The sequence below is a fragment of the Juglans microcarpa x Juglans regia genome, chromosome 3D, assembly GCF_004785595.1.
Source record: "Juglans microcarpa x Juglans regia isolate MS1-56 chromosome 3D, Jm3101_v1.0, whole genome shotgun sequence".
Taxonomy (NCBI): Eukaryota; Viridiplantae; Streptophyta; class Magnoliopsida; order Fagales; family Juglandaceae; genus Juglans; species Juglans microcarpa x Juglans regia.
Genome location: NC_054598.1, coordinates 8,837,304 through 8,979,029, shown reverse-complemented (window position 1 = coordinate 8,979,029; position 141,726 = coordinate 8,837,304). Strand labels below are relative to the sequence as shown.

The 141,726-nt window shown below is 34.6% G+C and overlaps 14 protein-coding genes, 1 long non-coding RNA gene and 3 other non-coding genes across 30 annotated transcripts; 11 read left to right on the top strand and 7 right to left on the bottom strand.

Moving 5' to 3' along the window:
- Positions 1-1,928: 1,928 nt before the first annotated feature.
- LOC121256816 lies at positions 1,929-2,036 on the bottom strand. The gene has a single exon (XR_005939106.1). It is a non-coding gene; the product is annotated as a small nucleolar RNA R71 (small nucleolar RNA).
- Positions 2,037-22,697: 20,661 nt separating this feature from the next.
- On the top strand, positions 22,698-25,957 carry LOC121256261 (probable arabinosyltransferase ARAD1). Of its 5 annotated transcripts, none has more exons than XM_041156991.1 (4): positions 22,698-23,333; positions 24,531-24,827; positions 24,908-25,020; positions 25,393-25,625. In XM_041156991.1, exons 1-4 carry the CDS (start codon positions 22,848-22,850, stop codon positions 25,478-25,480), a joined length of 984 nt encoding a protein of 327 aa, XP_041012925.1. In that variant the 5' UTR covers positions 22,698-22,847; the 3' UTR covers positions 25,481-25,625. The 5 variants fall into 5 exon arrangements, with proteins under 5 accessions (XP_041012925.1, XP_041012926.1, XP_041012924.1 ...); XM_041156992.1 differs by having other exon boundaries at positions 25,439-25,607; XM_041156990.1 differs by having other exon boundaries at positions 22,699-23,333; positions 24,531-24,641; positions 24,908-25,003; positions 25,393-25,957.
- A 3,679-nt stretch (positions 25,958-29,636) lies between these two features.
- Positions 29,637-33,364, top strand: LOC121256124 (flavonoid 3',5'-methyltransferase-like). Its single transcript, XM_041156775.1, has 5 exons — positions 29,637-29,790; positions 30,230-30,315; positions 30,409-30,553; positions 31,820-31,951; positions 32,836-33,364. The coding sequence occupies exons 1-5, from the start codon at positions 29,740-29,742 to the stop codon at positions 33,127-33,129; spliced, it is 708 nt and encodes a 235-aa protein (XP_041012709.1). The 5' UTR covers positions 29,637-29,739; the 3' UTR covers positions 33,130-33,364.
- Positions 33,365-48,571: 15,207 nt separating this feature from the next.
- LOC121256125 (flavonoid 3',5'-methyltransferase-like) lies at positions 48,572-51,719 on the top strand. Its single transcript, XM_041156777.1, has 5 exons — positions 48,572-48,628; positions 49,354-49,439; positions 50,006-50,150; positions 50,273-50,404; positions 51,423-51,719. The coding sequence occupies exons 1-5, from the start codon at positions 48,572-48,574 to the stop codon at positions 51,717-51,719; spliced, it is 717 nt and encodes a 238-aa protein (XP_041012711.1).
- A 663-nt stretch (positions 51,720-52,382) lies between these two features.
- Positions 52,383-54,280, top strand: LOC121256126 (flavonoid 3',5'-methyltransferase-like). The gene is made up of 5 exons (XM_041156778.1): positions 52,383-52,433; positions 52,778-52,863; positions 53,070-53,214; positions 53,356-53,487; positions 53,987-54,280. Exons 1-5 carry the CDS (start codon positions 52,383-52,385, stop codon positions 54,278-54,280), a joined length of 708 nt encoding a protein of 235 aa, XP_041012712.1.
- A 6,075-nt stretch (positions 54,281-60,355) lies between these two features.
- LOC121256123 (ELMO domain-containing protein A) lies at positions 60,356-73,739 on the top strand. Of its 2 annotated transcripts, XR_005938914.1 has the most exons (10): positions 60,356-60,612; positions 62,073-62,182; positions 62,793-62,861; positions 63,066-63,181; positions 63,286-63,340; positions 63,463-63,583; positions 63,811-63,858; positions 63,991-64,085; positions 64,356-64,554; positions 73,710-73,739. XR_005938914.1 is itself a non-coding variant. In XM_041156774.1 (9 exons), exons 1-9 carry the CDS (start codon positions 60,456-60,458, stop codon positions 64,452-64,454), a joined length of 870 nt encoding a protein of 289 aa, XP_041012708.1. In that variant the 5' UTR covers positions 60,356-60,455; the 3' UTR covers positions 64,455-64,746. The 2 variants fall into 2 exon arrangements, 1 of the variants encoding a protein (XP_041012708.1); XM_041156774.1 differs by lacking the exon at positions 73,710-73,739 and having other exon boundaries at positions 64,356-64,746.
- On the bottom strand, positions 64,812-67,037 carry LOC121256130. Its single transcript, XR_005938915.1, has 2 exons — positions 66,243-67,037; positions 64,812-65,894 (listed from the first exon to the last, which is right to left on the bottom strand). It is a non-coding gene; the product is annotated as an uncharacterized LOC121256130 (long non-coding RNA).
- Positions 67,514-67,616, bottom strand: LOC121256792. Its single transcript, XR_005939083.1, has one exon. It is a non-coding gene; the product is annotated as a U6 spliceosomal RNA (small nuclear RNA).
- On the bottom strand, positions 71,493-71,595 carry LOC121256791. The gene has a single exon (XR_005939082.1). It is a non-coding gene; the product is annotated as a U6 spliceosomal RNA (small nuclear RNA).
- Positions 73,740-74,288: 549 nt separating the features above from the next.
- Positions 74,289-80,772, bottom strand: LOC121256128 (DNA polymerase epsilon subunit 4). Its single transcript, XM_041156780.1, has 7 exons — positions 80,012-80,772; positions 77,775-79,187; positions 77,388-77,628; positions 75,344-75,503; positions 74,955-75,066; positions 74,540-74,875; positions 74,289-74,334 (listed from the first exon to the last, which is right to left on the bottom strand). Exon 1 carries the CDS (start codon positions 80,631-80,633, stop codon positions 80,205-80,207), a length of 429 nt encoding a protein of 142 aa, XP_041012714.1. The 5' UTR covers positions 80,634-80,772; the 3' UTR covers positions 74,289-74,334; positions 74,540-74,875; positions 74,955-75,066; positions 75,344-75,503; positions 77,388-77,628; positions 77,775-79,187; positions 80,012-80,204.
- LOC121256120 (65-kDa microtubule-associated protein 8-like) lies at positions 74,653-79,319 on the top strand. Of its 2 annotated transcripts, none has more exons than XM_041156772.1 (11): positions 74,653-74,779; positions 74,871-75,074; positions 75,374-75,631; positions 75,728-75,940; positions 76,303-76,458; positions 76,542-76,701; positions 76,797-76,948; positions 77,041-77,128; positions 77,489-77,562; positions 78,485-78,559; positions 78,831-79,319. In XM_041156772.1, the coding sequence occupies exons 1-11, from the start codon at positions 74,684-74,686 to the stop codon at positions 78,882-78,884; spliced, it is 1,530 nt and encodes a 509-aa protein (XP_041012706.1). In that variant the 5' UTR covers positions 74,653-74,683; the 3' UTR covers positions 78,885-79,319. The 2 variants fall into 2 exon arrangements, with proteins under 2 accessions (XP_041012706.1, XP_041012705.1); XM_041156771.1 differs by having other exon boundaries at positions 78,772-79,319.
- Positions 80,773-83,993: 3,221 nt separating the features above from the next.
- On the top strand, positions 83,994-86,024 carry LOC121256129 (transcription and mRNA export factor ENY2-like). Its single transcript, XM_041156781.1, has 5 exons — positions 83,994-84,174; positions 84,297-84,384; positions 84,729-84,823; positions 85,028-85,104; positions 85,777-86,024. Coding segments are annotated over exons 1-5 (336 nt in total). The 5' UTR covers positions 83,994-84,172; the 3' UTR covers positions 85,851-86,024.
- A 2,479-nt stretch (positions 86,025-88,503) lies between these two features.
- On the top strand, positions 88,504-92,785 carry LOC121256127 (mitochondrial import receptor subunit TOM20-like). The gene is made up of 6 exons (XM_041156779.1): positions 88,504-88,695; positions 89,024-89,102; positions 89,193-89,362; positions 89,455-89,502; positions 90,700-90,786; positions 92,200-92,785. The coding sequence occupies exons 1-6, from the start codon at positions 88,597-88,599 to the stop codon at positions 92,323-92,325; spliced, it is 609 nt and encodes a 202-aa protein (XP_041012713.1). The 5' UTR covers positions 88,504-88,596; the 3' UTR covers positions 92,326-92,785.
- A 4,134-nt stretch (positions 92,786-96,919) lies between these two features.
- LOC121256122 (cytochrome P450 78A4-like) lies at positions 96,920-100,018 on the top strand. Its single transcript, XM_041156773.1, has 2 exons — positions 96,920-97,978; positions 99,215-100,018. The coding sequence occupies exons 1-2, from the start codon at positions 97,016-97,018 to the stop codon at positions 99,824-99,826; spliced, it is 1,575 nt and encodes a 524-aa protein (XP_041012707.1). The 5' UTR covers positions 96,920-97,015; the 3' UTR covers positions 99,827-100,018.
- Positions 100,019-106,570: 6,552 nt separating this feature from the next.
- On the top strand, positions 106,571-124,856 carry LOC121255000. The gene is given in 31 exon segments (XM_041155297.1): positions 106,571-106,766; positions 108,457-108,513; positions 111,270-111,524; positions 112,951-113,087; positions 113,238-113,334; positions 113,456-113,995; positions 114,504-114,841; positions 115,060-115,272; positions 116,218-116,274; positions 116,937-117,033; positions 117,133-117,201; positions 117,308-117,400; positions 117,554-117,680; positions 117,781-117,850; positions 117,981-118,022; positions 118,118-118,195; positions 118,392-118,520; positions 118,607-118,720; positions 119,332-119,445; positions 119,609-119,621; positions 119,733-119,851; positions 119,901-120,002; positions 120,382-120,532; positions 120,627-120,703; positions 120,785-120,842; positions 120,949-121,118; positions 121,238-121,375; positions 121,492-121,536; positions 123,574-123,807; positions 124,162-124,471; positions 124,474-124,856. Coding segments are annotated over 28 exon segments (3,840 nt in total). The 5' UTR covers positions 106,571-106,766; positions 108,457-108,513; positions 111,270-111,524; positions 112,951-112,991; the 3' UTR covers positions 124,623-124,856.
- Positions 115,277-121,630, top strand: LOC121255973 (meiosis-specific protein ASY1). 2 transcript variants are annotated; one of them, XM_041156544.1, is made up of 22 exons: positions 115,277-116,103; positions 116,218-116,274; positions 116,937-117,033; positions 117,133-117,201; positions 117,308-117,400; positions 117,554-117,680; positions 117,781-117,850; positions 117,981-118,022; positions 118,392-118,520; positions 118,607-118,720; positions 118,859-118,901; positions 119,019-119,063; positions 119,321-119,445; positions 119,609-119,621; positions 119,733-119,809; positions 119,901-120,002; positions 120,382-120,532; positions 120,627-120,703; positions 120,785-120,842; positions 120,949-121,118; positions 121,238-121,375; positions 121,492-121,630. In XM_041156544.1, the coding sequence occupies exons 1-22, from the start codon at positions 116,101-116,103 to the stop codon at positions 121,543-121,545; spliced, it is 1,854 nt and encodes a 617-aa protein (XP_041012478.1). In that variant the 5' UTR covers positions 115,277-116,100; the 3' UTR covers positions 121,546-121,630. The 2 variants fall into 2 exon arrangements, with proteins under 2 accessions (XP_041012478.1, XP_041012477.1); XM_041156543.1 differs by having other exon boundaries at positions 121,238-121,596.
- Positions 124,857-125,455: 599 nt separating the features above from the next.
- On the bottom strand, positions 125,456-127,034 carry LOC121255976. Of its 6 annotated transcripts, none has more exons than XM_041156549.1 (3): positions 126,885-127,034; positions 126,085-126,391; positions 125,456-125,669 (listed from the first exon to the last, which is right to left on the bottom strand). In XM_041156549.1, the coding sequence occupies exon 2, from the start codon at positions 126,367-126,369 to the stop codon at positions 126,094-126,096; it is 276 nt and encodes a 91-aa protein (XP_041012483.1). In that variant the 5' UTR covers positions 126,370-126,391; positions 126,885-127,034; the 3' UTR covers positions 125,456-125,669; positions 126,085-126,093. The 6 variants fall into 6 exon arrangements, with proteins under 6 accessions (XP_041012483.1, XP_041012480.1, XP_041012481.1 ...); XM_041156546.1 differs by having other exon boundaries at positions 126,085-126,405; positions 126,885-127,010; XM_041156547.1 differs by having other exon boundaries at positions 126,090-126,405; positions 126,885-127,010.
- A 6,251-nt stretch (positions 127,035-133,285) lies between these two features.
- LOC121255975 (F-box protein At1g67340-like) lies at positions 133,286-135,750 on the bottom strand. Its single transcript, XM_041156545.1, has 4 exons — positions 135,577-135,750; positions 135,043-135,381; positions 134,637-134,799; positions 133,286-134,451 (listed from the first exon to the last, which is right to left on the bottom strand). Exons 2-4 carry the CDS (start codon positions 135,315-135,317, stop codon positions 133,678-133,680), a joined length of 1,212 nt encoding a protein of 403 aa, XP_041012479.1. The 5' UTR covers positions 135,318-135,381; positions 135,577-135,750; the 3' UTR covers positions 133,286-133,677.
- Between the last annotated feature and the right edge of the window lie 5,976 nt (positions 135,751-141,726).

The following is a 141,726-nucleotide window of genomic DNA, read 5'->3' as shown; positions in this document are numbered from 1 at the left end:
GATTTGGAATATGCTGGATTTTGTCAGCGGAGTCGGCTCGGAGAGAGAGAGATTATCAGACAATTTTTTTTTTTTTTTTTTTGCCCTATTTAAAATTATTTTTACGTGTTGTTGTGAAATTTTTATTTAAAAAATATTAAAGACTCCGCATTAATTTTCAAAACATTTTAATTATCTTCGTGAAAAGATTGTATTTTTATACTTCAAAATCGAATGCTTAAAATAAATGACAATTAAATGCTTAAATTATTAAAAAAAATTTACAAGTCAGACATGAATTATTTATCTATTGATTAAGTGGAAATAATATAAAATTTGAGCATGAAAATTAAGGATTTTGGTTTGAAAATGAATTAGATATGCTTAATTACACAATAAGTTTACAACAAAGGCACCACAAGGTCAAAATAGGAAATACATGTGAAATATTACTATATGTCACTTACCTCACACACTCACTCGACACTAGAGAAAAAAAGAAAGAAGAAATGGAATCCTCTCACAAGCCTGTAACCCCTTGTTGTTTTGCATCCTAGATTTTGCACCTTAGATATCTGTATGTAATTGGAGAGAGCAACTACCTGGAGAGAGAGATTAGCAGGAGCACTAGAAAGGATGAGGAAGGAGAGGCTAAAAGAGAGGAAGTGGTGTGCGAGAAATGGACGTTGGAATTTTTGGCAGGGTCCAAAAATCACTTCGAAAATTCTGCTTCCAATTTTAGGATTTTTGTTTTTCCTTTCTTTGGATTATGGACCAGTCCTTTTACCTAATTAACAATTCGTTGTCATACTTGATGAGAGAATAATTTTGTAACCTAGGTCAAGAGAAACTTTTGAGCAGTAGGGTTTCAATTGGGGGTTTTGATTTCTTTTCGGTTTTAATTTGTATTCTTCATAAGTTTCTGTCGTTCTTATAGACACCAAGATTTTTGTTTCCTTTTTGGTCCATCATTGATTGAAGGCACGGTGAATGCTTAAGGAATGTAGACCCTAATTCCGAGTTGCATGTTGATTGTCGATCTGATGTGAAATTTGTTGAGATGATTCAGAAAATGTTTTGTTAGTGCTTAAATCATATACATCATCCAAATACTTTAATCTTGACTGAAACTGCATTTGATAGTAATTGTGGAATGTAAAACTCCCCTGAAATCCCTCTATGCGAAGGAGACCCAAAGCCTAGGTGTTTGTCTAAAGCTTTTCAGAACTTCGATCTTAAGTATTGCATTTGTTCTTCTTTATCAACGCAGAGTTTAGTTTCTTTAGTTGTTTTATAAATTCTAGTGTGCATCCAAATCCATATTATTCTCATTTAGGATTTCCAGAAAAGAAATAAAAATTATTTTCAAACCCTTGAGTTTTCTAGTATGAACAATCTGGTTTACAAACTTGCCTAGTGACCATAAGAAATTTATCCAACTAATATTTCACTTCCGTAAGAGTCTCAAGTGCAGAAGGTGTCAGATCAGATTCTGTGACACTCTGATTGTGAGTCACTTTCATTTAAGTCATCTTCTGAGAGTCTTGTACCATGGTTGAAGAAGAACAAGATGGGAGGAGAGTGGGGAATCATAACAGGACTCTCAAAGATTATTTGCAACCTGCTAGGACTAGCTCACCCTCATGCATTATACAACCCCTTAATGCAAACAACTTCAATTTTAAACCTGACATGATCCTTCTTATACCTCATTTCCATGGGATGGAGTATGAGAACTCATATTTGCATGTTAAAGAATTTGAGGAGGTTTGCTCTACATTCATGGATAGAATCTATACAGAAGAGGTGATAAGACTTAAATTGTTCCCATTTTCCCTAAAAGAAAAGACTAAACCTGGTTGAATTTATTAAGACCGAGGTCAATAGGGACATGGCAGGAAATACAAACTGAGTTTCTAAAAAAAATTCTTCCCTATGCATAGAACTAATGCATTAAAAAGACAAATCATGAATTTTGTCCAAAAAGACACTGAGACTTTTTATCAATTTTGGGAGAGATTCAATGACTTGCTTAATACATGCCCTCATCATGGGTATGAAAACTAGAAAATAATCAGTCTTTTTATGAGGATTTGCAACCCAAGATGAGGCAGTTTGTGGAAACAATGTGTAAATGGGAGTTCTTTAATAAAGAACCCGAGGAGGCATTTGAGAACTTTGACTACTTATCTGAAAATGCTCAGTCATGGGACACTTCAGATATGTATGATAGGACTAAACCTATAAAAACTATCACTGGAGGAGGTAAATACAACTTAAAAGAGGTGGATAATTTGCATGCTAGGTTATCTTTGATTTCCAAAAAGTTAGAAACCATAGATGTTAATAAATCCAAAGAAGTTCAAGTTGTTCAGAAAATTTCAAAAAAATGCAATATATGTGAAGAAATATGGCATATCACTTGTGATTGCCCTACAATCCCAACTTTTAAGGAAGTTATTCTAGATCAATCTAATTTTGTTAACTTGATTTCAAAACCTTTTGCAGGTCCCTTCTCGAATGCATACAATTCCACTTGGAGGAGCCATCCTAATTTTAGCTGGAGGAATGAACAGACAACCCAGTCCTCATCTCATCCACCTGGGCCTAACCAATATGCAACAAACGTGTACCCAACTATACAAGGATCACTCAAATACCCAGCACCTTTAGTTGTGAACCAAAGGAGGAACCTGGATGAGATTGTTTAACAACTAGCATCCAATCTGCAGCAGTTCATGCAAGGGCAAGCAGTAATAAATAATCAAAATTCTGAAGCACTCAATGACCTTAAAGGATCCTTGTCAAGAATCACTTCAACTTTGAGTATTTAAGAGAAAGGAAAATTCCCTACACAACCATAACCCAATCCTCAAAACCAAATTCATCAAGTGTTAGAAATGGGAGAGGACTCCACCCTGAAGCAAGTAAAGGTTGCCACAGTCCTGAGAGGTGGAAAAATTTAGAAAATCCAACCCCTAAAGCAGACAACAGTGGTAAGGTCTCTAACCCAGTACTTGCACAAACTGAAGACACAACTTGTTCAGCACTTGCACACCTTTTCCCACTAGGTTAGCAGTTTCCCATAAAGATCAAAATCAGGCTGAGATTCTGGAGGTATTCAAACAAGTAAGGATTAATATACCCTTACTAGATGCTATCCAACAGATTCTCACATATGCTAACTTTTTAAAGGATCTGTGCACTATTAAAAGAAAGTTGAGTGTGAAAAAAAAAAAGATTTTCTCACTGAGCAAGTCAGTGCAATAATTCAACACAACACTCCTCCCAAATTTAAAGACCCTGGATCCCCTACTATTGCCTGCATCATTGGGAATTCCAAATTTGGTCATGCTCTACTTGACTTAGGGTCTAGTGTGAATCTGTTACCTTATATTGTATATGAGAAATTGGGGCTAGGAGAACTGAAATTGACCTCAATAACTTTGCAACTAGCTTATAGGTCAAAAAAAATACCAAGGGGGTGGTGGAGGATGTTCTAGTGCACATAGATAAGTACCAATAGTTCTACTATCCAGTAGATTCTGCTGTCCTTGATATGAAGCTATCGGTCAACTCTATTTTCCAAGCTCCTGTAATTTTAGGGAGACCATTTTTGGCTACTTCTAATGCTTTAATCAGCTGTGGAAGTGGAGTTTTAAAACTGAGTTTTGGTAACATGACTCTTGAACTGAACATATTCAATCTGTGCAGACAACCTCAGGAGGTAGAGGAACCTCAAGAAGTAAACCTTCTGGAGGGCATCATTGCAGAATCTTTCCCTCTAAGTATTGATTTCGAATAAAATTTTGAAATGCTAGATGCTACTGGCAAACCAGTGGCTATGTATTATGTAGGACAACTAGCAGAATGGACACTCAAAGTAGAGCAACTGAGCCCAACACAACCAGCAGAAAGGGAAGTGGAGAAGCAAATCCCAGCATTGGATCTCAAGCCCCTACCAGCAAAACTTAAGTATGCTTTTCTAGGACCTAACAATACCTTACCAGTGGTTATATCTTCTTGTTTAAATAATAGACAGGAGGAAGAACTATTGAAGGTCTTTACAAAATATAAAAATGCCATAGGTTGGACCTTGGCTGACATTAAGGGTATCAACTCTTTAATTTGCACTCATAAGATCTACCTGGAGGAGGATTCTAAGCCTTCTAGAGAAATACAAAGAAGGCTTAATCCTTTAATGAATGAGGTAGTGAGGAATGAAGTCCTTAGGTTGCTGGGTGTAGGTATAATTTATCCTATTTCTGATAGTAAGTGGGTTAGTCCCATCCATGTGGTTTTAAAGAAATCTGGATTGACTGTGGTAAAAAATGAAAAAAATAAATTAGTACCCACAAGACTAACCACAGGTGGAGAATGTACATTGATTATAGGAAGCTTAATGCTTCCACAAGAAAAGATCATTTCTCATTACCATTCCTTGACCAAGTCTTGGAAAAAGGTAACCGGTCATGCCTTTTACTGTTTTTTGGATGGCTTCTCAGACTATTATCAAATCGAAATAGCAACTAAAGACCAAGAAAAAACAACCTTCACCTGCCCATTTGGGACATTTGCATTCAAGAGAATGCCTTTTGGGCGTTGTAATGCTCCAACAACATTTTAGAGGTGCATGCTATGCATATTCAATGATTTAATTGAAAGCAGCCTAGATCTTCAATAATTGTCCTCGAATTAATTACCCACTGATATTCATGTGCCTCTACCTTATGTCTTAGATCTATTGCTTCTACATATGCATTGCCTATATAATAGGATTGATAAACATGCAATGTGTCATCGCGTAAATCAATATCTCTATCAAATATTACTGCCTGTAATCGATTTTCCTACAAGAAAATAAATGATGCAACAGTGTGAATAATGCAACTGTGTTGATCAATAAAATATTTCATAGTATATGGCTAACATTGATGGATTCAAACTATGGTCATAGTGCGTGCAACTGTGTTGATGGATTGAAGCCAAAATCTAGTTAGTTAGCTACAATAATATTAATATGTATAACTACAACCTAGAATATCTATATATATATATAATATATATATCTCTGTATGTGTGTGTGGTGGTGTATATATATATATATATATATTAATGAGCTAGCTGACTGGAGCATAAATTATTGAATTACACAAATACAATAGAATAAAATATTTATAGGACAAAATGTATAAAATATAATAAATACAAAATGATTAATACCTGAAGGTCTATCAGTGTGAAGTCTTAATATTTTGTCGGCAAGTTTTTTGCTACTCATTTTGGTGATTTCTCAGCAACGAGCATCTTTATTTTCCAGTTTTTTGTAACTTGAGTGATATCTTTGATTGATGTATAAATAGTCCGCATAATTGGTCTATTTAGAAATAAGAAGACAGAGAAGTATTATTATATGTATTATGAATTCTATAATATAACTAAAAAAAAACAATAGAACACTTAAATAATAGCAACATTTGAAGGTAAACAATTGGGTAGAATAAATAAAATATTAAATTAAACTACTTAAGTAACATCATAATGAGTTTGTTAATTTTAAAAAATCTTTATACACAATATTTTTTGTGTAATTTCTTTCATAATGATCAATTGTTGTTGGTCTTATAAGAATTTTTACTGAATTAGCAGTTTTGGCTCTTGATAATACCACATATAATAATTATCTATGAGAAAATAATGGTTTAGGTAAATATATTCCAACATAATTTAATGTTTGTCCTTGAGATTTAATTATTGTCATTGCGAAGCTCAATCTGATAGGAAATTGTGTTCGTTTAAAGGAAAACCACTATTTTCATTTGTATCTGGCAAGAATAGAATTTTAGGTATAAAACTTTTTTTCTTTTGTGATGACCAACTGATATTTCTGTATCAATAACATTACAATTAAAATTACAACAAATCAACCATGTACCATTGCTTAGACCTTCTGAAGGATCTATTTTCTAAGTAACAAAATGGGACAATTCTTTTTAAGCAATAATTCATGTGGTGGCAATCCATTCGGTGTTAAAGTATTTAAGAAATCTTTCGTAACTCCTTGTTCAAGTGCATCAACTGTTTCATCAAAGTTGTAATAGCACACCATGTTACCAGGGAATTTGTCAATGAGTGTGACATTTATTTCATCAACTGATTGATTTTTTTGTGTTAATATAGCTCGATTTGTAATTTCAATAGAATCGTTTGAATAATTCAAAATATCTCCAAAAATAGCCTCGAATAAAGAATTTAAAAATTCAATATCATTGTTGTAAGGAATAAGCATTTTATTTGAAATTTTGATTATTTCATCAATAGTAATTGGTGTAGTACCATTACAAACTTGAATCAAATAATGAGAAAAATCAGGATCTAATTTCGCTCTCATATTTTTTGTTAATTTAATTTTGTTTAAAGTAGACCATAAATAAGAACAGGCTAGACTTGCATCAATTTGTTCTTCTTTTATACTTTTACGAATTACAGGTAATACTTGACGAAAATCTCCTCGAAAAACAAAAATTTTTCCACTCAAAAGGAAGATCTGTATCATTTATGTCTCGCAAAATTTTATCTACTGCTTCTATAGATTGTTTTGTAGACATAGGTGCTTCGTCCCATATAATTAATTTTCCGAGACGTAATAATTTAGCAAGATTTCCTTGTTTGCTAACATTGCATGTACCATTTTTTTCTATGTTTAATGGAATTTTGGAGCGTGAATGTGTTGTTCGACCTCCAAGTAAAGTTGATGCAGCAACACTAGATGATGCAGTTGTAAGTGCAATTATATGTTTAAATCTAATTTCAGCAAGAAGTGCTTTATATATAAATGTTTTTCATGTGCCAACAGGACCATCAATGAAAAATGCAGTAGATTTATCGAGAAGCGAAGTTTGGAGAATCAAATTATATGCATGTTTTTGTTCAAAATTTAGATGGTTTGATGCAAGAATATCTTATTCTGAAATTGTCACAGTTAATTCATCATCAATTTCTTTGTTTGCAAATTCTTCATCATCATAAAATATATCAATGGGAGCGAATTTATACATATTTATGTTTTTTCCTATTGATTCGAGTGCAGAATAGATGTTTTGCAACACCATTTTTTTAATATTCCCTGTGGTTGTATTTGTTGAGTAAAAATCTGCAGACATTTCTTTTTCAAATCGATTTCAAAGTTGTTTTGGATTTGTAGGATTACAATAAACCAAAATTGTTGCAAAAATATGCCTTAAGTTGTTTGGTATTTGGTATAAACAAGTTTCTTCTAAACATTCTTCTAAGCTACTATCTTTGTTCAATAGACCATGTAAATTAGCTGTTTCGTGAAATGTTAGTACGTTAATGTCATTAATTGTTTTTAAATTTTCAAATAATACTGGTCCTCTAATGTGATTCAATAATATTCGCAAGTAATATCTTTCACCTTCAAATGAATTTGTAGTAACAATTCAGCCTATAACACTTCTTTTTTTGCTTGGAGTCCAAATTTTATGTTGTTGATTCCAAACGAAATTTTCAGAGAATTCTCTATATAATAATAAATTGCGTGCATTTTGATCAATTTGATTTGTTAAAAAAAATAGTAAACATCAATTTTGTTGAAAAATCTAAATTTAAAACACTGTTTAAGTTTTCATGTGCACAAAAAGCTACTGAATGTTGATTTTGAAGATGAAGATGTAAACTATAAATTGATGGGTACATTTCATTAAGTATGAAACTATATATTCTCCACATAAATTCAGGTGGAGTAATCCATCTACCTGATTGAAATTGTTCGATTTCATCAATTTGTTGATTATTTTCATCGTTAATTAAATTGAAAGTAATAGGATCGTGTCCTTTGTAAATGTATTTATACAAGTATTAAACAACTTTGATTGTAGAGCAAATTTCAACATTAATATGAGAATTATATTTTGAAAAAAGATATGGATTATATGGTATAACCCAACAATTATCTAAATTTTAACCTTTAATTTTCACAATTATTCAATCATTAGAACGTTTATATAATGGAAAACAATCGATCCCAATAGTTGTTTTAGATGCAAACTCTTTGGGATATCGATTTTTGCAAGTTCCAGTTTTCTTCATATATATATTAGTTGGATTTAATATTTTACTAAAACCATGCATCATATATTAACAACAATTTTGTATAAATGTAAGTTTTTCGTTTTATCAGATATTTCTGTTGAAACAATTTCATCGAAAGATTCAGGGCATAAATTCGCCAATCGTTTTGTAGTATTATTAAGAAATGAACATGTGGTAAGCCTTTTTTTTATGTTCAATTGTGTAAACATATGCTACAACTTTACCAAAAATTTCTCGGCTGAATAAGTCGTTTTTTAAATCTTCTAATTTTGCTCTAAAGATGCACGTGATTAGATCAAGACGATTTTGAACTTCTTCATGTGGGTTTAATTCATCTAAGATTTCTTTTCAACTTAGATTACATGTCATGGTTAAGAAAATATCAGGTTTACCGAAATGTTGAACTAATGTCATTGCTTCCATATATCTTTTACGCATATCTCTTAGGCCTCCAATAAAAGATTAAGATAAGATAATACGTTTTCCAATTTTAGAAGCATTAGTTTCTCCGATTGAAATACTATCGACAATACCTTGATATACATCCGATCTAATTTCTTGTTATTTTGAACAGGAAAAATTTAATTTTGATGTTTCAATTTTAATGTACATATCGATGACAAATTATTGTAACAAACAACCAAATAATAACATAATTGATTTGTTGTACTGTCTAATTTGTAATTTAAAATAATAATATTCACGACATGAAACTATTGGTTTTTTCTTCATCCTCTTCAAAACTACAAAAATTATGGGAATAAATTTATAAACATAAAGATATGAAAGTTTTAGATAAATAAGTTAGAAGAGTTAAAGTTATTATGACCTTCTTCTTTTTTAGTTCGGAGTAGATCCTTTGCAGTATTTAACTGTTGGAGATCAGTTAATATTGATGTTTGATTGTTTAATAATATTGTTAATTTTTCAATTTTTTTAATTTCTTCATGCCAACCCAAATCACCAAGAGGAAACAATAATGGATATTGAAGTGGATCATAACAGCCAAAATAATATTGGACAATACGATTTCCACCTGTATGACTGAAAACAATAATGTTTTTACCTATTTCTTTTGTATAATTGTCAGATTCAGTCCAAATAGCTGCAACCTGAGATACTGATGGGACATTGTAAACATGTTGATCTAAACTGATGTCTGATCTTATGTGAATTATATGATCTAAACTTCGGAAGAAATGACAATATGGATTAACCCTGAGTATAACCATTAGTTGACTAATAATAAAATGATCAAATCTTTATGCATCATTGACACGCTTTTTTAATTTGTGTTCAGTATCATAGAAGTATAACTGCAAATATGAAGGATGTTCATATTCGGGAATTAAATCATTAATGTAATGATAGATTTTTCCTTTAACTCTAAATGTGTAAATTATTTTGTTTCTTCTACATCAATTTTTATCAAATTTAACTCCAAATAAAAACGAATTTATTATTATATGTACGTACATATGTATAAAAATTTTCTGATTCGTTTGAATTACAAGTAAATAACTGATAAAGCTAGTCAGGAATTTGATTAGGAGCCAATGATATGGTTCCATTAGCACAACAAAGATCGTTTGATTTATGATAAAAAAAAAAAATTCACTCCACAATATTTATGTGACGATACTGATAGTAAAAAATCTAGCTAAAAAATTGTACTTTGTAATATTTGTTTAAAATGAGCATATTTATCTTGTTGTTTTCCTATAAAAAAAGAGAAATAATAAAATAATTGAAGATGTGGTATCAAGTAGATGCAGTGTAGAGGATCCCAGTAAATCAGTTACTGATTTACGGAATCCTCCTTAATTTTATCTCCTTGATTGTAGGAGATGTGGTTTCCCTCTTATAGTTATCTTTCTTATTTTATCTATTTGTATTCAAATTATACTTTATTTGTATACATCTATATAAATAGAAATACTCCACCCCAAAGAAGTGTGGTGGTTTTTATAAACATTGTTACGTAGGAATGAATGGAAGAAGTTAATAATTTGTAGTTACCCGAATGGAATTCTGACGTCTTTTCAGAACTGAATTCCTTCTCATTTAGATAATTAACTTATGGAAGAGATTTTTTTAGTATTTATATTGATATAAATGGGAAATAACATTAAGTGTTTTTTTAGTAAGAGATAGTTATGAATAAACTTGATCGCTCAATATAGAGGTAGATACAATTATGTTGTCAAAACATAAATTTCTTTGATGAAATGTTGAAATTTCGGCAATATTGTTGGACGTAGGAAGTGTTATCTTCGGTAAAGTGGAAGCATCATTGTGAACGTTAATTTGAGAATAATTAACATTCGAAGATGATCCAATTTCTCTTACACAAATGACTTTATTGTTGTTTGAACGAGAATGGAGAGTATAGATTGTGTTTGTGTTTGACTTTTAATATTTGGAGTTTTTTTTCAATTCAGTATATATCTCTCTCTTTTTTCGGCATATCTCTTCATTTTTATCCTCTAATTGAGAAGCATATCAATTTCTCCTTACTGGATATTATCCACGCTCTTCAAGGTTTATTTATAAAAATAGTTAGATAAAAATTAAAATAATTAGTGTTAATATGTTTAAATTTATTTCTACTTTTAATAATATTGTCTTACCAATGGGCATAAAGTTATGGAAGGTTATAAATTCTGCATCAATTTCAGTATGTAATCTAAAAAAGGTTTGAAAACATATCAAATATGTGAATAGATATGTATATATAAATAGATATGATATATAACAAATATTATTAGCATTTATAGCTAAAGCATAAAAATAAATCAATTAATTTCAAATAATAGTTTCATATAGATTATATTAAATGAACCAAGTGAGATAGCACACTTTAAAATATAACAAATCTATTAAGAGAAATTAATACGATGAGAGAAGGAAATATTCATACAACAAGCATATAATGTTAACAATTTATTTTAGCTACAAGTGCATTTATATAAGTATAAGAAGAACTGAATAACATTTTCTTGGATGATATAGAAGACAATGTACCAGAAAGTAGAGGACAAGTAAGAACAGTGAAAATAAAGGAAATTGACAATAACTAGCTTGAAGAAAAGTAAATGAAGAACGAAAGCAGCAAATCTGCAAAGAAAAAAAAATACAAAACATTAGATCTATATTACTAAGTGTTAAATAATTTAATCATATAATTATAATATAAATTTTCATGATTTATAACTACAAAAAACAATTTGAACAAATTGAAATACATTACAAATTTTAAAAGATCTCAAATGTTATTATTAATCTTGGATTTGTTATTAAAGTATGAATTAAAGGAAAAAAATGTAGAAAATATTTATCAAACTATAGGGTAATAGTTAGGTTGGAAATTATTTTTAACACTTAAGTATTTTTCACATCTAAAGTCCAAAAAAAAAAAAAAAAAGTTCACATTCTCACATCTAAAACTCAGCCCCCATACAACACCGTATGAAGCAAGAAAAAACCCTAAGTTTTTTTTTCCTCTATTTATTTCCTTCTCTACGCCGACACCCCATTCTTCTCTCAAAAGTCTCTCTCTCCTAACATCTATCTTCGACAGTTTGAGAGTTTTCCTCCCCGTCTTCTCTCTTTTTCGTTCTCTCCTCTCTGTGCCATAGCCTTTCTCAGTTGGATCAACACCAAGAAGACCTCATTGTTTTGCCTTTCCTCAATTCTTCATCTCTCTCCCTCTCTCTCGCTCTCTCTCTCTCTCTCTCTCTCTGTATGATAGAAGCTCTTTCATCCGTCTACAATTTTTTTTTCGTTGGTCTGTAGTTTTTTTAAATGGTTTTATTTCTATGGTTTTTCTGTTTTGTTTGTATTTTCTACATACAGATTGCAATCGATGTAAAATTTTTTTGAACTTGGTCTGTCTCTAAATTTTTTTCTCTATAGATCATGCTTAGATTTGAGTCGCGCCATTTTTTTATTTCCCTGTGATCTACAGATCTTCAAATCGGAGTCGATGTTCATTTTTTTCTCATATTTTTTCTCTTAAATTTTTTTCTTCCTACAAATCCGAGTCGTTTCTGATTTTTTTTTTTCTCTATAGATATGAACATATCTTCTTAGAGCACTCCTAATAAATTTTTCATCATATCCTTTAAAATACATCACCAAAACTTACATTTTCTATTTTACATACTAACTTTTATAATATATCATACATCAGCTTATTTATTTTTTCTTCATATCATTTAAATATTATACTTTTTAATCTTTTTTATTCATTTCAAATATTTTCTCTAACTACCAATGATATCTTCATATATTTTAATATTTACAATATCTTTTCATATACAATGTCATATAATTATATTTTATTTTAAATTAATCTAAATTTACAATGTCATGGTATATACCTACAACTACGCACACCACCAACATACATTTTGGTTTGCTATTGCACCCTAGAAAATAATCTCTTTTCTCAATACATATGATCCCAGTTCCCCGTACACACTCTGCACTACCATGTTCCGAAAGTCTACTTTCTAGTTTATGCAGTGAAAGAAAGGAACTTGAGGCTGAAACGGAAATAAAGTTTACTTTTTAGTTTCTACAGCGAAAGAAAAAAGTAGAAGGTAAGAGAGAGAAATGAATAAAAAATTTATACATTTGTGAACAATATCTACTAAATATAGCAGTGGTACTGTAGCAAACTATATTTTAAAGATGAAATCTATAATCCATTAGAGGGATATTTTAAGTTCTTTCCTTTAAATTTTACAAAAAGTTTGGTTTTACAAGAGCCATTGGGAGTGCTCTTATAGATTTGAGTGGTGTCATTTTTTTTACTTTTTCGTTGATCTCTAATATTTTTTATTGCTTTCGTTTTCTCTGTTCTCTCACTCTTTTTTAATTTTTTTTCCCTTCCATCGCGCATCTGTAGGTAAATGAACAGACGTTGTTCATTCCTATAGATCTAAGTTGATGTAGAAATTTAGGGAAAGAGTATGGTTCCTGTGTACAGAGCAAATAATTGAAATATTTTTATGTAGTGCTTAAATCTTTTTCTTCCTATACAGATATAACATCATGTACATTTTTTTTAAGTCGGTTTATTTCTGAATTTTTTTTCTTTATAGATTTGAACAAATCTCTATATATTTGAAGAGATTGTATTCAGATTTGAGTGGTGTTATTCTTTTTTACCTTTTCGTTGATCTATAAATTTTTTTCACACTCGTTTTCTATGTTCTTTCATTCTTTTGTCTTATTTTCTTCCATCGTCTATTTGTAAGTAAATTAACAAAGAAGTGGAATTTTTTTCTTATTGTGCGTAAATTTTTTTTTAACCTTTCACTCTGATCTTCTCTATTTTTTCTTTCTTTTGTTTGTTCTCTATTTTTCTATTGTTTTGTTTCTTATAAATCTCAACAAATCTATATGTTTGTAGATATCTTGTTCAGATTTGATTGTTATTTTTTTAGCCTCATGGTTGATCTTTATTTTTTGTTTCTCTTTGACCTTTGTTTTGTTTTTTTGTTTTTATTGTGAATCTGCAGATAAATGAATGGATATTGTTCATTTCTATTGTTTTTTTCCTATAGATCTCAACACATATTCACATATTTGAAGAGATCGTATGCATATATCAATTTTGTTATTTTCTTATATCATTTTTGTTGGCTGTGATATGAAATTTTGCAGAACCTGTGTGTTTGTAAAGTTGTGATTTTTTTTTTTTTATTTTGTAAATCTTTGGATCTGTTATTTATTTATTAGATTTTTTATTATTTTAAAGTCCGGTTTGTATTCACAACCTATCTCAATTCATCTTAACTCATCTTCGAATCCAAACGATACCTAAATCTAAGATGTTATTATATGAGATATTAATAAGTCGAAGTGTAAAATATTTGGCAACTCTGTATAGACACATTATTTTTAATTGCAATTTGTCACGTATATTGGGTCTGAAACTATCGACGTTCAAAATATTTAGCCACTGTGTTTAGATGCAATTTTTTTTTTTTTTTTTTGTGTGGCTATAATTTCAAGTTTTTATGTTATTATTTATAGTTGTATTTTTATTTGTAGATGCAAAATATTTGTAGGTTTAATTGTCTGACATGTTAATATTATTTGTAGTTTTTATGTTATTAAAATTTACGTTATAATTTTATAGGTTTTAAGTATTGGGTCTGAAATTATTCAAGCTAAAATTTTTTAACAAATCTGTTCAGGTCCATTTTTTTTTAGTTTGTAATTTAATTTTTTTTAACGTGTATGTGTATGTAGTAGTTGATGAAAGCATGAAAAAATTCATATTTAATTGAGCACAAAAGCATACGAAGTTAATTATATTTCACGAGAGCATAGAAAATCTCATATTTAATTGAGAAAACGAAAGCATACTGAGTTGATTCCAAATTCACAAATGAAAAAGCAGATCTCACAAATAATTTAGAACCCAGAAGCGAAGAAATAGACTTGAGTAAGTTAAACGAAAGAACTGAAGTTTATCAGATAGTAAACGGTAGGAAATAAAGAAGATGCCAATCACTTTTATACTAAGGTTAATTACATTTTGTCCCATCGAGTTTTTCCTCAGTTTACAATGTACTTTCGAAACTAATAATCGTATTAAAGTGGACTTTCGAACTTTCAAAACTTTCTAATTCTCCATTCCGTCTATCAGCAATATCAAATCTAACGAAAATTCTCTACAAAAATGTAATTTTTATCTAATTTATTATCATTGATTATATAAAATATAAAATAATATATGCTATCAATTAATAATAAATCATTAATCATTAATTATTACCATATGTAAAATTATTTTATACCTAAATTGCAAGCAAGTATGAATAATCTATGTACACAATAAAATTATTTGATATTGATTAACTATATATAAATTAATAAAAAAATTATTTAATGATTTATAATTTATTATTAATTGAAAACATATATTATTTTATATTTTATATAGTCAATGATAATAAATTAGATAAAAAATATATTTTCACAATGAATGCTATGTACATGAGCAGCACATGCAGTGAATTTTTGTTAGATTTAACATTACTAGTAGACGGAAATGGGGGATTGGAAAGTTTTGAAGTTCGAGGGTCTATTTTGATGCAATTATTAATTTTAAAAATATTATGAATTGAGTGAAAGTTCGAGAGCATAAAGTGTAATTAATCCTTTATATTAGGCCTCAAGTAGTGAAAGCCGTTTTAAAAAAATTAAAAATCAATAAGAAGCAGCAAAAAAAAATTGATTTTTGAGAATAACTTCAAACAAGTGTATCCGTTATTCTCCATACAACAGCAACCAACAGTAGCATGTCATGTAAGATTAAAGATATACATCTTTCCAATGAGGGGTGCATTGGAGTGAGAAAAAAAAAAAAAAAAAGATAATATTACTCGTATCATTCTACTTTACCACTCCATTTTACATTTTTTAATTTTTTTTTATCTAATGATTAAAAAAGTGTTTTTTAATAATATTATAATTTTTTTTTATATTTTTTAAAAAATATTTAAAAGTATTAAAAAATACGAATATAAACAAAAAAAAAAAAAATTTATAAAACTAACGGTAGCTGCCAGCGATAGGCTGTAGCTGAGAGCGGTCACTGTAGCTAAACAAAAAAAACCCCAAGGATCTGTCGAAACCGAAACTCACCAGTCACCCCCCCTCTCTCACCTTCCCTCTCCTTCCCACATTCACGAACCTAGCCCCACCCCCCCCCCCCCCCCCCTCTCTCTCTCTCCCTTCAATTTACAGTTCATCGAATCAGGATGATGAAGGCAAAGATTTCGAGTTTTATTTTGACTTTAAGCATTTAAAAGATGCAGCATCTGTGCTGGACCATGGTCAGTTTTGGTCATATTGGCATAAATGGTAGAAGAAAGATGGTTGGTCAGATTGGAGTAATCACCTACAAAAGAAAGATGGGTTGTTTACCTTGCCTTTGCCTAATCTGGGGGCGATTTTCCCTCCTCTTCTTACTTCTAAAAAAGAAAACAAAAATTTGTATTTGGACCCAGCTTCAGAAAATCATCTCAGATTTATTCATTGGACAACTTATTTATGGATTTGCGAGGACAGGACAGATACAAGAAAACAAAAATCTGTATTTGGACCCAGTACAAGACAGATACAAGATCAGTTCGTCTTTGGACAGATCAGATTGGAGTAATCGCCTACAAAAGATAACTTGTATAATCGCCAGCAAAAGAGTTGTATTTTTATACCATGTGATTTGCAGAAGTTGCAGGGTATGGTGCGATGGTCTGGTTTGCGTTGGAAAGGTTGCTCCTCCACCGACGTGCGGCGTGCGTTTGAAAACTCAAAGTTCATCCAAAGAATTTGACCTCGTTGCAGTTCACCTGTTTCTATGGTGCGGCCAAGTTCATCCTGAGACCATGTACTCAGCTGATGTGTCATTTTACTATTGGTCTCCAATAAGTGATATACCGGTCCAAAGAGGAATTGTTGATTTTATCACCTCTTGCACCTAGTTTTTTATACGAAGCGGCAAAAAAGAAATGATTTTATACTTAAAACCACCGCTTCTATTCGATTAGAGCTGCAAGAGAATGCTACACAACTTTTCCAAACTTTACACATTATATTTTTTAAAATTTTTAATTTTTTTTTGAGTTTATTTTTTTAAACTAATTTAATTTTTCTATTAATTATTTATATATTAAATATTTGATAATGGAAAAAAATAATAAAAATTAAAAAAAATGTAATGTGTGGAAATTGTATGAATAATAAGAAGTTGCGTAGATTTAAAAAAAAAAAAAAAGTGATTTTATACTTAAAACCACTCGGTGCCAGCAGTGATAAAAAGATAACTGGAAAAGAAATAGGCAGAATTGGAAACCAGAATGTAGGGGAAGTCAAGGACAGATCGGAAAAATGAATTGTTAATGAAGGGCAAAATTGAAAAGAAAAATATTTTACAACAGCTGCGTAGATCCATAAACCAGAACGTTGGAGAAGTAAAGACAAAGCAGGAAAAAGAATAGTTAATGGAGGGCAAAATCGAAAAAAAATGTTTGACAACATTCGCACTTATATACGTAGTAGATATACTAGTGCAGGAGCAACGTGCTAAGCACGTTTGCCTAGTTTAGTGAAATGATTATTTGTGAAAAAGCGGCTAACTGAAGATTCAAGATGAAAGAAAATACCTCCTTTCACGGGTAACATCCCAAATCAATTGAATTCTACATCTACTTGCTTGAATTTTTGTATGGTATATTTTGTGTTTTTAATTCAAATGCTCAAATTTGCCAATTCATTATTTATTTTGTTTTTATGGTGCAAATAGGTATGGAATCTGCACGAGAATGGCATGCATTTGGACTTGGTTGACAAAACCTTAGACCCAAACAATTATGCAGCAGCAGAAGTGAAAAAAATAATAGAGATCACTCTGATGTGTACTCAGTCATCAGCTATACAGACGCCCTCAATGTCTGAAATAGTTGTTTTACTGAAAAGCAGGGGGTCAACAGAGAACCCGCCACCAGCTAAGCCAGCCTACGTTGATTCTGATAAGAAAATCCAGGGAGACATCCATTTCAACCGCATCCTCCAAGTCTAATGCCACTACTTCTTTCTCTCAGTTCTCAGGTCGCTAATGTATATGGATGTCTGAAATTCTCAAGTGCGACTTCTATGTTTAAACTTTATTAGTATTCCTTGTTTACAGTGTGTGTGTGTGTGTGTATAAACTCTTGTGCGTTGGACATGGCCTTGTGAAAATAAAGGGGGTTTTTTTTTTATATATATATATGTAAAAAAAATTAAAGGGGTTACATAATCACATAGCAAACTAAACACAGTACCAAATCGTTCAAAACTGATGGAATTGTTACGTATATATACATATCTACAACCTAAGAAATCAAAAGGCTGAAATAAACCTTTGAATCTTTCCTTGTGCTTGCTCTCTCTTCTGGTCCATCTAAATCACCTATTGTCATGAAATTCCTGTGAGCCACAAAGGCATGCCGGCATCATAAGTCAGGAGTACCAAACACAATCAGGGGAAATGCACTTGGGTAGTAGATGGGTAGTAATAGGGTAGTAACCCTATCACTACCCTTTTACATATCATATAGCAACTATCATGGAAAGTATGGGAATTTGAATAAGACCTACAAAGACACTGTCAGAAATCTTAGGTTGAACTGACACAGTTGGAGTGAAAAGCAGCCTGAATGCATATACATACTTGAAGTATATCCTTGACGACCTTCCGAACAAGCTTTTGCTGCTTTAATAGTAAAATTCAATTCTGGCTCGCATTTGATGTGCCTGCACATACAGATATTAACTTAACAGATGGAACAAGACCCAAAAAAAAAAAAAAAAAAAAGAGGACAGGAATAGTATCTAAAACTTGGACTACTCAGAGCACCAAAGATGACCCAGGATTACGGCAATTAACTGCAGGATCATAGGTAAAGAGGTCTACAAAAATGCAAATGGAGAACTTGAAAGCAACAAGGCATGGGAAGTATATTTTCATGGGGATCACCTATAGTAGTTATTTCAATAAAAGTGCATGGCAACAAAACCTTTGTACACATAATATATACAAAAAAAAATAACCCCATCAATAATTAAAAGAACAAATTCCATAAATTTAGAAATATTAGAAAAATGAGAGAGATTATGCACCTTTAACATGTATAAAGTGACTTGACCAGCAAAGTGTTTAGCTTTATCCATATGATCTTCTACAATTCAAATTGCTTAGACATCTATTGAACTGCTCTATAGTAAGCTAAATTTTCTCCTTTTTTTTTTCTATTAAATTATCATGGTAAGTTACCTGAACCTAAATCCACCTCGCACCCTCTTCTTCCAGGTAACTATGATTAATGAGAATGTCTAACCAATAAACATCTCGTCGCCAATTAAGGGCTCAAAGGAACAACAGAATTAAAATGAGGATATACTAACCGCCAAACATGTGACAATCCCAAAAACACCAACTTCATTTTATGAAATGAAAGTTCCACACCCTCAACCATTCTGCTATTCCTTTCCTTCCAAAGTAAAAATAAATATCATTGGGTATCTATTTGCCATTCTACTCAATTGATAAAACAAATATTAGTAAACACCACTCTCAATCTACATTAAAACCAAAGTACTAATCTGAAACTAAAAAAGAAAAAAAAAGTTGAAAAACTCATGCTTTTACCCGTCAAAACTCACTACCCATCTGATAAAAAGAACAGAAAATAAAACATATATTTTTCCCAACTATTCAACATCCAGCTGAAAGGTCAAATCTTGTTCATAAACAAAATCCCAACTATTAAAAGAATCCAAACAATGGATCAAAGAATCCATTTAAAAACATAAAAAAAAAAATTAATTTTAATACAAGAAAATATAATTTCGAAACCACAAAAAGCCTAAAAAAATTAAAAAGAATGAGAAATACAGGACAGATTGAACCTTTTAGAAGCAATGTTTCGCGAACTGAAATCCATGACAGAGATAAAGTAGTGCCCAGAAGGAGAAAATAAGAGCAATACAGAGAAGAAAGCGCAGAAACTTTCGGAACAACCATTATTCCCACTAAAGTTACATGTTTCAATTCTATTAATCAACTCGGCTCTTGGTTCATTTAATTCCTGAGAACCAAGAAATAACTGTTATTAGCAAGCTATAGCTATTTGAAGACCCTATTTGGCTGCAGAGAATATCAGGAACACAGATAATAGAAACAACAAATAGAAATGCCCGAGAACCAAGGAAATTAGAAAAATGTAATTTCTGTAAATACAGAAACAAGAAAAATTACAAAAAAAAATAAAAATAAAAACTTTAGATCTGAAATAATCTTACATTCAAATTTGAAGAAGCAAAAAAAAAAAAAAAAACTCAGATCAGAAGAAGAAAAAAAAAAAGGAACTCCACCTTTCCCATGAAGAACAACCGTGTTCTTCGTTGGCTGACCTAGGCTGCATTTTTCTTCATTTTCTTTGAGACCAAACATGGAAAACGTATGTAGAGAGGAGATTTGAGAGACACAGTTGAAGAATCGTGAGAACAGAGAGAGAGAGGCCTCTGGTTTCGGACGAAAAATAGAATACAAAAGAGAGAGGTGTGAGAGAGTGAGTTTGAGGAGGGTTGAGAGAGAGAGAGAGAGAGCGAGAGATAGGCATTGTGGCTGGGTCTGATGGCTTCGATGGTTTGGGGGGTTAGGTCTGGCGACGCTGCTCCTGTGGGTGGCAATGTTGGTGGCTGGAGGAGACGCATGACGTTGCTAGCGGCTACTGAGAGTGAGAGAGAGTAGGTCTGAAGGGGGAGAATATACAGAGGATTGAGAGAGAGCGAGATAGTGGGAGGGGGAGAAGCTTCGAGAGAATGGGAGCAAGACTTCCGTTTGATAGCCGTTAAAACAAGAATCTCGTCCGTTAAAACAAGAATTTCCGTTCACTTGTCGTTTGATAGACACTTATATAATAGTAATAGATATATTTATCTGTACAATTAAAAATGATAAGTATTAAATTAAAAGTAACGTTAGCCCCGCGAATATTTACAACTTGTTTAAGATAATATTATTTTGACTTAGGATAATTTGTAATTCTCATTTCATCATTTTTTGATTATTCAATGTTGAGGTATTGTTTAAGAATAATGTCAGTATGCTCTCTCATTTGTCTCTTCATTCTGATCACTATTTATGAATTTAATTTTTTTAAGAAATTTTTTTGGTTACTAATTAAGGAAGTGACTATTAGTGTATTAGTATTTTTTTTATTTTTTAAAAATGTTTAAAATTATTTTAAAATATTCTTGAACTAAAAAGCAAAAAAGAAAAAGAAAAATGCAATTTGCACTAAAGTACACCAAGTAGGATTGTACAAGAAACCGGAGAATCGACCCAAACTTGCCGCCGGAGCTCGAAACTGGTGTAGAACCGGTCGCCGAGCGGTTGGATTTGCCAAAAATCGATGTCCAGCGGTTCAATCCCAATTTGATCCTAGGCCGGACCGTTGAACCGACCGAACTAATAAAATGTTTTTTTTTAAAAAAATTATACATATATAAAACGATGCCATTTCACTTAAGTAAGTGAAACAACGTCATTTTATGACTCAGTGTTTTAAAAAAAATATAAAGCAAACGGCGGGTGCCGTTTCCCTCTAGGGTTTTAAATCCTACAACCTCTCTTTCTTCTTCCTCGTTTCTCCTTCTTCTTTTTCACTTTTTAGTTCTCATGCCGCCCCCTCCTCTCTCTCTCTTCACAGTTCACGCACCTCGCGGTGTCTTCTCTCTCTCTGACACCAAGGCTTCGCAGTTCGCAGTGGCAGGGTCACCTTCATTGCACCCAAAGACGTCGACGAATCGACCGTAGTTAAGCCGAGACCGATATCGATGGTTTTCTCCTCCTTCACTGGTCAGTTTCGGTCGAGATTTTCATCATTTTAAGAGATTGGCGTGGTTTCAATTTTAGACCAAAACCGCACTAATACCTTCAGTTTTTACCCCTAACACTAAGTAGACAAATTGAAAAGATATAGTAGCATTACCCATTAATAAGTATTAAAAGATAACTTCAAATCAAATTCTTAATTTAATATTTCTCTCCGTGAATAAGTAATAAAAATCTTCAAAAGTTTCAATAGATATGGATACTTTTCAAAAAATGATAATAACGTGATTTCTATGAACCCTACGAATTCGGCCACTAAGGTGATCATGCTGAAGTTATGACACGAAAATGTGGGATGTTGGGATACCCAATATTTCAATAATGGCCGGCTGGTTTTGTTTTTTTTTTTAAATTGAGATGAATTGAGAATGAAGTTAAAAAAATTAAATAAAATATTATTAGAATATATTTTTTAATATTATTTTTATTTTAAAATTTTAAAAAATTAAATTATTTATTTTATTTTATATAAAAATTTAAAAAAATTATTACAATGAAATGATTGAATTTTAATTTTAGTCTGAAAACTAGTGAATGCATGCATCTAATGTGATAAGATATAAATTGCGACACGGTTTAATGAGATCCAAATTCCAAGTAAGATAACCCGATTGAAAAGCATATGTGACAACCAATAAATCAGATGGACGTGTCACGTATGCATGATGGAGCACAGCAATTGCAACCTATTCTTCATCGACACCGACAAACACAAACCTTGTATCATTTTTTAGTTGTGTTGGTTCTTATACCGAATTCAATTCATTTTAATTAATTTTAAATTAATTTTTGATGAGATTTTTTATTTTTTTATAAAAAAAAATTAAATTTATTTCAATCTAAAAATATTAAATTCATTTCAATAAAATATATAAAATATTACTATTATTCACATCTCAATTCATCCAAACATAACATTAATCATTTAAAATACAAGTACATATATATATTTACCAATTGAGTAATGATACTTACATAATATATTTTATAATACATATTTTAAAGTGGAAATATTTTTATAAAATTATGTTATTTTTATAAATTATTTTATTAAATTTATTTTTATTTTAAAATATAATTATATAACATATCGTGAAAAGTTTTGTCATTTTTCTTACGAATTTGGTACAACTCGAAGGCAGTGGTCGTGGAAGAGTGGGGAACATGTTCACAAATGACAAAAACGCTGCGTTCCTCCTCTTCGTCACTTTGTCTCTTTGACAGACCGAGATAACATGTACGATAACGATGGTTAGTGCAGATACACCAACGCCAAGTCGTAACATCTCCGATAATGTACGGAAAACCCACGCTTTCTCTCGTTTTCGTTCTCCTCATCGTCCTCCTCCTGATCTCGTACTCTATCTTAATGGGGACCGTCGATTTCAGATCCTACTTCTTTCCTATGCTGCAGCCACCCGCGACTGCGCACCCCCTATGTGCAACCAACCCGCCTCTCGGGGTCTACATGTACGATCTCCCGCGCCGGTTCAACGTGGGCATGCTAAACCTCCGGAACCTGGAACAGACCCCAGTGACGGACCGAAACTGGCCGCCGTGGCCCAAGAACTCGGGCCTGAAGAGGCAGCACAGCGTGGAGTACTGGATGATGGGCTCGCTTTTGTATGAAGGAGACGGTGCGGAGGAGAGAGACGCGGTTAGGGTTTCGGATCCAGAAATGGCTGACATATTCTTCGTGCCGTTTTTCTCTTCGTTGAGCTTCAATACCCACGGGCATGTAATGACGGATCCTGAGACCGAGATTGATCACCAGTTGCAGGTAGGTGATCGGTTTGACTGTGGTTGTTTTTTTTGTTTGGGTTAATTTTGTGTGTTATTTAGTTCTTTTTTGCTGTTTATGCACGCACATATTTTACTTTTGGAGAATTGGGAAAACGGGCATTGAATGTTGTCGTTAATGGCATTGAATTGGGTGCTTTTGCTTAGTTTTTGAGCGGGTCTTTAACAATATATTGTCCTTCTTATCATGTACCAAAATAAAGGGAAAAGGGAAAAAGAAACCTATTTAGTATAACCACAGTTGAATAATTTGGTTGAATATTTTCTTGTTCATATTTTCTTTTGGATGAATCAAGGTTGATTGTAAAACTCTTATACATCCTTTACTCAGTTTGCTTAAGAACTGATTGGGCCGTAGGCGAACAAGTAAATCTCTTGGACAAGGAGTAAAATTGCTAACTTTCAGAGCCATTTTACTTTCGGATGATAGAAGTAGCATCTGGACAATTGGATTTCTTCTTTCGAGTCATTTAATTGAACTGGCATACAAAGCAGTTGTGCGGGATTGGGAACGCTCGGGTTGTAGCCTATGGTAGATGGGATGGTGTGATGAGTGATGCATTTGATTCTGGACATGCAGAGGTTTTGCAATTGTGCTGTTGATTTGCCTTGTGTTTAGTTGGAAGTTTCATTGGTGGCCTTCTGTGATGATCATCACAAAGAGGGTGGAGATCGAATGATTTTAGTTCTTTCGGCAGTCACCTTTCAAAAGCTTACCGAGATTTTCTTTGACTATATACTAGAAAATTATGCTTGGTTCAGTTGATTGGCTTTTTCAGCAATTGTTTGATAGTTCATCAGTTATAGGTCTGTTATGACCAGTTGCTTAGCCCTTGTGTTAGTTTAATTATCGGGTTTTACCTATAATTATTTTATGTAATACTGCACATTTTAATTGAATATCTCGATTTGTCCGTTATCTTAAGTTCTTCCTGTGATACTCTCTTTTCCACATCAATGTTCCTAACAGCAGTGCATCTATCGATATCACCATTGCGGATTTTTGAAATCATAATAGCCTCTTTTGACTCAATTGGTAGAGGTTAAATTATTGAATCATTCAATACTCTTTAGTTTTAAGGGAAACGGAGATTAAAAAAAAAATCAATTGCTACACCTTTTTTGAACTTATATGTATTTTTGTTTACAGTTCAGTATGGGTTGCTTCTGATTTCAGATTGATTTACTGAAATTCTTGCGGCAATCCAAGTACTGGCAGCAATCTGGAGGCGGAGACCATGTAATTCCTATGACACATCCCAATGCATTCAGATTTCTACGAGAACAGGTAAATGCATCTATTCAGATTGTTGTAGATTTTGGACGCCACCCTAGAACCATGTCAAACATAAGCAAAGATGTGGTGGCCCCGTACGTGCACATTGTGGATTCGTTTACCGATGATGACTCTACAGATCCATTTGAATCCCGTACCACACTTCTTTTCTTCCATGGGAGGACATTCCGGAAAGATGTGCGTCCATTTGAATCTTGTTACATCCTTAAATTTTACGAATAAACCATTCAATTAGTGTGGGTCTTGTTATGCTGCAGGAAGGCATTGTTCGTGTTAAATTGGTAAAGATATTAGCTGCTTATGATGATGTTCACTACGAGCGGAGTGTTGCCACAGATGAAAATATAAAAGTGGTATGTAGTACTAGCCTGTGAGTTTTTTTTTTTTTTTTTTTTGTCATAGAATCTGGATATTGCATCCTATTTCTACCCGTAAGAGAGCACTAATTATAATTCTTCTTCTTCCTCGCCAGCCATTGCATCTTAATTATGGCATAGGGATGTAGTGATCTTGTCAAAAGAAAATTTTAAGTGCATCGTAATCATCAATATATTCATCTTCATGATACATGGCTTAGTTTGTTAGTTAGAAATGTGAATATATAGATACATGTTGCTACATGGAACACTCAACGTCGCACCATGGTTGTGGCGTATAGTCTCTTATCTTCACCATGGCTATTCCTCTTTGCATTTGTATACTTTCCCCTCTTTCTCATTTCTTTCTTCTTATGTTATACCAGTCTTCGCAAGGAATGCGTTTGTCAAAGTTCTGTCTGCATCCTGCAGGAGATACGCCTTCTTCCTGTCGCCTGTTTGATGCCATTGTGAGCCACTGTGTTCCTGTCATAGTGAGTGATCAGATTGAGCTCCCATTTGAGGATGAAATTGACTATGCCCAATTCTCAATATTCTTCTCTTTCGAGGAGGCATTAAAACCTGGTTACATGGTTAATGAGCTACGGAATTTTCCAAAAGAGAAATGGATTGAAATGTGGAAGCAGCTTAAGAAAATCTCTCATCATTATGAATTCCAGTATCCCCCAAGAAAAGAAGATGCTGTCAATATGCTATGGAGGCAGGTTAAACACAAGCTTCCTGGGGTCAAACTTGCTGTACATAGAAGCCGGAGGTTGAAAGTTCCGGACTGGTGGCGGAGGAGAAGATGATTTTTCAAGTTTTGTGATTTTGTATATTTATACTCACTTCATCATTCATAGGGACAACCCTTCATTAAAGGGAAATAATCAAAGCTAGTTACAAGCCACAATTGTCAGTTAAATCCAAAGGTTGCTGATATTGTTTTTTATCTTATCGTTTGGTTTTGGCTCTGTCTTCATTCTATATTGAATGACACCCTCCTCACTCTACAGTGACATATTTAGTTACATTCTTTGTTGCATTTTTTTTTTTTTTTAAATTTTGTGATGAAAAAAGAAATTGACGAACTTGGGTTGGCGCTAGTGTTTGACTTTCAATAGTGCAATGTGTGAGTTCTTAATAATGTAATTACAGAGATTGTTTATACACTTTCAGGCTCTGATGAGGTTGTTTCTTATTGGAACCGGAGAAGATCCTTTTGTCGTGGAGATAAATTATTGTCGACGTGATGGGATTGCGCGACTTGGATCAATGAATCAGAATTTGGGTCAACCCCCTGGCTCAACCCTTTTCCATTATGCTTGGGGAAAGATCCCAAAAAATAAGTTTCTTAGAGAATTAATAAGAAAAGCCTAAATACATGAAAGGCTTAAAGAAGAAGGAATGTCGCATTTAATGCAACCTAGGAATATTCAGGACAGTTCACACCGAGCATTAATGAAATAGTAGAAACTTAAGGAAGAACGCTCGTTGCATTCAAATGCAGAGGATAAAGTTTGGAGAGAAAGACACGCCACATTAATGAGAAATGAGGAACTCAGAGAAGAAAGTATGTATCATTAAATGCAGTATAGAGCTCAGACTACACACAGCGAACCCAAATGCTTTATAGCTCAACAAGTAGGCGGCATAAGCATATGTTCTCATACAAAGTAACACCCCACTACCCTGGAGACCAGGTCGACAAGTATAAATAGACACCACCTGCAACCAACAAAGAGGTCAACATCTATACTTATCTTCATTATTATTTTCTCTTCATCTCCTACATCAAAACTGACTTAAGCATCAGAGGTACAACGAACCCTGAGGTCTCCCTTCTCCACTATGCAAGTGATAGCCCGAGCACTGTCTGCGTAAAGTTGCCCAAACTCGCGAAACACGACATCAATACCAACCAAACGAAGCACTAGAAATTGAATTTAGGGAAAGCCTATCGAAGGGGGTAATCCCGTAATGTTGGTATGAGAATTACTGAGTATTAATGAAATGGAAGGGGGCCAAGGGACCATGAAATTCCCTCCGCCACGGGTAATCCCGTAATGTTGGTATGAGAATTACTGAGTATTAATGAAATGGAAGGGGGCCAAGGGACCATGAAATTCCTTCCGCCGCAGGTAATCCCGTAATGTTGGTGTGAGAATTACTGAGTATTAATGAACATCAACAGACATATCTTGCTTTTAAAAAACAGGAGAACAATTTCTACAAATGCTGTATGTACGCATTAATCTACTGCCAAACAAATTAAGGCTTCACAAGCTAAGTTTAGGTTTTAAATACTACTATTTTTTTTTTCCGCAGAGAGGTGGAATTTGAGGCTATAATTAGGGGATGGCGCGGGTAGGGGTGCCACAACCATGTGTATAAGATGATGGGTTCAACAATCCAGAACATGAATTCTTATGCGCTATATTTGTATAGGGTTAGGTTAAAAGGAAGCTGCTTTGATAACAAGTTAAAAGAGTTCTGATCTAATTTCCAAGTGATTTCTTTAAGGGAAATGATATTCCCACGAATAAAGTATATCGATTAAGTTTTATTTTTTTTAATAGTTAAAGGAAATATTTTTTTTAATGAGTTTATGATTCTTTTTAAATGTTCAAGGAATTTAAAAAATATCTTAAAAAATTACACTATCAATAAATTTTTTTGATTCCCACTCTTAAGTCCCGTTTGAATAGTAGAATAAAATGAGATAAAATAATTTTAGATAAAAATTAAAAATTGAATAAAATATTATTTTTTAATATTATTATTATTTTGAGATTTAAAAAAATTAAATTATTTATTATATTTTTTATATAAATTTAAAAATATTATAATAATAAGATAAGTTGAATTAATTTTTTTTGAGCAATAAAGTTGAATTAATCTTAATCGATGTACAGTACCCCTTCTTTAGCAACCAAGCAAGAGCTGCCTTTCTAGACTTTGGCCAGTCTAAAAGTACGCACACAGTGAATTGCTAATAATTGTGCTTTCTAATACTGAGAATAATTATAATTATCGAAAAATGTTAAAAGAAATGTTTTCTTTAAAAATAGATTTTCTCAATTTGTTAAGGAGATTAAAAAGAGCTCTATTACTCTTATTAGAAAAGCATGGGGGACTATTAATCTTATAATAAACCATGCGTTTTTTACTCAAGAAAACATTATAATTCAATTGATTAAGTTGAAGGAATTTCATCCAAATCAATTTTGGGGGAAAATATTATCTCAAGGAGGGTTCGGCTTACCTCCAGTGCATCACTAACAAAGACATCTCTGCCTATTGTAATAACTAAGCATTGACACATGTATTTTTCCCAACAAACTCGAGTTTTAAAACTCTATTTTTCAAGCATCTGCCATAAGGAATATATATGTGTGTATATATATATAATGTACTATTTTATGAGCATAATTATAAAATATTATAAATATATAGTATAATTTATTAGAGTTATATATATAAGAGCCAAATATATAGTCATCTAGTCTTGTCTTCGTTTAATTGTATTTTGTAAAAATTGCGACTGCAAGAATAAATCTGTATTTTAAGTTGAGTAAAATATTCTAATATGTTATTTTATTTTTTAAAATTTATTAAACTCATTTTTTTTTAAGTGATAAACGAGTCAAGTCCATCGCTCCGCTTAATTTTTAGTCAATCCCGAGTTGAGTTTGAACATAAAAATATCTTATTCAAGTTGTGCTCAATGGCTGTGTTTGGATGTCAGGTTCAATTCAATTGAATTGAATTTTTTTATGAATAATAATGAATTGAGTAATGGAGGTAGTTATGTGGGATCAATTTAAATTAAGTTTAAAGTGTATTTAAATGTTAAAATGAGTTTAATATTTTTTTATAAAAAATTAAAAAAGATTGTGAATCTTACGTATAAAGATGTTTTAATTTGAAAAAGAATGTGAGTCCTACGTATAAAAAGATTTTAAATTGAGATAAATTTAATAATTTGAAAATTAAATATTTAGATATAAATTCAACTTAAAATTAAATTAAATTCAACTGAATTTAATAACCAAACGACAGCAAGTTTGGCCAGCCGCCAGCCATTACTCAACTCGAATTCAAATCAATTACAATACCACGTCCTGCTATTTTATATATATAATATATATATTTATATGTATTCTTTATTTAGGGTATTCTTGCAGGTGGGGGTTTTTTGCGATTTAATTTGTAATCAGGCATAGATAATTTGTTCAAGTTGTTGGTATATAGAAAAGTTAGGGCAGATACTTGAAAAATAGAGTTTTATGGCTGCGTTTGGATGTTGAATTGAGTTGAATTGAATTGAATTGAGATGATAAAATATTGTTAGAATATTATTTTTTAATATTATTATTATTTTAAAATTTGAAAAAGTTAAATTATTTATTATATTTTGTATTGAGATTTAAAAAAATTGTAATGATGAATTGAGATGAGTTGAGAGGAGTTTAAATTCCATACGTACCCTAAACTCATGAATTTGAATCTGTTAAAAAAGAATACATAGCTGAGTTATTAGAACAAGAGATGTCATGTTAATGATGGGCATAAGGTAAGCCGAACCCCTCAAGGAGAATCCTTAATTGTAAAGTGTGAGCGGGATGGAAAGACTAGACAATGGCCCACCTCAAACAGTGGCTTCGAATCTCGAGTTGCTATAAATAGAACTGCGGGTACAGAAGGAGCAGACGTGAAAAACTTCTTTAGAAATGGCAGCCAGCAGAGCAAAGACAATTCTCCAGAGCCAAGCCCTTCTAAAGGTTAGTTTTCCCATTCCGTTTGTTCAATTATGATAAACTAAAGAGAAATGCTTAGCTGCAAAGAAATTTTGGTTTAATTTTATAAAACCAAATTCACAAACTGATATGATTGTGATATAACGTTAGATCATAAAATTAACGCATGATATCAAACCATATTAAGATTTCTTTTTGTGATATCTATACTAAAACAACCCAAAACAGAAGCCAGTTTTTAAACTTTTCGTCTTTGTTTTCTTGCTTTTCTATGTTGTCTTACTATATTCAGGCAGAAATCTTATAAATTCAGGTGTAAATGTTATATCCTATGGTGTACCGATCTCAGTAGCAAGATTTAGATCCTTATGGTGTAAATTATGTTATTCATCTTTGTTTTGTTCCATATACATGGCCGGAATGCAACCGAAAATTGATGATGCATTTGGTATTTATTATACAGTACATTCTCGAAACAAGTGCATACCCCAGAGAGCCCGAGCATTTGAAGGAACTCAGAGAGGCCACGACCAAGAGATACTCATCTATGTAGGTTATTTCAGGCGTTTTTATATATGCATTTTAGTTTTCTCTGCATCTATATGATAGTTTGTAGCTTTGAGTTGTGTTCATATGTGGCAGGAGTGTGATGAATGTGCCTGTTGATGAAGGTCTATTCCTCTCGATGCTTCTTAAGATAATGAACGCCAAGAAGACATTAGAGATCGGAGTCTTTACTGGTTATTCTCTTCTTAGTACTGCTCTAGCTCTACCTGCTGATGGCAAGGTAATAATTAGTGTCAATGTTTTTCTAGTCCTGTTGGGCTCTCTTCCTTTTTTCTACCAACTTTCAACCCAATGAACCTTGCCAGAAGACCATGGTACAAGCGAGGTTGGGTTGTTGGCTCCAAATATGAGGTTCCTTTTTGACCTTTTTTGAGCAACATGAATACAGCCCAAGGTTACAGTCTACAGAGAACTGAATCAGGGATTCAGGGGCTTGGTCTCTGTTCTCGATGTTGTTTGACTATGGTTTGCAGTGAGAGGCAAGCTCTACGAGATTTTTTAGATGTTAAACTGAGTTGAGTTGAGTTGAATTGAATTGAAATAAAAATTGAAAATTAAATAAAATATTTTTAGAATATTAATTTTTAATATTATTATTATTTTAAGATTTGAAAAAGTTGAATTGTTTATTATATTTTGTATTGAAATTTGAAAAAATTATAATGATTAGATAAAATGAATTGAGATAGGTTTGAAATCCAAGCTTACACTTAGTTGTAGGGGTGTAACCGGTCCGGTCCGGTTTTAGACAAAATTTAGGACCAAACCGGTATGTACCGATTTTACATTTTTCAAAACCGATTATGCCCCAGTTATCCTCCTAAACCGGTATCTCCGGTTTTACCAGTTTCCGGTCCGGTCCGGTTTTTTTAAAATGTAAAAATATATAATAAAGTGTTACCTCTTATGATAAAATGTTATTACTAATTTAATATATATTTTTTATGTTTAAAGCATATGATCAATTAAATTTTTATCTTTAAGATTAAACTTTTATTTTATAAATTATAATAACATTATCATATATATAATTATATTAATAACATATAATCAAACAAATTACAAATGTTCATATTAAGATTAACGTTTCATGTTATAATTTATAAATTATAATATGAAATTATTTCATATATGATATATAATTATATATATTATATATAAAAATTTAATATATAATTATATATTATATATAAAACTTATATATATAATATTTTGTATAATATATAAAATTAATTTTTATATATTTTTTTTCAACCGGTCCGGTCCGGTCCCAGAAACTACGGAACCGAAACCGGACCAATTCCGGCCAATTTTCAAAATATAGGAACCGGTTTCGGACCGGACCGGTTCAAAAATCGGACCAACCAGTCCGGTCCGATTTACCGGTTTAAATTTACACACCTACTTAGTTGAATTATTGCAGTTGCTTTGTGCTCTGGATGTGTCTCCTGATAACATAAAGTTGCATTTTTTTTTTTCCTTTCAGATAATAGCTATTGATCCAAACAGGGAAGCATATGAGGTTGGATTGCCATGTATTCAGAAGGCTAGAGTGGAGCACAAGATTAACTTCATCCAATCAGACGCCTCGTCAGTTCTAAATGATCTAATTACCACCGTAAGATTCTAGCATTATGCATGACAAGATGATAGTTCAAGCAGACTTCCATGTATACAATTTAAACTTCTAACATACTTGATAATTTAATGTAGTATAAGAATAATGGGCATGCTTGTAAAAAAAGAGAGTTTTCGCCCACACCTTATACTTTATAGGGAGAGATAGAATATAAATTATACCGAGTAATGTTATACGTACACCAAGGATCATTCAAACAATGTAAAATCTGATATTTTTATTACCCTCGAATCATCCTTTATTTTTTCTTAAAAAAAAAACTCTCCATAATACAATAAAAGTGAAACGAGAGTATGGTATGTAGAACTCTCCAATTAAACTAGCTTTAACTTTTACAACAATTATTTATTTTAAAAAATACGAATTAAGGAAAGTCCTTCCTATGATTAAATCTCAATTACCTAAATGATCTCACAACAATACTTTAAATTTTAATCCAAATGCCCATAGGGTTCGAGCCTAGGCATTAGATAGGGGCAATAAAAAATTTCATCCACAAACTATCATAAATTTCACACTGAACTCTAAACGACAAGAAAGTTTTAACTCACCACCGAAAACAACTTTGTTGTTAGAATGTGTGGCTCATATCCAACAACCATGAACAAATATCATTAATAGTTTGTCTGAGTTTCTAACATCACAACATCCTCTTAATTATTATTATTATTATTAATTTTTGTGCAAACATTAACTACATTGACTTCATATATCTACATGCACGAACTTCTCACATTTCTTCCCCATGCAGTTCCAAGATTCTTGTTCCCTTAGGTTAAGTCCTTGTGTTAACTTCATAGCAATCAAACTAAACGCGAGTGTGTTGGGTTCATGCACACATTCTGACCTTTGATTAAAAGCAGGGCAAACACGAAGGGAGCTTTGATTTTGCATTTGTGGATGCCAACAAGGACGGGTACCTCAAGTATCACGAGCCGCTTCTTAAACTGGTTAAGATCGGTGGAGTAATTGCTTACGATAATACCTTATGGTATGGGACAGTGATCCTGTCTGACGATGATGAGATGGAAGACTTTTTGAGGAAAGACAGAAAACATATTGTGGAGTTTAACAACTTTCTAGCAATTGATCCTCGTATCGAAGCATCACTCGTTTCGATCGGTGATGGCCTTACTCTCTGCAGGCGTCTTTATTAGAGAAATCATCATCAAATTCTAAGTTGTTGATACATTAGTTTGGAGCTATGAAATAAATGCGTAGAACAAAGTCATTTTGAATGATCCTAGGAATGGGCATGACAATGTGGTTGCTCAATACTCGGATTGTACCACGCAAGTATGGTTCAATTTTCAAGTATGAAGAGAATAATGCTGCTAATTTCGTCGAATTTTCTAAAACAGATGGTCAATTATATATGCAATTGGTTAAGCACGATAGTCTTATAGTTCTTGCATGCTCCTATTTATGGGTAAACATAGACCAAATTACTCATCTACTCTCATTTGAGACAAGATTTCATTCATAGTGTTAATGCGTAAATTTACACAATAGATTAGAAGAGAGGAAATGATTATCTCCGGCCCACGATAGTGATTAGGGTGTCGATATGATGGTCTTTGTGTTCATCTATAAAATAAATAAGCAAATAAGCAAATAAGAATAGATAAAGAGAGATACAAAGATTTACATAGTTTGACATAAAAGCTTACATCCATGGGTTGTTTGGGGGCGAAATACACTATAATGGATAATTTTACAATCTCTCATGGCTCACATATCTTACAATAAAATAGAGAAATTTAGAGAAGATAATTTGGAATCGCTATGTGTAGTGGAGTTTGGCGTAAGAAGCTTCTGTCGAGAGCCTGTCTAGAGAGCTTGTGGAGAGTTCATCAGATTTGTGGGGGATCTCCTCTTTATATAGAGATATATTTCCTTAGAGTGATTAAGTCCAACTTACTTTGTGAAGTATTTTCCTTTTAGAAGTCTGAGTCTCTTTCTTTTTATGAGTCTGTGTGTCTTTCCTCTTAGAAGTCTGAATCAACTTATCTTATCTCTTTTTGACTTTATCTCTTAGCTTGATTTTTGGTCTTATCTCTAAACTAAATTATAGGCTACTAATTTAATCTCTACACATAAAAATTAATATTTATTCTACAAAAAAATATGAAAAACATATTTTAACAACTAACGTGGCTCGATATAACATGCTAGATAGTAGTTTTTTAATTTACAGTAGATCAATGTTATTAGGTCAAATTAAACCTGCAAATGATGAAAAGGTCTTGAAATGCCAGGTTTATCCTGCTCAAACTTTGATATTTTATTTATTTTTTATATTTACTTAAATGCACTCAAAACTCTCAACAAAACACAAGTTGATTTGCAGTTTCTCTCCAATATTTTCTCTCTACTAAAAGACCCAACCATCACAGCCTCTCCGCCAAGTAGGGGGTGGAACTTCGGCTACTCCCTCCCTCCCTCTGTCTGGCCTACGCCGAAACTGTCCATAGGTTTTTTTTCCCCAATTTTCTTTCGTTTTCCATCCATGCCTACACATCGTGCATGAGTCTTATGGGCCATTGCGCCATGGGGAATCTGACGCTACCACGCGCGGCACCATCGGGACCAGTGGCTTCAGTCTCTCAAATCCAACCTCTACCTTCTTTCCAAGAGTGGTGCTTGTGCTTCATGCACCTCCACAGCCAGTGACGGTCGTTCGCCAGTGAATCGACCTATCTTTCGGTTGCTACTTTTCTATATTCCTGCTTTCTCTAACCAAGGATTAAGATGAAGTGGTCGTGAAAGTCTTCTTCAGCCAGTCCAAACCAGCAAAATGCAGCACACAACAATAATACACTGTGACTTGTAGTCATAGTGTTATATTCTGTTTATCCAGTGGTCGACCCACGTTGGACTTGAGAAGGGCCATGGCACCCCCAAAACTTTTTGAAAACACAATATACCCCCTAAATTTTATACATAATTTTATAAATATAGAAAATGGCCCCCTCAAAAAACCTATAATCTCCATATGCTCTCTAGAATTTTATAAAATTTCAATATACCTAAAAATGTCTCTCTCTAGTTTTTTTCTTATAGTCCCCAAATTCTGTTTAATTTCTATATATTATTTATTTTCAAGGATGTGGCCTCTTCAAAATTGAACTTAAAACTAAGTTTAGGAGAAATAATAAGCTTATTAATATGGATCCCAAAATGTTTTGTTATACAATATTGAGCTTCTTAATATGGAATCCAAAGTGAAAATAAAAGAAAAATTATTTAAGATCAATGATCTATATTAAAAATAGTTGCAAGATTTTATTCTCTAGACTTCATTGAGCAAGAAAAGAATTTATTTAAACTTTCAATTATAGCATTATATGTTTAATGTGATGCGAAAATATCTAGATTTTGCATGAAATCTGATAAAATAGCTTACATACTAGAATAAAATATGACATTCTAAAAGATATCTTGATAGTTTATATGAATAAAATAAATTATAAATATTTCATTACAAAAATAATAATGGATGAACATTATTCCATGAAACATTATCGTCAGAATCTGAAACATATATTAAGTTGTGTTTTTAGAATTGTATTTCTACATGTACGTAGCAAATTACCGAGATATGTTTTCATATGTAGTTATGTTTTTATGATTTCTCGATCTCTTTTTAATTTACATAAGAGAAATGATGTTGGCAGTTTTAAAATGTGTGTCCCACCCACGCACTTTGAAAAAAGTAGGTTAAATCTATGACTCACATGGAAAATTTATTTTTTTTAATAGTGAATCTCATTCTTTTTTCAAAGGGAGTGCGTAGTACTTGCACACCCTATGACTGTATCTATTATTATTCTTTACATAAATATGTTACACTGTAGAAAATTTGGCCCCCTTGAAACAATTGTTGGTTCTGCCACTGTGTTTATTAGACTATGCTAAAACCACTTCAAGCGACTTTCCCTTTGTGGGAAATAGGTGTGAGCTAAATTTTTGGCTCTAGATCTCTCTTTTTTATTTTTCTTGTGTTGCTTTTATTTGTTTTGGGATGACTGTCAGGGGCTCTCATCCTATTGAATTTGATATCTTATAACCACTTAGTTTATCTATGAAATGCTTGCGTAGAAGAGAAAGAGAGAGAGAAGAAGAAGAAGAAGAAGAAGTTGATTTCCAGTTTCAATTGCTATGTTCTCTTTTTGTAGCATAAAATAGAATGATGCATGGGGTACTGGTAGATTCAAAACTTACGGGAATGCCCTCCTTTTGTAGAAATAATAAAAAAGATGATGAGAAATTGTGGATGCAAGCATTCCGGGTTGCACATACATGCTGCAAAAAGATATAATGCTGGAAAATGTAAATGCATTTTGGAAACTAAAAATTAAAAATAAAAAAAGAATTTTTTTGCAAGCACCAAATATCAAAATAAAATAGAGAACCAAGAATCTTAATGGCCTTAATATTGTTAGCTAAGACTTATTCACATAGCCAATTATTAGTTGAACGGGTAGTGATAGATTTACAACTTATTTATAATTTATAGACAACTTTAAATATAATAATATCTTTTAAAAATTTAAACACATCAAATCAAAAGTAAAAATCAAAATAAAATTTAAAATAATATTATTTTATTACATAGTTATAATAAACAAGTATTATTTCATTTGGAAATTAGCCTTAACTAAAATGAAAGTTAAATTCCATTGGAACCAAACTAAACCGAAACATATTTGTTAGAAATACTAGATCAAAGTACACAGCAGAAGCGATATTATCTCGTTTGAAATATTTTGGATTTAGTGCGGTTGTCTCACGAATTCTCCGTCGTAGTTGTTAGTCCACAATCTTCACATCAATAGTGGAGTATGCTACGTGGTAATACCATAGCAACACTCACATATTCTACAGCCTAGATGTCAAGACTAGAGAGAACTCTTTGAGAGAGAGATTTCTTGATGCAAGTCTCATTCACAAGGGGGGAGGGGCTATGTAAATAGCCCCTCTAAGCGTAACCCCCGGCTGGCCCTTAATGGCCAGCTATCAAGCCTCATGAAGTGGTTCTTAAACCACTTCATAACCTCCAATAGAAGGTGAAGAGGTGCCCACTATGGGTACCCCTTTCTCACATCTCCCACTCACACATAGTGGGCAAGACCTCATATCTGCATCCCTCAATATGTTCTCAATCTTGTTCATACTGGCAAATAGGCCGCACGACCATCGAGCACAGCTGTAAAAAAACGAGAGCATAATACCAAATCTCTCCAAGAGAAGACCATCATAGCAACATCCCTAAAAGTGTCTCGTTATACCCCGACTCATTTGGTCACATCAGACTAAGCATCCCTAATCCCTCTCAAGTCTAAATGACTCAGAGCAATGTTCAATCTCCATAAAACATGATCTACTCACAGCTATATTGCAACTCCCAAGAAGCAACATAACTTGCTGGCAATGAGTACACATCATTATCAATGTGTTACCAAATAGTCTTCCATTTGCCCTCATGCTATTTAGTTTCAGTTCAGTCGTTTTTCTAATAATGTCCCTTTAGATCGTATCATTCATGGTCATAGATAACATGCCAAAGTAGTAGACACTAAAACATCAACCTCGTGACATAGTCAAAGGTCTCCTAAGTGCATAAATAAATTAAGGTCATCAATTATGACATACAGGACTCACACGGTGAGGAAGTAAGGAACCATTCACTCACCTCTACTGTTGGTCGCAAAAGTATATGTAGTATGAAATACATGCTACGGTAGAATTCTCTTTTCAAAGAAAGAGCGAATATCTAATCTCAATTTACCGTACAGATCTTAGTCTAGTCGTTATCTCAGTGCTTAAGAGTCCATTGATTTGCTCGCTATCCAAAGTGCCAAAGAGATTCTCGTATCTAGCTAAACTACATGCTACATGGATTGTGGGTAACCATGCACAGTCCTATTAAATATGATGGACCTCATCTTAGCTTACACTAAGACGACATATATTTTGTGCCTTACAACTTATCCCTCTCTAGACAAGTACTGAATAACACATTGTCTCAAATTTGCTCGCTACTCCTTTGTAGCGCCAAAGGCGATCGCTTGTATGAGTGAGCCGATCTAAACCTGTCGATATACCTTTTTCACCATAACTCCTAAAGTTATGGTGAATGTGTGTGTTTACCTAAAATGCTTCCAATCACACCATATGATCATAGAACATACTAATATCATGTGCACGACAAGCAATACCATGAGGTAGAGAAAAATCACATGGTCATTTATAAATTATTAAACCACAACTCTCAAGTGGTGTTTAATGATCATTTCTCTCTATGCGCATTTTAATGTATAGTTTCTTTTCAAAACATGGTCCTATCAAGAGACTCTGCATTTACATATAAAAGTCCTTTGCATAACCATGAAGTCAGCGACGACTCATCGTGAATCTCATTTAGGTCAAACTTACAATATAAACCTTAGATTCTAGTCAGCAAGTCCAACTATAATTTTTAAGAATCTACAAGATGACCACAAATATCATTCATCAAACTTAATTTGTGACTTCAAGGTTTCATATAAATCTCTTGTACTGAACAAAAGCATGTGAGATAATCATAATTTATTTTTCATTAAGGGTAAAGTGATTAGAGCCTTTACCCCTAAAGACAATCATAATAGTCTAGTCATTACTTTTAACGACAATTGTACCACAAACTCACTTAATCAAGTAAGCCATATTTACCCTCTAACAAAATCTTAACCTTTAACTCCCATGAACAAACCATAATAGAAACACCAAATAGTATAGGCAAAACTAGATTATTTGGTATATTATCTATCTCATTAATTGTCTATGAATTTTGAACATGATCTCCTAGAAACTGTTTTTCTTGTAAACAGTTTCACAAGACATGAGCCCTGAGTTACTTTTCACAAATCCATGTTCATCACCTTGTAGTATGGAACACCTCTTATTAGGCGATAATTAATTATCTAAGACAACTAATTCACAATATCTCTTAGGATGACACTTTTCTAAGACTGTCAATAGCATTAAAAAAACTTCATTTTATTCAATAGGTCATTTAATATAAAAAACGACTAGATACATTGGGTATTTTTGAATAGAATGTTTGTTTAAACCACATGTAAACAACACTAGCATATTCATTTGTTTTTTGTACCAAAATAGTACTAGCAACAATTATGTGCTCAAAGTATTTCATGTCTAAACATCATAAAAACTAACCATCTAATTCTCCTATGAGAATCAATTATTTAACTCTTTCAAGAAAAGTTCCAATAAATATGCGATCAATAGCTATCTAAATGCAACTCAATTAGTGCTAAGAGATGGATCTATACCTCTATTAACTCCGCTTTTCCTTTGTCAATTAGATCAACAACCCCAGATTGGATCATATAAGTGAAGCGAATCTAAGATTCTATGTTGAAATTCCTACTATGTGAATTCAATACCTTTAGTGGACCCATATTACAAATATTTTCTTCTAATCTCTAAACGACAAGAGAATACTAATATAAAGCTACCACGCTATTTCTGAGCATCCTTATATTCTATGAATTTTTGGAGTCACTATCACTCAAATGTATACTTACACTAGTTGTTGAATTACTCCCATTATTTTCAACGATCTTTTATAAAAATAAAAAATAAAAATAAAAAAAGATTGAAAATGTTAGTGAAATGAAACATAATGTGGAATGAAACTTAATGAAATTTTCTTTCCAAAAATAAGTGTTTACAAAAATCTACAATTCCCCACCCTCGCCTAAAATATGAGTGATTTTCTTGATTCAACCAAAAAATATCAAACTTAGATCCTCTATATTTTTAATAGAATTCACGTTTGCACAAAATAGTCACTTAGCCATTCTCAAAGACAAGTGAACTCAAAATAAGGACGACAAATCAAAATTAAGGTTGCAATCCCATATTACATCAACCCAAGTGTAATGTAACAGTTGTTTTGTGCCATAATTATTTTTATCATATAACTCATACGATTTCAATTTTGAAAAAAATATTTTAACTGAAAAAATATATTTTCTTTAAAAAAAGTGAGTGGGTGCCCACTATGGGTACATTTTTCTTACAATATTAAAATTAAAGGAACTGCTAAGGTCAAGTCACCGAGAGGTGGTCTCGAGAGATCCCACCGATAGTGTAAGATCATTTTTTTTTGATTTTGTGTTTTTTTAAAGCATTTTTTTAAAAAAATTCATAAAATCATTAAAAAATACTTTCTTAACTATTAAGTTTTAAAAAAAATGGGCATAAACTTTTGGAACAAATTTTCGGTGAATTAAGAGAAAAAATCAAACTGGATCGGTTTTCTTAATACACGTCAGTTTTGCTTAAAAAATATTGAATCGAACCAGTCGGATTTGTTGAGAATCGAACCGATTTCAACCTGGCCTATTAGTGAGCTTGCAATTGTCTATGTTTTTTCAATAAATTCTATTATATATAATCATTGTGCATTCTATTAGGTTAAAATAATTATTTTAAATTAAATAAAATGATGCAACTGATCACAATAATAAAATATATAAAAATATATATATATATATATAAATGATTGTAAATCAAATTTTTATTTTCAATTCTTTTAAGATATTTATAGTACGGGCAGAGACGTGACATATGGGCAGGACTGCACCTCTCATGGCGATAAATGTAAGGGTTTTGTTAAATACAAACGAGTTCATGCACCATATCGTGTATCGATAATTTTTTTTATTTAAAAAAAATAAAAAAAAATTTTTGATAGAAAAAAAAATCTCCTATATCATAAAAATTATTTTTATTTTTAATTCACATTATTTCATTTAATATATATATTATATATTAATATTGATTTACGAATTGATACACAAATTTACTTACAATAAGATTTTTCTTAAATGTAATGGGCAGAGACGTGGCATATGGGAAAGGATCACGATTCATGACGTGGGGCCATGGAACACTGATGGTCGTGTGCTGGTAGCCGGGTAGAAGATAAGAGTGAAGAGAGCACAAACCAAGAGGGGATAAAAAGAGAGTCGCGGTGGATAGGCGTGCGGGGGAAAGTAGTCACGTGCAAAAAGAAACAAAAATAAATAAAAGTTGGTCGAGTCTTCAAAATTTTCTAAAGTTTATAAAGAGTTAGGCCCGTTTATTCAATTATTATAATTTTTTTAAATTTTTATATAAAATATAATAAATAATTTAATTTTTTCAAATTCTAAAATAATAATAATCACTACAACAAATTAAGTTTTTTCCTACGAGCTATTTTGTCACAATTAGTCCATATTTGTGTCGAAAATAATTTTTTCCTCCACTTCGAGTTGTAGTTGACTTTTCAAAATTATGTCCTAAAATATAGTATTAATCTTGCGAGCAAAATGTTCCTTGAAAATAAGAGTATTTCCGACAATTCTTTTTCTCGCAAAAATACAAACTTTCATCGTAAAAAGTATGCCAATCATGATTAACTGGGGTTGGATTATCTGTCGCGGTGGAAATGCTAGGAAATATGCATTTGTAACAAAAAAAATATTTCCGGCGATTTAATCGCTGAAAATAATCTTTTATTAAATAAATAAAAATACTAATAAAATAGTATCAGATCCTTATACCTAAAATACAAAAAATGTGAATAATATATTATGCATTTAAGTAGAGCTAATAGCAAAAGAATCCCAAAGTAAAACTAGAAAAACTTACAACTGCAGAAAAGTAAAACTATAAAAGTTTACAACTACATTTGACCATATTGACTAAGTATATATACAAAGCACTTCAAACAAAAAACTGGGTACAAGTGGATGTGAAAATCGTCCATGGATATTAACAAATGAAGATCATATTCATATATGTCAGAAGATATATGCTGAACTACAAAGCAACCCATCCAAAAGGTATATGCTGAACTACAAAGCAATCGATCAAAAAAATGACTATGGGTAGAGCCCTTAGAGTATGAGCATCATCAGCATCAATATAGCACAAAACTTGTAACGTTCCGTTCTCCAAGATCCGAAAAGTTAGCTCTTGTAACTTAAAATCATCTCTCATGATATGTTTATATACTTCAAATTCTCCATCAAAATAGAAATCTATTTATTCAAACTAAATATATATGTTCCTCCACTAGAACATCAAATAAATACTTCAATGAAGTAATTTAAAAACTTCATAAAAATTCAGAAATATTCATGACTCCAAATACCAAATAACATAAAATCATAAACCTACTAAAAAAGGATTCTCCAATAAAAACTTGTACCCTCTGGCACCATATTCCTTTATGATCATCAAACCTTACCAACACTTCCTACTCTTGGCTTCTAGCTGAGGTATCAAAATTATTTGAAAAATATTATGAAGATAATGAGTGAGTTATCAACAACTCAGTAAGCAGAGAACATATACTAGTATGTAAATATGAGTATTTACAGAATTCAGAATGTAAAACAAAATATTTACTTTCAAAATGCATAATCAGAAATATTTACTTTCAGAATGCAAAACCAAAACATGTTATCAAAAATATCATAGCGAAACTTTCAGAAAACAATCTTATTCAAAAATCCTTTGGCATATCAAAATCTGAGACCTCATCTTTATTATATCGGAATCACATCGGGACATATACCATATTTAACCCTCGTGGTAGGGTTATAAATCACAATTATAACCCGTAAATGAACCATATCTACTATTATCACACATGGTTGTGCCGTATACCATATTTAACAATCGTGGTAGGGTTATAAACCACAATTATAACCCGTAGAAGGGTTGTATCCACTATTATAACCCGTGGTTAGGACGTATCCATTGATATCACCCGTGGTTGGGCTGTATCCACTATTATCATTCGTGGTTAGGCCATATGCCAATATTATTACCCGTGGCTGGGTTGTATCCACTATTATCACCCGTGGTTGGGTCGTGTACCATGTTTAGCCCCCATAGTAGGGTTATAAACCACAATTATAACCCGTGGAAGGGCTGTATCTACTATTATAACCCGTGGTTGGCCCTTATCAGAACAGAATAGAACCATCAAAATCAGACTTTAATTAGAATACAAAATCAAAATTTCATGCCAAGGTTTTAAATGCCACATCATATCAAAAACCAAATACTGAACAGTTTCAGATAATTTCAATGTTCGAAATAAATAGAATAAAAAACATCTTCATGTATTCACAGTAAAACTTTTAGATCTCATGCATAGGAACATCTTTATTTCATCAAAACAAAACTTTCAAAAAAAAGAAAGACTCATTTGCTCTTTTCCATATCAGAAATAGAATGCACAAAAACTAGCTCATGTCTACACCAATCATGACAAAAATACTCGTCTCTTTCTTACGGATCTCATGAGTAATGCAGAGCAAATAACTGAGGCTATTTTCAGATTTCTTTCCAAAACAAACATGCATATTTTCAAAGTCAACCTCGTTTCATTTTCTTTTTTTGCAAAATCTAGTATAGGAACCTTGCTTACTTGAACTTCTTAGCCTTTTGAAAATTTCCTCAACAATGCCGAACAAATATTAATCGTCACCTATAAAATAGTTACGTAATTCCCGTAAATTTTCAATCGAACTCGTATTTCAATAATTAAGCCTAAGATGCTAAAATAACCTATTTTAATTCCTCAAAACCTAAATTCTCAAACCCTAAAAATATCATCACTTCCAAAATTCCTCAACATCTAATTTAATTTCTAAGAAAAGTATTAAATTCTAACTCATTTACTATTGAGGTCTAACAATAAAATATAAAACTAAATAACATAATTATATCAAAATCATTATAAGTAAAAAATCATAATTTTGGTTAAATCAAAAATGTTCTTTTAATTAAAATAGACTGAATTAGAATTATTCTTTTAATTAAAATAGACTGAATTAGAATTAAAGTGTTCAAAATAAAATTATACAGTTACTGTTTCTTTCTGAAATTAAATTATAAAAAACTAAAAAAGTAATGCTTAACAACATAATTTAAACCCCTTAAATATTTGCTGTAAAATAAAGTTGATGGACTATTTTGAAATAAACTGAGTGAACTTAAAAATATAAAGTTAAACAAATTAAACAAAACAGCCCAAACTCAAACAAAACATAGAGTAAACCAGACTCCACTGAGCAAGAGGAGCCGTGCACGGATCCTTACCATGAGGTTACGTGTGGTGGCGGTCTGGGTGGATCTCGACGGCGGCGAGGCTGGGAGCGGCGGCAGCTCACTGTGGGGGTGATAGAGAAAGTGATGAGAGAGACGGGAGTGGGGAAAGCACGGCGTGAGGGAGAGAAGGAACTCACCGTGAGAGGCGTGCGATGGACTGGGGGTGCCAGAAAGTCTTTGGCGGCGGCTCCTGTGGGATCCTGAAGTGGTGAGGTCTCGGTGACGATGGCTTGCAGCGGTTCAAGGTGGAGAAGATTTGTACTCTGTTTTCGGGAGTGAGGAACAGAGGCTTCGCGTGGCGTTGCTGTGTGTAGGAGTGGGATGGCTCACAGTGGTGCTAACCGTGCTGGGTTCGCGGTGGCTGGCACGGGGGCTGGGAGGTTTCCATCGTGCATGAGAGACTCGGCAGCGTTGGGTCATGAGGGGTTTTGTCGTGCATGAGACTTTGGTCACTGTGGTTGGGGGTTGCGACGTAGAATCTTGGCAGTGGGGCTTCCCTGTGGTGGTGAGGCTTGGCAGCGGCATGAGGCTTCCCGTTTGGGGTTGTTTCTATGGTGGAAAGGAGTGTGAAGCAGGAGAGATATGCCGCGGCTTGCTAGGGAAAGAAATGTGTAAGCGGCAACCCTAGTTTATCAAACTGATGAGCTGCCGTGAATGTAGTGGGGATACGACGTTCATGCCGTGGAGAAACGAACGTGAAGAGCAACCCTAGTGGAGGGAGGTTCTACGTGTAGGTGGTTGAAACCCTAGAAAAAATTAGGCAGAAGCGTGCATGGCGTGATCTCATCAGCTTGGGCTTTAGGGCTCGATACCTAAAAAAATAAAACCCCACTTGTTCTATACAATATTAACTGAATTAAACCTAAATATCAAACCTAATAAAGTCTATATTCCATCAATATAAATATTGGGCCCGTAACCTATTTCCAAAACTACTTGCTAAAACTCTAATGAGCTTTTCCTTCATAAAAAATTTCGAACACGAGTTTCGTGTTGGACTCAGATGTTACAAAAATATTAACCCAAACTTATGGCATCTATTGTACAAGGAGCAAAAAGAAACAAGTCATACCTCCCGATAACAATTTCTAGATAAGCGTAGGAAGTAATTTACTAACAATGACTAAATAGGATCACAACAGTACCCTATTTAATAAACTTTTCCTTAATATTAATCAATCATATGGATAGATGGCTAACTGGGATGATAAACAAAGAAAAAATAGTAAAACCTACTTACTAGTATTATTTTAACTTTGGTCAACAACTCTATAACAATTACAAAGAAGAAGGGCCAGAGGAAAAATGAGAAATAAGAAAAAAAGAACAGTGAGCTTGTCCTGAAATCAGATTTCCCTTAATGCTCTAAAGAAATCCATCTCATGTTCCATACTAAACAACTGAGAACAAGGCATATATCTAAACTGGATATATACAAAGGTTATAACATCAAAAGCATAGCAAGAAACAAGTAGCAGCTAGTACAAACTAAATAAAGAATATATATATCAACATGGACCTTAAACTAAGGGAATACAATCGAGAGAAGGACATCACTTTCCATGTGGTTTAGTGCATGACCACATTTTACCACCTTTGCGATGCATGTGGATACACAATCTAGAGGATTTTCACAGGATATACACAATAATTTGTCATTGCTGAAATCAAAACATAACTATTTGCATAAAATACACTAAAAAAAGAAATAAATATCTAAAGCTCAATCAGATATCTGAAAAACAAAATGGTGAGAAAATAACATAACTAATGTCTTTTTATGTGCACACCATAAAAAGAGTTGATCTCCAAATATCAAAATGTTCATCCATGATCGCATCAACGTCTTCTAGATCATTCAAGTTCTCATATTCAATGTATTCCACTTCAGAACTTCTGGTTTCTACTGTAGTATTAAAAATTTCATTACCATTAGTTTGAGGTGAAACAAGGGAGGCATAATTTTTCTTTTGGCATTCTTCAACATTTTCAACAGCATTCCCAATGAACTGCTTGGTAAAACTCATTTTACTATAGCTTTCATTCTTCTTCTCGGATCCAGCAGGTAGTGTATTAAGATCTCAAAGAGCTTTCCTTGACATTACTTCAGCCTAGGATTTTGGAACAAAAAGTAATGGCTTTCATCAAAGCAATCCTAAAACGCAAAAATCTCTTAAAATTCAATAACCAACAACCATTGCACAAACTTTTAATCCAATTAATAAAACCGTCATAAATCTCAAGCAATTATAGCTATATATACATCCCCCCCAAATAAACATTGTATCAAATGCAAAGCAAAACAGATTTTCCATAACTAAACCTGACGTGGGGATCTGTTGGTTTCACGAGCGTGCCACATGGTCTAGTGATGAAAATCGCCTCCAACTATGGTATTCTAAAACCCAAAAAACTCCTCATGTGAAAGCAAAGAAATGAGGAAGAGAAATCTGTGTGTGTGCACATTTAAACAGAGGGGATGTGAGAGCCTCACAACGTGCATGAGTAAGACGGAGAGTGATTGAGAAAACTTACCATAGGCCGACACTTCCAGTGAGGAGAACCTAACGGTGACCACAAACTCAATACCCACACTGTCGTACATCAAAAAATACCCCAATCACACCAATTAGTTAGAGAGAGAGAGAGAGAGAGAGAGAAATTAGAGATCAAGTGTGTGCAAAAAGAGAAGAAGTGAGGGCTTGTGTGTGCGTGTGTGAGAGTGAAATCAGATCAGAGAGTGAGAGGGTTTGAGAGAAAAGCTTATTGGCATCGATGAGGGCCATTAACAACGACACTTGACAGTGGATACATACAACGGGGTGGCAGAGGGATGCCGCAGTTTAGCTCTCAAGGTGAGAAAGCCTCAACGGCGACCACAATCTCACAACCCACAAGCTTGGTGGAGATAGCCATCGGCGAGGAGATTCTGGGGACCCATAAAATCGTAACATTAACGGAGATGAAGGGAAAAATTTTATTGCTTGTGGAAGAGGGAGATTATGAGAGTGGCTCGATCTGTTGAGCGGGAAGTTTAAAGTGCGAAGAAATATACGCGGGTCATGTAAATTTTTTGTCACCAACCAATTCCATCATTAATGAATGCATATGTCACTGTAAAAAAAAATATCTGCAAATTTTTTTTTCTGATGATCTTCATTTTGTGGGAAAAAGTCTTTAATTTTCACAGATTGCAACTCGTGACAAATAAGATGGTCCAATATAATTATTTGCGGCGAGAATTTTCTGACCATGTGAATTTGGTAACAAAACGTAATTATTTCCTACCAAATAATATTCACAGGAACTGTAAATTTTTTGTCACCAACCAATTCCGTCACTAACGAATGCATAAATCACTGTAAAAAAAAATTATCTGCAAACTTTTTATGATGATCTTAATTTTGTAGGAAAAAGTCTTATTTTCACAAATTGTAACTCGTGACAAATAAAATAGTTCAATATAATTATTTGCGGCAAGAATTTTCTGACCACATGAATTTGGTGGTAAAACATAATTGTTTGCTACCAAATAGTATTTAAGGGAAAAATTTTATCCTAAAAACTACTATTTGTTGTAGTGAATATTAAAAAATAATATTCTAATATATAATATTTTATTCAACTTTTAACTTTTATCTCAAGTCATCCTATTTTAACTCACTATCCAAATGACACCTTAGATAGTTAATCTTAAGATATATGTATAGATATATATATATATATATATATATATATATATTTAAATATAATAAAGAATCGTATTATGGTATCAAGCGAGATATAAGAGAGTTTTAGCAATGGCCGTCCTCCGCTTATAGCTAGGTGTGGTTTGGATAGTGAGTTGAAATGAGGTGAAAGTTAAAAATTAAATAAAATATTATTATAATATTATTTTTTAATATTATTATTGTTTTAAGATTTAAAAAAGTTGAATTGTTTATTATATTTGGTGTGAGAATTTAAAAAAATTGTAATGATAATATGAGATAAGATGAAACACTTACATTATCCAATCAGAAACTAGACTGAGCTTACGTGCAGACCGATAGCCATATCTGGGTTGGTCTTGGTGTTCCACTACTGCACGATTGCTGACTTGTAGTTATGGTTAAATAATTATTAGGGTAGTTCCTATAAAAATAATAATAATAATTATTAGGGTAGTTGAGTGGAGAGCGGGGGTTGAAGCCTGAAGAGTTGAGAGGGAGGTGGAAACGAGAGGACTGTCAGGTTCGATGGAGGTTGGAGATCAGCGACTCGTGAGTCATCATTAGGGGACTCGGTAGTTGCTATATATATGTGTGTGTGTGTAATGAACTACATCCATACTTGTCAAGTCATATCCTTACGTACTTGTATGTGCTTATATAGAACGAAGCCTTGAAAAACTTTTCCAGATCATCATATATACACATGGCAACTGCAAGAGAGAATCAGAGAAGCATCCTCCAAAGTCAAGCTCTTTTGAAGGTAATTAGTTTCCTTGGTGTAATTTTCTTATATTATAATAAATTAAGAGTAACCTCAAAACAGAACAATTCCAAAACAGAACAATTCGATTTTTTTTTTCTCCTTATTGTCTTGTCATTCTACGTACATTGTCGAATATATAAAAATGCAGAACGCGCGCAGTCTACGAGTTAAGGTATGCACTTCCTGGGAAAAAAGCGTTCCGGCCGATCTCCGATAATTTAATGCCAGGGATAAAACAGTTCCGGAGTACTAGGGGTGAGAGATTCCTACAATTAATACCCTTTACAGCAAATATATATCTTGCATAAAAACATAATCTAAATATTTACAATGGTTCTGAAAATATTGTCCGGACTCATATTCCTTAACAAAATTGAGGAAAACATCTTAATTAATAAAAAAATATTTTTGGAGATAATTAAAGGCAATATTCCTTAACATCCCTATCTTCCAAGTTCCATATCTTCGAAAAAGAAAGTTATATGAACAAATGTCTTAGACCCAAAAAAGAGATAAGAGGGCATTAGTTTGTTTCCAGATAAAAAAGAGATAGATCAGGACATTCCTTAGAGGAGGATTGATCATGAATGTGTTGATCCTAATACATTAGATCGGTTCTTTAAAGAAGGATTCTTGATGATCTTCATTCGTGTGTATCTCAGAATGGCTAGAATTCAACAGAAAAATGATAATATATATATGCCTTTAATTATTTGTGACAGTACATTCTCGAATCAAGTGCCTACCCCAGGGAGTCCGAGCATTTGAAGCAACTCAGAGAGGCCACACTCGCGAAATATCCATATTGGTAGGTTAAAAAGTATGAATAATGATATATACAATTAGTTCCAAATGTATAAATTCTGAGTAAACTTTTTTGTAAAAAAAATGGATCTTATTATGAAAAATCTGTGTGAAATTTTTTTTTTTATCCACTTTTTTACAAAAGGCTTGCACAAGATTTGTGTATTTAGAATTTTTCCCTATTATTACTCAAAAGTATATATTATATTTCTCTCACACAGTGTAAATTAAGGTTATTTGAGACGCGGTTTAATTGATCATCTGCCTTTTATAAATTTGCTCTATCATATCTTCGTCTCTAATATATATAGTTTTTTTAAAGAATAGTGCTACAGTTACAAATTAGAGATCTTACACAAAAGTAATATCACAAATTGACGTGGCTTCATGTGATCCGTCAAATCTGCTTTATAATAAAAGTAACTTTACAATCTGACAAACCATAACAAATCAAATTATCAGTTTGTAAAATTACTTTTATATAATCATTTTGTGGCTAGAATATTTCTCTTTTTTAAATATACTTCATACTAGTACTCTTGAGTTGTGTTCATGATATACAACGTACAGGAGTGTGATGAGTGTGCCAGTCGATGAAGGTCTCCTCCTCTCAATGTTTCTGAAGACAATGAACGCGAAGAAGACAATAGAGATTGGAGTCTTTACTGGTTATTCTCTTCTTGGTACTGCTCTAGCTCTACCTGCTGATGGCAAGGTACTAATTAATTAGTGTCGATACTGTTTTTTTCTCTTTTTCCTTTTTTGTCTTCTTGAATTGTAACTTTATATGAAATGAGCATATTAAATAAAAGGTAGAGTTTTTGATCATGTTCGCAGATAATAGCTGTTGATCCAGACAAGGAAGCATATGAGGTTGGACTGCCATTTATTCAGAAGGCTGGAGTGGAGCACAAGATTAGCTTCATCCAATCAGATGCATTCTTAGTTCTAAATGATCTGATTGCCACCGTAATTTTCTAGTATAATACATCATGAAGCGATGAGGATCGAAGTCCTTATATATAAATTAATACTTATTGCTATATGAATTAAGCCATGTTTTAAATGATTGTCATGTATCTTTTCTACAGTAGAATTATGGATGATGGATGAGCACGGAATAGCTTCTCTTTTGCAAAGTTTTTTTCCTCTAGCAACAAAATCTTGTGTTATTTATTAATTTATATATATATATATATATATATATATATATATATATATATATATATATATATAGTCCGTATGGAGCTAGTAATATAGACAGAGCATGTGGACACTACTGCATATATGTTAGAGTCCACATTATTCCTAAGTAACATTTAATGCTGTGCATGGATCAGAATTCACGTCATATATCTATCTTCCTTTGAATTATAACAAGTACATAGGTAAAAGAATTGTAAAAAGTCTAAATCTATTTATTAAAAGAAATGATTGTTGCAGTCGTGAATACGCAAGTACCGTATAATTATTTTGAAAAAAGTAAATAAATATGGGATTTACATATATAAAAAAAATTTAATTTTTTTAATAGTAGATCCCACTCTTTCTTAAAATTAATTTTTTAATAGTAAACCTCACTCTTTTTTAATAGCGGACCCTACTCTTTTTTAATAATAAATCTCACTATTAAAATTAATTTTTTAATAATAGATCTCACTCTTTTAACCTCACACTTATTGATCACCCCAATAAGTGTTTCAGATTTGTTTCATGAGTAAAAAGTCATGAGTAACTTTTTACTCCGGCCGGCCACTTCAGCAAATTATCAGATGATCATTAATTCAAGAGTACTATTAACATGATATATATATATAGGCTGCATGCATGTATCTACATGGTTGAAATTTTCACGTCCCTTCCAAGATTGTTGTTAGTAGTAGTACTACTACTGCTTGTTGGCGATCTATATATACTCCGGCCTGGCCTTAATTAGCATATCATATATAGCAATTAAGTACGACCTTGCATGATAATTAAAATGCAGGGCAAAGAAGAAGGGACATTTGATTTTGCGTTTGTGGATGCTGACAAGGAAGACTACATCAAATATCACGAGCTGCTTTTGAAACTGGTTAAGATTGGTGGAATAATTGCGTACAACAATAGTACCTTATGGTTTGGGTCGGTGGCACTCTCTGAGAATGATGAGATGGAGGAATTTATGAGGAAAGGCAGAAAATATTTGATTGAGTTGAACAACTTTCTAGCAAATGACCCTCGTGTGGAATCATCTCTCGTTTCCATCGGTGACGGCCTTACCCTCTGCAGGCGTCTATTTTAATTAGACGTCAAACCCACCACCCAATTTGAAGTGATCCTTTCGTACTCGGAAATAACTACGTACGTAGTATAAACAGTCTTTCTTAAATAATATTCTTATGCTTGCATGCATCACATATCAGTATGCATGCATGCATGCATGTCATGTACTGCTCAATATTTAGACTGATCGTCATCGGACCGTACGTGTGGTATTTGTTGGCTTCATGTAATCAATTGATTCGATATTGGATTATATATTTTATATATATATATATATATATATATATATTTATAAACCAGAAACTTGTACGCGTACATACACTTTTTAAAATAAAAATACAACAAATGACATTCAAGTACGTACTTAATTCAACAGCGCTAGCAGATTTGACAAAACAACATATATATTATGTACGTACTAAAATAATAGCGAGTGATGCAAATAATGCAATCTTGTCGTAGAGTTCCACGTACACAGTACTTAGACTTGGTGGAATTTCAACATGGCAATCCGAGCGAACTGCTTCATGTATTGGTGATTTTAAGCCACAAACTCCACACGCAAGTCCGAGTCATTTGGCAATGGGATCGTATCTAGCTAGGATTAATAAACTATATAATGTACTACGTACGTACGTAGATCAATTTCGTAGCACATGTGAATATTTTTTCGGTTTCAGCTATGGGAATAACAAAAGAGAAGACCGTCCTCAAAAGCCAAGCCCTTCAAAAGGTTTGTCCTTAATTAATCTTGATCTTCATTGTCATGTATAATATCTGATCACTATGAGTACACTATGCCGGCTGGACTTCCATCGAAAATTATTTATTAGAGTAATGCTATATATATTATAGGTATTATATATATACGATGTGCTTCGAAGCATTAATTCACCCATCAAAAGTTAAAAAGGAAGTTAAATTAATATTGATTACATTATTGGTAACTCACAAATCATATATATTGAGTTTATAAGATTTTAATTTGTAGCAAAATTTAGTTGTAACAAGTAATATTTTAGCATTTTCGGATTGATAAATGATAATATTTCTGGTATATATATATATAACGTACAGTACATTTTCGAAACAAGTGCTTACCCTAGAGAGTCCGAGCATTTGAAGGAACTCAGAGAGGCCACAGTCAAGAAATATCAAGCTCGGTACGTAGGTTAATTAATTTTGCCAATTATATATTTCTCTGCACTCAGTATATACGTACTAATTAATATCTAAGGCTATTTAATTATTAGATCGACATGTTTAAGCATTTTAATTTGCTCTGCATCGTTATTAATTACTATAATAATTATTAGTATTTTGTATTTAATTACCTATTGATTGTGCACATATATGTATGGATAATTAGGAGTGTGATGAATGTGCCAGTGGATGAAGGTCTATTCCTCTCGATGCTTTTGAAGATAATGAACGCGAAGAAAACAATAGAGGTCGGAGTCTTCACCGGTTATTCTCTTCTTAGTACTGCTCTAGCACTGCCGGCTGATGGCAAGGTCGCAGGACGTTTAATTAATTAGTGTTATTTTTCTTGTTAATTTTGCTAGTTATTGATCTTGCTAATTGGCATCTAATTATTGTTTTATATCAATTGAGCATTTGAAATAACTTTGGATCATGTTCATTTTAATTTGCAGATACTAGCTGTTGATGTGAGCAGGGAAGCGTATGAGGTTGGATTGCCATTTATTCGGAAGGCTGGAGTGGAGCAAAAGATTAACTTCATTGAATCAAATGCCTCCTCACTTCTAAATGATCTAATCGCCAATGTAAGTTTCCAACATAATACTACATGAGGTATATATGCTAAGGGAATTAAGTCCTTGCAATTTAATTATTCATTTTTATCTTTTGAAAATTAAGTCATTAATTAATAACATGTCGGATACCACTTGGTCAATACAAACATCTATGCTGTTGGAATATTATGCTCTTCATTTTACTTGGAATTGATAGTATTCATTAAGTGGAAATTTTATAAAAGTAAACTAACAAACTGATGTGTATTCATGTAATTACAATCCGACGTACTACATCAAACTACGTCAGTTTGTTTTTGTTGAATTCATTTATGATTAAAGTATAATTTCTCTAGCGTAAAATATAAGATATTACATTTAAGATATCATGCCGATCGAGTCTAGTCGTTATTGCTCGACCATCATGCAATAAGCCACTCTCTCTTACATGAATCGGGACACAATATCCCATGTTTTACTCTTGTCATTATTTTATGTGTTGCATACATTTGACCTCCATAAAATGCAGGGCAAAGAAGAGGGGACCTTTGATTTTGCATTTGTGGATGCTGACAAGGAAGGCTACATCAAGTATCACGAGCTGCTTCTAAAACTGGTTAAGATTGGTGGAATAATTGCTTACGATAATACCTTATGGTTTGGGTCAGTAGTACTCTCTGAGGATGATGAGATGGAAGAATCTTTCAGGAAAGAAAGAAAATATATCATGGAGCTGAACAACTTTCTAGCAACAGACTCTCGTATCGAATCATCTCTTGTTTCAATTGGGGATGGCCTTACCCTTTGCAGGCGTCTCTATTAGAGAAATCGCCATGATTTTAAGTTCTTAACTCCTTATTACATTAGCAGCATACTTGGAAAAAAAAAAACTTTATGTTTCCAAAATGATTGCAGTACTTTCTTTTCTTCATTGCAACGACAAGTAGTTTTATAATTATGGATCCAATTTTTGCAAGTCCAAAGGAGAATGACTTGTTAGTCCAGCCCAAACTCAGATCTTCTTCTACATAGAAATCTCTTTGTAATGTGATCTTCAAACTTAGGCCCATTTAAATATAAAAATACTCTCAACCCATCTCATCTTATTATTATAACTTTTTCAGATTTTCATACAAAATTTAATAAACAATTCAATTTTTTCAAATCTCAAAACAATAATAATATTAAAAAATAATATTCTAACAATATTTTATTCAACTCATCTAAAACCATATAATCTCATCTCACTCTCCAAACTAACCCAGTTCAAGGCATAAGTTATATTTACATATTTAAGACTTCGTTTGGAACCTAAACTCATCTCAACTCATCATTACAACTTTTTCAAATCTCAACACAAAATATAATAAACAATTCAACTTTTTCAAATTTTAAAATAATAATAATAATAATAATAATAATACAAAATAATATTCTAACAATATTTTATCATTTCAACTCAACTCAACTCAGTTCAACATTCAAACGCAACCTTAATATCTGGACTTGAAGTATTAGATAATAATATTTTTGTAGTTTAAGTGCATTTTAGAGATCCTTTTGAACCTGATCTTAATTTGGAAAATTAGATGTGTTTGATTGTTGAAATCAACTCAATTCATTTTAAATTAATTATTAAAAAAATTAATTAATTATTATATTTTATATGAAAATTTGTAAAAATTATAATAATTAAAAAAAATAAAATAAATTGAGATGCGTGATACCTCCCCAAATTGCAGTTTTCCATTCATTAATGAAAGCTACTAAAAAGCAACCAAAACCTTGGAAAATTAGGAAAAAAAAAATCTCAAAACAATATTCGAGAGACAGAAAATTAAGCACTGTAATTAATGGACGACAACATTGTTGGGTAGGACTTTTCCCAACACCTCACGTGACGTTATTTGTTTTAGCATATTTGTCATTTGGATTTAAAGATAAATTGAAATGTATTATGAATAATAATAAGATAGATTATGAATAATAATAAAATTTATAAATTAAAATTAATAAATAATAATAAAATAAATTGAGATAAATTAAAATAAATTGTAAATACAAATCAGACCCTTTGACAAGACGGCAAATATTAACGCTGTTTTGACATTTTAACATCGTTCTAAAATAAGAGTTTCCCGGCAGTTGGAATATAATTATTAACTCTTGATTGTCTTTACGACCGAGCAAGTACCACCAAACAACCTTTTATATCGCAACAAACAACCTTTTATAACGCAACGTCAATAGTGATTTTGATTTAGAGACGAGTTAAATAGTTTGTGAATAATAAAATAAAAATTAAATTATTTATTATATTTTATATAAGAATTTAGAAAAGTTATTTTGAGATTTAAAAAAATTAAAATGTTTATTATATTTTATGTAAAAATTTAAAAAAATATATTAAATAAATGAGATGAATTGAAATTAGTTGAAATGAATTTTAAATTCAAACATCTCTCGTTCCTCTAATTATTAATTGTCCAATCTAATTAAAAAAAAAAATCTTATTGCAGCTCTTATAATAATGCTGGCCAAAATTACAATTTCACCGCTCATTTCCGAACTGATCTTTTGACAAACTACAATGATCTGATAAAGATACCAAATTATTTCCCCATCATGATCCAAATCACTTCTCCAGCAAGGGTGGCTAGCTGTCACACGTTTAATTAGCTTTCAAGTCCTACCCATAATTTTAAACAAAAATAAAGACATCCTTTAAAAAAAATAAAGATTATGGGTGTGTTTGGTAAGTGAGGTACTCTCATTACTATTCTTTATTTTATTATTAATTTTTACCTTTTTTTTACTATTTATTACTTTTCACCTATTTTTTAATATTTTATTATTACTTTTTCACTACTATTTATAAATATTCTCAACACTTCTCAAGTATTCTCACTATCCAAACTAAGCTTATGTATCTTCATGGACTAATGATCGATATTGAAAAGTGTTCCAGTCAATATTGATCGATACATTTTATCGATGTACTAAACATTTTCTAAAAAAAATACAAAAATACAATGAATCATCCTTATAAGTATTTGTTGATGTCGTGTTTCACAACCTGACCAGTACTATGACAGCCAAACTCTTAAGACTTGCAACTAAGAGGAAGAATGGGCTCTGGTGACGTTCGGGGTCACTCCAATGCCAAAGTTGGTGGAGAATACAATGCCAAAGTTGGGGAGAATATTTGAGTGATGAAGAAAGCAGTGAGTTGAGTAGTAGAATAGTTCAAATAGCCTTCCTTGGGAGGGATGATTGTATTTATACCTGGCTTGGACTCAACTGCCGAGGGAGATTGTGGGGTGTCAGGCCGTGCTCGAGTCAGACTTGCCACCACCCTCCTGTCATGGCAGTATGTCAGACCGTGGTTATGATGTCCCACAGCACCCTAGGCAGCACGTAGTTGCATGTTGGGCTCCCTGACACGCATTAAATGCGACATATCTCTGGCCTAGCTCACCTACGATCTAACATGTCCAGCCGCCTGTGCTCTATTGTAGTTGTCTGCTACGTATCCTATTGCAGGGCTTGGCAGCCCGCCGAGGTCCCAAGCAATAGTTGTTTTATGGTGGGCTCCTTGACCGAACCGAGTCTAGTGCCAAGGCCTGTTCGGATGGGTAGGCCAGTCGTGGGCTCGGCACACTGCTTCTTAGGCTCTTGGCCTACTTCGAGTTCCCGTCTAAAGGGCCTAAGGCCTCTGTGACTTGATCTCTTTGGATCTGGGCCACTCTTCAGGGGGCCCTCCCTCAAAGTGTTAAGATTATTTCAATGGAATGGTTGACCATCCTCTTTGTTTATGTTTTTTAAGAACTTTTTTTATTTTTTATAGTAATAATTATTTTTAAGGGGCAGATATAGAGTATTGACGAATTGATAAGATGGCTTGGGGGGTCAAGATTGAAGGTAATCGAGTTTAATAAGGGCAGGTTTGGGAGATGGGATGAGACACAAAATTCTCATCTCATCTCATCTCATCATTATACCTTTTTCAAATCCTCATACAAAATATAATAAACAATTCAACTTTTTCAAATCTTAATTCAAATTTTTTAAATCTCAATACAATAATAATATTAAAATATAATATTTTAAATTCTCAAACAAAATATAAAATTCTCATCTCTCCTTCCAAATCTACCCTAAAAAATCAGTAGTTTTCATACTCTCAACAACATATTAGGAAACCCACGAAAAAACAGCCATGTGGCTGCTGGTAAAAGCACAGCGTGGGTGACATTCATGATTCTTGCTGGCTTGCTTTTTCCGTTCGTTTTGTTCGAATCATTAGTGTTGGCTCCTTGCCGTCCTTTTAAGGCTCCAAGATCGATGAAAAACACAAAGATAATGGGATTAATTGGGTGACATTCAGATTTCTTTTCGCTTTTTTACCCTTTTTGTTTGTTTTCCCAGCAAGTAAAATATTCGTTGATAAAGTAGCGAATTACAGTATAAAAGTTTTAATGGAATGTGAGTTTTTTACAGTCTTTTCAAAATTAATAAATATATCACCAAAACATAAAAATTTAGAATCAAAAGTTTAGCTCCCACCTATTTCTTACCAGAAGAGACTGCTTGAAGTAATTTTAATATAGTCTGATAAACAGATTATAAAATTACAGCTAGAAGCCACAGTGAAGGGTTGTGTACTGCATTTTATTGGTCTAGACTGGTTGAAAGAGACTTTTATATCCACTTTCACTTGATCCTTAATTAGAGAAAGCGAGAACATAGAGTAACAACAAACACTATCGAATCGTCGACGAAGGGCCGTCATTGGTGATGGTGGCGTGTGCAGGACATGTACCACACTTGGAGCAGAATGGTAAGTTGGATCTGGAAGATCTGCTGCCTCTGATCCCGACGGTGCTGCGCATGGCGGCAAGAAGCTCTCCAAAGCGCGGCGGCGCATGCACGCAGCATAAGTCATGCGTGAGATGTACGCGTCGCCGCACTATTGGACGAATTTCTTTTATCTTCTGGTATATCGGCGTCTGGAGAGACTAATGGTGAGGCGATGGAAGAGCTTTTGGCTGGAGAGAGTTTTAGAGAGAGCCCTTTTTTTTACCATTTATGATGTCTAAACAAATTCAGATTTTACTTTAAAAACTTAAATGACATATAGAATTGATCAAAACTTTAAAAAAATTAGTAAGTTAATAGAGTGATACTATTCTATCAGAGAAATATTTTAATCATAAAAAAAAATTTATTAAATAAATTTATAAATTGATGTGATTTGATATGATATATTAAATTATAAATCTATTTTTATTATAAAGTAAATCTAATATATTATATAAAATCAGGTAAGCTTATATATTTATTTTTATATGACTTTATGATTGTATAACTTATCTTATGTTAATCTTAGGTCCTATTTGGATTAAAAAATATCTCAATTTATCTCAACTCAACTTATTTCATCTCATCTCATTTCATCTTATCATTATAATTTTTTTAAATTTTTTTTAAAAAATATAATAAATGATTTAATTTTTAAAATTTTAAAATAAAAATAATATTTTATTCAAATTTCGTATATAATATCATCTTTTTTAACTCCAATTCAAATCTTCCGACTCACATTCTTGTGATTCTGTTACCCTTTTACTTGACTTTTTACTTTATTTTGTTGTTATTGAATTCCCATTACCCCAAATAAAATAAAAAACACTCTCACAAAGCTTTTTGCACAAAAAGTGGCCCTTTGTATTAGTCAACGGTCGGGATGTTTAGTTTTAGGACAGTTTGCCACGTGGAACCTAAAGGCTGTGTTGGACTTTATGCCACCACGGAGAGATACGTGATCTCTACATTTGGCCAAAATTGCTCCTCATTTCTCCAAAATAACACTGGTGTCTTCCCCGTCTGACCAGCCTGACCTAACTTGACAAATTGCAGGCTGACCATGAAGGGGGCTGACACAAACTTCCAAATAGCGTCAGGCAATTTCTTTTTCTTAAAAAATTGATCAAAATAATAGCTTTTTAATCTGTTAAAGGCCTAAGGCTTTGACCAAACTTAACTACCCTGAGTCCGTTGCAAGTTTGGCCGAAACTCAATTGTTTTTTTCAAAGTTAGAAAAATCATTATATAAAAATAAATTAATATAATTTCATATAATTTATTAAATTTATCTTATAATAAAAATATTTGTATAATCTGATTATTATATTTTATAAATGTATTTTTATATAATACTTTCATAAATAAAGTATACTTGTGAGGGAGTCTTCTGAAGAGTGGCCAGACCAAAAATCATCAAGTTGTAGATACCCAAAGCACACCCGGAGTCCAAGCCAGAAAGCCATATACCGAGCCCACGACCCGACAACCCATCCGGAAAGGCCTTAGCCCCAAGCTCGACCTGGTCAAGAAGCCTACCATAAGGCAGTGATGGCCTGAGACCTCATAGGGCTGCTAAGCCCTGCAATAGGGTATGTAAGCGGACAACTGTTACAGGGCATAGGCAGTTGGGCATGTCCCAAGAGAAGGCTATCTGAACTCTTATTCTACACTTAACACACTTAATTTTCTTCATTATCGAATATCCCCTTCTACACTTTGGCATCGAAGTGACCTCAAATGTCATCGAAACTCATTCTTCTTCTTAGTTGCATGTCCTAAAAATTTTATTATCGTGGTATTGTTTGAACTATAAAACACGACATCGACACTACTCCTAATATAACTGTGGAAAGGTCGAATCCTTTTTTTTTTCCAACTGAGCCAAATACTTAATTCCTTATTTGGCCGAACTGACAGGTGAGAGGAGGGCAAAGGATGAGTCCAGTAATGTGTAAAATGGAATAAGGAGTGGGGCTTTTATGTAATTTCAGACTCTCATCTCATCTATCTCACTCATCCATAGGGTCATGAGTCACATATACTCGCTCAAAAAAGGTTGGGAAGTGGCTTTCTCTGTCTTCAGTCTCTGTCTGTGTCTGTCTCTCCCAGCTTTCTGAGGGCGAAAAAATTAAATGCTAAGTAAAGGCGAAGATAGATTTATTTGTAGGAGTAGGAGCGATTTGGGCGTAAAGATGAGCATGGTTAGGACTCAGGGAAGCTTCCTCGCGATCCGTACTCTATCCCCTTCATCGTCGATCCCCCGATGCTCTCACGGTTCTGCTTCTTCAGGTAACACACCGGCCCCATTCTTTGCGACTTCCGAGCTTAATCAATATCTCTGTCTAATCTGATATTCTTTTTCTGAAACGTCCTCTATATGGATCTATAAGCAAAAAAAGGATACCTTGGCTCGGTTTTTTGTGGATTATTTTCTAGTTGAGTAACACACTGTAACAGATATATTTGGATCCATTTTTTGCCTAGTTTCTTTGATATTTACAGTCTGAGAGAGCACCGGCGATCGACAAACCCTTTTTACGTTTGCACGTGTGTTCTTCTTTTAATGCATTTTTGATTGTTTGCACCGTACTTTCCGATTCATAATCTAGACATTTGTGATAGTTTTGGGTTTTTGCTTGGGAACGAAAGCTTTAAATATCTCCGGTGGGGAGAGAGAGATTTGGGTCAGTTTCGGTGCCGGATTACGCGGCAGTCGGGATATTGTGGTAAGATCAGTGGACCGGACAGTCCAATGCATGCAATCATTGACCATCAATACCATCTCGTGTCCCGTCTCAACGCGGGCCCCATATCATGCTTACGGTTTCTCACTGGGGACAACTAGAGACTAGTTTCAGGGCCTACAAAAAAAAAACGGTTTTAGGACCGGAAAATTTATCTTTTTTTTTTTTTTTTGAAAGGGAAAATTTATCTATTTTGTTCTAAAGGAACAGGCCTGCGTTATTTTTTTTGTCTGGCATTTATATTTCTCCTTATAATCTCTCTCTCTCTCTTTTGGTTTATTTACGTTGTAAAGTACTGAAGGGCATGGGACTTTATTTAGGTCTCATTTGTTGTTTGAGATAATATAAGTTGAGATTAAAATTAAAAAATTAAATAAAATATTATTAAAATATATTTTTTAATATTATTTTTATTTTAAATTTAAAAAAAAGTTAAATTATTTATTTTATTTTATTTTATATAAGAATTTAAAAAAATTATAATTATAAGATGAAAAATTTTTAAAATTTTCAAAATATTAAATTTTAATCTTGTTAACAAACCCGGCCTAAGTAAGATGGGTTAGACACGGGCTGAGCTGTCGTCTGTCGCTCGAGTATGCTTATTTTAGATTTCGTAATGCGAGTATGCTTATTACTGTCGTCTGTCGTTCGAATCCGACAAAATAAAGTAAGATGGGTTAGACACGGGCTGAGCTGGAACCTGGGACCGGTCCGACCACATGGTGTGTCCACGTGGGCACTTGATCCAATCTGGTCGGATTACGCCACGTCCGCTCTTAGAGGGTGCGCGAGTACGCTCGTTATCATACTCACCTCGAATGAGAATACCAGTCGACTGTAATTAATTCATAAACTAGATGGCCAAGGGATGCAGTCTATTGTTGGTAGCAGTTAATTGAATTACTTCACGACGCCATTAATATGATAAGATGCGTCTATCTGTAATTTTCACAAGGCGATTGATTGAAAATTCAAGCTTAAGTTAGGGACTCTTGAATGCAGATGATGCAACTTGTGGGACGCCTACATGGATTGGTAAAGGCCTTACATGTGTTTGCTTCAAGCGAAAGGGAAATTATGAGCGGATCTGCATTAACATGACACCTCAACAGGCAAGTATACATAGAGATGATCAAGAATGTAAAATAAACATTAGGAGTGAAATAAGTTAGAACCACAAAGGGGAAAAAAGAAAAAAAAAGGAAATATCATACACATGTTGTTTTTGTTGCTGTTTGCTGAAAAATGATTGGTCGATGAAGAGAATTACAAAAAAAAAACTGTTTTTTGATATGATATGTTAAATTGAAGAGGAATTCTACTCATCAGTTACTATTCACTCTCACACCTCACACCTACAGCTTTTTTATAAGATGTAGAGGTGTTTTTTTATGGGATATGTCATAATGTGTTAGGTGTGGTGTAGTGAATAATGACTGATGAGAAAAATTTTCTAAATTGAAATATTTTTTTATTATAAGATAGATCTAATGCACTATATTGAATCACGTGAGTCTGTAAGCAATCTTGTTTTGGCCCTACCATTTATCAATTAGATTAAAACTGGCTTTATCAACTGTTTGAGCACTAATTTCGTTGGATTGGTAATATTCTCAGGTTTTGTGACTCTTTCTGGTTTTTCAGTTCGTGCTGTTCTGGCATATATTTGTCTCCATGGGTGCTGTTATACCATCTTGAAAAGATTTGCTCGCCATCTTGCAGGAAGAAAGACTGAGAAGATTGAAACACCGAATGAAGGTTTATTTTGATGCTTCTAGGCCAGATCACCAGGTGTAATGTTTATCTTCTTAAATTTAATGCAGCATTCGCACTTGTTATTAGTAGACTTGTCCAATGATGACAACCCATATTGAAGCATCTAGAATGGAATGGTCTTCTCTCACGGCTAATTCTCTGCTATGGCATAATTTTTGGTTTTGGTTTTATTTCACTTTGTTCTTCAAGGTACTCATTAAGAAACTTTTACTGGTATAGGATGCTTTGAAAGCTCTATGGTCTGCTACATACCCTGGTGAGGAGCTCCATGGCCTGATATCTGATCAATGGAAAGAAATGGGATGGCAGGGAAGAGATCCATCAACTGATTTCAGGTTCATTTCCAAGTCTTGCTATCACAGTGCCTCTGCATTTTGCTGTCCCTGATCATTTTGGGGGTCCACATATTCAGTTGCTCTTGAAAATTTTACTTGTACAGAGGAGCTGGATTCATTTCTTTGGAGAATCTGTTGTTCTTTGCAAAGACCTTTTCGGTAAGATCCTAACCTGGCTCCTCAATGTAAAGTTCGGAACAGTCAGGGCAAATGATTAATTTTGGAAACAACTCCTGTCAGTAAGACATTATATAGGTTTTTTTTTCTTTTTGCCATCGCAGGCATCTTTTCAACGTCTATTGAAAAAGCAAGGAGGAAAGCGAGCTGATTGGGAATATCCATTTGCCGTTGCTGGTGTAAATATCACTTTCATGATCATGCAAATGCTTGATCTCGATGCATGTAAGAGCACACAGAATGCCTTTCTTCCAGATTTTAATGCTTGCATCTTACACATGAGAAGGCCATTCCTCATTCTCTGGCCTGTCAAAACGGGAGTTCTAATGAGTGATGACCTCATTCTTTCGTAAAAGACCTAGATGAACCATATGGCAGCAAATTTGTATGTTTTTTCCTTCTTTTTTCCTTTTGAGGTATACTGGTAATACTCGTAGTTTCATTGTTTGCAGCAAAACCCAGGACGTTTATCAGAGCAGTGTTCTTGCAGATGTTGTCGGGTAAGAGGTTGCGCCAGTAATTAGTAAGAAAGGCAGCTTGAGGGTAGTTTTTGGGCTCAAGCAAGCACCATGTCTTGCTCAATGTAGCTTTTTCCATGATGTCCCTGATGTTCTTCTCATTTGTGTTTTCAGAAAATGAGTGGGCCTTTGACTTGCTGTATTGTGTGGCTTTCGTGGTAATGGACAAGCAATGGCTCGATAGAAATGCTACATACATGGAGTTCAATGTGAGGAAACCATGCTTTCCTTTTTATTTATGCTCACAACATTCATACCAGCTTTATCAAGGCATAAATCTAAGCAGCTTACAGACGGCCATAAGAAGAAAAAACATGTTTTCTTCAATCGACTTACAAACGTGTAAAGAAAAAGAAAAGAGAGGAAAGCAAACAAAACAATTCTTCTGAATTTCACGTATGGTTATTTAATATATATGAAAATAATTTTATGGGACTTTTATGCTGAGTGATTCTGACTAGTGTGCGTAATTTGTATAGGATGTTCTAAAGTCCACTCGGACTCAACTGGAAAGGGAACTTCTTATGGATGATGTCCTACGGATAGAAGAAATGCCTTCTTATAGTCTTCTCTGTTAATGGTAGTCTACCTGAAAGCGAGTGCAGGAATTCTGAGACCAGTTCAGTCCTTTCTATCCACGGATGACCTTAAAGTTGTAAAATCTCTCTCTCTCTCTCTCAATACATCATACATACAAAGGCAGGTACCAAGACTTTTGTATGTAACTGCAATAGATTTCACCACCATGATTAGCGATATTGTACTTATGATTTTGAGTGAGCTGCCACTGTTTGTTATGATGTAATTAGCGACTGCTGATCAGAATACAAGTTGGATACTCAGGTAACTCAGCTTTGACTGCTGATGAAATATTTTATGTGAACATCTAATTCATACCCAAGCTACTCGTATATATCAAAACATGGAGCCCTCCCTGATCTAAATTCTATTCAATTGGTTGCTTGATTCTTTGATTTCATGTGATGGATTGGTTTACGTCCCCACGTATGTGTGAGACTTATATACAGTTCTCACAAAGAAAACATGAAAAATGTGTAGTTAGTACATATACACACGTACACCAGTATTACACTTGGACTCTATCTCTCTGTCTTTCGTCTCCGCCCTTCGAGAACAGACATAAGGGTCCGTTGTACAGCAAAGGGTAAACGATCCCTACACATTTTTATAGCAATGGAGGGAAAAGTTGTTGATTACGTATTAGTTCCTTCAGACCTTACTCTAACGTAGGCATTATGGTACCATCACATACTGCTCCTCTATCGAATTCTGAAGCACCCCAACAAGACTCTTATTGGCATCAATGTCGTCAATTGCCTGCTTCAGGGCCCACGCTATGACGGAGAACTTGTCCAATAACGGCGTTATTGCTGTGCAGCAACTGCGAAACAATGTAATGGCATCCACCCTATTGGCTTCCTATCTCTCTCATTCCCCTCTTGATGACAAGCTGTAGCTCGGACAAAAAGGAATTTCTTGTGTTTGGAGACAGAAGCGAGCTTGGCTTCTCCATATTGGTCTGCTTCTTGGCTTTCCTATGTGCAGTCAATAAATAAGGTATTGCAGGCCTGCAAGCAGCCTTACCAAGATGCCCTTCAAGAAGATGTCATCCGATCAGCACTATCAGTATCTCACAGCTGATTGTGTAGCCAGGACCATGAATAGGAGCAGCTATTTCCGGTCTTTCGTCTTGCGAGCCTTCTACTTTTCTTTCCCTTTAATTTGTTGTTTAGGATCTTGGGATCTACCCCCATGTTGCTTTCCTGCTTTGTCTTGGTTTTCATGCTATGTCCTGGATGTCACATTTGAATCTGGGTGGGCTGTTGCTGTTTCTGACTATGACCGCCTCAAGGATGAGGAACTCGGGAGGGAAACTTGAAATTGACCACTGAAGTGGTGGGTATGTAGTAACACTTTTAAGCAACACAGCATACAGGATAGCATAGCATAGAATGGCTACAAGGTTGGATGAAAGGAAAGAGTATTCCAGCGAAGTTCTACATGTTTATTGAAAGAAAATAAGAGCAATCCCAATTCAAATCATTAAGTTGCACATCCAGTTGTTATAGCTTGTACCATTATCTCAACAGGCGTATGATTTTAGCATGCTTAGTAAATTTAGTGCCTACTGTCATTTTATGTTTTAAAAATAAGTAAATATACACCTCAGTTTTTTTTTTTTTTTTTTCCTATTCGGTTGATCTCATGACCACGCTATGGGGCTTGAATTCATCACTCCAACAACAGAATGATAAACTGGTTGCTAAAATTTTACCAGTAAACTCCATCTTAATCACAAATAACAGTCTTAAGTAATCTTACGTTCATAAATCAAGTGAACATACCTCTTCATAGCTCCTGCAAAGGTTCTATCACCCCTTTACAGCAACATCATGTTCTGATAAAGCACATCTTACCTGCCAAGCTCTCGCAAGTTACTCGTCAAAACAAACTCGTTACCAGGCTTTACCCAGGAGTCCAGACGAAAGCAATATATCCCTGCCAAAATCTGCAAACAAACCACCACCTGAATCTAAATACCCTCATTGAGCAGAACAATTTGGTATGAAATTTCAGGCGCCAAGAGTTCCTTTTGAGAGCATGGCCATGAAATGCAGTCCGATCAGGTTTGCAAGGTCAACCAAAAATTCCCACTTGGGGAAGGGAAATATGGGAGAGGCGCACTTAGTAACAACATGGTCCGTGGGAGGCTAAGACAATTAGAGGGGACACATCAAGTTTGAGATTCAATGCATAGGATATTGACCCCAGTGTAACCATCGACTTGCTCTTGTAAAGTTTCAATCCTGTTGGGACTTCTTTGACAACTATCACAAGGAAGATTTGCACGTTAATTCACAGCGATGCAACATCAAGAAAATAAGAAATCTAAATCACAGAAAATCAGCAAAAATAAGCACTCAACAGCATCCATATCATCACTACACAGATTTTCTTTAGATTACTAGGAGTCTATGCTGCGACTTTTCAATGACTTAGCAATAACAACCAAACCTCCCTCCACAGCAGGATACAAACCTAGAAAATCCTCATATAATTCTAATACATTTCAAACATAACCTTAGTAATTTGCACATCTTCACCGTAATTTAAAAAGGGAAAAAAAGGTCTAGTTCCAGGAAATCATCAAAACAGATGCTAAACCCCAACGCCCACAACACCCCCCCCCCCCCCCCCCCCCCCCCCCCCACCCCCGGGTTCTTTGTTCCTGTTGATGTTAACCAAAACAATTTTACAAATAGATGGTGGCTGTGCCGAAATTATTCCCTATCTACATTCTTCCTTCATCAAAACATATGCTAACCCCCCATGGGGTTCTTTCTTCCTGTTGATGTTAACCAAAAAAGTTTTACAAATAGATGGTGGCTGTGCCGAAATTATTCCCTAATCTAGTAGATCCTAGCTTGCAAGGACCAAAAATAACTTGCGATTGCACCTCCAGGAAGCCTTGGTTGTATGAGCACTCATCCTCCTTGAGACCAACAAATGATATAAAACAGAGTGATAGGAAAAAAAACTACAAAAAAGAGAAGCAGAGGAAACAACGAAACAGAAAAGAAAACCCATTGATTTCTGTGAATCCAGTGAGAGAAAAAAAAATTTGGACCATTTCTCGATTTGTGCGTGTCATCCTTGCGCAGGGGCCATGCTAATCTTCTCTGTATCGTTCCAATTTTATCGGATGTCCCCGAAGGGACGCTCTGAGTCTCGCTTGTTTACGTTTATAAACCGTCGAGATTTATACAATTGAACAATGTGGGACTTATGGCCTCCAACAGAAGGTCCGGTTTGGTTAGCTTTTACTCCTGCACGCGTTAGCGTGAGTTCTATTTATTATTGTAAATATTTTTAATTAATTTCTCTTCCCTCCTCTTGTTAATTTTTCTATTTCTTCAACTCTCTTTATTCACATTATATAATTATTAAAAATAAATATTCTCATAATATATTTTCAGAATATTTTCATTATATAGTCTCTTCTTTTTATTTTTTGAATTAATTTATATTTTAATTTGACTTATAAATTTAAATTAATTTAAAATAAGACATAATTATATGACATTATATATAGGGAGATATTACAAATATAAAAAGATATAAAAATATCATTAGTAGTTAGAGAAAATATTTGAAATGAATAAAAAAGATTAAAAAGTATAATATTTAAATGATATGAAAAAAAAATAGATAAACTGATGTAAGGTATATTATAAAAATTAATATATAAAATAAAAGAATTAAATTTTAGTGATATATTTTAAAAAATAAGATGAAGAATCCATTAAGAGTATTATGTGAAAACCAAAAACTTTCCAGGGCACCTTGAGTACGTACCAATCTCGTTGTTTACTATGCGAGGACCAGCACTAATTTCTTTACTGATTTTCCATTCTAATCGCATCTCATTAATTTGTGAAGAACAATTGATATCTCAAATGCACAAAATTCGTACAGGGTTTTTATAAAAAAACTGAATATTATCATGAAAAAATGTGAAAAATTAACTTTTTTTCTTTGTGAGATTTTTTTACAGAAGATTTGTAGTTACGCATTTAAAACTTGTCCCTAACATTATAGTAATAGGAAATCATATAAAAGGATTTCACTCCTTCATGTTAAAACAGTGTTCATTTAATACCTAAAATCGACACAATAAGCTAGAAGGAGAGAGAATAATTTCCAGCCCGCTATGGCAATCTGGGCCTCGATCGGTGTCGTGTAGAACCCTCGACAGTGGTCTAGTGCGACTATACGATGTCGATTCGTACATTCATGGCAGTGAAAAGAAAATAAATACAAGTAAAGAGAGGGAGACACAAATTTACGTAGTTTAATATAATGTCTACGTTCACGGATCGTTTTGAGGGAGAGAATCTACTGCAATATATTTGTTTTACAGTCTCATAATCTATCGTCCTCACTGTACAATGGACCCCAGAGATCTATCTCTTGGTAGATATATCGTTGCTGAAACTCTTGTCGTGAGGTAGAAGAAGCCAAAAGTCCCTGAAGTCGTCTGGTTCCCTTCTCTTTATCTTCTGTCTCTTGTTCCTTCATGTCCTATACCTTCTCTTTTATGTCACATCCTCCATTTTCTTTTTGACACTTTGTCTTCCCTCCTCCTTTATCTCTTCCTTCTTTTCTGATGAGTCCCCCATCTTGGGGGCCTAGAAAACAACATAGGCTTGTTATATTTTATCACTTCCAGTTCACATGTACAGAAACGTAGGCAAAGCAAGGATGCGATCAAAACTGTGCCATTGGGTTCTAAATTATAACAATTGCAACTGCATTGAAGTTTTTCAAATCAAGGTATTTCGCTCCTTCGCAAAAGTCAAACAGACCACTCCCCCCTCTCATAGTCTCATTCCATGGCTCTTGCGGTGCTATTCATGTCGTTGCATAGCAATGTCATCTGCAAGTTAGCATTTCTCCAAACTCCACAAGCAAATTCCATCAGAGCTGAGAAAAGCTTACCACTAATGGCAAAGTTTTCTTCACAGAAAAAAACATGGCTGCAAACACTACCGCTCCATATTTGCTCTAGGAAAAAATACAACAGCATCCCCCGGTTGGCATAGTTTGGTATGTAACTTCAGGTCCCAAGACTTCATCGCCGGGAATTGACCATGTTGGGTCAGGATGGCAAAATCTACCAGACTTTCAAATCCGACAGGAACTACATGGACTATGTTCTCTCACATTCATCCTTGTTCCTGGGAGTGAAAACTGTTCCAAAGGACAATATGGAAAGGAAATATGAGAGAGCCACGCTTAAACAAAATCAGCTAATAATCCATATTGTAAGAATAATATTAAAATAAATAAATAAATCATTAGAACCACTTCCAAGTTCCAAGTTCTAACTAATAAACCAAACCCGAGTGTTGCATAGCTAAATCTTTTATTCTAGCTATCTATTCGCTAGTTGTTGCAATATTTTTTTTAACAATGCTCCCCATCCACCTTTTTTTCTGATAAGATACCCCATCCACAAAATCAATTGACGAAAGCAATTTTTTAAGCATTAGTCAGAACAAGCATCTGTACCTACAAAAAACTGCTTGCTTATAGAGTCAGTTTAAGCCTTAAATCTTTGCACAGATGAAGCACACATACCACAACTACTAGTACTATAAGTGGCACCAAGACTTGCTGGAGGAAAAGAACATCAAACGAGAACCCAATCATAAGGTGTTTAGATAGACAGAAAAACAAATAAATCAATGAATATGTCACTTACACTAGTCTAATAGCTTAACTGGTCGTTCAGCACTAAAATTTTGCCAGTTCAATTGCAGGCAACCTGCTAGTGAACAGTGGATTTCAGGTGGGTCCAGCATTTCTCAAAAGCTCCAGAGAGCGGATTTTACTAAATGATGAACCAAATGAAATGCAATCTTCACTCCAGAATTGGTCTGTTATAGGGACAGTAAAATACATAGACTCCAAGCACTACTTGGTCCCTGAAGGTAGGGCAGCTGTCAAGATCATCTCAGGCGGTCCCTCTGGAATCCTAACCACAGCACTGCTCACGAAGGATTCTACCTGTACTCTGGAGTTCACAATGGGGGATGCTAATGCTTCGTGTATTGAAAACACAAACAAAATGCACAGTCGGTGCAGACCATTGGTGCACTTAGCATTTCCCTTTACTAAATGATGAACCAAATGAAATGCAATCTCCACTCCGGCAATGGTCTGTCATAGGGACAGTGAAATACATAGACTCCAAGCACTACTTGGTCCCTGAAGGCAGGGCAGCTGTCGAGATCATCTCAGGCGGTCCCTCTGGAATCCTAACCACAGTTGGGCCAACGCAGGGGATGCTAATCACTCGTGTTTTGAAAATTTCACAAGTTGGGCCAACGCAGGGATGATCATTCAGAATTTGACAATGACAAGCCACAGCAATGGTTCACCCTATAATCACTCTATGGCATTCAAGACAGACTCAAGTCCAACTCCTATCAATTAGTTTGGCGAGCTTCTATGAGAGCAGAAAAAGTGATCACGTGTTCAGCGGACCTGTGCGTGTGCGTACTCCTTCATTATGAACGAACGCTCCTAAATTCCTAATGATGATAAGAAGCTATAGCCAGAAAGAGTAATTTAATACTGGAAAATAAAAAATCTGGAACCTCCCTCGAATCTCCAAGGCAGCAAAGAAGATTTCCACACCTACAAAAATCATTTCTATGTTCTCCTCCCCCTGCAAGAACAAGTAGCAGTCCTAATGTTCCAAAATAACACCTCCTGACACAAAAACCTCATAAACTTCAACTGTGGAGAAACATCTCAAGCTTCGATATTCAAAATAACATCAACACTCGTAACTGCCCTAAGCTTCAATATGTACCAAAATTAAAATTATAATTTACAGAAGCGGAAAAGAAACCCTAGTTTCACAATGACTTGCTCGGAATTTCAAATAAGACATGAAAGATCTCAGCTTTACCCATTGAGCACCAGTACAGACGCAGCGGAAGCCATTAAAGAGAGCTTGATCAAAGAGAGAGTGATGCTCAGAGGCATAGCCACGAAATCGCAGAGCAAAATTTAACAGGGAAAAAAAAAATTTAGACCATTTCTCGATTTGTGCGTGTCATCCTTGCGCAGGGGCCATGCTAATCTTCTCTGTATCGTTCCAATTTTATCAGATGTCCCCGAAGGGACGCTCTTCACCTGCTGTGCGTTGCGTTATAAACATGTAATTCATTTTGTAACTAGTCGACGTGGGAATAATTGGAAGCCCACCACATAAAATAAAAAAATTCTACTCATCATTTTTTTACTATATATCATACATAATTATTTATTATTTATCTTTTTATTTTTTTGAATAATACTATATACCACATTCTCATTCTATTTTAATTATATTAAATAATATGTAATATATTTATTACTATTAGATGATAAAGAATCATATAATAAATAATTATTTAATGATAATAAATATGCCACATTATACTTAGTAAGATAAAAATGAAATGATAATATAGTATCTTTTTTCCTTTCAACAAGTATATAATATAAAAATGACAAGTAGAAGAACTCAATTATTTTAACAAAAATAAATAAATAAATTTAAATTAAATTTAAAAATAAATATAGAATGTGATATGTGAAATGATGTGTAACAAATTTCTATAACTTTTCAAGATAGGTGGATGATGTTAGCCTCATTGGCTTCCAACTAGAAAGGACTATTGTTGCTTATCGTCTTCACCAATGACACAGCACGCCTACGCATCCTGATTGCGGACTCGAGTTTAGAAAAATTTAATTGTAAGTGATTATATGTATTAATATATATATTAATTTAATATGATTAGTTAAAAGATAAATTTTATTAAAAATAATATTAATTTAAATTTAAAATATAAAAATATTAATATTAATATACAGATTGATACGTAAACTTACTTTTATAATATTAATTTAAATTTAAAATATAAAAATAATAATATTAACATACAGATTAATATGTAAACTTACTTCTATATAATAAAATTCTATAAGATTTGAGGGCGGGTAGAAGGGAAGTGCTCCAGGGAATTAGGATTTTTGTTTAGTTTTTTTTTTTTTTTTCTCCAACTTTTTTGTCAAATCGATATATATTTTATGTTTCCATCCAATCACATGTTATATATTAAAAACTAATATATAAGTGAGTGATTTTAACTATAAGATATTTTGTGATTAAAAATCTTATTTATCATCCATTTTATCAGCTGATCTCAACATCTCATAATATAATATTAAATAACTAATTTATTACTAAGACATAAAAAGGATGATGCGTAGTTTTATTTTTTTATTTTTATTTTTTGGGCGGTGACATTACTCTTCTGTGATAGGACGATTCCACACCATTCCTAAAAGAGAATTATATAATATATTAGCAAGTGAAGTGCTCCTTCATCCTTATCTTGACGTGAGTACATTAAAATTTAACATTGTTTAGTTATACACATGAAATAAGATAAGAAATTTATGGATAATAATAAAGTAATTTGTGAACAGTAATAAAATAATTTGAGTTAAGATATTTTATGAGATTTAAAAAAAAATTGAATAAAAATATTATAAAATTAAAATATTGATAAAATATTATTTTTATTTTGATATTTAAGAAAAATGAATTTCAAATGAATTTTTTAATATTATTTTTATTTTGAAATATGAAAAAATGAATTGTGTTTTGTGATTTGTTTGGAAGTTTGAAATTTTTTTAATGATTTAGAAGTTGTTATAGAGAAATGGAGTATTTGGTATTTTTCAGTAACTTCTTCTAAGTTCCAAGGATAAATATCAATATGATTTTCAATATCTCTAATTAGATATAGTTATTTATTTTACAAATATAAAGAAATGGGAAATGATATTTAGAGATTTAGATTGTGTAAATTTCGTTTACTTAAAAAAATAGATAAATTTAAAATTCATATAAAAAATTATTTTTTTAAATAAAGTATGCAGAATTTAGACACGCTACTAAACTAGGCTTGTATCCTAGCATTACTAAATAAATAAATAAATATTTATATCAAAGAGGTAGTGGACAACGGTTCTATCCCCTTAATTCAAGGACTCCCCATTAATTCCAAGGACTCGTTTGGTAGAGTACAAACCTCGTCCGAATACTGTAGAAACCGTTGTCACTATTTCTAGATCTCGCTTCTATCTATTATGGACAAAAGTTCTTTTGAAGTACAAAAGTCAGTTTCAGCTCTCTTTTTATGCCACTAATATGTCCTTAACACTCTTGGTATCATATTCTCTTGCTCTCTCTCTCTCTCTCTCTCTCTTCCTAATAGAGTGTTTGGAAGGTAATTACATCCAAATCGTGTCTTCAATCACAAGATCAACCTCTCACTTTTTGGAACATAGTTGTTGGGGGTAAGAAGGTGAAGAAGGTGTAGTGATTTGTTGAAAACGAGTGAGTATCGAAACTGATCTAAAAAGTTATTTTTTCTACCTATAAAGAAAGACGTATGTCACCTATCGATCAAATAACTTACATATGTTCCTAATCCAACCGGGAATATTTAGCTGGAAAATGGTAACACTATAAAGCAGTAAAATTAATGAAACTTATCTCAAAACTAATATTAATAAAGCAGTAACACTTTTTTTTTCTACCTATAAAGAAAGAAGCATGTCACCTTTCAATTTTGTGGGCTTATATTGACTAACTTAACTTAAAATATATTTCTAATCCCAATCACTGATCCTCAATCAGCAAATCCAATCCAATCAAAACATATTATTTAAGTGAAAAAATATCTTACAATCAATGATCATTACTGGGCACATTAACATCACACGGTCCAGATTCTCCCACTTGCAAAGTGACCCATCGCTGAGGCTGCAATCGATATTGGTTGCAGAAAGCATGACTTGAGCTGTCTACACTTTAGGCATAAGATTGCTTGAGAGCCAAGTTCTGTTCTGAAATACTATTTATGTCAAACTAAGAGACTATATATGTTAAAGGAGAGAGACATTTTTTTCCCAAATTATACATTCAAAATTCTAATATTAGGAGAGGGAAAGACAACCTGAAGAACCAAAAGAAACTGATTGATCCTTAAATTGAAAGCTTGAACATTACCTACCACTGTCACCTTGTCTTTTAAGCAATAACCCACATCCAAAGCTCCCACCCCCACCATACTTACTTTCTCCACTTTTCCCTCGATCCTAATGAACTTCACACGACAGCAGCTTGAGTATCTGTGAGCTCCTCACAAATCAAATGGACAATCAGAGAGGTTCATTCCAGGCGCCGGGTAGAATGAGAAGCTCTGCAGTGTTAGAAACTTCATGTGGATATTTACTTCAGGAATTGAAGGCACGAGCTTTCTTGTATTCTCTTGTATTTATATACAAAAGTAATGATTACGATTCTCATTCTGTCTTCTTTTACCACAATATTGAAACAGATAATCTGGGATGAAGTCGGAGAAGATCAGTTTGAAAGAGAGAAGGTTCTGCTAGATTTAGAGCAGGAGTGTCTAGAAGTATACAGGAGAAAAGTTGATCGTGCAAATATAAATAGAGCTCGCCTGCATCAGGAGTTGGCAGAAGCTGAGGCTGAATTCACCCATCTTCTTTTGTCCCTTGGTGAACGATCTCTTCCTGGAAGGGTACCCTACTTATCAATCCTGTCCGGTTCTATACTAGAGTAACAACCTCATATAAGAGCATGCATAAAATATGGAATAGAAATATACATAGAAAGCGTCTAATAATTAAAAAGTCTTATTTAAATCAGAAATTAGTCACAGTGGACGTGAAAGCATATTCATGGCTGGAAGTCAGCCATGGAACAATGAAATTCTGAATTATGATGTGTATATTCCTGAGCTAAGAATCTACTCTTGATATAGAGAACTCTTAATCGAATTATAATCACCTGGACTGATACTAAGTCTCGTCTGAACAGCCAGAAAAAATGACAGGAACACTGAAAGAGCAGCTAGACTCGATCACCCCAGCTTTGAGAGAGATGCGGTTGAGGAAAGAAGAGAGGGTGAACCAATTCCGAGCAGTGCAAGGACAGATTCGGAAAACTTCTGCAGAAATAGCAGGTCAATCAGAGTACCATGATTTATCATCAATTGTCAAGGTGAACGAGAATGATCTTTCATTAAAGAAACTGGAGGAGTATCAGGTTGAGCTACAAAGACTCCACAATGAAAAGGTACCATAAGAATAGTTGAGAAATTCTTTTGTGGACAACAATCACATTCTTCAAATTAGTTAGTTCTTATTCTTTTTACTTTTATTTGCCTTGAAGAATGAAAGGCTCCAAAGAGTGGAAAAGTACATAGACAAAATCCACAACCTATCTGCAATACTGGGGACGGATTCCTCAATGATCATCACCAAAGTTCATCCAAGTCTGAATGAATTGTCTGGAATGTCAAAAAATATAAGCGAGAGTATTTTGGCAAAACTCAATAACACAGTAGAGTCTTTGGAGGAAGAAAAGCAAAAGAGGCTTGAGAAGGTAAGACTTGTGCTGCTGTGACCTATTCATTTGATAAATTATTTGCAGGAGCTGGCACCTGCCCTGCAGCAAAACTAGTTATTTGCTGACCAAATCTAGTAATATATGTACACAATGAAATGTAACTTGAACAAAATGAAGAACAGACCTCGTGCAAGGTCAAGTCAAATAAATCCAATACTGGTAATGTATGTACACAATGACATATAACTTGAGCACGATGATGAATAGAACTATGAAAGGTAAAAGCACCTCCTGCTTCAGCCATTTGATTTTCTAGTTTCCTTTTTCATGTATGTTTTACTTTTAAGTGGAAATATACTGATAGATAAAGTTAGTATATGCCTCATCTATCTTTGCAGCTATGCCAACTTGGTAGAGCATTGACAAATTTGTGGAATCTAATGGACGCACCCTTCAGTGACCGTCAATTATTTTCTCATGTTACTGATTTATTATCAGTCTCATCCAAAGACGTATCAGATCCTGGAAGCCTTACTCTAATCATAATTCAGCAGGTATGAATATAATGTTTATGACACTCAAAAAAAGTATTGGAAACAAGAAGGCATAATAATTTAGTGAATTAAATTGTTCCAAGGCTGAAGCTGAAGTCAAGAGACTGGACCATTTAAAAGCAAGCAAGATGAAAGAGCTATTTCTCAAGAAACATAATGAGCTGGAGGAGATATGCAATAAATCACACATGGAGATTCCTTCACAGTCAGAGATGGATAACATAATAAACCTCTTAAATTCTGGTGCGATTGAATAATATGTATTTGTTGTCTAGATGTGTTGTGTTGTCCTTGTTTAAAATTGAAGAATCCCACGCACTGACCTAAATGTACAAAAGGGGAGATTGACCACGCCAATCTCCTCATGAGCATGGATGAACAGATATCACGAGCAAAAGAAGAAGCTTCTAGCAGGAAGGCTATAATGGAAAAGGTGGAAAAGTGGATATTGGCACGTGATGAGGAGCTCTGGTTGGAAGAATATAACAGGGTTATTTTTCTCTTTACATTGTTATATATGATAAGTTGCATCCAGCCCTTTACCATTTCAATTACATGTTCTTTATCTAACAATGCTTTCAGGATGAGAATCGATACTCAGTCAGCAGAGGTGCTCACAAGAACCTGAGACGTGCAGAACGTGCCAGAATAACAGCCAACAAAATCCCAGGTTATATTAAGAAGAGTTTCTTTATGCCACATTTTTGCATATCTAATGGGATACGGGGAGTTTTTTGAAGGCCCGAGTGCAATGACCTAACCATGTAAAAAATATAAAAATAGAAAACTTCTCAAGGTGCATAAACAGACTATGCAGATGCTAAAACATTTTTCCTACACAAATACTAACCAAGTAGATTGTACAATAGAACATATCAATGAATTAAAAATAGAAACCTACTGGTTTTGGACAGCACTTGACACTTTACCTTGAATCCAAAAGATTATAGGCTACTACATGGCACTCAAGTCATGGCAGTTTTGATAATATATCTGACAGTATGTGCCTTCGGCGGTGTTTCAACTGCAGCTTTGGTATATTTACTAATAGCAAAGACTAAGAGCTGGGAAGAAGAAAGAAAGAAAGTTTTCTTGTATGACGAGGTAGGTATTCTCTTGCTTGTGCTATGTTTGGATAAATATGATTTCTGATGATTGCATGACAATAATCTGCATGAAGTACCGGCTAATAACATGAATAAGAAACATCATTTTCAACTTTTGTGAAACTTGATGTTAAGAGATAGTAAGAAAGAATTGACAACTAGAAGTTCAGAAACAGTAATGTTTACAAACAAAATAGAGACAGACATTACCATTCCAGTCAAAGGCCCCATTGGGCCATTAGTCTCTATCCCAGTACAACATGCTCAAACAACAGGGGCTCACATGCTCAATTTTTTCCATTCAAAGTCGATACGAAATTAGCAGTCCCATGTTAGCTTTAATATCTAGAAGTCAATCCTGTAAGTCATTGTCCGGTTATCGTGCCTAGAGGCAAACAAAAAACACATATTCAAAGTTTATGTTGATTTATCTAAAAGAAAAAACAATAAGCCAACTTTTTTTTCTTTGATACGTATTATACCTGATGTTGATCACATTCAACATTGAAGAGTGTTTGGCATAAGTTGAAGTTACCAATAAAAATATATACGCCTTTTGCAATAAAGGAAAAGCTTCAATCTTGAGGCTGCAAATGTACCAGCTTGTCATAAATTTCTCTATTCACCCAACAATTTCAAAATGCAAACTGTTTTGTATGAACAGGTTTAGTATTGTAAACTAAATGAATTCTTATAATAAGCATATGATAAATTTAAATATCAAAAACCTGAAATCTAGTTTTGAGGAGAACCCGTCAAATAAGTGGCACTCCAACTCCTAGGTTCTTTTAATTCCTGACATTTTGAAACTACTAAAAGGTTACAATTCTATGTCTCCAGTTGGTATTATGCATCTCGACAGACTTATTTGGTAAACCATGTAAACTAGTAGATTGAAAATTACTTCTTCTGCTGTCTAGGTACCTCTCCTGGCAATTTTGGAAGAGTATAACATGTTAATGCAGGAAAAGGAGCAGGAGAAGCAAAGACAAAGGGTATGAGGAATATGATGAGAATGCAATAGCAAGTTCAGTTTTTTTTTTTTTTTTTTGGGTTCTTTTTGCTAGTCAATTTCTCGTACTCTTACAAGCATCTGTTAATTGATCTTCCTTCTCAAGTGAATTTCTCCTGTTAAACGTACTAAAGACATGCACGTCATCAACATTTCACAGTAACCAGAACATCCTTACCCTTCTTTTTCACACAGGAAAAGAAGAAGGTACAAAGCCAAGTAGTAGTTGAGCAAGAAAATTTGTTTGTGTCCAGGCCAGGTACCAGCAACCGGCGGCTTTCAAACAGGAGCTTGAATGGAGGATTTAGCAATGGTATCCCTTTAAACAGAAGGCTTTCTCAGGGAATTCAACGCTTGGGATCAAATAGCATTTATCCAGCAACACAGGGCATGTCCTTGATGAAGGAAGGAAAAATAGCACAAGTTGAGGGCATGTTTGATCGACCGAGCCTTCCTTGTCGTCTCAGAGATGAAACAGCTTCAGTAGTGTCATTGTCAACATTTTCAGGCCCAAAATCTCCTTAAAATTTGATTCGGACTCATTGATCTTCATGCATGAGGACGCAGATAAGATCAGTGCAAATTTAGTCTGGAAAATAATATAATAAATCCTGTAGATGGATATATTCAGGCTTTTATTACAGATAGAAAAAACTACATATTTATGTGTTTCTATGCGTTAAGCCGCCCTGACCTCATCAGATTTGTGATTCCAAGGGCAAATAAAATTACTTTTAAACCCACATTTTCTTACTGACACGTGTACATTTTTGCAGTTTTAGATGCATATCCACCTATTTGATTATTTACTAGATCGGCAACAATTAGCATTAGAGACAATTTTATTTCAGGAGTTCGAGTTGAATTGAATTTTTTATGAATAATAATGAGTTAAGATAGTTGAGTAAGTTTTGTAAGATCTATCTAAAATAAGTTTAAATGTTAAGATAAATTTAGATATATTTATAAGAAGTTAAAATAAATTGTGAGGCTCGTGTGTAAATAAATTTTAAATTGAAAAAGTTTATGAGTCTCAGTGTAAAGAAATTTTGAGTTAAAATAAATTTAATAATTTAAAAATTGAGTGTTTAAATATTAAACTTAACTGAAAATTAGAATAAACTGAATTGTTCTAGTCTAACAACCAAACGGCTTAATGGAATGACTTTCGTGGACATTCAGTTGGAAGCACGGCAGAATATTACTTTTGAATCAAAAGTCAAGCCCGTAACAGATCATTTCCTTCGATAAGTTCTGTAAATTTTCGGGACACAACAAATAGGTTAATAATATCACATGCTCATTTCAGCAACCACATGGTAGATGGATCTCAGTCCATTACAAATGGCAGTTCAGAACATAAGACATGAACATTTCTGCCATATCCTTGGAGAATGGAGCTAATAAAGGAAAGGTTGAACATTAAATGACATACTTTGCTGGTCAAGCGTAACACCTCCGTTAACATAATCAACAAATTCGCCTACGCATTTGGCCAAAGACTGTCACCGCCACAATTGAAATCATTCTATTAGAGCCAGATAATCAAGAATACCAAATCGGAGTGGCTTTTGGTACAATTAATAAGTAGGCCCCAAACTTTTCCAGTGCTACCATAGAAAAATAATCTACGACTCTTCGTTGTCGATCTGACTCGGGCTTTTGTTTGCTGACTTGTTGAAGAAGTCATCAATCCGCCGAGTGCCAGCTGGAACCGGTTTCTCAGCGGCAGGACGAGAATGGCTCTGGTCAGTTATTGGACGATCCAAGGGCTGAGCAGGCAAAGGAAGCGAGTCTAGGAGAAAATCGCTCGTCGGCCGGTGCCTCTTGACGGCGATTCTGATGTGTTCGAGCTTCACAATCCTCCGTTTCTTCCCTTTTGCGACCTCTGCGGATTTCTCAGCAAGGAATCGGATGAAGAGCTCGGCGGAGCAAGAGACGAGGAAGAGGGCTTCCGAGTTCACCTTGTTGATGTCCTTGTCTAGCTTCATTATCTTCTTGACCCGGCCGGTGGGGAATTCTGGTCGGATCGTCTCATTGTTTTCTTCTTCCTCCATTCGATGGAACGCAAACGTCGATTGAGATACCAGATGCAAGTTCGGTTATTGATTGGCGAAGATAAACGATCTAAGGATCTCGAATTAGCGGGAAATCTAATTTAATGGCTCTCTCCCTCCAATTTTTAAGCAATGTCGGTCAACATTACCCTTGCATTACCCCAATTGTTAAGTACGTTTCTGAAACGTATGCGAGGGTGCTTCAGTCATATTCTGGTTTCCCGCCAAAACTTTATGCTTTTCCCGCGTAAAGGAAAACGTACTTGGTATTTTGATCATTTTTTTTTTTTTTTCTTTCAACATCTTCTAATAAATTTTAGTGTTTCTACCCTCCATCCGGACGGGAGCGTCTCTTTCCCGCCCCTGATGGGCGGGGACGGGGCCAATTTGGGTCCTCGGCCGTTTGCCCACCATTACCCACAGTCCACCTAGATAAAAAACCAAAACCAATCCCCGTGAAAAACAACCTTACTAGGCCTGTGCAAAATACTCGCTGGGCCGCACAACCCGATTGGGTTGAACCCGCTAAAGTCGGATTGAGTAAATATGGGTTTCGACATCCATCCAATCCGACTAATATCGGACGACATTTGAATCCAAAACCCATTGCAGTGAAAAAGAAAAGTCTTCTCACCAACCTCGTATGCACATTGATCAACACTATTTCCAACCTTGACAACTACCTCTTTCGACTTCAAACCAACATCAACCCCAAATTCATCTCGAAAATTTTCATCGAAGTTGAAACTGGCCTCACTCGATCGTATCAAAATTGAACTTTGATTAACTTTAACAATACAGTTGTCCAAAGCCCCAATTCTTTTCAAGCTCTTGCCAGTTCTCTTGCTTTTCATTTCTGATTCCTCACAAGCCGCACCTTTTTTGTCTAAATTGACTCCAATTTTAGAACTCTCATTACAATCCCTGAGAGCTCTATGCCCGTTCGCATTCCCCTCACTCCCTTTCACACTCGAACAATTAGACTCCTTCCGCTTCCCACTCTCTACGCCCTTACCACCACTCACATCCACTGAGACCCTCCGATCGAAGAAAACCCTAATGAACTCAGTGGACGATTGAACACGTGTATCTCTATCTTTATTGGGAACAATCAACGCGGCGGCAACACTGGCCAGATCAAGGGCCTATGGGAAACAGCACGAGGCCGAGAAGTGGGCTTGGGATTCTCCTTACCGATAGATGAGATTTTGTGTAAAGTGCTAATGGCGTTCTTGCAAGAGATGGAGATTGGGGTTAAAAAAAAAAACGAATGGACAGGGTCTAGTCAATTTCGGACTGCTTGGTCACCGGTCGGGCTGGGTCGAACCCAAAATAGCCTTGGGTGAGCCGGGTTGCAACCATAGTATATACCAGCTGGGGCAACAGTGAGAGAGAGGGGAAGAGGGAAAGAGAGAGATTGCGACGACAATCGGTTGGGGGCTATAACGACATGAAGTTTAAGCAAACTAACAGAGAGACTAATAACTGGTTTGGTTATACAAAATTAAACTATCTCATCTCATCTCATCTCACATAAAATATAATAAACAATTCAACTTTTTTAAATCTCAATAAAATAAGTATATCATAATAATATTTTATTTAACTTTTAATAAAATATATAATTTTATCTAATTTTATCTGAATTGTATAATCAAACGAGACCTAAGTGATCAAAGAGAGAGATGCAAGGGGATGAGACATTTTAAACCAAAATTCTATAATAAAATGACCTTGTTTTATTAAAAAATTGTTTATATATATCATTTGGGTCGGGTGGGCTTTGGCTTAAACCCAGGCTTCGTCTACCAATGCTCAGATGCGGGTGGGCGGCTCATCTATAGATAGGGGTCCCATCTGTTAGGTGGGGGTTGGACAGGAGGGGCAGGGTGATGGGCCTGTCGCCCAACTTTATATTGCATTGATATTAAATGAAACTTAAGATTAAAATTAAAAATAGAATAAAATATTATTATAATATTATTTTTATTTTAAAATTTTAAAAAATTAAATTATTTTTTTTTATTTTATGTGAAAATTTATAATAATTAGATGAGATGAGATGAGTTGAGAGAAGTTGTGAAAATAAACGAGACCTAAATGAACAAGTGAAAAATAATAAATAAATATTTTTTAATAATTTTATACAATATCAACAAATATAAAATGATAATAAATAGCACTAATCGCATGAAATGTCACTCAAAATAATTTATTTCCTCCTAATATTTGAATTTCATAGTGTGAGCATGGTTTCTAAACTTAAAGCATGATAGAAATATATATACACACACAAAGTGAATCTTAAAATATTTGTTGTTGTCCATTTAAATTCCTTAATCATATTAATTGTTGAATAAATATTATGTGATCCACTTTATAAGGTAATAATCTTATCCATATCACCAGAAATAAATAATACCTATTATGTGTAAGATGTACATTTTTTTGAAAATTATCGTGTAAGATATTGCCTATTGGATATTCTAATTATTTCACTTATCAATCTAATCACATAATAATAAGAATATTCAATGTTTTATACTAAATTAAAACTATCACTCGTAGGCAATGGTGGGAAAGGGTAGAGAAATTGCATTTGCAGTTGCACAGTGCGTAAATTTTACGTAATTTTTTTATAAAAAATGAGTAAATACGAAATTTACATGAAAAAATAAATAAATTTTTAATAATAAATTTTATTATTTTTTTAAATAATTGTGTAGTACTTGCAGACTCTATATCTATACCAAAAAATACTAACGGTCCTATCGCCCATCAACGATGCGAAGAGAAGCAAACTCAAGAAGCTGGGCTTTGGACAAGAGTGGGGAAGCAGGAGTAGCCCAGCATGGATTGAGAGGAGAGGACGAGGGCAGAGTGGCAATAAGAGAAGTACAGCGCATCAGGGACTGAGGAGAGGAGCGAATGAGCATGATGGCGCCAGCATGGGCTGAGCCCACGTGAAAGGATATGGAGTCAGAGCCACTGCATTAGGTTTAGAACTTTAGACAACAAATATGAGAGATCTCGAAAAAGTTATAAATATAAATTCCTAAACCACGACGTTTATTGGTAGATTTTTATGCTATATATTGAGATTATTAATATTAAAGAGAATAAAGCTTATATATGTAAAACGATGCAATTAACTAATACGACATGATTTGATTTAAAATGAATTTTAATTTTAATTTTTTTATAAATTAAATTATAAGAAAATAATTTGTGCAAACTTTATGAAAAATATGAATAAATTCAACTAAAACATTTATTTTTTCACAATAAGAAATTTACACAAAATTTGCCATCATTAATCGTCGCGCCACACAATTTACTGCCCAAAAAAAAAAAAAAAAAAGATCTTTGGGATCTAAAAATCTGTGTCGGATTCAATCGCACACCGACTTAACATCAACGCACATCTCTAAAGAATCCGTAACTATTTGCGCGACTCCTTCCCGCACCTACACGTTTCCGGCTCCGAGTTGCGAGCGCGAAGCTTCGGACACAGTTTCATCAGCATCCCATCCGATAAAATGTAAGTACCTACTGGTCACCAATTGAATCAACCAATTTTCAAGAGCCACTCTAAATTTCCTTTCAGTATGGATTATGTCGAAAATCATATGCGAATCAATATTTTCGTTTTGTGCGCAAAAGGAAGACTTCGATTAATCGCCCGCCGACACCTGATGCGGAAGAGGATCAAGACCATCAACCCACTCTTCAAGAAATCATTAACATCAAGGTCCTTGCTCTCTCAACTCTTTGGTTCCTTATACAATTTTATATTTCTTTCTCCCTTTTTTGTTGCCTATTTCTCCGCATGTCTCTAATTTATAATCTTAAGCTTGGGTTGCCTCTTGGAATGGGTGACCAGCAAAGAGGGATGTTATCCAATCCTCCTACCGAACCACCCCACTTACACCGAGCAGTCTGCAACAGAGACTCAGAAGACTCATGGCAAAGTAGGAAGCCTAGATGCTATCATAGATGCTCTTAGGGAACCTCTAGATTGTTTTGTGTCGGTTTCAGACATTGTTTGATTGGTCTGTGAGAATTGTGAAATCTATTTTGGTTACACGCGTGCAGATGATTGAGAGCGGTGAAAAAGAGCGATTAAAGGAGCTTTTGAGGGAGAGGCTTATAGAATGTGGTTGGAGAGACGAAATGAAAGCTCTTTGCAGGTTCCCCTCTTATCACTTATCAGTCTCATCGTCATTATTGTCGTTTTTAATCAAACGGCTCATAGTTTGATTGTTTCAGCTTTTACCATCTTTACCTTGTGTTAATTTTTTTTCCCTCTCTAATCCACTGTTTTCAGTGGAGTTAGAAATAAATTCCAATCATCTTTACAATAAGAAAAACCTGTTTGCAATTTATTTGCTCAGGGCATTTGCAAGGAAGAAGGGAAGGAATAATGTAACCGTGGACGACCTTGTGCAAGTTATTACTCCTAAGGGAAGAGGTGGGTTTATTTCCTTTTCTATTCTTCCATAGATACTCATACACTCTTCACTTCTCACTTATAAACATGCTCTACCACTTCTTCGTCTATGATCATCAGTTTAGAAGTCTTTCTTGAAATTAAATTCTTCCAGCTTTCAAACTGATATTAGTTCCAGTCATGATGATGGTAATTAGAGTAACCTAAGTTGAATGATACATGAGTTATTAGTTACAACTAAAACATGTAAATTGGATGTCAAATGACTTCGTGCTTTGGGTCTTAGTTCATTCAGAGACTGCCAAATTGCTCGGTATCTTAAATGTCATGTTACTCACACAAATAATTTTACTAAAGTTGTAATGTTGGTTGTTATCTAGGATTTAACTGTTCAAGTATTTTCCATATTTGCTGTCAATGCTTGAATGCTGAACTTTAATTAACTCCATTTCTGCTTGAATGAGCTATCTTCATCTTTAATCATAAAGAGCCAAAAGAGAATTCTGAAACCTCATTTGGTTTTATAACCGTGGGTTATAGTTCGCTTTTCAGTCACTGCTTTAGATTGACGCGTTTATGTACATTACTTCATACATCGACACGTGCTATTTTATCGCTGTCGCTCAAAATGTGTGTATTTTTACACTTATCCGCCTTGCAAAATTCTTGTCTGCATTGGTTGTGTTTATGCAGCTTCTGTTCCTGATTCGGTGAAGGCTGAGCTGTTGCAGCGAATCAGGACTTTTCTTACATCAGTTTCTATTTGACATTGTTACATGATAGGAGGCTGTCCTAAAGTCTTGCCTGCAGCTTTCCTTTACAAATGGAGTTTCTCTGCTTTATTATCCCAAGTTTGTTTGGATGAAATCTTATCCAATAACTTCTTACGAAGAAGAGGCTATGATTTCCTTTGGAATCACAAGTTGCATCAAGAACAGAGACTGTTATTTCCTTAGGATATGGGCGTAGCTGCCGAAGTTGAGAGTTAGCAAGTTGTACTGTCATAGTCCTTCGTCCTGACAGTTGAGACATCCACTATTTGGGCTTGTATGGACTGTTATCTTCTTCTTCTTTTTGGATCTGTACATTCTTAGCCTTATTTTAGGCCAATATATCTGGCATTATTATATAGAGAAAAGCTTCAAGGCGGAACAGTGTAAACTTTAGAATTACACCAGCCAATAAACAGACTCACTTAATTTACCATGGGTGCGCACGGAGAGCAATTCTTTCTCATTCTCAAGAAACTTTCCTTTCAGTCGTCTCTCTCCCTTTCTCGCACTCTCTCTCTCTCTATCCAAACATATCTAGTTTCTAGTCTTTCTCAGCACTCGCTCTCTCTATCTATACAAATCCCTTTCGGAACATTAGTATAGCTGATGAGGTCGCGAGTTCAACAGAAGCAACAATAGTATTTCTCATTCTCCAGAAGAAGCCCTTTCAATCTTGGTCTCTCTCCCTCTCGCATTCTCTCTCTCTATCCAAATAGATCCCGTTCGGAATAGAGTTTCCATTTTTCTGTCTAGAAAAGGGGTTAAAGTGCATGAGAGCTAGGTGAAGGTTGATATTCTGATCTACAATCAGAATATGATTCTACGTTTATGATTGGGCAGTCAATTAAGAGGGACCGATCGAAGGCCGACAGGCACTTCTTCTTCAAGATATATGGACTTGAGACATGATATAACTTGATTCTAACGTACGCACCATATTGTTCAATGGCATTTGCAAAATAAGAATAAATTGCTTTAAAACTTATGGAAAACCTGATCAAATGGGCATCAACTGCTTTCGCCCCTTTGAGTTGGCCACGGGACAATGGCCTGAGATTTTTTCTAAGGACTTTTTACTCCCTTCTTGAAAGCTCCTAGTACTGCGACTATAGAGAGAGAGAGATGAAAACACTGAAGAGAGGAGAAAAAGCCTAGGAATCGGGTAGAGGTCCTAAAAAATTCCTACGGATTCACTGTAATCAATTTTATTACACTTCTGAAGAAATTCTTGTGGGTCATCTTCTGATTGGATGGTGTAAAAGGTGTAAATACACCCACCCCTGCTGCTAGCCGCTTCCATAAATAACCATGGAAAATGCTAGGATGTCCCTTGGTTTTGCTTTCTGGGTTTGATTGTTCGTGTATTTTAATTTGTTTTTTTTAATGATTAAGAAATTAACTATTAGTGAATTTGTATATTTTTTTTAAATGTTTAAAAAATATTTAAAAGGAAAAAAAGTGCAATTATATTAGGGGACATATTCAGTGTTGTATGTTGGGTGGCAGAGTAGCATGATCTTATAACCATACATCGATGTCACATAATGGTTAATGTGAAGACTAATATTTATGTGAAGACTAATGATACTTTCGTAGAACCCATTTTACAATTGATTAATGTGATAGTGTTATTTTATCAAAATACTATTTTTTGATCAATTTTACGCAATCGTCATCTATTTAAAACAGAATTAAAAAAAAAAAAAAAAAGTGTCGATTCCAATTTCCAACCCACCTTGTTTTCTACTGAATTGGGGAGAGAGATGCACAACAATCTCATATGCTTGCAACAATCACGAGCCTATCTATGTTGGAAAATGCTGGACTTACCGAGAGTTGCAACAATCACGAGCCTATCTATATTGAAGAATGCTAGATTTAACGAGAATAGACTACACATGTGCATTAAAAAAAATAGAATACACTCTTCGGCGGTAGCCATTTTGGTACCGAAAGTCGGTGGGAGTAGCACTCCCCATCCTTATTTATACAGATTGAGGGATAAATAATTAAAAAAAAAAAAGCAATACTTTTAGTGGCTTCAATTTACAACTATTTTATTCTCTAAAATAGTCTACAATTAAATAAAATGATAACCTTGTAACTATTTTACAATTCGACATAAAATGGAGGATAGTTTTGTAATATTAAAATTATTTTTAATAGAGTGACATGATTTTATTGATTATTTAAAAATAATTGTAAAAAAATATAGGTGTATTCAACTCTTTAAACTTTAATGTTTACTAATTCGGGAAAAAACAAAAATGAAAAACTTTTTTAAGTCTTTTATTTTTTTGAAATGAGATGAGTTGAAATAAAAGTTGAAAGTTAAATAAAATATTGTTAGAATATATATTTTTAATATTATTTTTATTTTAAAATTTGAAAAAATTAAATTATTTATTTTATTTTATTTTATTTTATATAAAAATTTAAAAAAATCATAATGATTAAATGAAATTAGATCAAAATAAAGAACGCAATTTACAACTGTACCTCTGTTGGTCGGCACTCGGTAGTTCTTTGGGCTGAACTTCCCAAGTTCATGGGTTTTGTTTTGTTGTGGATCACGTCATCACACCGGTCCATGTTGCTTCCCACGTGCGAGCAGCGGATACCTTAAAGACGCGCGTCACCATTTTAAGGAACACATTTCAGTTGCAGGCCATCACGGTTCTCCTTTTAAACCCTAGGAACCTGCTACGACGTCACACAGACTATTCTCAACCATTCCATCATGGAATTCTCTCAGGATGACCTCGATCGGCTTCTCCTGTTCGAGCACTCTCGCCAAACTGCCGAAGCTAACCACGCCAAAAACCCTCTCGATGCCGATGTTCGTATCTCCTTCTCACTCACTCTCTTTATGTCTGTTAATCTCAATTTGTTATTGATCATTTTCAACATTCTGAAACGCATTTAAATACCTGTTTTATGTGTGTGTTTGCGTGTGTGGGTGCTTATGGATGTAAGTACGTAGGTATTTTCTTTCTATCGGTAAAACTGTTTGTTTCCGTTGGAGTTAATTCCCATTTTATTTGTTTTAACCCTATGGGGTTCGCAGATATTAGATGATTGGTCGTTTTTCTTGTTCCCGTTATTGTTACTTTAAGTTCTAAAATGTGTGGGTTGTGAAATTGTTTTTTGGGTCCGTGTAACTGCAGAATCTAACCAAGTGGGGAGGAGCGTTGCTTGAATTGTCGCAATTTCAAAATGTCGCCGACTCGAAGCTAATGATTAGTGGTATTCTAAGCATTCATAATTGAACTGGAACCTCTGTTGCAAAGAATTTTTTAACTTCGTATTTATGGACTTGAAATTTGAATTTTACAGATGCCGTTTCGAAGTTGGAGGAGGCTTTGGTTATCAATCCAGTAAAGCATGAGGCTCTATGGTGCCTGGGAAACGCCTACACCTCCCAAGCATTTCTCACTCCTGAGCCTGATGAGGCAAAAGGTTCTTTTGATAAGGCGCATGACTGTTACCAAAAGGCAGTTAATGAGGTAAATTTTCTAGTTCCCAACACTTCAAATTTTACTGTACTTTGACGTCCTAAAAGCTCATAGAAGCTTTACAGTGGAGTTTGTTTTTGTAGGATCCAGCTAATGAGCTCTATCGCAAGTCTTTAGAAGTCACTGCTAAGGTGATTTTTAAGTCTTAACTGTTATTTTCATTTGGACCATACTACCTGTTACACTGCATTTTAATATGATGACTTGCACTGCCTCGAAGAAAGAGGATATCTAATTGTTTTGCTTGTTTGTTTGTTTGTTTTTTTTTTAAATTGTTTTGTGAGCTTGTGTGGTGGTAATAGTTATTCATCTGAGAATATAGGGCTTACTAGTTGGTTGGAAGTTTGAAGCGTGAAGAACTTTTCTCTATGCAGTAAAGTTAGTTTCCTTTATATTGTTTTTCAATCCTGCTATGGCAGTAAATGGTTCTAAAAGGTTTTTTCTGGGTTGGTGGGCTTGGGATCGTGATGAGATATTCAGACCAAGTAGCATTGTGGTGGTAAAGGTGCTACAAGTATATGCCAATGTCATCTTATGTAGTGTGTGTACCTCTTTAGATGAACACAAGCAAGGCAAATACCATGCTGCACAAGAAAGCGGATATTGTTCTCTGTTTTACTGGCGACGCAGTTAATTACATAGATAGTGGTGTCGGAATTTAATCAAGCAGGTTAAAGCAACCTGCAATGTGTTGAGTTGGGATAGGCTTGGGCCATAGGATTGATGTAATGCCCCAATGGAAAGCTCAAACCACATGACCTATACTCCAAAAGGTCCAAAAGGACTAGTCAATGATACAATTGGAGCCACATTGGAACATTTTAAAGAGCAAGAACTTCTCATTCCCAAGCAATGTGGGTCTCATACACCACCTCCTTTATCCTTATCATATGGGATATCACAATTGATTTGGTTGGACATAGGTGGATGAAGTGGGATCTTGCCTCACAAAATTGGACTTCAGATGATTTTATGAGGTGCGCCATTTATGATTGGCAATTGTTGGTGGTGAAATAATTTTTTTTTATAGGTAATCAAGAAGTTTTATTCATCAGAGAAGGCAAAGCCCAAGTACATAGGATATATACATGAGAAGTACCTAACTATGGTTTAATCGAGTTGATGGTGAAATAAGTTTTACAAAGATTATGATTCTTTTTTGTTGCTCCTAGTGATATCCTTGCTTCATATAGTGAAATGATGTAAATCTAAGCTTTACATCATTTCACTGTTATGCCAATTGATTTGTTTTTTTAGTTTCCAATACCATTGGCTTGATTGTTTTTCATGTTGTTAATTTGATTCTGTTGTTTACTTTATTTGACTAGGCACCAGAACTGCACATGGAGATCCACAAGCAAGGGCTTGGCCAACAGACTATGGGTGGCGCATCTTCTGCTGCTTCTAATGAAAAGGTTAGATTGAAAAGGTGTTGCTTCGATTTTTTTATTTTTAAACTATATTGAAAGGAGTTGCACTTTATGTTTTTTTTTTTTATTAGCACCGGGTGTCTGGGAGCAGAATCTTGACTAATCCCGAGGGTGCAAAGGCCCTTGGCAAGGAGTTTTTTGCAAATGCACCTTGGGTAATTTGTATTTGGGCTATGTCTATTTGTATTAATATAATATAATCGCTTACCTATAAAAAAAAAATTGCACCTTGGTAATTCGAGGGGAAAATCTTCCAGTCCAATGGCCCCTAGAGATTGTTTGCACCCAAGGGGACTTGAACCTTAGACATGGGGGGAGCATACCCTCAAGCCCATGGCCTTTACCACTTAAGTCAACCCCTAGGGGTTTTGCACTTTATGTAAGAGGCTTCTATAAACTTTAGTGCATAGAACCTGTTGACTATGTGAGATGTGATATATGTAGGTTACCAGTGAGATTAATATGATTAACTTTGCATGTTTGGAACATATCTTGGTACATCACTCCAATATATGTCACATCAAATTTGTGACTAATCCCAATTGGATTGTTAAGCTGATTGGGGGGTAGGGTCTGGTTGGTCTTCTTATCCACAACATGATATTGCAGTTATATAATCCATTAGTAATGAGGCTATCACTTGATCCAATCTGCAGATGAATGATTTTGCTGAATTTTCTTGCATGAAAAATTTTGCAATCCAAAATACTTGCCAGGTCGATTGCTTTGGAAATCATCTGGATTATTGCTAAATTTAGTTGTGGCCCAACTCGAGACAACATGGAAATTGTCTTAGAGCGAAAGTCCTCTCATGTTTACATTGTTTATTTGGATATTACTTATGATCTATGAGCATATTCTCTTCAGCAGTTATTGGTGTGTGGGACATCTTTATGATTTGAACACAGTCTATCCCATCTTTCCTCTGGTTGGAAGCTTTTACTCGTTATTTACAGTCATTGATGCATATTCACCTTTGAAAGGACATAATAGCAAGTGCATCATGGCCTTTAATTATCCATGACTTGTCTACTTCTATCATTTTTACACAAGCAGAAACAAGCCTGAAATGTGTCTGCATGCATGTGTGTGCAGACTGAAGTAGAAGAAATTTGATTAAAATGTTAAATAGGCGTAGCCCAAGTACACAAGAAGTCATTTAAGTTAAACTTAAGCTTGATTTTTATTTTAACTTATCAAAAAAAAAAAAAAAAACGTAAGCCTGATTTTTGAGATTGCCATAGACACGCACGCACGCACGCACTCGGAGGTTGCTTATTTTCCCCAATATAGGGAGAACGACTAGGTTTTTTTTTTTTTCCTCAAGTTCTTAATAGGTGCAGATGCGCATCAATTCATTTCTATTGGAGGTCGCTATTAAATTATATTATTTTCCAGGGTTCCAAGAAGAAGAAAAGTGGTGATCTCAAATATGACATATTTGGATGGATTATACTAGCAGTTGGAATTGTTGCATGGGTGGGAATGGCGAAATCCCACATACCTCCCCCTCCTCCAAGATGAGCCTTTTGATCATATTCAAGGCAACCTTGCTGATACTTTGCTGGCAGTTTCAAATTTGGGCTGATAGATTCAACAGTCTGGAGATATAGTAAATTCAGTCATACGTGGTATGCTATCCACATGCTGATTTTGACTAGTAGTGTCTCTTTCCTGCTTTGGTTAGCAGATTATCTCTCTCTCTGGTGATCTTAGCCTTTTGTTGGTTGGTTCTGCATTGGTAGATAGTATATTGAATTGAGCTATTTGTATCTATTTCCTTTATACACTCCTGGAGGGGTGTGATTAGTGAGTCATATTCTTGGCTTTCTGGGGTTATGATATTAGTACTTTACCAAACAAAAGGTTGTGATGTAACTAATTCTAGGATACGAGAGGCACATCTTTTTTTATCTTCTTGGTGTGGAACCTTGGATCTTTGTCATTTTTTAAAAGTAATGAAGAATGTTATTGACTAGAACAATAGGGCGTAGTTCAAGTACACGGGATCTTAGATCTTCAGATCATTGCATGTGCGGGTGTGATTATTTAGGGCTCAATTGGTTCTATTTTCGAGTATTGAGAACGTGGTTTGCATAAAACTAGTTTCTTTCTTCTTTTTTTCCTTCTTGACACCAAGATTTTTGTGGAAAGATTCACAACTTAAAAACACTTTTCAAGGAACAAGACACCGAAGTTTTTTGGATGATTGACAATTGAAGTGGTGGTGTTTATGTAATGACTCACGGGATCATGCAACAATTGGGTTTAGACCATTTAAGACTACAAGTAGATTTCCTTGGAGCTATTATAATTTGTAAGAAATCCCCATTCATTGACAATGTAAAAATGAAAGGAATTAGCGATTGACTTCAGTTGCGGATGGTTTTAATCTGGGTTATTACCGAACAATGAAAACTAACAATGGTGTTTAGTCACAAGTGCTTTTATCTTCAGAATATTGCATCCCATATGTTTTAGCTCTCTCCCAGATTTCAAGCGCCCTATATTCATTTTTTACAGGTAGAATCCGGTTTTTTTTTTCAGAAAAATATATAATTACAGCATAGGACAAGCTTGAACACCTGAAAAAGGCCATGGAAATGGATCCGACATCTCGTTGTTGCAGTCAGCTTATCTGTGATAGGCTGATGGCTCCATCGTTTTGCAGTCAAATTATCCGTCAATAAATTATTTGTGTCTAATGTCTCAGTGATGGAGTCAAGGTTTCAAGATATGGCTTCTTGTTGAAAGGAAACCTAATCTAGCACCCCCTGTTTTGCGTCAAATACCCCCTCGAGTAGCTGTTGAATAAGGAAAATCATATTCCTCTTCCTGCCATTACTGAGACTTTCCTTTATTCAACACGTCAGGCAAATCTTGTTGAAATATAAAACTCAATCGTCCCCTGAAGCAGGCTTTGTCCTGCTGGTTCAGGCCCCACCACTTTCTCTTCTCGGCATGCAGTGGTGGGTAAGATGGCAAATATGGTGCTGGCCATACTGTTATTAGTGGGAATAAATCTCACCAAACCAGTATATTATATAATCACCAATAACTATAATTTTTATATGCACATTGGTATTATTACATTGCATTGAAGTCCTTGTGATAATGTTAAAAGTATCTAAAGTTAGCAAAATAATTCAACTTTAGTTATCTTTTTTCCTTTCTGTTTTTTTAATCTTTCAGGGAAATCTCCCAGAAGGGTCTATGAATTTTTCTGATGGCAAAGACTTCCTACTTTTCTGCACGCACACACATATATATATTCAAAGTCTTTTGGTCTCATTCCTGTTGGTGGAGTAGCTATTCAAGGTGTCTGTTGTAAATGTATTTGTTTTTTGCCACGCCTATAGGCCATTATCTTCTTCATTCCTCCAATAGTTAATGGCTGCGCCAATAACTCAACTTAGTGCTGTGCTTTTTTATTTTCCCTACAGGTATATTTGCTTTTGTAAAAAGTTGAGTCCTTTGTGATCTAAAACAAAATTTATATTTTCGGGGTTGGTGAGATTATGTGGGTAAAGAAGCAACCACGCGTCCTCCTCCCTTTTTTTTTTTTTTTTCCTCTGAGATTAGTTTATGAAATAATCTTAAGAGAAATTACTGTTTGAGAGCAGTTACTTTGTACACTTTATATAGCATCATCTCAACCATCCATCTGAGGAGAATAAATTAGTGGACTGAGAGAGAGAGTCAAGGAGAGAGATGATGAGAGAGAGAGTCGAGATGAGAGAGAGAGATCTGATGAGATAGAGAGACTCGGCGAGAGAGAGGAGATGAGAGATCTGATGAGAGAGAAAGTCGAGGAGAGAGAGAGATAGACGATGAGGGATGAGAGAGAGAGACGCTGGAGAGAGAGAGGGGTAGAAGGTCTTGTTTTGAAAAAAACAAAAACAAAAACAAAAACGTAGAAGCATCCACGTAGTATGTACATTGCGGATGCACCACTACAGTGGATGCTATATAGCACTACTATTAGTTTATACATTTTGGAACTCGTCCTCTTATGCTGTGTTTGGATGTTAAATTGAGTTAAATTGAATTCTCTATGAATAATAGTGAGTTGAAATGGTAGAATGAATTCTGTAAGATCCATTAATATAAATTTAGATGTGTTTAAATGTTAAGATGAATTTATATGTATTTATGAGAAGTTAAAAAAGATTATGGATCTCACATGTAGATAGATTTTGAGTTGAAATGAGTTAGATGGGATCTAATATCCAAATTCATTCTTGACTAGTGGTCCTCTTACTGTATTGGCCCTCCGATTATATTGGATGCCTTTTAACTCGTGAAATGAAGAGTGTTCCGGTTGGGAGAGAGGTGGTACGTAGTACGTAGCTGTGTGCAAATCCGAGTGTTCAGATTGGTCGAGCAGGCAAGCCCAATATCTAAACACAGATGAAATATATCTATTGAAGTTTACACTGTCCGTGCATAAACACATTATTTGTTGTCGGATTTGTTTAATTATAAAAAAGAATAAAGACGCCACCTCGGGTTCCAATTATTATTCTGTTGCAGATATAGATGTTGAGAAAATTTAGATAAATTGTGATTTCATGCGGCATCATAGTAGAATAATTGCTTTTGAATCTTAACTCTACATTCTATTTTATTTAATTAAGAAAAAATATATTTGTAATCGTTAATTGTGCAACCGCCGCATAATTGTTTAAAAAATAATAAAATATGAAATTTACATAAAAAAAATTAATTTTTTAATAGTAAACTTTACTATTTTTTAAAGCGATTACGCGATATTTACGTATTTCATAATTGCATGTAAAGTTACTATTTAATTAAATATTCTACGTGTTAAATCTACTTATTGAGAGAAAGTTTAGCCCACACATAAAGACTAGTGTTAAAATATAAATTAAATAATAAATTCTATATCTCTTTATTGGCATAAACTTTTGAGGATGTTACGTCATTACCATATTAATTTTAAATTCTATGGCTAAAGTTAGATAGCATTATATTAATATACGTGAAAATATATGGAACAAAAAATTGGTATATTCGTTTGTTTTTGTAGATAAGATGTAATAATATAAGATAAGATGAATTTAAATTAAAATTAAAAATTGAATAAAATATTGTTAGAATATATTTATTAATATTATTTTTATTTTAAAAATTTTAAAATTAAATTATTTATTTTATTTTACATAAAAATTTAAAAAAATTATAATAAATAAATAAGTTAAAAATAAAAATGAATATGTGTGGACATGATTTATCTCATGTGAACCAACCTTTATGGGAATGTTGCCAGAAGAGGATCCATTAACAGATCGAAAGGTGTCATAAAATAGAGGGGATGATTGGACTTGTACTTATGAGTTAGTGCAAACTATAGTGGATCCTCGCACGCTAGATTACATAGAGGTTCAGCTCTACGGGAAAGGGCCTAATAAAGTGTACCGAAGATATTTGCTCTGTTGCACGTACAATTTTTTTTTTGGAGAAATTGATAAGAGTACTGGCTTCTCAATGAACCTCATCTGAAAAATAATCCATGAACATTGTCAGATTACGATCCTCCGAACCGCAACTTTAGAGGGAATATTAAATCAAGAAATATTTGATTTAAATAGAGATTTTATTAAAATAAATATATAAATTAACATGACTTGGTCTCTAATACCTTATATTTAATTTTTTTTACTATAGAATAAATTTAACATATCACATAAAATATTATTATTTTATAAAACGTTGAAAAAGTCTAGTAAAATAGGTCAAATAAACAATTAGTCTATGTATCATTGAGAGACTTGTACCCAAAAAGAACGTCCACACTAGTAAATTATATACGTAAATTAATAAGAAATACATGATATTAAAGAGAGTATACGCGCGAGGAAATTATTTACAGAAGAAAAACAGAGAACATAGGATATATCAAAACCTCTTGTAAAATATATTGTATACATAATTTGAATCCATGATTTTCTCCCATGGCTTTGGAGAAGCCCCATGTACATGAGGGCTCGCACGCACATACGTGCTAATTAACCATGGTTAGCAGATCACTGAGCACACTTCAACCAGGATCACTTTCCACGTTCTATAAATTCAAATCGTTTACATGCAATCCTCATCCAACAACAGACGTCTATCTCGTCTCTAGACAATTCCATTTGCTTTCTCAATATATATCTAGTCCTTTCGCAGCTTTCAGCTCTTTGGACAAAACATGGCCGACTCCGTCGTGCTAGCCAACCTCTCTCTTTTATTGCTTTGCATTGTAGCCACACACCTAAGTACTGATCCATGGCCTCTAATTATCACAATCCTTTTACCGTGTTTGTTTATGATCTTAGCAATCCTCCTAAATTATTGGCTTGTCCCGGGGGGCTTTGCATGGAGAAACCACCATCAAAACTCTCCCAAACTTCGAGGTCCGTCTGGTTGGCCAATATTGGGTACCTTACCCAACCAAATGAGCGCTCTTGCTCATCGTAAGTTGGCTGCCATGGCTTCCTCTCATGGTGCTACTCGGCTTATGGCATTCAGTCTAGGAACCACGCGTGCAATCATCAGCAGCCATCCGGAGACCGCAAAGGAAATCCTATGCGGGTCTTCTTTTTCAGATCGGCCCATGAAAATCTCTGCTCGTTTACTCATGTTTGAGCGCGCCATTGGCTTCGCTCCTGCCGGTGACTATTGGCGTCATCTTCGTAGGATTGCTGCAAATTACATGTTCTCCCCTAGGAGAATTTCTGGGCTAGAGGCACTAAGGCAACGCGTGGCTAATGAAATGTTGGAGGGAGCTTTGAAGGAGATGGAGGGCAGAGGGTTTGTGGAATTGAGAGGTATATTTCAAAGAGGATCTCTAAGTAACATACTAGAGAGTGTATTTGGAAGTGGCTTAGAATTAGAAAAAGAAGAGTGCTTGGGCGAGATGGTCAGAGAAGGGTACGATCTCATTGCAAAATTTAATTTGGAGGACCATTTGCCTCTGAAGTTTTTAGACTTTCAGGGGGTAAAGAGAAAGTGCTACCGATTGGCAGGTAAGGTTAATAGTGTGGTGGGTGAGATGGTAAAAGAAAGAAAAAGAGCTGGGGACTTCGGTGCTGGAAATGATTTTCTTAGTGCTTTGCTATCCCTGCCCATGGAGGATCGACTAAGTGACTCGGACATGGTAGCTGTCTTGTGGGTAAGGACTCTATAGCATGCATGCATTACAATCAATACTCGCACTCTAACAATGCCATGCAATATTTCCCATAGTTTATACATACGTGTACACACACATATATATATCAACATGCTGAAGAGTTAAATGATAAAGAAATATCGGGCAACAGATACTATATATGAGTAATTTCCGAATCATCCCTATCATATATATGAATATGAATATTCTTAAGCTTTCATGTTGATAATACTTTACATGAGGATTAATTTAGAAAGAATTCGTGCTGATGACATATATGTGCAAGAAAAAACTATACGAGATATAATTAATTTCGCACTGATCTCTAACACACACATATATATTTATTTATTTATTTATTTATTCTCCCCATAATTGTTGCCTGGCATCTCTTTTGAGCAGCTTGTTTGACGTACACATGAGATCATGTTTTCCCCCGGAGGGGTCAATGATCATGATTTCAGATATTTTTCCAGTTTTCATCCTAAGAATATTCCTTCATATACCAATTACCTTTGTCTGATGACACTTGGGATGAGTTTAGATCTCAAACTCATCTCAACTCATTTTATAATTTTTTTAAATTTTAATATAAAATATAATAATTAATTTAAATTTTAAAATAATATTAATATTAAAAAATAATATTTTAACAATATTTTATTATTTAAACTCAATTCAACTCAATTTAATATCTAAATGCAACCTTATTCTATCTATTTTTGAGCATACTCGGGCACAATCATTACCGCGTTGGCATGACGCCAAAGCACGTACATACGTATTATCACTACAAGAAAAATAATAAATATCTGTGATATTTTTTTATAAAAAAAAAAAATTATTTATGATGAAAATAAATTTATTTTAATTAAAAATAATTAATCGTAAATAAATAATTTTATTGTAATGGGTGCATAATCGGTAGCTGACCAAAAGTGTTCCGATTAATTATGAAGCTTTGGCTAGATTTTGAAATTGTGTTGATCTCTTATTCATCTTCAAATCTAGCAATAATTGTTGATATTAATGAGTGGCCCGTTAACAAGCCTGGTTTTAAAAGTTCTTTTAGCTGAATTATACCTGCAAGCAATCATCACATAGTACACCGATTTGGGACCACATATAGTACTTTAACTTAACAAGCTACGATATTTCTAAGCACTTTTGAAGCTTCAAGCTAGCTGGTTTGTATTTATAATATTATTTTTCTTTTCCTATCATGACCTCACGCAGGAAATGATATTTCGAGGAACAGATAATATCTCCGTACTTCTCGAGTGGATCATGGCCAGGATGGTTATTCACCAAGACATTCAAAAGAAAGTCCAAGATGAGCTCGACACGTGCGTAGGCAATCACAGGCAAGTTCAAGACTCCGATATTCCAAACCTCCCTTACCTTCAGGCCATAGTCAAAGAAGTCCTCCGCATGCACCCTCCAGGCCCATTACTCTCGTGGGCCCGTCTTGCTGTCCACGATGTCCACGTTGGAAAGATTCTTGTGCCCGCTGGCACAACAACAATGGTGAACATGTGGGCCATAACCCACGACCCATCCATTTGGAATGATCCATGGGTCTTTAGACCCGAACGATTTATTGAGGAAGAGATATCCATCATGGGCTCTGATCTAAGACTTGCACCATTCGGATCGGGTCGTAGGGTGTGTCCTGGCAGAGCACTAGGTTTAGCCACGGTGCATTTGTGGCTCGGACGGCTTCTCCATGAATTTAAATGGCTTCCAATAGAATCTGTAGATCTTTCAGAATGCTTGAAGCTCTCCCTTGAAATGAAAATGCCGTTGTCATGTTGCATGATCCGTAGATGTGACATCATGAGCATATGAAAAGCTAGTTGCATGGTGTAATTAGAATAATTTTGTGCATGTGTGAAGGAAAAAAATGGTGTGATCGATTAAGGTTGTAAGTCCAGTAGTGCTTATGTGATCATGAATTGGGGTTAGAAAGGGACTTAATCCTCAAAGTACCTCAAGGTATATGCGTAGCATAAGTTTAAGAAGACTAGTGTTTTTTAATTACTTATGGGAGTTTGTTGACTTTGAGTACTTATAATTATGCAGGTTCAATTAATCCAAACACGCAGGTCTCATATATAATATTGTTCTACAGACAACCAATTTCACAAGTTTAATCAGATCGAAGAGAGACGAATGTATTTAATCTCATATTAAGTTTCTAATTAACTTGAAGCAGAACCCATAATAGTTTGCGTTAAGATATAAAATAAATAATAAAATCCATATCTTTTCATTTGTTTAAGTTTTTGGGATAAATTGTGATTTCTCATAGTATCATATGGAGTTTGGCCTATAAGTGGGAGGGAGTGTTAAGATATAAAATAAATAATAAAATTTATATTTTTCCATCAGTTTAAATTTTTAGGATAAGTGATAATTTTACAGTTTATAACATATGATTATCAACACCCATCATCATTATCCACCAAAATGTCCACTTCTTCTTCCTTTTTTTTTTTTTAATTGAAATTAAAAAGGTCAGGCTAGAGGAACTCGGGAAGGAGATAGATCACATCGAAATCATTTGTCAAATGAGGGCTGCTATAGCCATAAAGATATTACAAAAAAGGAATATTACAAATTGACATAGTTACATGTGATCCGTTAAATTTACTTTAAAATAAAAGTAACTTTATAATCCGACGAACCAAACGAAATCATATCAGTTTGTAAGATTACTTTTATATAATTCATTTGTGACTAAAGTATTTCTCTTTTCAAATTGATGTATGGCGGGGATAAAGTTAGAGCTTTTAGCCAGAAGCAAACAAAAGTGGCACCCAATAACATCGCAAGAGATGCTGTTTTTCTTTATTTATATCATTGTATTAAAAGTAACTCCGAGCAAGATTGAGCCTAGCTAGCTTAACACCTTTATTTCATTATTCGTTTCTCAATCTGCTTTTGCAATTATATTTTGACATCATTACAAAAAAAATAAGTATTTGTGAGAGATTATTTACAATAAGAATGACTATTTGTGATGAAAATAGACTCATTTTAATAATAAATATTTATTTTTATAAGAAATAATTAACCACAAATAAATAATTTTCTTATAGTGCATGCTTATATGTATGGGACCTGTCGAAACACATATAACCTCACGTCTTTTCTATCTTTCTTCATAAAGGACGTTGTCCACCATCGATGACCAAAAAGCTTGTCTATTTTTCTCTAATCAAAGTGACAAGAGCTTGGAGCAGCCATTTCACGTAGTGCTCGAACAGATCAACATACACCCATCATGATTTTATGTTTTATTTTCGAAGAAAGATTATGAGCCCCATGAAGATTTGATTGCAAATCATTAGATTAATCCAAGTATGACAACATCCCAAGATGTAAGATTGTTTAAATATACATGAGAAACGATTCAAGACAAATCTATATCATGTATATATGGACTTTTATTCTAAATGACTAGTGGGCGTTATGATTGAATTCGTTTGAGATCAACATTATAATAAACAAAAAGAATTTGTTTCTCTCAAACAATATGAGATTTCTATAAAGCTTGGTTTCAAGCCAAAATTGTTAGTTTATATTGATTGTATCCTTGTATGGAAAATGATTTTGTACAGTCATAGAGCGTGTAAATTCTGTGCATTATTTTTAAAAAAAAAATATAAAAATTTGAAACTCATACAAAAAAATTCCATCACAAATCCTTTTTTTTTTTTAAAAAAAATAGTGTACAAAACTTACACAGTTTCGTACTGTACATAGCATTATGGTAATATTCTTAAGATATAATGTTATGTGATTATTACATATGTAATTTTGTCGTGATTGCATTATTTTTCATCTATAAAAATGTCTCTTGTACAGTGCAAAGACCCTTACGAGAATTAGATATTTAAATATGTGTTTTGGACAAATATTTTCGTCGGCGAAGATATTTAAGGCTATATATATTATTATATGTACCAAAAGTTTTAGCTTTTTTTAGATGCAAATCTATAACTGAATCTACCAAAGTAAGATATGTCCTTATCTGTCCATAATTATAAGATAAGCATCTTTCTTTCTATCTATGATATTATTTTAAGAGCAATGTTATGTACAGTCTACATTTTTGGACATGTAATACAAATTTAAGTAATTTTATCTTTAAAATTTTTTAAAATTATAAAAATATCCCTCCTAAAATGATATTTTTCTCATTTAATAAAGGACCTACACATATAATTTTTAGGTAGAGATTGCAAATAGAATTTCCCTTGTTTTAATCCTTTAATCCTCGCGTTTCGTATATGCATATTGCACCATATCGTATCCGGAGACTTCGCCCACAGAATTGCCCCCTTGTCCCAACTTACGCGAAGCCGAAGCCTCTGTTAATTGCACCCGCTCATGGGCTGACCGAATTCATCTTTGGATGGGTCTTGAAGCCCATTGATCTAGGTCAGGCAGGCCACCTTCTCGCAAAGGAAATCCAACTTAACCTGACTCGGTCCAGTTTGAAATATTTTTGTTTGATGAGAAATTTTGGATATACCTGACTAACAAACAACTAGTTAAAGTTTTGTTTAGTTATATAAATGAGATGAAAATTTTTAACTATATAACTAAAAAAACTTTAACTAGTGAGTAATTCTATATATAATTATGAAGTGCATAAACGCCGCATAATCGTTTTAAAAAATAGTGGGATTCACTATTAAAAAATTAATTTTTTTTTTATGTGAGTCTCATGTTTTATTCACTTTTTTCAAAGTAATTACGCGACGGTTCCACAATTTACAGTTGCAAATATATTTTCTCTTATGAATAATAATTAGATAATTTATAAATGATAGTAAAATTATTTGAGTTAAGATTTTTATGGGATTTTGAGAAAGGATAGAGAAAAAGTTGAATAAACAAATTATAAAGCTAAAAGAAAGTTAAAATATAATATTTTAATATAGTTTTTGTTTTGAAATTTGAAAAAGTTTTTTTTTTTTTTTTTTTTTTTTGTATTTTGTTTAAAAGTTTGATAAAGTTGTAATGATTAGGTAATGATTAAATGAAAAAGTTAAAAATTTGAAATTAAAAAAATACTTGTGTTTAAATAATATTTGGATGTTAAGATGAGATAAGATAGAATGTGATTGTTTCAAAGATTTGTGAACTAAAAATATTCACAATGGGTTAGCTGTTTTGCGTTTAAATGTCAAATGGCTAATTTTATGGCCGAAATTACAATGGGAGTGGCACAATGAAAGGCTCTCAAGAGTCTAGCTCGTATAAGAGCACTAGTAGTGACTTCTCTATTTTCATCTTATCTTCATCTTTAAATTTGAAGAATATGTCTTTAAAACCTTCTACATTGGTTTATCTATCTTCATTTTTATCCATAACTGTAAACAATACTTCTTCAAATTTGAAGAAACACTGTTTTAGTCTTCAAATATTAAAAATAATGTTTTTTCTCTCTCTATCCGAACGACTCCTCTATCTCCCACGCGTATTTCCTCGAAAAGTCTCCCTCCTTCCTCTCTCTTGCTCTCTTCTCTTCGAAACTCATTTCACCCAAAAGTCTTCCTCCTTCTTCTCTCTTACTCTTTTTGCTCTCTTCTCTTCGACAAACTCATTTCCCTTGAAAAGTCTCCCTCATTCCTCTCTCTTGCTCTCTGCTCTGCTACACTATTGCCCAAAGCAAAGCTCAAGTGCACTACGGGGTTGTTCCTTCATCAAAGACGACCTCTTCTCTCACCCAGTACTCGATTTTGTGCGGCTGTTTGGAAACCCTATAGAAGGTGATTTCGTGCAAGCCCCTTGTTTTGATTTCACAAATTGTTTTGTGTGATTTTCCCTCATATGAAATGTGTGATTTCCCCGATTAGAGTTTTTTTTAACGTTTTTTGTGATTTTCCCTGATATTGAACCGAGAATAGGGATATATAGAGCTGTGCAATTTGGTTTTTTGGTTTTTTAGATTGTACATGTCTCTGTACATGGTGGTTATTTCTCATGAAAAAAACTCATGGCTTGTATATACTGTCTCTAAAAATTTGGGATTTGCTTCTTGTGGTTTGCAAATGAGAATGTATGCTAATTACCTACATTGATTGGTATGATTTGCTTATGTTCTCTGCCCTTTTATTGCCTAAATAAAGAAAACTACTCTGTATAATGTGTCTATCATGAGAATGTGGCTTTTTAGATCCTCCTCGAGCAAAACACAACCTTAGTTTTAAGTGGGGTTGGTTGGGTTATCTCTAAGATTGTGGTGGGGGATAGCTTTTTGCTTTCCTCTTTTTCTTGCTTTGACTTATTCTAATTCAAATTCACACAAATAAAACGAAGGCATATTTAGACAGATTCACTTTTTCTTGCTTTCCTCTACTTATGTATGCCTTTAGACAGATTCACACAAATAAAACGAAGGCATATTTATGTTTTTCCCATGTGCACTGCGTACATACTCTGTTTTTTTCATGTATTTTATTTTTTCCATGTTGCATACATACTTTTTCTATTGAGGCAGTTTTAGTAACATTTTATCTAATTGATGAGGATCCATTTTTCACCGCATTGTTGGAAAGTGGTGAATGTGATATTAACAACCCCTTATGAGCAGTGCAAGTGTTGATGTCTAAGCGACACAACCCCAACGGGAAAAAAAGGAAACAAAAATCCCAGTGGGGTGTGTCATTTATTGTAGAGGAAGATACTCTCATCGTTTAAGCTTGGCTTAACATTAGTATAGACTCTATACGAGGGACTGATCAATCATCTACACAAATGTGGAGTATAATTTATGACTACTACCACACATTTAAAAAACCTAATTGTCAAGAATGGTCTATACCCTCCTTGACCAATTGGTGGTCAATCATTCAAAAATGCATCAATAAATTCTGTGATAGTTTAGCCCAAGTTGAAGGAATGCATCCAAGCGGTGCGACCGAGCAAGACAAGGTATAATGATTTTTCCTATGTTTTGTGGTTCTAATTATTACGTATTTGCAATGTTTTTAGTTGTATCTTGTTCCATTATTTTGTAGATTGATAAGGTAAAAATATTGTACAAAGAGAACCAAAAACATAACTTTAACATGAATCATTGTTGGAATTTATTGAGGCACCAACCTAAATGGCAAACACATATGGACTTCATAAAAAGAAAAAAAAAAATGGGACAAGTTCAAGTATTATTCCAAACTCAATATCTTTAGGGGAAGACATGAAAAATGTGTCCGTTGATTATGAGAGACCTTTGGGCAAGAAGGTTGAAAAAGTAAGAGAAAAAGAAAGAAAATGTAACAAAAGATAAAATATAGTAATTAATGAGGCCTTAAACCAAATGAAAGATGATAGGAGGACTTTTATCATGGAGATAAGAGAATCACAATTGAAATATGAGAATGAAAGATCTGAGTTATTACTTCTTAAGAAGATAGAAGTTGAGTTGGAAATTAAGACTGAAAGAGAGAGATCTGACTTGGTAACTCTTAAAAAGAGAAAAACTGATATGAAAATTATGAATTTGGATATTGATTCCATGAATGGTTTGCAGCAAGAATATTTCCGTAATCTTCAAATGGAGATTATTAAAGAACAAAGGAATAAGGCTATATCTCATACATAGTTGTATTTTTGTATGATGGTATTTTGTAATTGTTTTGATTGTGGTGACATATTTTGGATAATTTTTGTACTGCTGGTTGCACCAAATTGCATCATTTTTTTTGTGGAGCTGCTATGGAGCTGGGTTGCTGTGGAGTTGGTGGTTGACATATGGAGCTTCCAAGTCCAACTTTGTGGATTTTCTATCAAGTTGATTTTGATACATGAGGTTTAAGGATAAATCTGTATATGATTTCTTTTGGTTGGAAGTTGAATGTGTATGGAATTTATTTTAGGGCAGTTAAATTTGTATGTAATTTATTTGTTGAATTTGTATGGTATTACATTATATTAAGTTGTGAATTTGTATGAAATTTATTGGACTTGGAGTTGAATTTATTTGAGTTGGATGGTCTATTGAGTTTTTTTGCCTTAGGGTAGTGTAATTTGACTTGAATTTATTGGACCATCCACATTAACAATAGACCATCTAGATGCACAAAAAAAACCATCCAGATTTATAGGAAAAAAATTATAAAATAATGAATATTTTATTATTATTTGATTTAAATATGCATAATCCAATGTGGGACAAGTTCTTCATATGTAAAATCAATATTCAAAAGATATAATTTTGCATACGAAGATACATAAATCACTACCAATGCTCTAAGCAAATTACTGCTTGCATTGGGGGTTATTCTAAAAACATCATAGAAAGAAGGGGTGCCTATTAAAATTTCATGAAGTAGATACGCTTGTCGTCGTTGTTGAAAACTGATTTAAGACAAATCCAGTCCAGACCTCCACTGAACAAAACGACCCCCTTTAAAGTAACTGTTCATCCCGGACCGGGTTTGACCCGGTCTGGAACACGGCTGCAAACCTAGGACCAACCCGGTCCTGATACGGGTTAGAGACTCGGGTACCTGGTTTAGACCCGGTATCCGGGTCTTTTTAAATATCAAAACGACGCCGTTCTGATGGCTAAAAACTCCCCCCCCGACTCTCTCTCTCTCTCTGGTCTCTCGCTCTCTCTCTCGTTACGCTGCGGCAGCTGCAGAAACCCTAGGTCCCTAGCCGCCATCATCGTGACCCCGTCGCCGTCGCCGCATCTCCGTCGCCGTCGATGCATCTCCTCCGCCGTCGCCGCATCTCTGTCTCCGTTGACCTTTGTTAGGGCGTTGTTCGGGTACTCTCTCTCTCTCTCTCTCTCTCTCTCTCTCTCTCTCTCTCCTTGTAACTATGTTTCTGTGCGTGAGTACAAGGTCATTGGGTATTTGAACTATTTACCGTTGAGATGGATCGTGCGGTGGTGGATGGATGCTTTGACCATCTGTTTGCTGGTGGCCGTGTGCTTTTTGGAATGTTTTACATTTGAAATGTGTTGGGAAAAGAGTTGGCTACGACTTTTATTTGGAAACTTCTTTTTTATTATTATTATTTTTATTTATTTTTAAATTTGATAATGGTTTGGGTTGTTTATGGATTCTGTAATCTGCATTGGGAATCGACTTGTTTATGGATTCGTTGATTCTCTATTTTGCCTTTTTTAATGAATCTGTTTGGTTGTTGGGAAAGTTGAAGGAAAAAAAGCCCAAGTTGATTCATGTTATATAATTCATGAATTATGCGATTTCTGAGGTTAAGCCAAAAAATAAGAAAGATTGGAAAAAAGCACAAACTCTTTTGGTGGGGTGTTCCTCTGGACATATCTGAAGCTTTGTCTTAAACATTTGTACGTAACTTATAAGTCATGCCGCAGAGGTAATATATGCTTAAAAAAAGCTAGGCATTTCTTGCTTCTGGGGAGATTTTGAAGAGACATTTTATAAATGGGAGAGAGAGAGAGAGAGAGAGAACATTGTCTGGTTAAAGAGTATGAGCATAATGTTGGAGTTACATGTACAAGCACTATATATGATCAAAATAGTGTGATTAGGAATATAATCCCTTGGCTGTTTGGATCTTTGTTTGACTTCGTGGGTAAATGGCCCTTGCTTCCCTTCAGCTTTTATTTCAGTGTCTGGCTCTCACTTCACAGAAAAACATACATAGTAGGAAATAGAAGTTGAATGTTTCTCTTCGAGAAAAAAGCAAAGAGATAAACCACATTCTTTATGTGATTTGGAGTCTTACCTTTGATTTGATTGTCAATGAAAGAATCCCTTCACTGGTATATTCTTTATGAAAAGTATATGTGTGTATGATTATTCTACTCGGTAAACTTCCCAACTTTTCCATTCAAACTTACCAAAAAAATTCACAACTTGTTAATTAGTTTAGATATATATATATACACACACATGATTAAATTTTCTTTAGATATATTCTGAGTCGTCTTTTTATATTCACACCTGGTGTGTTGTGTTTGATTTTTTATTCTACTATGTTTCATTACTCAATAACAAATGGAAGAATATTCTGTGGGTTGTGTAATGTCAGTACAACCCAGGGGGTTGGTGGTGACTATAAAAAATACAATTATACCTGACAGCCAGGGTGTAGGCTAGAGAGAGCGCGTGTTTAATTGTATAATTGTATTATTTGCTGCCGCTAATAAGACACGTACCTGCTAAATAAGGCGAGTAGTTATTATATTTGTAGCTGTGGCACGTAAACGCTTATAGACTGCCTTGGCAAGAAACTTTTTGAAATTATTATCGGAGGAAAAAATTCTGGTAATAGTTATTTGTCGAGAAAATCTAAAAATTCCCCCTGATATTTATTTATCTTCCCATCCCTTTGTTCGGGAAAAACCCCGAACACTTCAAAAACAAATCCCTGCTCACATTGGTAAACAAAATCTAGGGGTTTTTGTTCCTCAAATTCCACTCGTCTCATTTTATGAACTAATTTACTGTTCAATTTTCTGATTGCAGGAAAAAGCTCCCGCGATCGTCATTTCTCTGATCTTTGCTCGTTCGGTTTTGTATCGGGTACTAGTTCTGGAATTTTAGTTGCTTTTAGCTCAGGCTGTACCTCTAATTGTTATTTTCGGGGTCCATATTATTGTCAATGAAAGTTTTGCTTTTTAGGGTTTGCTTGGTTATAGTGCCCAGATTGGACTGTGCTTTTTATAATTTATTATTATATTGGATGCTTGAATTTCAGTGTTGATATGGCGTTTTATTTTTGGAAATTATTGTGGGTTTAGTTGATTGATTTGTTGAGGTTTTTGGCCTTACTCATCTGGGAAATGAGAGCATTTGCAAATCTATGAATGGATTGGAGAAATTCAGAATCAAGTGCATCTCAGAGAGAGGAGAGAGAACTCTATTTTTTTTTTATAAGTAAACAATTGTATCAATAATAATATGCATAACCCAAGTACACAAGATGGTGTACAAGAGATAGCACATATCTAGGAAGAAACAAAGGATATAAGAAAGCCATGAACATCACGACCATTAAAATCTGCAGCTAAGGCCCATAGAAATAGAGTTCTAATAAAAAGAGATCTAAGTTCGTCTATTGTGCACTCATTGTCTTCGAACTTCCGATCATTTTGCTCCTGCCACAAACACCACAAAATACAAATAGGAACCATCTTCCACACAGTTTTGATTTGTGGGATACCTCCCAGCGCTGTCCAGCTGGCCAGCAGTGCTGTTATGAGGCGGGCATAACCCAAACTAAGTCTAATTTGCGCAAACTTCATCCCATAGCGCTCTAGCAAGCTGACAATGCAGTAAGAGATGATCGACGGTTTCGCCAGTTTTCTTACACATGCAGCACCAATCTATTATGATCACCTTGCGCTTCCGCAAATTATCTGTCGTCAAAATCTTACCTAGAGATGTTGCCCAAGTAAAAAAATGCCACTTTAGGAGGTGCCTTGTTTCGCCAAATCTTTCGCCATGGAAACTGAATGTTCTGCGACTAAGTGAGAGACTTATAGAAAGAGCAAACCAAGAATGTGCCTTTACCAGGGTACCCACCACAGCGAGTCAACACTTGGAGTGCTCGGTTGCAACACGGAATACAAGAGACTAAAAAATTCCTCAAAGCTACCAACTTTCCAGTCTTGGGCTGCCCTATTAAAGTTAATGTTCCATTGGACTTGGTCCCCGTATATCACCATTAGATTAGCCACTGAAGTTTCTTTCTCACTTGCAACGCGGAAAACTAAAGGGAATGATTCCTTTTAAGGCATTATTCCCACACCAAAGGTCGCTCTAGAATTTTATTCTAGAGCCATCTCCCAACACAAGTCTAGTGTGACGAGTAAAAGAGTAATTCTACATACAATCGTGAAGTGCGTAAACGCAGCGTAATCGTTTTGAAAAAGAGTGGGGTCCACTATTAAAAAATTATTTTTTTTTTCATGTGAGTCCCATGTTTTATTCACTTTTTTCAAAGCGATTACACGGCGTTTACATAATTCACGGTTGCAAATATCTTTTCTACGAGTAAAATTCCCCCACCCACATCTAATGTGTTTCCACACTCCCACCCCATAAGCTCCACTTACCTCTCTAGTGCACCAACCTCCCTACGCACCTCCATATTTGCAATCAATCACCAACTTCTATAGGGCTTCCGGTTCTATATTATATCGTTACATCCATTTTCCAAGTAAGGCCCGGTTAAAAATCCTTAAATTTCTGATTCCCAAATGACCAGATGAGAATTGGGAGCATACCTTATCCCAATTGACTAGATGGAATTTGAGTTCATCCCCCATGCCACTCCATAAGAAATCACAATAAGAAAGAACTCTATTTTATACGCCATTATATTTACTATGGAAGTATTTTCAAATGAGCATGCATGTCAAGGAGAGATATGTAGTGTTTTCATATTAACATGGAGAATATATAATAAGTAACATAAAACTTTCAGCTTTTAGCCAATTTCATGTTGCTGTGGAAAATAAATTACAAGCTTTTCCCTTCCTTTCTCACTATTTTTAACCTTTTTTTTTTGAGAAACATTGGTATATAATGCTTGGATATAATGGTTATTATTACTATGAATGTGAAGGTTTTTAATATTAGTTTCTCCTTGCATTAAAAATATTTGTGCCTAGCTATATTCTTATACTATGGATTTAGTATTCTCTCTATTAACTTAGCTATACTTACTATAATTGTATATGAATTATGATGAAAAATAAAGTAACAATAACAGGTACGCATATTAAATCTAGGCATCCATTTTATGATCACTCAATTCTCCCCAGCTATTGTGAAGGCTTCTTTATTTCTCCATGTTATAGAAAACCATTTTTTTTAGATATAGGTACAATGAGGGCAAATCTCACCTACATTCTTTTCCCCAAGACGTATATTTGGAGCACAATACAGTTTACTTATTGGAAGGAAATATGGGAAGTGTTTGATCTAAGCAATTCTATGAAATGGTGCTAGCTGATGAGAGTTATTTTTAGAACACACAAAAAAGTTACTTATAAAAAAAAAGAAAAAAAGAACACACAAAAAAGTGAGATTCATTTTGGTTAATCTCTCAATTTCAATAAAATGAAACTGGGTCTAGGAACATATATATGGATAGAACTTACTGTTGATGATCTGCCAAACTTTTATGGTATACGTGGTGGTATTCGCTATTCTGGTTGTATGGAGAATCTTAATTTTACTTTTCCAAGATTTAAAGGATTACTAAATCTCATTGTGTCAAATTGCTTTGACCTATCCTTGGCTGCTGTCTGATGGATATTGTTACAGAACAGGACAGTTTTTGTTCAGGAGCTGTAATTTGAATTTTGTTACACCAAGCCAAGTTGGTATTGGAAGTCATCTTGAGTTGGAGAAGTCTTCCTGAGATAGAAATGCAAACAAAGAAAAAAAATTCTGGAGGAAGTGCTGCTTGTGGGCATGCCAGTCCAGGGTTTCAAGAGCTCAGCAGAAGCTATCTGAAAATGTACAAGGTGTGGAAAATAAAATTAAAGACTTGATTACATCTACAGCTACAAAACATAGACTTGGTAAGTTGTTACCTTCCTACTTATTTACATAAACTCACATAATAGTTTTGAGAAAAATTTCCGCATGTGTATGTTCAGAAACCTTATTACAATTTTAGTTATATAATGTTCCTATTAAGTGTTGACAACTGAAAATCTTAGAAGAAGAGGTATGTACATTGCCGATTGGTGTGTCATGTGCAAGAAGGATGGGGAATCTGTTAATCATCTCTTTCTTCATTGTGAAGTGGCCAGGTTCTTGTGGAATGAGGTTTAGAATCGGTTTGGTCTTCTTTGGGTAATGCCTAAGGAAGTGGTGGATTTATTGGTAGGGTGGAAGGGATTGAAGGGTAGCAAGAATGCTGTTGATATTTGGAAGATGATTCCTCGTCTCATGTGGTGTCCATGGCTTGAAAGGAATGGGAGATGCTTCGAAGACAAAGAACGTTTATTAGGAGACCTTAGGGATTTTTTCTTTAGTACTTTGAGTTTGTGGGCTAAAACTTTTGTAATGGTTGATAATTTCCAGAATTTGTCTTAGATTTTCCTTTTGGTATTAAAAAGTAGTAGGTATTTCCTTTGTATACGCCCTGTGTACTTGGGCTTATGCCTATTCTTGGGAATAAAATCTCTTATTACTTATAAAAAAAAGAGTTCCTAATAAGTTACAAAACTTTAAAGCATTTCTTCTTGTATCATTCCTGGTTCATGCCCTTTTTTTCTGTTTTTTTGTGTCATTTTGTCAGTTTAAGTTATTTTAGAATTTAGTTTCTTCTTTTATTCCCCCCATGTATTATTACATATGCCGTAACAACTTATCAATGGTGTTACAGATGGCTCTACATATTTACCATATATTTATAGTTTTGAGTATCAAGTACCCCCCCCCAAAAAAAAAAAAAAAAAAAAAAGAAAAGAAAGGAAAAAAAGGATAATTAATGTGAAATACTCCAATGTGTTAAATCCTAAAAAAATAATAATATTAAAAAATAATATTCTAACAATATTTTAACTTTATAATATCTTTTGTTCAACTTTTTCTCTCTCATTTCCCGGAACCCAATAAATAGTTAACTCAAACTATCTCACTACTATTCACAAACCATCTTACTACTGTTCACAAAATTATCATCTCATCTCATTCTCCAAGCATCCCCTTAATGCTTAGTGCAGATCGCCTGAAAGACATGTATGTTGTGCTCTTTATGCCTCATAATATGTTTTATTATGCAGTTTTACCAATAAAAAATATAGTATGTTTTATCATGCGATTTGAAATATTAGCAACCACAGCGTGATGTAATTAGTTAGTGTTGGTCAATAAGCTCAGTGATTTAAGTGACTATCAATACTTCTGTCATTGGTCTATTCAGTGCACTTATTGTCCTCTATTAATCCTTCCCTTTTCTATTCAATTTAATTGTCATATTCCCACAATAAATTTCAGCTGGTGCTGTTCCAAAGAAGAAAAGGGAGCCTGTTGTGGCAATGAATTTAAATGCTAAATATGAGTTGTTGCGTAATGAGACTCCTGATGTTTGTTTGGGGCATGATGTGGTTGGTGGTGCTTCCTTGGATTGCAAGGTAATCATTCAGCCTTATCATGCGTGCATGCACATGCTTTGGTGTTGCATGCATGTGCGCTTCCATAAGATCATCTCATAATGACTAATGCCATTTCTTTGTACAATGTCTTTTAACATTTCTTTTAACATTTCTTAAAATATATTGCAGAGTTGCAATGAGGAAACTGCTAATTGCATGATGGAAACCATATTTTCTCCATCCTTTCACATTTCTAAACATGCTGGAGGGGAAATTGCCAATGGAGGTGGGTTTACTAAATTTGATTCTTCAATTTGCAAAATGTTATTCTTAATAATTTCTATGGAGAATATATTCTTGTATTCACTAGTTTATTGACGTGAAAATTTCCTTTCCCTCCCTTCTAGTTGATTTTGTCAAATACTTTAGGACTGGAGACCAGAGTCAAGATCGTGAGACAGAATACCCCCAGGTTGATGTGTTGAATGTTCATAAAGAAACTTCTGAATCGCTTATTGGGGAAGAGACTAATTATCCAGAGCAGACAGTGACCTTCCCTGCAGATATGGATATAGATATAAAAACATCATCCGAAATTTTGAATTCCGAGAGACTTGGAGATCAGATGAAAACCATAGGTAGAAATGATATAGATTCTTGTTGTCATGTGGATTTGGAGGGAGCAAGTCTTTCATCTGAAGTTTCAGCCATCTATCTTGCCATGAAGAATTCTAAGCTTGAATGCATCGATGAACATGGTCAAGATTCTATGTCAGCTGATGTTTATGTGGAGGATGATCAATATGAGGAATTTGATGACTTTGATCCTTATGTTTTCATAAAGAATTTACCAGACTTGTCATTAGTTGTTCCAACTTTTCGCCCCATGCTACTGCCAAAACAAACGCGGAGTTGCCCGCCTACTACTCTTGTTTTGGACTTGGATGGTAAGAAAAAGGAAACAGTTATCTATAATGTATCGTTTTCATCATTTATTTATGATGATGGATAAATCTGGTGTACTTTTAGCTTTTAATTTTCTGCCACTCATCATGGTATTATTGTCATCATTAAAGTGATGGATGGAGCATCAAATTATCAGTTTCATCTTCTAAAATTGTGATGCATTTGGTGGTAGTGGATCTGAAATCAAAGCAACTGCTTGTAGTTTCCTGTATCAGATTGAACCTAGCATTGGAATATTTTGTCATGACTTTCTTTCATATGACCCTCTCTTCCTGGGGACAACTTTTCAGGGGATGAGCTTTTTGCATTCTTTCTCGCTTAAATTTGGACATAATGATGTATGTGACTAACTTTTTCTTCAACTTCTGAGAGAAAAAAAAAAAAGAAAGAAAAAGATATACCTTGTTCTTGAATTGTCATTGCTTGTTGAGGCACTGCTTGAATTTTGCACATCTATGCTTGTATGCTGAGAAAGACTTTAATTTGCAGAAACTTTGGTGCACTCCACCCTAGAACCTTGTAATGATGCAGACTTCACGTTTCCTGTAAATTTTAACCTCCAAGAGCATACAGTCTATGTTCGATGTCGTCCTCATCTCAGAGATTTCATGGATAGAGTTTCCAGTCTTTTTGAGATTATTATATTTACAGCTAGTCAAAGCATTTATGCAGAACAGCTACTGAATGTGCTTGATCCAAAGAGAAAGGTATTTCGTCATCGCGTTTACCGAGAGTCCTGTGTTTATGTGGATGGGAATTACCTCAAAGATTTGTCAGTTCTTGGTCGTGATCTGGCACGTGTTCTCATAATTGACAACTCTCCACAGGTACTGTAATAAACTTCCTCTGTTAGTTTTTCCATGAATGATTCTGCAAGTGGTCTATATCGTCAACTCCGAATAATCATTTCTCTCACTATCAATGAGAATGAAACATTGAGAATATGCCAATTATGCAACATATGGCATACTTATGCTCATCCTTTACACAGGATATAACCATAGGTGGAAGTCTTTGTTTTGTTAACATGTTGGCTTTCTCTTAGGCTTTTGGGTTCCAAGTCGACAATGGAATACCGATTGAAAGCTGGTTTGATGATCGATCAGATAAAGAACTGCTTTTATTACTTCCGTTTTTGGAGAGCTTGGTTGGAGTTGAAGACGTTCGGCCATTGATTGCAAAGAAATTCAACCTTCGGGAGAAAATAGCTGCAGCCGTTTGTCCTCTAAACTCAAGTAGAGGAGATCCTTTTGAAAGATGAGCCTCAATGTGAATTCCAGTTCTACGTTTCATTGCCACTTGTGCCAGTTTTTTACCTGTATCATTTTGTGAAGTTAGGTTGTGATTTCAAAGAGGAAGAGAGGAGATGTGATCGAGGGTGTAATCAACACAACAGTTCAAAAACCTTTTTATACAAGGAAGATGTCACTCGGTTGTGCTCCATGGATAAATTAGCTTGAGAATAATTAGTTTCAACTGTAACTTATATGTAATATGATGGAAGGTGATGAACATTGTTATAATGGAAAAACGTGTTGGCCTTTGAAACAGGGAAGAGAGAGAAATTTTAATAAAGCAACAACAGTACTCAGGTTATACAATTTGCTGTTTTCGCTTGTGCTTTTAACCAGGTGAGAGAAGCTACATCGTGGGCTTCTTCTCGTAAGTGAAATTGCATTGTATATGTGATCGAGCGAACTATTGTGAATGGGGCATCGCTAATTTGGTTTGGAAAATAGAAGGAAAAGAAAAGGGGCGTCGAGGCGGGGCCTGTTGCCACTAAGCGGGGATGTGAACATTGTGAAGGCCGAAGGGTATGATTAAAAAGGCCTAACGAACACCTCCTGCCCCAGCACGCGATCGTGGCGATCCGGGCCCACAATCTAACTGCTCGTCGAACAATTTTTTTTTTTGGTAATTGTAATCCGACTCCTTGTTACAAGTACAGCGGACTACAACTATAAATTCCCCGGTTGCTTCACCTCCCGCCACATTTTTCATATCTTTACTCAAATTCTCAAAGAAAACTCACCGGGCTTTTTTCCTCTCGCTCCGATTCTTAATTTTCTCTGAAAGCGCTGAGACCATGGTGAGCCGAGAAAGCTCTCTTAAATTATTGCTTTCTACGTCGTTCGACTTCTCAAAACATGCCAATTGCTCATTCGCTTCAGAATCGCACTCGTAACGTCGTTGTTTTCCCCAGGTTGTGGCGCAGAAAGTGAAGGAAGCTGAAATCACCGAGCAGGATTCGCTTCTTCTGGTGATCAGCATCAGAATTCCGTTTTTTTTTTAATACTTTCATATGTTGGCTTTTAATCACGGACAATCGCATTGAATGAGATTGTTTGTTGCTATTTTTCTAGTTTTGACTTGAGAGTGTAGTACATGAATTTAAATGATCGGATTCGGCTTTTTTCATCTTCTTTTTTTATTCTGATCAGTATTCAAATTAGTTCATGCGTCAGTTGTCGAATACAAATCTATTTCATCTGGTTATGAGAGTTGAATGTTATGAGAGTTGAATTTGATACTATGTATCGGATCTGAACTTGTTAAGCTTGATGTAGCCAACTACTGAGTTTCCAGTTATGCCGTTTCTATTGAATTTTGTGAATAGCGACTAATCCATTCCTCATGCGGACAACTTAGAACGTATTATGTCAAGCTCTGCACCAATCACTGAAGATTTTTCGCCTTTTTCTCAAGCTTACACTTGTTCTTCAATTATCATTCCTATAGTTAGTGAGTTACATTCGTAATTTCATCTCTGTGCTACATATAAATTTGGTTCGAAGTGAACGGAGATCCTCTCTTTTTTTTTTTTTTTCCTTCGCGTCTGCTAGATCTTAGAAGATTCTCATTCTTTTTCTTTGCGTCTGCTAGATATTAGAGCTTTAATCACTTTTTTGTGAATTCAAACAGACGAGGAACCTGCTCCGCATTGCTATATTCAATATTACCTACATCAGAGGCCTATTTCCAGAGAAATACTTCAATGATAAGTCTGTTCCCGCTTTGGGTAAGCTCTCTTCAGTCAGTTTTTTTTTCCTATTTTAATAGTTCAAAAGTTCAAAATTCCTGATGGTCGTTTTCTTTGGAATAACAACGTAATCTTTAGAGATGAAGATCAAAAAGCTCATGCCGATGGATGCAGAGTCTCGCCGACTGATTGATTGGATGGAGAAAGGTACGTCTAGTTTGAGCCTCTTGATCTGAATTAACTTTTTCGTCATTGTTTTAATTAGGTTAATTTGATCGGATCATTTCCACGTTCCTTCATATGGCGTTTTCAGGTGTATACGATGCATTGCAGAAGCAGTATCTGAAAACGCTTTTGTTCTGCGTTTGTGAGGCCGTAGACGGACCAATGATTGAGGAATATGCATGTAAGGTTTCAATATAAAGTTCGATGTCTCCCGAAATTATTATCGCAATCATTTAGCGAGACACTGATTGGTAACTGGAAAGATTCTTGTGCTAAAAATGAGTGAACTAGGGACATTTACAGAGGATTGATCTATTGGAATGTGTCACTGCAGTTTCTTTCAGTTACTCCAATTCTGATAGCCAGGAGGTTTCAATGACTCTCAATCGCACTGGAAACAAGAAACAGGGTGGAACATTCAAGTGCACCTCCACGACCGAGATTACTCCAAATCAGATGAGGTAATAAACATATTAGAACGTCTTTTGTTGATTGTCTTGTCGTGGCTCGTGATCTTCGAAGTGAGACATTTTGTTCATGTTAAGCTTGTTGATCTTTTAGGAGTTCTGCTTGTAAAATGGTTCGGACACTGGTTCAGTTGATGAGAACTCTGGATAGGATGCCTGAAGAGGTAAATCATTCACACATAGCGCCACTTGATATTACGCAACGTTGTCTGAGATTGATTATGCAGTTCTATGAGATACGATAAAATTGGTGCACTTACCGTTAAGTATTTGGTTTTAATTTTGTTTCTTCAGCGTACGATTCTCATGAAACTGCTCTACTATGATGATGCGACTGTAAGTTATTTTATAAATGTTTCCTCATAACTCGGTTTCAAATACTTGGTAATTGTTATGCCTTTCTGTTTTGTTTTTGAAATTTTTCTATATAGTTAAATATAGATCGGGAAGCTAATTATGCAGTTCTGACATTATCTGCATATAACCTCAATACATTTGTAACTCTTGTGGTTTTCTTTCTTTGTTGGACTGGTTAAACATAATTGTGGCATTCATGACGTTTATAAGATTTTGGAATTAGGGTAAGGTGCATGTACATTTTGTTAGCTTTAAGACACTAGTCCAAGAAAGAATTTCACAATTCATTCTCACTTTCCTCTTTGATGAAGATACACAACACAGAATTGTTATTTTCTATCAATGCAGCCTGCGGATTATGAGCCTCCATTCTTCAGAGGCTGCACGGAAGAAGAAGCTCATAATCCATGGACCAAAAACCCTTTGAAAATGGAGGTTGGGAATGTGAATAGCAAACATCTCGTATTGGCTCTCAAGGTAAAGGATGAAGACACGAAGAATGACTGATATTCAGATCTGTTGTTCATAATTATCAAGTCTTGCTGAAATGATTCGGTGTACAGGTAAAGAGTGTGCTCGATCCCTGTGAGGATGAAAATGAAGATATTCAGGATGATGAAGTGAGCCTTGGAGCTGATTCTGTTCTGAAGGATGACTACTCTGATTCTGACAGCGAGGTGAACAGCTACATTACTCCAATTTTATGTTTTAGTTGCCCGTGAAGATTCAACTACGATTGAATGGTTCGGGTTTCAGATGTACTGGTACAGATATTAAGTTCAGAGAAATTTGTTAATATTTTTTATTACCTTCAGGTTAACCATTCAGATGGAGATCAATATATAGTTGCACCAGTCGGTGAGTACTTGAGACTCCCTTTTTACACCATTTTTTGGTCCCTAATATTTCGAACTTGCAGATTGCACAAGTTTGAGTTAACTAGAAGTATCGAACTAACAGTAGAATTCTTAACAGATAAACATCAACAACAGGAAAATAACAATGGCATCGTTGATGAAGGTAACGTTAGAAGTACACATTTCTACTTAAGCAGCGCAACTTTTCCCCCCTGAATATGTCAGCAGCGCAGCTTTCCTATGAAACAAGAGTGACAAATTCAAGGATAAACTCAATGACTAATCAAAGACCCGTCAATATTTTTATTAACTCTTAGCTTCTTTCCTAACTCTTTTCTTTACCTCATTCTAATTATTGTGGTTTTGTGTGCCAAACGCTGGGCCGTGGCTATTCTGATTAAGGATCTAGTATATATGCAGATGATACTCAGGATCCAGAGGAAGATGAAAACCAACTGGCCCGAGTTAAGGACTGGATCAACTGTCGTCACGTCGATACTGTTGGGCTTACTGATGTTCTCTCAAATTTTCCGGACATCTCTATGGTAAGGACACTTTTTTTTGGTACAGTTTGGGAGATACAGTGGCACGAATGAATGTCAGTACGATTAGCCACTTCAACTAATTTACGAAAGAAAATTTTTTAATCTACCATAGTTCCCACTTTGTGCAATATTAATGATATTGTCTGTGTTATTGTAAATGCAGGTTTTGAGCGAAGGTAAATGGAGGCTTTGACCCAGGTTAAAGCCTTAAACAAGGCGAAGCACATTCATATTTTGAGATTCATAACAATTATTCTCGTTTCTGATTCTATTTTATTGGATTTCAGAAATCATGGAAAAGCTTGTTAAGGAAGGTGTTCTATCGAAAACTGGAAGGGACAGTTATGCCATTAACAAGCAAAGGGTTGCTTTATCTTCTCCAGCCCATTTTTTAATTGCACCGAAGGTATCTGTATCAGATGGTTAGTTAACTTCTTTCCTTTTGAACAAACTAGGACTCTAGTTACGAGTTCACAATGGTGAAGGAAGAAATAGATGGGCAAGTAGTTCCTGTTGGTGGCAAAATCCCCCAGGTCGAAGATCACATGTATATGAAGGTCAGATTTATTTTATTCTGTTTTCCTTGGTTTGCAGTCTATGGATTCGATTTTTCATCTACGATGCCAACGATTTTGCCTATCTGATCAACACGTTTATGTGGAACTATTATGTGATTCCTATATCTACAACTTACTGCATGTATGTTGAGAATGGTTTCCATAGAAGGATATCATATCCTCAACGTTCCCAAAAATTTCTACAACTACTAGCACAAGAACTAGAACCAGCAGTTGAATTAGGTCATTGGCTTTTTAGATATAGGGAAACCATATTTACTTAATTCCGATCGTTTCCAATTTATATTAAGGTGTCTTGTGATTATGCTCTACACATAGCATTTGCTAACAAATTTTTTTTTTTTTTGTGCCATATCAGGCTTTGTATCATGCTCTTCCGATGAAATACATAACCGTTTCGAAGCTTCAGAGCAAGCTCGAAGGAGAAGCCAACCAGGCCGCTGTTCGCAAAATAATCAATAAAATGACTATAGATGGTTTTGTTGAAGCCAAAGGCAACCGAAGGCTAGGTGTGCAGTCACGCTGAAAAGTTTGTACTTGGCATAGTTTTGCCGTATCATATTGCGGTCGACTTACTTTTCATTCATCTATTTTACTACATAGGCAAGCGCGTGATCCGTTCTGAAACGACTAAGAAAAAGCTGCTAGAAGTCAACAAAGTCTTCAACACTACGGCTATGGTAATAACCAGAAACTTTGTTTTGTGCACATACCATCGAATGTAGTTGCCCTGTTCTTCTTTGACAAATCAAATTGAACAGGAAGTTGATACTAACGAACCACATAACAAGTCCAACCATGTAGAGTTCCAGGCTATAGGTACCTAATCAAAGTTTCTTTCTTCCTTGAAGTTCAGCTTCAGAGCTTTTCCTAAGTCTTTGTATTATCACTTTATATAGACTTCAATCTGCTTTATTGATATCAGGGAATAACGACAAGGACATGTCCACTTGTGGTGTCCTACACTCCATCGGATCAGATCTCACCCGCATGAGAGTGAGATCTGACCTAAATGAGAATGGCCCGATCAGGAGCGAGCAGACAATTTCAAAGAGAAAGGAGCATGGAAACACCCCCACAAGTAGGGTCGAGGAGGTAATATAGATAACACGAAGAGAAATTGGAAAGGCAGGGGGGATGGAAAATTTTACTCTTTTTCATTTAATCTTGGGATCTAGAGCCACCTTCTAAGTAATCAATTCCGGATTGTGCAGCCAGTAGCTTCAAGAGAAAGTTTTGTGCCAGGGTACGAGACTGGAAGACTAAACGGAAACACAAATTTGTGTGATGAAGTTGATGCGGTTATCTGCAGTAGGCCCAGTCAAGACAAGCGATCCAGAAAAACAAGCATGGTAAGCTTTAGATTCCATATAGAAACGACGGGCTGTAGTTTACTTTCTGCATGGAGGGCAAGTGAAAGACGATGCCCCTATAACACATGGTTTCCGCGACCTTTTCTCTTTTGCAGGTGAAGGAGCCTATTGTCCAGGATGTGAAGCGCCAAAAATCTCAGGCTTCCTGAGAAGTTTTGGAAATGTGATGCTACTAGGTTGCCTTTTTCTTTGTATTCGTTTTCCACCTTTTTTTTTTTTTTTTTTTTTTTTTTTTTTTTTTTTTTTTTATTACAAGAATTTTACGATTTAAACTTTTTTGTAAACTCAAGTAAAAAATGCTACGAGCATTATGGCGAATGAGTAACAGGAAATTGAACTATGCAATTATGCAAGCTCTTATGAAGTGCCTTTTGGTACACATGGGTCTTTTTGATCATCTGGAAATAGCCAATAGGGCAATGCAATTGTAGAGAATTTTTTTTTGTGCCAAACCAACTATAGGAATATACACACACACACACACACACACGAGTCCAAAATTCTGGAGGAAATGGTAGATTTAAGAGTTAAGAAGATTGCATATTTCACAAGTACAAGAAACATCCGTGGTGGTGTGCATATGCTATACCTTGGAAGTTAAGAGTCGGGGAATTAAAAGCCCTACATAAGGGGTCGGTAGACTTAGCTATGAATTGTTTTGTTTTTTACAATCTAAACACGCTTTAAGCTATGCCTATTCCAGAGGCTAAAATGGATGAAAAGTGCCGTGTTGGTGAGCCAAAATGTGAAAATCCAACCCTTGAGAAGGCCAAGCATTTACTTGAGGGAAATGTTAGGATGGGTTGGTAGCTGATGCCTTTCAGGCGATGCTGCGTAACAAAAGGTGAGAAGTCGCTGACGTAAACGACTACATTGCGTTACAGAACCTTGGTAGCTGAGACTTGGAATCGTAATTTATCGTGTAATTGCTTCCAGATTATTATTTTGTGCAGGGGGTTTGCATTTCATAGCTGAACACTTACGTGGAGACGCTCTTCCAATGTCCCATAGCCAATCCCGCTTCAGATCATACATATCAGAACAACAGTAGAATTGAAAAATCCCTCCTCGGCTTACAATCTGGCAGCCAATAATAGGAACACTGCATAAAGATCCTCTTGTTTTTACATCATTGCTATTCTCCATTTTGAATAGATCTAGACTTCCTGTTTAAACTTTAAACCGTTTAAAATAAAGCTATGCTAGAGATAACGGACCATTTTCACGGAAAGGAAGATTATAATGCGTTTGAATGTTAAGTTGAGATTAAATGAAATGAATTGAGATAAAAATTAAAAATTAAATAAAATATTATTAAAATATATTTTTTTAATAGTATTTTTATTTTGATATTTAAAAATGTGGAATTGTTTACTCTTAAAAATCTAAAAAAAAATATAATAATTAAATAAAATAAAATAAAAGATTTTGTGAAAATGAAATAGGCCTAAATTACCACAACAATCGGCCAATTCAAGAACAAATGATTGTTTGAGTATCTCTATCTGCTTGGAATGATTAATAAAATGACGCCTACAAATTAACCTCGTACAATTAGGATCAGATATTTATTATTGAAAGAATTTTTTTTTTTTTTTTATATTTTTTAAATCCAAGATCTGTGTGCCTACTCCCACTGTGACCCTGATTTTAAACTTTTAATTCTGTCCACAAGCTTTGCCGACGAGGGGAAGATGTGGGCCATGCCCTTAAAAGCATTCCCTAACCTAATGGGCCACAAAGGCCACGTGCCTTGGGAACTCCGACCAACGTGTCATCATTCGCCACGTGTCCTTCCGGAAACTTCTACTCCCAGAGCAACTCGAGTCTTGAGCAAGCCGATTATCGCTGAAACTGCTGCATCGGTATCACTAACCCGGTCCGATGTAACAAAGTTACTAACGAACGTAGCAAAAGGCTATTCCGTCGCCGTTACTATAAATAACGACTCTCTGCAACTCACATCCGAAGGGTATTTTTCAGTTACTACGCCACCAAAATCTGCTGTAAACTAACGCAAAAGAAAATCAACTTTGATTCGCAATGGCCTCTGTAAGCTCCTCTTCTTCCTTGTAAAACTGCGCCTTTTGTTTGTTCTTTTCTCAATTCATGGTTTATTGGCTTCAAACTCTTGTGCATTTCTTTGCTCGAAACCTGATTCTCTATTTTCACAGCAGGATACGGAGACCGAGACAAAGAATCAGCGACTGAAGCACCTAGGGTTCGTTAGGATGGCGGCGATTCACACGCTGGTGTGCGCGTCGAACCTTTACGATTACGCGAAGCAGAACTCGGGGTCTCTGCGATCCACCGTCGGCACTGTAGAGGGTGCCGTGACCACCGTTGTGGGCCCGGTTTACGATAAACTCAAGGGCGTGCCCGATGATCTCCTTGTTTTTCTTGATAAGAAGGTACCGACCTTTTGAATTTTGATCGCCTTTTTTTATTTGGATCTTGACATTTTTTTTTTCCTTGAGACTGTTTTCATGTGTTCGAAAACATCCACAGAGTCACAGACCACAAGCCTTGGATTTGTTACGTCGTTGATATGATTTAACTTCCTCATGTTATTTCATTCGGATGCTGGTGTGATAGTTTTGTGTTCCAATTTAAAATTAGTATTCGTGCTTCTTGTATTGTAGGGCCTTGTACATACCTTAGAAGCATCAAAATTTAATATAATTTTGCAATGGTTATGAAGAACTTCACAGTTGACAGTGTTTTATGCTTCTTCCATTAACTTATAATTCGCTCGATTACTGCAGATAGATGAAACTTCACAGAAGTTCGATGAGCATGCTCCACCTTTGGCGAAGCGGGTTGTGAGCAAAGCTCACGTTTTAATTCAGAAGGCATCTGAAAAGGCTCAAAAACTGGCAAAGGAGGCTCAAATTGGTGGTCCTCGTGCTGCTGTGCACTATGCTGCTTCAGAGTACAAGCAGTTTCTTCTGTCGCAAAGTGTGAAGATGTGGAATGGACTGAACCAGTTTCCACCATTGCACGTGGTGGCTGGGAAGGCTGGGCCTGCGGCTGCTCATTTGTCGGATAAGTACAATCACGTGGTGAAGGACATGCTCAGAAGGGCTACCCTATCTTTGGGTATTTGCCTTTAGTTCCTCTTGAGGAGATTTCCAAGGCAGTTAAGCAGAATGGGTATGGAGAGAAAGGAGATGCAGCAGCAGCAGCAGCAGCAGCACATAAATCAGACTCTTCTGATTCAGATTAAAAGAGTTCATGTTTCGTTCAAATTTGTTTTGCATCTCATTGTAATCTGTTCCTTGGGACCTAGTTGGGTACATGGGCGTGGGAAATGTGGCCTGGTTTTTAATGTAATTGACTTTTCGTCTGTGTTTCAACTTCTTTCCAAGTATGAATGAATGTGGTTGGTTGGTTGGTTTCAAATGTACCTGGATTTTGTGGTTCAGAACTTCAGATGGATGTTGGTTTGTGTTCTCCTCTAGACCGGGCTCTTGTTCTACTAGAGATCTTGCATTCAAATTTTCAATGATTTGCTTTTTGATTCCACGTCTACCTAATTTCAGTACTAATAAACGCATGACTATTGCAGCTTCTCCCATACTGCATGCACGGATGCCTTGACATTCATTTCCGGTATTTTCCAGTCACCAGGTGTCTGAGATTGCAATATCTCTATGCAATTTCGATACAAGGTATAATCAAGATCACAACAGTTGACCTTATATCGTACTTTCGATTGCCGACCTCTGCCATGTGAATTTACACTTCCCTCACTGCAGATTATGGTGAGTGCAATTACACTAGTATAAATCCAAGTTTCCATCCTTCACTTATTTTGAAAACCTAGTATTCCTAGTATTTGGTTGTTCCAATACTAGCAAAGCAAAGCAATGCAATACCAAATCCAGCTGGAAAAGACAAATCCTCTTGTAAACGCTTGCTTCTCCAAGATTATGGTAATAGGACAATCACAAGCTACAACGAGTAAATAGAACGGAGGCGGATTCAATCAAAAGCTTCCTCAAATCGTTTTTCGGATGAGATTGACAGAAGAACATAACAATCAAATCAGAAAGATAATAAAAATTCCAAATGAGCGTCTTTCATAAAACTAGAGTTATATGAATGCTTATTCAAAGTCATGGATCAGTCATGAAAACAAGTGCTTCAAACCAACCGATAATCCTGCTGCACAATACATGGAACGAAAATTCAATAGAACAACAAGCTTAACTTTCTCGCCATTTCCTTCAGAAAAGCTTTAATTCACTTCGCAGATGGCATACAGAGATTTCTGCATCGGTAAAACAAAATTGATGAATAACCGATGCAATGGTTCAGTTCAATTCAGACATGATGTCCCCCATCAACATTCTGATGGATTTCCTTAAATTGATGAATAACTGCATAATTCTGAAAACTAAAGATGTTCCAAGCTCAACCAATTACATGCCACGCATATGAGAGAAACACGATCCATTTCATATGATCTCTTCAACATCCAGTCCAAGAGTTCAATATAAATTGTGTATATTTCTTTGCATGTTTAATATATGTCAAACAAATGTCTAATATTTAGGAGAATAACACAGATGCTCCACCAGAAACAAGCGCTAACTCATCCTGACTAAGACTTGTGGCACAAAAAAGTATGACACCACACATTGTGAATTTTAACATAAAACAAATACAAAAGCTGGGAAAACGACCTCACTTGTTCATTTCGGGATATCATGGCTGTGCTGAAGGAGGTCATCATAGGGGTCCCTTCGACCAGGCACCTGGCTAATCTGAGCATCCCACTTCAGCTGAGAGTTGTGGCGATCGAAGGTCCAGAAACCGTAGGGACGGAGAGGATAGCTCCACATCTCCTTGGTCTTGTTGCACCGATCCTTAACTGCATACACGTGCTCCCTGAACTTCCTATCCCTCTCCTTAGGGTCCTCCATTAACCTTAGTACCAAATTCTCTGCAAACTCCATTATAAATCCCATCTTGATCCCTCTTCCCCAACACCTTGAATCAAAACCCTAGCGTAATCAGTATTTCTTGTTAGAGGTTGAACTGACTTTAATTATTAACTAGAACTATTTTGTGCATTCAGATTTAACACAAAACTGATTCAACAGTACAACAAACAAAGAATCCAACGAAACAGAATCCACACTCCGGTAAAACAAAGCTTGATGTTTATCTGATTTCACATAAAGACCGGAAACTCTCTCCCTTGGCAAAATCAGCTGGATTATGGAAATTTCGTGTCCTTGAGATAACAATAGAAAAACTCTGAAATCCGATAAATTCATTTTCTTTTCCTACAGTTTCTCAGCAACCAAACATATCAGGTGGTTCCGAAACGGAAAACCCCTTGACAAATGCACAAAAGCCACCCCAAAAAAAAGGGGGGCTCCAAATCGAAGCCCTAAAACAGTGATTGCGCGAATGAAAAATAGAAATCGAACAAGATAGTTTCAGGAAAACAATCGATAGAAAAGTGTGATATTATTACCTGGTAGGAGCTTATAGAACACACGAAGCAGGAGAATAGTGAACGAATTTCGTTTATAAAAACTAGAGAGGCGAAGCTTGGAAATTGAACCTTTGGGCGAGTCCCACCATTCTCCAGAGCTCATATGATTGGGCTTCACAAGTTGAGCCTGTCAGATAAAGTAAAACACCCGAGCCCACACAGCTTATGTACAATTCCAACCTTGGGCCCAAGTTCTCAGGCTTCTCAATCGTTGTTAAGGGCGGTGCTAGAGTCACTGATAAGAGTGTAAATTTTATTTTTTTTACTTTTTCAAAACATTTTTTTTATGTATTTTAAAAAAATAAAAAAATAAACAAACACAAATATTAAAAAAACAGTACAAATCATAGGTGCACTTTATATTTTCCTGTTGTTAATATTTTCATTTTTTTTTTTTTTTTTTTGTTTTGTGTGTGGAATCTTGATATTGGCCTGTTTGTTATACTTGTCGGATTAAGAATCTCCCTACAACCATAAATAATAATAATAATAATAATAATAATAAGTATTTATGTTTTAGACAAAATGAAAGATTGGCTTCGTCCTTTTTAGAAAAATAAATAAATCTCCAAGGAACCTGGTTCCAATTAATGAGTAGCTGGCACGTAGCTCACAAGTGACTCCGGCTTAGCACTCAAAAAACGTACGCATTGTTTTCTGTTCTAGCTCAACTCAAGCGACAGTATGCCCCATAAAAACTCTTACTGCAGTTTCCTGGTGCAAACGCGGGACAAACGGGTCCGACGTGGCATAAATAAAAACGAACCCGTTTCAGCAAAATAACAACACATCATTTTGTTCTACCCTATCTTCTTCGGTTTCTCTTAATCTCTTTTTTCATTCTTTCGATTTCTCTCCCTCGAAGATCATTTCCATTTTACTATCATCGGGACTCTTAGTGTTTCTCTCCCTTGAAGACGAAGACCTCTCTCCATTTCCCTCTCTCTTTGTGTTTCTCTCCCACGAAGACGAAGACTTTCCCATTTCGCCAAGTTCGAGCTCCATTTCCCTCCATGGTTACTAATTCCACAATCACTTATGTGGTGATGCATTTTCTCCCCATTACAAATATAGCTGTGGGAATACTTCATGAAGTTCGTAAACAATAAAAACTACAGAGCAAACAAACAGACGACGACACTATCTTTTCCAGATCAAAAGGCATCGTGTCTCGTTTGATTTGGTAACAACCATAAGATTATCAGAACCTCTGTTCTAGTCGGCTCGGATAATTATCTAGTAACATCCATATGATTATCATTTCATATGGGGCATCATTCTTATTTGGTTCTCCAAATTTGTTGTTTCAGTTGACGAAATGTAGATTTAGAAAATAAAATGAAAAAACTTTACCAATAGAGATCCACGGAAAAGACCCCCACGAAGAAAACCCACATGGAGAAGACTCATAGAAAATATTTACGAAAATGGAGACCCACGATGAACACAAAAACTCAAAAGTAATGTGGGTAGCAATTCTCTAGATCAGATGAGTAGGAAGACAACAATTGGGCGACCATTACACATGAAGTCGATGACTGAGAAACCATTACATGCAATCGAAAGAAACAGACACCATACGAGTGGGAACACGAAGACCCAGACGATGTCGAGCTTTGTTTTTTCTTCAGTTCTTCATTCAACCATTACACACAAGACCCAAACGCAGCATGCGCGGGAAGACGAAGACTGAGCTCTATTTCTTCAATCAATTCTTCTTTTGATTTCTGGTGAGCTTCTTTTCCTATTCTGCTTCTTTATCTATTTATTTATTTTTAATCTGACGTGGGGTCTTGACTGCACACCGACTGCATAACTTGACTGTATATAACAGAATTGTATTTCCCAACTCGAGCCTTTTACGAAACATACTCAGCTAGCCTGCAATTTTTATACAATTAGTTTAAGTGTGCACAAGGCATCCCGGGACCATTGGATTTGGAGTCGATGTTACTTCTAAAAAACGGATCTCGAGTCCTTAGCACTTTCGAAAACATAACAAAACCCAACTATATCTTTCCTTTTAATTAATAAAAAGAAGCTTGTTTGACATAATTATAAATACAATCAACTGATACCACATGGTGACCAACAATTCACGGGCCACATAATTCTCCATATGAACAACAAAAAAACAACCCTGAAACATTAAAAAAAAAAAAATACTATAATGTAATAACCACATTTTTATATTGTTCTGGTGAAAGGTCATGACAAGATTCCCAATAATTCATTTATTTTCCTTTTTTCTTCTGATTACCAAAATAAATCATCCTAAGGCACGCATGGAAGTTAGATAAAGGTTTCTTTATAGTTAAGGTTGGTCAATACTTGCTTAGGCAATACAATGTTTCAACACTTGCGTAGACAGAATTGGCAATTGGTTGAGGATATAGCAGTCAGCCAGAGCCTTCCTCACCCCCATGGTGTTCCTTGAGGTGAAGTAGTTCAAATTGAAGGGGCAACTTTGCCATGAAGAAAAACAAATTACATAAGAGAATAATTCTTCTCATCAGTTGCTATTCACTATTCCACATGTTATGAAAAACATCCGACACTCTATGAAAAAAAAAAAAAAAAACTGTGAAGTGTGAGTGTGAATAGTAGCTGATGTATAAGAATCCACTTTTTTTTTTTTTTTTTTTTTTTTTTTTTTTTTTTTTTTACTTTTTCCAACCATGAAGATGCCAGTAAATCCAAGTAAAAGAATGAATGAAACTGGACCAAGTAGATGGGCTTTCAACCACCTTACCAATTCTAACTCATGCTTATAAATGGGCTGGCTGAGCTTGGACCACCTTGCATGCATGGATACTCCCATTTTGAATGCAACTGAATTACAGTAACCATGGCCAAAACAAAATAAATAAATGAATGAGGAATTTGATCTGTGAATTTGAGTTTACAGCGAGCAATCTAATCCCACCATACTTACCAAACTCATTTAAATTCATTATTATAATTTTTTTTAAATTTTAACATAAAATATAATAAACGATTCAACTTTTTCAAATTTTAAAATAATAATAATATTAAAAAATAATATTCTAATAATATTTTATCATTTCAACTCAATATCCAAACACAGCCTTAGAGTATTGGCAATGGCCTAGCTATTGCCAAGTCCAAATTTTAGCTAAAATTTCAAGTTTTAGCTATATCATTAACCTTTAGCTAGGTGAATCAACATTGGACTAGCCATCTTAAAGTCAAAATAATAATATAATATTATATATTTTAATAATATTTTATAATTTTTTTTCTTTTATATTTTGCAAATACACTTCATATATTAATTAATAATTTACATTTTACTTAAAATTATTATTTCCCAACTATTTGTTTCTTAACCTAATATTAACATTTCATACTAATATTAACCAAGGTATTTAACCACATCCATTAGAATACTATAATGCTAATATACAAACAGATGCATGGCTGAACCACCTATATTATTATATAATATCACTTCTAATAAAATTGCAAGTGTAATTAAATCTCACAATGAATCATGCAGATATGGACATCAAAATTGTGTGTGAGAGAGATAGAGACCTGAGCATAAAGAACCAATCAGAAACTCTATTTTCATTCATGAAAAGGAAAAAAAAAATACAAATGTTATCTTCTACCTAGCACTCGATTGTACTGTCCACTACACTTAAAATCAGACCTACTAAAAATACTAAGAATGACATTAACAGAAATTTATTTACAAGCAACAAGCCAAAATAGAGTGGTCCTTTGGTAAGGAATGATCTCTGCTGCATTGTGCATTCCCTGGTGGCTGCACCTTCATGTCAGGATCATTGAGAGCCTCAACCTGCACAGTGAGCATGATCATCATGCTTCAAGATATATGGAGGGTTAACAAGAACAATAGAAAAGTGCTTGTTAACAAGGCCTAGTTGTTAAACCTGTGAAAGAACTTTCTTAATCAAGACAAGAAGCTCAAATGAGGAGTTGGTAGATAAATATCTAATAGAATGAGAAGGTAGTTATGGATTAGTACAGTGGCAGTGGAGGATTAGGGAGGGATATAGAGTATATTTCAGAGTGGAGGCAATACCATGTCTTTGGTTTTTTTAAATGGGTAATAGATAATTTATTAAAGGTGTGGCCACAGTACACAGGTGGCAAATCTACAAGCAGTACGCTAAAGTTATCATATGCCACTGTCCAAACATAGAGAGACGAACATAATGGAATCATTCACCACACAGCTAGGCGACAAAGATTACTACTTTCCCTTTCAGCTCCACCCTTCCCAAGGGCATAACCCAAACTATCCCAAGACATTTGAAAATTCTGACCAAAGTGCTCTGGCAATGAATTAATTAGAAATATGAAAACGACAATGCCATAACAGTGGCTCAAAGCTATCAAGAATCAATGGATGAGGACTGTTCCCACTCTGTAACTCTGACTCAAAACACTTACCCTATTTCTTGAAGACATCTTTCCTTGTGAAGCATTTGTTGGCAGCTTGGGTGCAGTTATATATACACTGCAGGCCTAAAAGCTTACCTCGAGAAGACTAAAATGGTTTTGACTGGGTCTGGAACAGTGGGTTAACTAGCCAATTACTTCAAGCTTGGTGATCAATGGGCTTCCCAATGATTTAACTAGCCAATACAAGTTACAATGGTAGCAAATAATGGAAATGCAAATACATATATTCTTTCTTTCTTTAGTTTTTATTGGGATCAATAAGGACAGGCTGGAAGGATCCAAAGGCAACCCCACTTCCATAGTTCCATTATTAGCAGGGAAGAACAAGCTCATCCAGCCTCTAATAAAGTTGATATTTTCCACAAACAAAACCAGGAGCAAGAAAAAAGAAAAGGAAAAACATAAAATAACTTACATAAAGAGGAAAAAGGAGGTTTGGGGGTTTGTTCTTTTTCTTCTTTCCTTGCAACCTCTGTTAAGCATCTTTGCTCACTTCTCTCTCTCTCTCTCTCTCTCTCTCTCTCTCTCTCTCAGAATTTTTTTACTGGATTTTTTTGGTTTGGTTTGGTTTTCTACTATCATTTCCTCCTCTGCTTCAGCTATAACTTATTGTTTCGGTGAGTCTTCATGGTTTTTCCTCTCTTGCATTGATTTGTTGTTTTAGCCGACAAAAGTTAGGTGCTTTTCTTATTAATTTCCCTTCCTGGATTTCTCTTTTCCCTCTAGAATTTGGTTTTCTGGAAATTCATTGCTGATCCTTTCTGGTTCGTATGATCATATCCTCTAGCTCGAATATAAATTTCTTTACCAATTTTTCTAGCTTCAAATTTCTGAATTTCATTTCCCAGACTTTCACTGGTACTGTAGATTTCATTACTTTCTACAGTTTGTTTCTCGATCACAAACATTAAACTTTTGCTGATTTCTCGGCAATTTTCATTCTTTATTTACCTAGGATTTTAATTCCATGGGATTCTGTCATGGGAAACCCATTAACCACCAAACCATTGATATCAAGCATGATTTAAGACCCCATCACAACTAAATATGATGCAGACTAGATCAAGCCAAAACCAAAACTAAACAATAAAATTACAAATAAAAAAAAAAAACAAGAGAATGAGAGTTGCTTACCTTTTGTGAAGCACAATAGAACCCTAATAGAGGCATGACCAGTTGATTAAAATCGATTCTCTCTTGCAAATCGATGGCTCCTTCTCTTAGTAACAGATTCCCAACTTCGACAGCCCTGGAGTAATGAAAATAGCAAGAGAACTGGAAAAAAATAGAAAAAATTGAGAGAAGGGAAGAGAGGGAGTGTCAGGCCAAAGAGACAACAGATGAAAGAAAGAAGGGAAGAGAGAAACGAGAAGAAAAAAATGAAGGGGGTGTTCGTCGAGGGAGAAAGGGAGAGAAAGCGAAGAGAGAACGAATTCACGAGAAAAATAAGATGTTTCGGTTGAGGAGATGTGATTTTAGAATAAAATAATAATTTAATAATAAATAGTACCTCACCATATTTGAAGAAAAGGATAGAGTTACTGTAACTGAAAGTTTGAATTTTATGTTTTACCGAATCCAATGCAGCGGGCTCAAACACCATGAAATTCATAATTTAACTTTTTAAGAGTTTTAGCGAGACCAATACGGATGCTCTTACGTGCATTGTAGATTGCAAGACGGATGGCCACCCCACTATTCCATTACCCATTCGATTTTCTTCTTTTTTATTTTCTATGTCCAACCCTTTACATCTTTGACCACCAAAAAGCCATGAGAAAAGCTCAAAAGTAGAACCTCGAAATAATGCTATATTTCACCAACCATGATAACTCATGTCGAACTCTCTCCATTTACCCTTGCCAGTCTTTTTACCCAAATCAATCGTTTAACATTTAGAGTGTTTGATGCAGAATATCACCAAGGAATTAAAACTGGTGTTTTTTAATTTCTCGAAATTAAATCCGATTTCCCTTGTTCATCGTAAGTTAAGGCTGACAACTTCTCTACAGTACAAAAGGTACAAAACAGAACAAAGAAAGAAAAGAAGAAGGCCCCCCCAATACTTCGTACAAAACCCCCCCTCTATACAAAAAACCGGAGACGGGGGAAGAACACAACTCCGTGCTAGCCAACCGTCCCAACGGCCATTTCTTTTGCCCCCCAAAAAATCCCCGTAATTTATCGCTTTTACCAAAATGGCCTCATTTCTTTTTTCTTTTCTTTCTTTTTGTTTTTCCTGCCTTCTCTGACTTTTTATTTATCCTATTAACCCACGTTATCTGCCGTCATCGTTCCGTCATGGTAAACGTTACAACTAACTCTCAGCAATGACTTCATCGTTTTCCCCATTAACTCCGCCATCGTAATCTTCCGCATCGCCATTAGCGGCGCCGTCGCCTTCATCGTCGTCCACCCACCGTTCGGTAGGAGTACAGTCCGCCTTATGCCGCATCTTCCAATCGAGGGCCTGACACGCGCGGGAACAGTAGTTGACGGTGCCACAAACTGAACATCGACGGAACTCGTGCCTTCTGGTCTCGGGACGCCCGCAACTCACGTGGGAGCAGAGCCTCAGACCTTGACCCGGGGATCCGCCCCGCGACGCGAACCACTCAGCCAAGAACCGGCTAGCCGGGTGGGCCTCCGGCGCCGGCACGTTGCACCCGAAGTCGCTCAGCAACGGACAGCCCCCGCAGTTAATGTTCCGGGGATGGGGATGCGGGTGCGGATTCCACGTGAACCAAGAACGCGTGGGGATGGCTGAAGCAGAAGCAGAGGATATTACGGTGGCGAGCTCCCGAGCGTTCGCTTGCACGAGAAACCGGCGCCCCTCGGTGATGTTCTGACGCACGCCGTATCCGTCCTGTAGGCAGTGGCCGAGCTCACGGAGCGCGTCGATGTGACCTAGGAAGGCAGCTCGCGCACAAAGAGCAACACCGGCTCGGAGGTCCTTATCGTTCTTGGAGCCACCGCTGCCGTTGAACTGTATTACGGCCAGCGAGTAAAGGGCCTGTGCGTGAGAGCTAATCGCGGCCTTGGCCATCAGCGAGGCTCCGCTCCCTCCATTATGCAAGCAGTAGAATCGAATCTGCAACGGACAATATTCAATACTCCTCAGTTTATTTTCACAATCATCCGAAGAATGTTCAAAGCTTGTGAAATGGGTTAAGAATTTTGACTAAATTTACATATAAACTAATTCTTGAATAATCAACAAACATTTGTTATTTTAGTGAGTATTTATATAAGGTATGAATATACGGTGAGACTGACCATGCCGAGAGAGTAGCAGGCCTCCACGTTTCCCGCATCGGCACACTGTTTCAAGAAGCGGTGAGCGGAGTCGGACCAGTTCTTCGCTCTTATCGCAAACGTTTTCTGTGAAGCTTTGGATAATACTAGAGAATGGAGACCCAATCCGTTTAATCTCTTGCACCTGTTTCAAATACGACGAGTTATGCGAGATTCAAAACCCAAATATAGGTACATCAAATTCAGAATTTGCAACGTAAAGGAACCATCTTCTTCCAAAAAAGATGACACTTTCGCAAAAAGCCCGAGGACCAAGATGGAGATCAAATTTCTGAATGAATGGCCGGAATAATTCGCTTCCCGGTAAAAAGAAATCCAAAACAAGGAAGAAGAAAGACTTAAAAGCGGAATATCGAGAAGCGCGTACGTTATCAGAACGTTGATGAAATCGGAGGGGCATCCGGCGGTGGAGCTGAGTTTGCAGAGAATAGAAATGACAAGATCATCAGGCAAGGCATCGAACAAGTCAGACTTCCCGGAAACAACCGACGAATTCCGTTTCCTTTTCCGGCAAACCATGTGTTCTCCGGAGAAATCTCTCATCCTCTTCTTCACTACTTCAGTCTTCTCCGAGAAAAGGAATAAGTCTCCCCCTCCTCCACATCCTACTCGAGGGTAACAAAGCCCTCTCCTTGTTCTCATCGCTAAGCTATCTCTATCTGTGCCTTCTCCGTCTATGTCCGGCCTCTCTATCTCTCTTTCGGAGCTGAAGAGAGAAAGAAGGCAGAGAGAAGTTATATAAGAGAGAGTCTAATGGGTAGGGGAAAGCGGAAAGAGCCTAGAGAACGCCTACAAAGAGACCACAACAACAACAACGACAGAGCCGAATGCTTATAAAGAAATTAATTAACAAATTGAATGAACAAAACACCGCAGAGGTAAGAGAGAGTAGTGGGTATACTTATTTTACACTTCTACCCCTTGAGTTGTCGTTTTTCCGGTCAGACATCGTTGACCCAGATCCGTCTGTTCGTCGTCGGTTTGTTTTCGCTCCCCCTCTCTCTCTGCACGGAAGAATCCTTCTCCCTTGTACGCACGCTTTTGTACTCGCCAACATGCTCTCTCTCTCTCTCTCTCTCTCTGAAGAAAGGGCTAAAGCCTCCTCTCTTTATTTGATGGTTGTTGGGCACAGGTGGGTGTTTTATTTCTCTCTCTCTACAAATATTTGGGTTTATCTCGGAAGCGGTTAATTTTGTTGCAAGTAAAACAACTAACTGCGGTTATTTTCCGTATTCGGCTTCACCCCAAGGTTAAATCAAACTTACTCGACAATTTTAGGCGCGTGAAATATACTCTTCAGCATCCGTTACGTACAGATTTTACCGGACCGTGTGTGCCGCGCGTCTCTAGGCGAGTGGTGCACAGCTCGCCATCTTAACAAACTCAGGTAGCGAATTTTGGGCAGTCGTCGACGACCAAAACCATTTAAAGGTCAAAACTCAAAACGTATGAATCTGCGCAGAGGTTCAGTTACTGTTATTTGTTTTACTTGTCTATTTATAATTGTGCGGTTTTTCCTCGTATACCCTTATCGCATTTTTCACAACAGTCTACAGATTGTTCCTATGAGACTGCTAAATTGAACAACTATATCACTAACAATTTATTTTTGATAGTAATTGTTAGTTTTCTTTTCTTGTTACTTTCCAAATAAACGGAGTTCTTTTTTTTTTTCAAAATATTTTTATAAAGCACGTGCCTTTTTAAAACACTCGTGCGACAATTCTAGCCCGGTTTGGTTAGCTAATACATATGAAAACATCTCATCTAAAATTATATTATCTCTTAAGTTTTAAAAATATCAACTTAAATAAATAGTAAATAAACAGTATAACACAATGAAAACTGACATAAATAGTGTGTAAACAGTATCAAAATTGACTTAAACAGTATATAAACAATATATAAACAGTACACAATTCGAGTACTCTATAAATATTGTGAGACTTACACTTTTTTCAAATCTAAAAAATTAAAAACTATCTCATCTCATCTCATCTCACTATTCAAACATATATTTTTTTACAAACTATCTCATATCATCTTAATTAAAAAAATCTCATTAGTATTTAAAATATGTCTTCTCATCTCATTTCATGTCCAAAAACAGCCTAACTTAACTAATGCAATATCTACTTTTTATGCTCTCCGATTTAAATTACAATGCAGATATCTTTATTCGTAAAATTTAATGATTATAAATACCTGCAAGCTTTTTCAAAATTCAAACATAAAATAAAACTCAAAACCTTGATTTTCTTTTCCCACATCGACACGTCCAAGGTTTTATGCTTAAGAAATAAGCATATATAAATTAACACGGTTGTTTTTCTTTCTTTTTTGGTTTTGTTAAAGGTCAACCGTGTAAGAATCGTATTTAAAGGCCTACAGGATTGCAGACGCCTGACCTGTATATTCAAGCTAAAACCTTACACGGCAAAAATCCGAAACGTGATTCTCCGTAGCCGTACTGAAATGGAAATTAACCGCTTTTGGTGGGATCATGCCTGGCTCCTCAAATCCACAAGTTTTTTTTCCAGTCCAAAGTGTGGATCTTCGAATTAAGACAGCCAGCCAGTCTAGCCGTTGTATACACAGTATAAGAAGTTAGGTTCTCATATCTTTTCTCCGTGCAGACACACTTCACTCTCTGTTGGCGCTACGACAACCTTAAGATCCAGCATATATATCTGTCATTTCACATTGTTTGAAGAGTTAAATTGCTTAACTTTTATATTATAAAATTATTTTTATTATAAAATAGATATAACATACTATATAACGTATCAAATTTTATCTTAAATGCAATTAAATTATTATATTGTATTCAGCTGTATATCAGAATAGTGCAATCCGAATAATAGAAATGTACTTATTATTCTAAAAAGTCAACAAGATGTTTATCTAGCTAGCTAGATTAGATCACTCAAGTTGGAGCTGCTCCGGCAAAATTTATAATGTTTTGATTCTTTAACGCAAGTACAAGCTTTACCATCTTGTTATGTATAAGGTTTTAATCATTGGAATTATGTATGTAGGTGGGTTTCCACTGATCTCTCCTTGTCTAAAATGACGTCGTGGCAAGTGGGAACCCCTTTCTCAGTTCTCACATTGAGCCTTCCTGTCGATCGATCGATCGCTTTGAAAGGGATGCAGTTCGGATGATCGTGCAGATAGCAATTTCCATTTCACGGGTCAAACTATCGCCCCTCTTCGTTTAATTCCTTTTATCTTTTGACAAAATCATCCGTTTATAACACTGCGAACTCAATTACCCCTAAATAATAATAATAATAATAATAATAATATTTCTTACTATTGTTACAACACTTTTTATAGGGAAGTTCTAGAGAGCCACACTGTGGGTCGCGTGAGGATCGTGAAAACGTCGGCCTGCTGTCACGTCGCCGTAAAATTAACAATTCCCGTCACGTCAAACAATGACGTTGTTGATAGTGTAGTTTGAGTTCATTTTGTTATTTCACGATTAAATAAAAACATCCGACGAAATTTACACTTTTTTTAAAGAACCAATTCTCATCTTACACTACTGTCACGTTCAAACCGTCACCAACGGTTTAATATCACTGTTACTTTTATTTTGTTTTTTGGTTTTGTTTTAATTACGAAGGATTACTATCCCCCAATTTACACGGATTATCATCATTTATGCGCATTATGTATTATTATTTTTTTTTAAATTAATTGAGTTATTTTATTTATTATTCATATACTACATATTTAATAAAAAAAAGATATATGTATCATATATGATGTGAAGATGATGAATAAAATATATATATATATATATATATAAAAACCGATACCGACAGAATTAAGAGATTCCAATAATAAAAATCTAACCGATATAATTCCGGCTGAGGAAAAAAATAATTCACAGGGATCGATCTCTCAAGAACGTCTGACGTGGCTTAATAATTAAGAATAACTAATTGTTTCTCATATAAATATATGCAGTATTGAACAGAGGGAGTATTTAACCAAGATTTTGTTAAAGCATCAAGAAACGAATTCTATAAACCGTACGTGGAGTCGTGCATCTCACTCTTTCGTTCTAGCGGGCTTTTAATTTTTATATGCGAGCAAGAGAGGGAGAGAGAGGTTACTTTATTCCGTATCAATGGCCTCTACGAGTGACGATAACAATACTTTATTTAACGTGACGGACGGACAGTGGGAGAGGGGACGAAACTAGTGAAAGGTTGGATAAGTCGAGGGATGACGTGGACATCAACAAGTGATGTCGACCACTCATGTCATACCAGCAGGGTCCCACGTGTCCCCCTACACACCCTTTCTTTTTCTTTGTGTATGTTTAGCCGCTTGGTTGTTTTGAATCGACGATTTGGTGGTATCCTCTTCCACATCGAGTTGAGAAGTGATTATTCAGAAAAAATAAACCATAAAAAAAAAAAAGAGAGATAAGAGGATTGGGGCCTAAAAATCTGGACAAACTTTCATTCCACATTTTGATTTTCTTCAAATATAGAATATTAAATATATGCACAAAAGTTTTCGGTCAAATCAAAGAGTATATGTGTAGGAAAATGATATATTACTAATTTTTTACTGTTTATTTACTATTTTTTTTTTATATTTTATATTTTTTTAATTTTTAATTTTATTTAATGATTAAAAAAGTAACTACTAACAAAACCGGCTCAATAGCAAGACTATTTAACATTGCCTAAGGCCCCACCATATGTAAGGTCCCCAAAATTAAAAATTAGAAATTTTTAAAAAAAATTTTGAAAAAAAATAAAACCCCTTCATTAAATTAAATTTTAAATAATTTTATATTTTTTAACGTGTGTAAAGCCCATAATACTAAATATTTTATACAATGAATTATTTATATTTTAAATAATTTTTTAAAGATCTTATTAAATTGAAATGCACAATTTACACTGAGGCCTCATTTTATATTATTGTATTAAATATAAATTTAAAAAAAAAGACTTTATTTAAAGATTTTAAATAAAATCTTTTGTTTTTGAAAATTATTCCATATAACAATTTTTATTTTATTTTATTATAATTACTAATGACTCACTTAAATTTTACCTTAGACCTCAATTTGTATTGAACTCCCTAACTATTAGTAAGATTATTAAATTATTACTCTCCTAAAATTTGTGAACATGCTAAAGAAACATATTTTTAATAAAAATAACTATAACAATTAAAGAACGATATGGATGTAAAAAAAAAAACCGATATTAATTTATTATTATTAATACTGAATTAATATTTACTTCAAGAGTTTAATTTAAAAAAAAGAGATAAATATAATCGTGAATGTAAATTGAATTCTAACACTTGTTATATCATGTGAGTTAAACTCACTTAAATTGATGCAACACATGAATAATCAATTAATGAGAGTAGTTTATGCTTAACTTAATCATCTAAAAAAATAAATATAATTATTTAAAATATTTTATAATTTTCTATTAATATCTAAAAGTTATTTTTGTTACTAATCTAAAATATTTTTTTAAAAAATATTTTTTTATTATATTTTATATAAAAATTTTAAAAAATTATAATTATAAAATAAAATAAATTAAAATGAGTTTTCAAACCAAACCGGATTCACCTTTCAAATGGGACGGAAAATAACTCTCCTGGAAAGAGAATTACCGAGGAGAGAAGAAGCATATAATACACATATATTTGGAGAGTCGCAAAAGGTTGGGACCCATATATTACATAATGTAAGGGAGTATGGGGACCGTGTTCTTGTTGCCAACCTGCAAAAGCAATGGATGGCCCCCGCAATCAGCGTATCCGAATTTGGTTCCAATACCTTTGCACAACCAAATTTGCGTGCTCACTTGGGGAAATGGTTATGGCGATTGTCAACCAGCACCATCTCTCTCTCTCTCTCACTCTCTCTAACAATTTCGGGGGATATATATGGTGAGGGGACAATAATTGCTCAATATCTAATGTTAGAGAGAAGCTATTACCGCAATATATACTTTACATTTATTGCGTGGTTACTTCTAGTTAATTGTTTCCAATACTCACTTAGGGAGATATGTGGTCTACATAATACTACATCATGTATACAAAATAGATGCTCCCAATAATGACTTCTATCTATATTCATTCTTACTCAATATATCTGCAGGATAATCTGATGAAGGCTTTTTTTTTTTTTTGATCAAGATGAGTACTAATATTATAAATAAAGTCAAATACACCAAATTCCGAGTAGTTTAATTATATATATGAGAAAAGATGAAACATTTTCATTATGAAAATTTAAAAATAAAGAGGATAATTGGACTAAAGGAATATTACCAAAGGCTTGCACCATTGCTATCTATTTGCGCCAAATTATACGCGCATCGATTTTTAGATCGATGGATTTTTTGACTTTCCAAATATTGAAAGTGAGGAGTTGATTTCTGATGTCAGTAACAATTGGGGACAAAGTCTAGTCCTGTACCAATGGAAGTCTATTAATCAGTGAAGATCACTAATTAGTACAAATAATATATATAAAAAAAATATTGAAACACTCATACCCATTTTCGCCACCTAATGTATAGATCGCATTTAATAACAAGAGAGATCGAACACATTAATAATTGAAGACGCTCACCTTCTAGCTAGCTAGCAAGTTCGGCTATTGCATGCAGGCTACAGATTCTCCGTTGATTTTCTTCAGCTTGAAGAATCTAGTTTGGGGCTCACCTTCTGAGCTCACAACACACATGATAAAGTTACTAATTAAGTTTCAATAATAATATAGATAGATATGGGGCTAAAAAACTAACTCATAAATAACTCATGTACCGCAACTACTTTTTAGGATCGATTTCAAAACGTCTAGGATCTCGTTTTTTAACTTATTGAATTTAAAATAATAATAATAATAATAATAATAAATAAATGGAGTACTTAATTAATTATCCATAAAATACTGAATTTAGTAGTGAGAAATATAGCTTGATCAATTTTAACAAATATATACGATTAATTATATAGGCATATATCTATCATTAGATGTCATTTCTTT

Excerpts from the sequence above, each read along its gene's own strand:
- LOC121256261 (XM_041156988.1), top strand. The coding sequence starts at position 22,848 with ATGTACGGAAAACCCACGCTTTCTCTCGTTTTCGTTCTCCTCATCGTC. Across the intron at positions 23,334-24,530 it reads AGATTGATCACCAGTTGCAG|ATTGATTTACTGAAATTCTT; the intron begins GTAGGTGATCGG and ends TTCTGATTTCAG. Across the intron at positions 25,004-25,392 it reads CAGATGAAAATATAAAAGTG|TCTTCGCAAGGAATGCGTTT; the intron begins GTATGTAGTACT and ends ATGTTATACCAG.
- LOC121256124 (XM_041156775.1), top strand. The coding sequence starts at position 29,740 with ATGGCAGCCAGCAGAGCAAAGACAATTCTCCAGAGCCAAGCCCTTCTA. Across the intron at positions 30,316-30,408 it reads ACCAAGAGATACTCATCTAT|GAGTGTGATGAATGTGCCTG; the intron begins GTAGGTTATTTC and ends CATATGTGGCAG. Across the intron at positions 30,554-31,819 it reads CTCTACCTGCTGATGGCAAG|ATAATAGCTATTGATCCAAA; the intron begins GTAATAATTAGT and ends TTTTCCTTTCAG.
- LOC121256125 (XM_041156777.1), top strand. The coding sequence starts at position 48,572 with ATGGCAACTGCAAGAGAGAATCAGAGAAGCATCCTCCAAAGTCAAGCT. Across the intron at positions 49,440-50,005 it reads CTCGCGAAATATCCATATTG|GAGTGTGATGAGTGTGCCAG; the intron begins GTAGGTTAAAAA and ends TACAACGTACAG. Across the intron at positions 50,151-50,272 it reads CTCTACCTGCTGATGGCAAG|ATAATAGCTGTTGATCCAGA; the intron begins GTACTAATTAAT and ends TCATGTTCGCAG.
- LOC121256126 (XM_041156778.1), top strand. The coding sequence starts at position 52,383 with ATGGGAATAACAAAAGAGAAGACCGTCCTCAAAAGCCAAGCCCTTCAA. Across the intron at positions 52,434-52,777 it reads AAAGCCAAGCCCTTCAAAAG|TACATTTTCGAAACAAGTGC; the intron begins GTTTGTCCTTAA and ends TATAACGTACAG. Across the intron at positions 52,864-53,069 it reads GTCAAGAAATATCAAGCTCG|GAGTGTGATGAATGTGCCAG; the intron begins GTACGTAGGTTA and ends ATGGATAATTAG.
- LOC121256123 (XM_041156774.1), top strand. The coding sequence starts at position 60,456 with ATGCTAAGTAAAGGCGAAGATAGATTTATTTGTAGGAGTAGGAGCGAT. Across the intron at positions 62,183-62,792 it reads TTAACATGACACCTCAACAG|GAAGAAAGACTGAGAAGATT; the intron begins GCAAGTATACAT and ends GCCATCTTGCAG. Across the intron at positions 63,859-63,990 it reads GTTCTTGCAGATGTTGTCGG|AAAATGAGTGGGCCTTTGAC; the intron begins GTAAGAGGTTGC and ends TTGTGTTTTCAG.
- LOC121256120 (XM_041156771.1), top strand. The coding sequence starts at position 74,684 with ATGGACAATCAGAGAGGTTCATTCCAGGCGCCGGGTAGAATGAGAAGC. Across the intron at positions 75,632-75,727 it reads AAAGACTCCACAATGAAAAG|AATGAAAGGCTCCAAAGAGT; the intron begins GTACCATAAGAA and ends TTTGCCTTGAAG. Across the intron at positions 78,560-78,771 it reads AGGAGAAGCAAAGACAAAGG|GAAAAGAAGAAGGTACAAAG; the intron begins GTATGAGGAATA and ends TTTTTCACACAG.
- LOC121256128 (XM_041156780.1), bottom strand. The coding sequence starts at position 80,633 with ATGGAGGAAGAAGAAAACAATGAGACGATCCGACCAGAATTCCCCACC.
- LOC121256129 (XM_041156781.1), top strand. Across the intron at positions 84,824-85,027 it reads GAAATGAAAGCTCTTTGCAG|GGCATTTGCAAGGAAGAAGG; the intron begins GTTCCCCTCTTA and ends TTATTTGCTCAG. Across the intron at positions 85,105-85,776 it reads TATTACTCCTAAGGGAAGAG|CTTCTGTTCCTGATTCGGTG; the intron begins GTGGGTTTATTT and ends GTGTTTATGCAG.
- LOC121256127 (XM_041156779.1), top strand. The coding sequence starts at position 88,597 with ATGGAATTCTCTCAGGATGACCTCGATCGGCTTCTCCTGTTCGAGCAC. Across the intron at positions 89,363-89,454 it reads ACCAAAAGGCAGTTAATGAG|GATCCAGCTAATGAGCTCTA; the intron begins GTAAATTTTCTA and ends TTGTTTTTGTAG. Across the intron at positions 89,503-90,699 it reads CTTTAGAAGTCACTGCTAAG|GCACCAGAACTGCACATGGA; the intron begins GTGATTTTTAAG and ends TTATTTGACTAG.
- LOC121256122 (XM_041156773.1), top strand. The coding sequence starts at position 97,016 with ATGGCCGACTCCGTCGTGCTAGCCAACCTCTCTCTTTTATTGCTTTGC. Across the intron at positions 97,979-99,214 it reads ACATGGTAGCTGTCTTGTGG|GAAATGATATTTCGAGGAAC; the intron begins GTAAGGACTCTA and ends GACCTCACGCAG.
- LOC121255973 (XM_041156543.1), top strand. Across the intron at positions 118,721-118,858 it reads ACTCTGATTCTGACAGCGAG|GTTAACCATTCAGATGGAGA; the intron begins GTGAACAGCTAC and ends TATTACCTTCAG. Across the intron at positions 120,533-120,626 it reads CAAAGGCAACCGAAGGCTAG|GCAAGCGCGTGATCCGTTCT; the intron begins GTGTGCAGTCAC and ends TTTACTACATAG.
- LOC121255976 (XM_041156549.1), bottom strand. The coding sequence starts at position 126,369 with ATGGGATTTATAATGGAGTTTGCAGAGAATTTGGTACTAAGGTTAATG.
- LOC121255975 (XM_041156545.1), bottom strand. The coding sequence starts at position 135,317 with ATGAGAACAAGGAGAGGGCTTTGTTACCCTCGAGTAGGATGTGGAGGA. Across the intron at positions 134,800-135,042 it reads TTCATCAACGTTCTGATAAC|GTGCAAGAGATTAAACGGAT; the intron begins GTACGCGCTTCT and ends TATTTGAAACAG. Across the intron at positions 134,452-134,636 it reads CCTGCTACTCTCTCGGCATG|ATTCGATTCTACTGCTTGCA; the intron begins GTCAGTCTCACC and ends TGTCCGTTGCAG.